Raw genomic sequence first — 114,620 nt, forward strand, 5'->3', positions numbered from 1 at the left:
CTTTTCACCCCCGACTTCACCGGAGTCTCCGGGGCCCCGCTTTGCTCCAGTCTCCACGAAGTGGGAATACTGAAGTCCCTACACCTGTCTCCAGACCAGATGCTGTGGCTTTGACACTGTAGAGAGTTGCTCAGTGTAACCGAGACGTACAACTCACTGGGAGAGGAAGAGGCTTCCTAAGACCCATGGGGTGGGGCAGCTTCACTGGCTCTGCCCACCAGACAGACCCAGCTCCTCCTCCCCAGGGAGGCCACATGTGACATCGCTAGAAGGGGTTCTTTAACTCCAAGCTGCATTCAGTTGAAAATGTGTTCTGTTGAAAAGCTCGAGTCCACATGGTATAGTGAAAAGTACCTAGAACTTCCACTCTTGCATCAACGAGCCTCCAATGCAGACCTGCAGACGCAGGACTTGGTTAAGTGGCCTCGGCTGACGCCATCCACGATCCGTCGCTTCTGTGCACACAGCCGCGGGGTCTGGTGACTCTGCCCACAGCCGTCCCCGGGCACCAGAGCTTGCCGTGTCAGAGTGAGGGGTGTGAGGGGGAATTACCAGCCCTCTCAGGTGGACAACCCCCATCCCAGCTCCCAAAGTCCTGCCACAGGGTCCCTGCCCACCAGGCCACCAGGGGGGTAACTGGCTTGGAAACAAGCCTGGTACTGCCTAACAAAATAACAACTAACAAAATAAACAACTGGCACGTGAGTTTTTGTCTCAGGGGCAGCTCTGGGGGAACCCAAACTAAGACGAGGACATGACCAGAGTTAGACGGTGGGGTTGTAGACGGGAAAACTCACTTCCTAAGAGGTCAGCTCCCCACAGCTTAACTCCGCATCAGTGTGCTTGCAACCCAGACCTCAGTAGAATTTTTGAATGTAGGAACAAATGATTTTAAAGTTCCTCTTGAAAGAGAAACATGCGGAAGCAGCAAGGATTTTTATTAAAAGAAAACTGATAAGGGAACCCTTGCCCTTCCAAGTACCCCAATGCATTAGAAAGTGATCAAAGTTTACAGTTTGCTGTACACCTGAAACTAACCCAACATTGTAAATCAATTTTACTTCAATAAGAAAATTAAAAATAACAAAAATATTTAAAAAAAAAAAAAGAAAGAGATAAAGTTTAAATGCTGTAGCCCTGGCACAGAAATGAAAGACAATTCCACAGGACCACAACAAGCTCAAGAAACAGAAATATTTTTCAAAGATAATGTTGGAAGAGCTAGCTTACTCTATGGGGAAAAAATTAGAACTTTACCCTAAAATAAATTTCAGATGGAGGAAAGCTCTAAAGGTAAATATCTCAAAGTATAAAATGCTAAAAGGAAATAGAAGTAAATGTGTATACATTTTGAGTAGAGGATAGTTTCCTAAATTCCCCAGAGATGATCTCTTCTCTGTAGGTTTCTCAAGATTTCCTCGACCTTTATCACCATTAGAAATTAATATTTAACCAGCATATGTGGCTGAAAAAGCTAGGCCTCGTGGGTCTGAAGTGGCAAGGAGAGCGCAGGGCTACAGCCCGACTCCTCAGCTGCCCTCCCACGTTCTCCTCAATCCGCAGAGCTGGCAAATCTCAGAAAGGAGCCGAGACCCAGCGGGGCCCGAGTTCCCAGCAAGTAAGTCCTGGCTTTCTACTTAATCGATGACGATTGTTGGAAACGGCACCCCCTGGACCTTGACTCTGCTGCCCCAGTGCCGGCTGTTGGCGTAAAGGTCAACTCGCTTGGAGACTGGGGAAAACAGGGTCTATCTACATGGCGTCCGTGGGGCTACAGGCGCCACGCTGGGGGGAGGGATGCCGGTGCTCACAGGTGGTCACACTCACCCATGTGTGATAAGGTGGGGGCGGGGGACCATCTCAGGGCCACTGCCAACACAGCAAACACAGGACACGCGTGCGGATTCCTCTGCTCTCTACCACTTGCCGCCCACGTGGTGGGGGCCTCTGAGCCTCTGTTTCTTCCTCTCTAAAATGGGGATTTTAAGAGTACCCACCTTGTCAGGTTCTGGTGAGCCCCGACTCTCATAATATATGGAAAATATCCGGCACATGGGAGATGCTGAATAAATATATATATATATTTTTTAATTTATTTATTTATTTTTGGCTGTGTTGGGTCTTCGTTTCTGTGCGAGGGCTTTCTCTAGTTGTGGCAAGCGGGGTCCACTCTTCATCGCGGTGCGCGGGCCTCTCACTATCGCGGCCTCTCTTGTTGCGGAGCACAGGCTCCAGACGCGCAGGCTCAGTAGTTGTGGCTCACGGGCCCAGTTGCTCCGCGGCATGTGGGATCTTCCCATACCAGGGCTTGAACCCGTATCCCCTGCATTGGCAGGCAGATTCTCAACCACTGCGCCACCAGGGAAGCCCTGAATAAATATTAACTCTTCCCTTACCTTCTTAACATCTGTGACTCTTCCAAGGCTCTCCCTTTATGACATGTGGTGTAGTCTCCCCACAGGTAAATTCAGAGTCTACCTGTGCAGTGGGATTTGAGAGAATGAAAGGATCTCCCCTGCCAGTTGAGCAGGCTCATTACAATCCCATCAGAAGACACAGTTCTTGAGAAGGGACCTTTGCTTCTCCATCAGGCTGGAGTTAAAACAATAACTTTTGGTTGTTTGCTGTGTGTTGGGATTCACATGCTTGGTCTCTAATTGTATCCTCATCTCACAAGGGAGAAAACTGAGACAAAGGAGGTGAGGAGGTGAGGAAGGTGGTCCAAGACCTCACAGCTCGTGACCACGGAGTTAGAACTCGGATCGTTCTTACTGTACCACCTGGCGCTTTCTGCCCTGCCATTCTGGGAAAGTGGTGCCTATTTAAAGCACTTACCATGTCTCCGGCCCTGCAGTGAGCACCACAGGAAGGGTTAATCAGAGCCCCTTGGAGATCAGGGAGCAGGATCTGGAGGGACCAGACAGGAGATGCAGGGCAGTTGATGGGGTTGAGGGCGGGGATGGAGAGGGTGGGAATTGGGAAATGTCACGGCACAGCTGGGAGGTGGAAAGTGCAGGGCTGCACACAGGGTGGGGGGCTCTGGGCTCCCGAGGTGGGTGAGGGCACAGAGGGCGTGGTCTTCTAGGGAAGCCTCTCGACGCTCCGCCTGGGGGGGTCTGGTGGTCAGTTCTGAGGGCCTCTCAGCAGAGCAGGCAAGCCCCTGATGGCCTTCTGCCCTGAGGACCTCGGATGGCTCTTGGTCAGCCGAGCGACCCAGTGTGATGGGGCCAGATGACAGGTCTGGAAGAGTTCATCCCTGGATGAAGGTGTGGGACAGAGATGCCCCAGAGAACTGTCACTCTGCATGTCCTCAGAGTGGATTCATGACATTTGAAACCAGGAAAATGTTGGTGCTGCTGAAAATTTAAATCATGACTTCCAGACTTCTAAAAATTCCTAAATAATGTGCAAAGAAATAGAGCCCTGAGCTTCACTGCACCCCCAGCCTCCGACAGCTGAGGGAGAACAGGGGTGATTCACACTGTAACAAGGGCACTAACAAGTAATCTGTTACATAACATTATCTTATAAAATGATAAAAGGTTCAGTCCACCAAGAAGCAATACAGTTCTAAACACGTACAGACCTAACAGAAAAGCCTTAAATGTATAAAGCAAACCTTGGCATGGCTATGGGGAGAAATTGGCAAATTCACCACCATAATAAAAGATTTCAACATATCTTCAGCAATGGCAGTAAGATGGGCGATAGAGCAAGCTAACAGAAACATTAGTGAAGATTTAAAACATTTCAAGAAGTGACAATCTCAGTTTATTGGATGTATATGGAACCCTCCACCTAGTAATTAGAAAATATACTTCTTCTCAAGAGCACATGAAATGTTTATAAAAATTCAAGATGTAGCAGGCTGTAATGCAAGTCTCAATGTCAGTCAGAGAACTGCTATAATACTAGCTGCTCTCTGACCACAATTCAATGCAATTAATTAAATTATAATTCAAGAAAAAGATAAGTAAAAATTGCTATATGTGTCTGGAAATTTTTGGAAAGGTACTACACAACTCATGAATCAAATTAAAAATGTAATAGAAGTTAAATAATAGAAAAAAATGATAATGAAATATACTAATTTAAAAACTTGAGCTATGTATTGAAAGCAGTACATAGAAGAAAGCAAACAGTTTTAAATGCTTGTATTAGAAAGTAACAATGGCCAAAAAGTAATGAGACAATCACTCAACTAAAGATGTTAGAAAAAGAACAACAGGATAAAGATCACTGAATGCAGGCAATAATAAAGACAAAGAGGATAAATTAGTGAAAAAGAAACTAAAGGTAGATGAGGGAGGATCAACGAAGCCCAAGGGCTTTTTTTTTTTTTTTAAGACTAATAAAATAGACACACTTCTGGCAATATTAACTAAAGACAAAAAGAGAGAGGAATAGGTAAAAAAATATGGTAATAAAAGGGGATATAATTATAAATCTAACAAACTAAAAAGGTAATGAGTATATCATAAAAAAACATTCTTGTCATTAAATCTAAAAAAATTGATGAAATAATATCAAATTGGGTTCCAGGAGAAATAGAAATCTTAAATAGTCCTATAGTAATAAAAAATTGATTTGTTAACAATATTCCTTCAAAAATGAAAGGAAGGGACAAATGATTTTATGTATGATTTCTTATACTCTTTTAGTGACTGGACAATTCCAACTTTCAAAATTATATGACTGTTTCAGAGAATCAAAAAAGAAGAAATTACCCTCAGAGCAGTCTATGATACCATAGAATCTGACACTAAAACCAGAGAAAAAATTCTATGCAAAATGTTAATACACCATAGTTTTATCCCAAGAATAAAAGGATACTTGAAAATTAGAAAATTTAATGTGATTCATCACATTAACAGTTCAGAGGAGGAAATCCATAAGATTTTCTCTTTTGATGAAGAAAATCTTTCGACAAAATTGAACATCTATTTATTATACAAATAGGAATAGAAGAAACTTTTTAATAAAGAATACCCAATAAAACCCTGTTGTGAATAGTGAGTGTTGGAAGATCCCTTCTACAGTCAATGAGATGAGACTTTCACTACCTCCATCACCACTGTCCCAGAGGCCCTAGAACAGTGCCGGGCACGTACAGAGTTTTAAATGCTAAGTTTTCTAGCAGCCACGTTAACAAAATCAAAAATACATGTGCACTACAATAGCCTATGTTATGTAATACAACAAAGTAAAATGTAGTCCCGCACTCAAATTGTGTAATGGAGAAAATTTCCACACTGCTTCAGTTTTTAGATTTAAATTTAAATTATTAAATAACATTAACTGACGTATTCATTTCCTCAGTAGCACTGGCTGCATTTCAAGGGCTCAGTAGTCAGATGTGGTTCATGGCTCTGATGCTAGACAGCATAGTCCTAGACAGTGCAATAAGGCAAGAAAAATAAATAAGTAAAGGGACTAGAAAGAACAACATTTTCACAGTTCACTAAGGATACTACTGTTCACATTGAAATCCACCTGAATTAACAGACAAGTTATTAAAAGTTCTAAGAGAATGTAGCTAGGTGGCCAGAAAAAAAGATCAAACCTACAAAATCCATTGCAGTTTCATATGTTGGCAATAAACAGTTATCTTCTTTGATCACTAACAAGAAAAATCACTTTTTCATGTATTTATGAGACTCCTTTCCATTTCTGATAAATGCTTGTATTTCTACTGAATTACCTTTTTCTTATTGAAAAGGTCTTTTTATATTATAGAGCCTAACTCATAATTAGCAATATGCATTTCAAATTCCTTCCTCTACCCTGGAAGTTGTCTTTCTAGTTTCCACAGTTGGAAGAACAGATATTCTTGACAATAATGTAGTCAAATTTATCAGTCTTTTATGGTTAGCTGATTAAGTGAATCATTTAAGAAATCCTTCCTCTCCACAGTAATAAAAATATACCTCTCTGTTGTCCTAAGAAGTTTGCCTTTCACAGTTAAGGATTTAATCTATCAGGAATTTATTTTTGTATATGGGGTGAGAAACAGATTCAAGATCATGTTTTTTCCAAGTAGCCAACCAGTTGTTCTAGCACCATTTAGTAGTTTATTCTTTCTCACTCGTTCTGTGATTCCACATATGTCCATTTTCCAAATCTTTCGTGGGATTTTTTTCTGGGCTATTCTGTTGGATTGGCCAGATATCTATCCTTGCATCAAAACTGTTACACTTTTACAGCTTCATCTGTCTCAGTAAGTATAGAGCAAGACTGCCATATTCTTTCTCAAGCATATGCTGGTCATTCTCAGACTTTTGCTTCTCCGTTCATATTTTAGAGTCAAATATCTATGTGGGATTTTGATTAAAATACTACTGAATCTGTTCATCAGTTTGAGGAAAATGGAAATGTTTATGATACTGGGTGTTCTTTATCCATGACTGGGCATTTATTCAGGTCTTCTTTAATGTCCTCCCATGAGCTTTTATAAGTCTCTTCATACAAGTCTTGCAGACCTTTTGTAAGATTTTCTTAGGTCCATTCCTGGTGGTGTCCTGCTCCCAAGTCAGAGCTTGTCAGTGTCCCTGGGATGGGGAAGCAGCTGCCCACAGTCACACAGCAGGTCCGGGAGGCAGGTCCAAGCCGGAATCTGCAGGCTGATGTCTCAGCCCTGTGCCGCATCTTCAGACCACTTCACATCTCCCCGTTTCTACCTCCGGATAAATCTCAAATCTATCCGTTCTCTCCCCTGCAACTTGCTCTCCAAGCAACAGCTGGCATGACTTTTAAGCCCTCAGGCACATCAGTGCTCTGCCCCAGACCCTTCAAGGACTGTATGTCCCCCCAAGGGCAGTCGGGCCCTGAGCTGCGGGCTCCCCTCTGGGCTGCTCCCTCTTCACAGGCTTGGCTCGGCAGCTGGTCACAACTGGCCACTGTGGCTTTCTCTCTGCTTATTCTTTCACCGTCTGCCTCCGACCCTGGATGCCACACAGCAAGCTCACCCGGCAGTGCCGGCATGGGGCCCCGCTGGCCTGGTGAGGGACTCCCTGCCCAGCCATGTGCTAGCTGTGTGACCTTGGGCAAATTTCCTAGCCTCCCTGGGCCTGCGTTTCCTCATCTGTAAACTGCGGATGATGATAATCTACCTTGTGATGAGAGTCGTGAGGGTCTGAGTGACCCTGTGGTAAAAATGCCTGAAAAAGAACCTTTATAAATGCTAATTATTATTACAGTCACTCTTTACGACGGAAAGTTCCATTGTTTTCTCACAGCCCCTCTCGCAGAGTTCCATCATCACACCTCTAGCCCCTCTGCACAGCCTCCACGAAAGATGCAGGGTTCACCTAGGGTCTGCGCTGGGCCGGGCGCTGTGCTGGGTCAGGGGCCCCGCGCCGAGGGCACCGCGTCCAGAGCCCGGCCCAGCTCCGGCCATCCCTGCAACCTCGCCCCCTCCCTCCCCGGCCTCTCGTCCAGCAGAGCGGTGCTGGGGGGTGAGCCGTACTCTGCGGCTCCCGGCGACGTGGTTCGGGGCTCGGTCCGGCCCCGCACGAAAGGACCTGATCCCCGCGCCAGCCTGCGGTCGTCTCTGGGTGGAGGGAGGGAGGAGCGGCGCGGGGCGCGCCCGGGTCCCCGCAGACCCCGCCCACCCGCCCCACCGGCCCCGCCCACCTGTCGCGGCGGCCTCGGCTTCTGCCAGCTCCACAGATGCTTCAAAGGGCAGGTGCTCCTTTGAAGAGAGGCTGCTTCGTTAAAGCCAGGGGGGAATGGCTTTCCGTGGGAAGTTCCCAGCTCCTGGCTGTGCCACAGGCCCTGAAACTGTGTTGTTTGTCTGTGTGTGCCTTGTGTGTACGTGTACGTTGACGATGGTGTGTGCACCTGTGCATGTGCACATGGCTGTGTGCGTGGGTGTGTGCATGTGCGTATGGCATGTGTGTGTGTGCCCTATGTGGTGTGTGTGTGTGTCCAGGGTGAGTGTGGGTGTTGGGAGCGGGGGAATCTGCGTGCCCTGCTGGCCTCGGGGGGCTCCCCGCAGGTCCCCTTTCCAGGCTCTGAGCCACCTTAACTGAGGAAGGAGCACTGCCGCATAAGGCCCGGGTCAGCCCGCCCAGCGAGGTGGGTGAGAAGGGAAGCCCAAGTCCAGGTTTGAGGAAATCTGTGTTTTGAATGCTGGTCGGCTTCAGGGCTAAAAGAACAGGACTCTGAATCCGGTGAACCTCGGTTCAAATCCTTGCCCGCCTCTGCTTCTATCTCTGCCTGGGCTCGCGGGCTTGGCACTCGGAGCCTCCTGCGGTCAGGTCAGCCTCCTGCACGGCACAGCAGGTCCCAGCGGCCCCGAGCAGGTACGGGTACAACGTTGGTGGCCCAGCGCTGGCACAGAGCGAGTCTCCTCGCTCGCCTTGCCCAGGCCAGCCCTTCTTCAGCCCCTGAAAGAGCCTGGAGCCTTCCGCTGCGCCGAGGTTACCTGGAGAGACCCCAGGAGAACTGGCCCCAGCCTGGGTGCCGCACAGGGCGCTGGGACACAGAGCCCCTTTCCCTTGTCTTCTAGGCCCGCAGCCCCTGCAGGCTCCACCGTCTCTGGGCCCTGCTCTGCCCGGCCGACCCTCGCGTCCTGTGGAGGATGGGAGCAGGAAGGCGGGGGGTGGGACGTGCTGCCGGGTAAATAAGCAGAGCAAGCCGCTCTGATTGGCTTTGGGGAGGAGGACACTCTGTCTACATAAATGGCAATCGCAGCCTCTGTGCCTTTTAACTGTCACCGAGGAGGAGAGAGAGAGACAGACAGAGAAGGAGCACCTCGGGCTGCCTGTGAGTACCGTTCTTTGTCCTCAGAGCCTGGGGGCCCAGACTCGTGGGGGAAGCCAGCTCCTGGTGGCAGCGCCCCTCCGGTGTGGGGACTTTGGGGACAGGAGGTTCACCTGTTGATTGCAGCTGGGTGGGTCTCCTCAGGCCAGCTGGGGGGGGCGGCGAGCATCCAGCGGTGTGCAGGTATGGCACATTGGAGGAACTTTCTGAGAAAAGAGGTGTCAACCTAGATCACCTGCTTTTGTGTGTGTCGTGTCTAAGTAACAAGTCAGGTAAAGAATCAGAAACTTCTGAGGGTTTTTTAGCCCATGATCTCTGAGCCATAATAGCAACATAACAGAGCGAGTGGAAATTCTTTTCCAGGCTGGTTCATGGTGCATCTGGAGCCCACAGAGGCCGGGAGATGGCGGGGGTGGGGGAAGAAGATGGACCCCTCTGGTCCTCTGCCGTGAAGGACATCCTCCCACACGATGCTTGGAAAAATCAATTGGGTCTGATGTTTATGAAGGCTGAGCACACAGTAGGTGGTCACTAATGGGACCTATATTATTAATAAGCAAGTAAACTGCAGGTGGGAAAGTGGGAGAGGGGTCCATCTGCCCCGAGTATGTTGTTTTCTCCAGTTTCCAAGGGAAATTCAAGCAGGTGGCTTGGGTTTCCCCCTTCATCCTATTTCTCTGAAAGGCTCCAAGACTTGGGTCTTTACAGTTGGTTTCTCATTTAAATCAGCAGTATTTTCCTTCTGAGACAGAACCAAAACAAAGGGGACAATTGCGGCATAAAAACTGGCCAGGGCAGTTGGTCACCCTGGAACAGTTAACACGTAGGCAAGATGAGGAGCATCTGGGTGTATCTGAAAGAGAAAAAAATCATGACGTTGACAGCAGGCTTTTCTGCCTCTCCTGGGCCCGTGGCAGGTGGGTTGCTGCACAACGCCCGTTTGCTTAAAATAATGAAAATAAGAGAAAACCCATTTAAACCTCCACAGATTCAACTAAATAGCTGGGGGGTTTATTTATGTATTTCGCCCTCTTCAAGCTGTTGTTTATTCTGAAGGTTTTACCCTGTTAACTCTCCATCTGAGTCCGGTGGTAAGTTTGGGGAGAGACCCCAGGAAAATTAGAGTCCCTCAATATTTTAAAAGAGTGGTCCCGAGGTTTCTCTGGGTCTCGTCGGCATTTCTGGAGGGGGATGCTTGGGGCGTACAGGGGCAGCGAGTTGGCACACCGCCTCCGCGGAGAAGCTCAAATCCCCCTGCATTCTCCGAGTGGCTAGGCTTCCTGTAAGCGAGGGGCGTGGGGGACGCCAGGCCAAAGGGAAGTGGTCCGGTCTTCTGAGTGCACAGACCCACGTGTGAAACCGTTCACGGGCTGTGTGGCTTAGGCCAGCCCCTGCTTGCCTGAGCCCGTCTCCTCATCTCTAGAGTGGGGATAATGTCACTTCTTTGCAGAGCGGCTGTGAAGACAGAGAGAACAGAGATGACGGGTTACCCCAGGCCCTGTGGACGGTCACCACGCGGCATTCGTCAGGGTTTGGAGGAACTGGGGGAACAGCACGGCTCCTGGGTTGTTCAGCTGCTGCCTGTTTCTGTTTGCGTGGGGACCGGCCCGGGGTGGGGGGGGCCTGGCGCCCGCACCTGGAGCGTCCTCTTCTGGGTGTGGTGATCAGGTGGGACCCCGACCACGCTCTGGGTGCCAGGCACTGCCTCCCCAGCCCAGGTGGGGGCCCTGGGGTCTGTGGGCTCTGGCCCCTTGGGCCATGTGAGGGCACAGGTGGCAGGCAGCCCGGGTGTGCATGGATGCCCAGGGTTAGGGAGAGGCTGGCTTCAGAGTCAGAAATGCCGGCACCGCTGTTTGCATTACTGGTTCCCTGGCCTCCGTCGGGGCACCAGCCCCTCAGAGCCTTGGTGAAACAGCAGTAATAATACTGGCAGGGGTGGCGAGAGTGTTAAGGGCATAAGGCCTACAGCAAGCTTAGCAGGAGGTCAGGCGACACTGATTCATTTGGTTTCTTGGACCGGATGTGGCCACCAAGGTCCAAGTGTCCTCAGGATTTGGCTTGGGGGAAGCCTCGGATGCAGGCTTCTTAGCCTTGCGGGTGACAGGCCTGCAGCCATGCCCAAGGGGTAAGTGTTCACCGTGAATCCAGGAGTCGGTATTTACTGCTGACCTGACTGCTGAAGAAAAGCGGAGACTCCCCAAAGCATATGCTAGAGATGTTGCCTAGCTGCACAGCGGCAGGTGTCCTGTGTTTACTCTCGCTGTGTCATATGTGTCGTAGTCACGGGACATCCCGGCTGTCGGGGAAAGAAGCAACCAACTAGGACATCATTTAATAGTCTCAAGTCTATAGAAAAGGCAGATGGTTGTGACCTTTTATCAACAATTAATGTGACCTCAATGAGAGAAAGGGGGGAAGGGATTGAGGAAAAGAAAGAGGAAAAAAAGTAAGGGGGAGGAGGTCTAGTCTGACACCAAATTAAAATGGAAACAGAGGAGGTAAGTTCAAATTAAAATTACTGATCATCCTTATGTAAATGTTTTAGGAGAGCAAACATGAGTGAAAATGATAAAAGTGATAAAATTTTAAGCTTAAATTGAAACTGTGAGTGAATGATAAAAGCTAGCAGAGAGGGGGTGTTTGTCATACCTACCCAGCCTGACGGTAGGTGACATTTTTGTATCATTCTGGTTTTTCTGGAAAGAAATTTGGCAACATGCAAAAGAACTGTGAAACTCACACCTCTGGATTCCATTGGGGACTTAATATATTTGAGGGACAAGGTCAATAGGGGGATAAAGTGACAAGCTCCGTGATGCGTAGCACACGGCCACTTTCCCCTCGGCAGCGCTGTTCGCAACAGCCAATGGCCCTCAATCCATGCGGGAGGTGACACTGCGAAATTGGCAGGTATTGATAAGGGTACACATGTGCACGATATTAACGTAATTATGCACAGTGTAATCAGGCTTATGGGAAGAATAAGCGAAAAGAGGCTACCGAATGATACACATAGCCTGATACCAGCTGTTGGAATGGTCTGAGCTCAGGGGTAAATTGGAATAATATCAACTAGTTTAATGTCACTGATATTTATCAACTTTTGAAATTGCTTAAGTTGTGAATTTTTCAGCCAGCTTTATAATCCATCACAATCCGTTTGCAGGGATGTGAGTGGAAATAGTAGTATCTTCCCATGAGAGTAAAATTGAAAATCATGGTATAAATTTCTTCATGGCTCCATCCCATAGAGAACTGTTGGCCAGGAAAATACTGAGATGGCGATTGTTTATTAATCAGGGACCGGATCGGAAACAGACGCAAAGTTCCTCTCACATCAGAGGAGCAAGGCTTTCCCCTTGAAGTTTGATCTGGGTTCCAGGGTGGGCCTCCACCCTCCCCATCCCCCGCTTCTCTCCCGCTGCCCTGGTGCTCCGTCTGACCTCATGATGATCCGACCTGCTTCTTTCCTAACATCAGTATCCACAAATGCCAGACACAGACGGCTTTACGGTCCTGAGTGGCTCCTGCCTGCAGCATCTCGCTGCCCCGTTACAAGGGGCTAAACCGAGACTCCAGAGGCCACGGAGTCAGCCGACAGCAGCCCAGCCTCTTGCAGCAGAGCCAAGGCTCGAGCCCGTTCGCTCTGACCTTAACCCCTGTTCTTTCCAGGCTGCTGGGAGGAAGGGCACTGGCTGAGTATTGCAGTGTGGAAGAATCTTGTTTTGAAAGCGTAGCAGCGAACCTCTGTAATCCAGACCCAGTTGGCCGGAGAGGAGGTGCCTCCTGGGTGTCCAACCCTGACCAGGGAAAACCCAGTGCCTGTCTGCTCAGGCTTCTGTGGGGTTTCCCCTCTGACAGCAAACTCCCTAGAGATGCTGCCGTGGCATGGACCACGAACCATATAAGTGATTTTGTATCCTGTTTAGAATTCTCTATAGTACTTAGTGTTACGGTCATTTTACCAATAGAAGATGGAGGCTTGGAAGTCAACTGGCCTGGCCACGGGCACACCTCACGAAATGTTGCGAGCTCCTTGTCTACCTAGTTACCATTTGTCAGGAGTGCGGTCAGGAGCAAGGGAGGCGCCCATGGAGGTTGCCTTGCCCCTCATGGCCTCTAGGGAGCATCTGGGAAATCATTCCTGGAAGCTCAGGGAGAAACTTGTTTTTCAAGTTTCTAATCTGGAGGGTGAATCATACTTTTTTTTCAGGAAACCCCCAAAGCTGTTGGAGATGCACTGCACCTGTGTTTGAGTCCAGTGCATTCAGGACGTGGCAGGTCGGAGGTCAGAGCACTGGGTCCTGCTTCTCTGAGCCTCAGCCTTTTTCATTTGTTCAGGGGGTGATAATAGTCCTGATAAAGTTGTTATGAAGATTAATTAGAGCATATGCAAAGAGTTGACATAGCACTTGGTGCGTGTAAGTTAATATAAATGTTGACCATTTAAAGAAAAATTGTATTGAGCTATAGTTGATTTACAATGTTGTATTAATTTCTGCTGTACAGCAAAGTGACTCAGTTATACACATATATACATTCTTTTTAAAAAATATTCTTTCCCATTATGGTTTATTACAGGATATTGACTATAGTTCCCTATGCCGTACAGTAGGCCCTGGTGTTTATCCATTCCGTATATAATAGTTTGTACCTGCTAATCCCAGACTCCCAATCCATCCCTCCCACTCCTCCCTCCCCCTTGGTAACCACAAGTCTGTTCTCTGTGTCTGTGAGTCTGTTTCTGTTTCATAGATAAGTTTATTTGTATCGTTTTTTAAGATTCCACATACAAGTGATACTGAAATGGAACAGGACCCTAGGGTCCTTGCCCCATGTCCTCAGCCTGACTTTCGTCTGGGGAAAAACTTTAGCCAAAGAAGAAGTTTAATCAGAGAAGTGAGAAAATGCAGAAACAGAGGAGAACAAAGGAGACCAAATCATAATAGTTTAGTCATTAAGCATAGTCAAAGACTCTTAGTTCCTCCTTAAGGGCTAAAAGGGCTATATACAATTCTGAGTCATGTCCTGTGAGCTGTCTTATAGAGACTGAAACCTCCACCAGGTGGAAGGAGTTAACTACGTGATGACCAGGCTGTAGCCATGACATTAGCTGCCACAATTCCGAGAACTGGCCTCAAAGACATGAAAACAAACCGACCCTGGAACTGAAGATTCACTGTACCTAAAACAGTCAAGATGACGCTGGTCAGACCACCGATGACCAATTTCAAGATGCCTGTCAGAGCGGACTGTGCTGTTTCTGCACGTAGCCCGCTCCCTCAACCTATAAAAGCTCTTGCCCACTGGTTGTAGGAGGGAGGGAGTCAGCCTTTGGACAGGTGTCCACTGTTCCCCCTGCCAGGCCCCCGGTTGCTGGCATCCAAAATAAAGCAAACTTTGCTTTCCACTAACCTGGCCTCTTTATTGGCTTTTGAGTGGTGAGCAGCTGGACCCCACTTTCAGTTACAATATCATATGATATTTCTCTTTCTCTGTGTGACTTACTTCACTTAGTATGATAATATCTAGGTCCATCCATGATGCTGCAAATGACATTATTTCATTCTTTTTCATGGCTGAGTAGTATTCCATTGTATCTGTGTACCACATCTTCTTTATCCTTTCATCTGTCGACGGACACTTAGGTTATTTCCATGTCTTGGATATTGTAAATAGTGCTGCTATGAACATAGGGGTGCATGTATCTTTTTGAATTAGAGATGTGTCTGGATATATGCCCAGGAGTGGGATTGCTGGATCATATGGTAGCTCTATTTTTAGTTTTCTGAGGAACCTCCATATTGTTCTCCATAGTGGCTGCAGCAATTTACACTCCCACCAACAGTATAGGAGGGCTCCCTTTTCTCCACACCCTCTCCAGCACTTATTATTCGTAATGCTGACCATTTTTTAAACTAGTGAGAGAGCCTGTATTTCAACGAGAACACCCCAGTTTAGGTAAAGCAATTATATGAGTGGAAGAAAGTGGTGAGGGTGGGTGCGCGTGTGCATGCACGTGTGTTCTACGAGGTACCGGGCTAACAATTGCAGTGACAAGTGACAGCACCTTGGCTTAAGGGACAGACTGCTTGGCAGGACACATGGGCTCTGCCTCAGCTCTGCCACCACTGGCTTCACACCTGGGAAGAGCCTAAACACATCTTCCTCCTGTAAAATGAGGGTAGCAATAGCGCAGACGTAATAACGCACGCAGTGAGTTAGGGTAGCCCGTTTGGGTCTCTATTCCTATCTCTCCCTGCCCCACCCTCAGACCCCCACAGGCTGTGTTTCCCCGGCTCCCAGGACACCTGGATCCTGGTAGCCTTATGCCAACGGGAGGCTCTGGTGGGAGGTTGAAGGGCAGAGGTATCCAGGTATCCACCTCCTTTGTGACGCTGGCTGTCTCCTCTGCGGTGCCAGCTCCTTCTGGGCAAGCCTGACCATGTTGCAGCTTTGCACAAATGACCCGGGTGCCCCTGTCCCTAAGGCTCCTAAATACCTCGCTGTTAACTAGAGTCTTAAGAGGGACAAACGATCTTAGAGGGGTGGGGTTTTTTTTTGTTTTGTTTTGTTTTGAGGCAAGTTAACAGACTGCCATCCTTACTGTTAGAAAGCTCTCATTGTTAGAAACTTCCTGACCATCCCGGTTAGAAATATTTCTCCTGTTGGGTTTATTTACCCACTTTGTGCCCACAGAGAAGATGTTCATCAAGAAACCAGTCGATTCAGGGGGAAAATCAGCCAATTTACTTTTGCACCTAAATTGATACTTATGTGCTTGAGGTTAAAAAAAGAGACAAGGCCTCACAGTCCCAGAGGGAGAAGTGTTTTTTGAAACATAAATTATGGTTTATTTTTCCTGGAATAGTGTAAAAAGAAAATGTAAACACTTTTCTTTTTATCCAGATAGAGAAGGAAAACCAGGAAATGTTGAGTAAAGGGCTCAATGTCCCAGGGTTTGAAACAAGACCAGCGCTTGTCTGTACCGATAGGCAGGACCATGGACAGACACAAAGCATCTTGGTCCTGGTCCTCTGTGCCCCCAGAGGGGTGGCCTCACTCAGACCCTCGTACCTTGGGCGTGGCCGGCCCCGTGCTGCTGTGCAGTCACCACACAAGCTCCACGCCGAGGCCGTGGGCACCAGTCCCACCCACCTCCACTGCCAGGGGAGCGTCAGCTAGAGCCTGGGCTGGGTTCTTGTCAAACACCTGTGGCAAAGGTAGGGTTCCAGGGGTCCAGGGAGGGGGATATTTCCAGCCAGGACCACAGGGACTGCTGGGGCCAGAGCAGAGGGAAGCCCTAATCCAAGATGAACTTCCGGGACCAAGACTGGGGAAACCGAGTCAGTTCTGAGCCCGCAGGGTTAGAGGCTCGGCATGAACTGAACACCAGAGGCCCGGTGGGGGGGGTGGGTGGGGGCGGGGGCGGGTCAGGATTCCCTGGGGAAGGGGCCCATTGTTTTTGAGCCGTGATTGTCCCCTGTGGCCTTTTTGTGGCAGGTATGTGATGGGCTGTTGGCTTAAAGGTAGAGAGTAGGATCTAATATACCATATGTCAGAAACAAAATGTTCCGAAGACAAAAAGATTTTCCGTTCATTCGCTGGTTCATGCGCTCATTCATTGATTCATTCCTCATTCATCAAACATTCATAGTGCTAACTGTGGCCCAGGGTCTGATTGGTCCTGAGAAAGCAAAATAAAGAGTTGAAGACTCTGCTTGGAGAAGCCAACAGTTAGCAAAGGATGTCAGTGGAATGATAAAGTACAAAAATGAATGACCCCCAGGTCAGCCAGGAGGTACAAGGGCCTGCAGTGGGGTTCATACCTCCCCGAGCAGGTGGGGTTCACCAGGCACTTGCGTGTCCCACAGGGGCTGCATGTAAAGTACCGGGGCTGCAGCTGCTGGCGGGCGCTACGATCAGATTATGTCAACAGGCGCCGTTTCAAGGCCTGGAAAGACATCAGTCATAACCTTTATCAGCATCTACATCTTTCAGCCAATATTTGCCCAGCTTGGGGGCATGAAATATCAAACAGCTCCAAAATGAACACAAGATTCTCTGTGGCTTTGCACCAAAAGCCTTCTGGAAAGGTCTTTGTGGGAAAGGATTGGCAAATAAATGACAGAATGATTCGAAAATAATAATTAGGTCTTATCTTACAATTTGGTAGTATTTCTTTGGGGGGTCAAGTTGGTGTGTCTGTCTGTTTTTTTTTTTTTTCACGAGGCATCCCGTTTTGGCCATCGTACTCTTGCATTCCCATTAGAAGGAAGCAGCTGATACTCCAGGAACCCAAGCATCTTTCTTAATTTTTGCATAGCTCCTCCCCTGAGGCTTCAGCTTGTGCAGTGCAGGTGCCGTGAATATTTACTCTAAAAGGCATTTTAAATAGTCATACACGAGGAACAAATCACAAAGAAACAGATCCTGAGATGTGACTGCATAAAAATTAAAATTCTTACAGGTCGGAATAAAATTAAAAGCAGAACTAGGTCAAATAAAAATGAGGAAAATGTCTGCAAAATATATCACACACCTAGGGTGCAAGTATTTATTATATTAGAGCTCTTGCAGTTAAATAAGAAAACATCTAACACCCTAGCAGAAAAGAAGGCAATGAACAAGCAATTCATAAAAAAAGAAATACAAAGAAGTGTGAGAAAACTATTTGACTTCATTAATCAAAGTAAAATGAAATCATGAATGCCTGCCAGACTGGCAAATCTTAAAATGTATCTCAAACCCTAGTATAAAACTAGGGTTCTCTCACACTTCCTGTGGAAGAGTAATTTGGTAAAAATATGTTCTGGGGACAAGTTTGGCCATATAATCTTAACGCGCTAAAATATGTATCTCTATAATAATTTGTTCTAAAGAAATTATAAGATAAATGCTTTTTAAAGAAAATTTTAACACAAAATAAAGTGTGCAAAAATAAAAGTATGAGGTTGTATATTTCAGTGCTTTATAGAAAATCTAACAACTAACATGTGTTGAATGCTCATTTTGTGCCTCAACTCCTTAGCTGTTCCCACGTACTTCTCTAATTATCACAAAAAAAGAATTATTTGAGGTAGAACTTTATGATGGTGTCTATTTTCAGTTGAGGAAAATGAGGGTTTTACTCCAGTGGCATCCACGTCAGGCTGTGCAGAGTCTTTCAGTTCTTTTTTTTTTAATTTTTATTTATTATTTATTTATTATGTTTATTTTTGGCTGTGTTGGGTCTTCGTTTCTGTGTGAGGGCTTTCTCCAGTTGCGGCGAGTGGGGGCCACTCTTCATCGCGGTGCGCCGGCCTCTCACTATCGCGGCCTCTCCCGTTGCGGAGCACAGGCTCCAGACGCGCAGGCTCAGTAGTTGTGGCTCACGGGCCTAGTTGCTCCGCGGCATGTGGGATCTTCTCAGACCAGGGCTCGAACCCGTGTCCCCTGCATAGGCAGGCAGATTCTCAACCACTGCGCCACCAGGGAAGCCCGAGTCTTTCAGTTCTTGATCATGAGGGGTTGGCCATTGGGCTACACCAACTCTTCCCACTAACATAGGTGAGAACCGGAAATGATGTAAATGTTCAAAAGTAGTGATGCACATCCTGAACATAGCACATTCGCCCTGTGAGACACCACGCAATCGGGAAAAATCATGCAATAGAAAAGTATTTATCAACGTGGGAAATGTACTCGTAATTGCTTTGTGAAAAAAAATAAGCTAGCAAAAAGATCTGCCATTCGATGCAGTTTTGGTTGAATCTGAATCAAGTCAACTAAAAATACTTCAATGTGAGGTAAGACCCAGTTTCACTCTATGTGCGACATTTGACATAATCAGAGTCATTCCAAATGAAAAATTAATTTAGAAGCCTGCAGACCCAGGGAATTATAAACCTGAAGCTATATGTATAAAGCTTCATGGCTTTGCACTAAGAGCCTTTGGCAAATCTGGGCATGATATTTTGAAGGATAAGCTTCCTTGGCCTGCAGCTTATGAAACACAAAGGTGCAATGGAAACTCAGAGACTCACTTTGGTTTTTCTCATGCTGTTATTTTAGCATTCGCTGTTGCTATGATTTAGAAGTGTATCCTATATTGTATCCAGTCCCTGTCACCGTGCATTCCCTACCCCCAAACAATAGTATGGAAATGGGGGTTTGGTCCAGTCACTGAACTTGAGGAAACCTGGAAGCTTCCATGGGATGACTTCCATGCTGTTCATGGAGAACATCTGAACAAAGAACATCGGAGAGAATTCTGAGAGAGGAAACATATTGTCAAGCTGATTCCCTTTGACGAAGACTCCCTCCTTGGTCAAACCCAGTCAGGCTCCAATGAACCCTCTTCCTGAGTAGGTCCCCACTTCAGTGAGTTGAGCCCTGCTGTAACAGAGAATCATGCTAAGTTGGTTTCTCAAGGAAGCCTCTACCCTTGGGATACAGTCCAGCTCATCTTCCTCCACCCGGACACCCAGCCAAGCTGCTCTTAGTAATGTCCCATCTGTTCCCTAACCCTACCTGTCGGCTATACATCCCCACTGGCCCTTGTGATATTGGGAGACAGTCTCCCTCCCCTATTGCAATAGTCTTGAATAAAACCTGTCTTGGTGTGTTTAACATTAAAATTGTCAAAAAAAAAAAAAAACGAAGCAAAGCAAAGCAAAGAAAAGAAAGCAAAGCAAAGCAAAGTAGTACAGACAGTGGGAAGCAATGGAAGACGTATTGGGAACATGATATCAAGATCAGGGTCTATGCTAATTACAGTGGAGGTAGAATCACCCCCCAGCACTGACTCCCATAGGAAAATTACTCTTGATTTATGAAGTTTTGAACTATGGGAGGAATTCAGAAATGCATCCCTGGCTTAGCACACAATTGTCTCATAAATATAAGAAACAATCTGGAAGGACGTGTGCCAGAATTTTGAGTGGTGGGATTCTTGATGAATATTTTTCTGTGTGTTGTCCAAGTTTCCTGTTTTGAAAATACAGTCTATGCTTATTATTCACAGATTTTCTGTAGGCAGGTGTCACTCTTTGCTAGAATTCATTCATAATCCCCACATCAGTACTCGTGGTGCTTTCGTGATCACTCATGGATGAAACATTTGAGTTGCCCAAATGCACTTGTTCCCAGCAGAATCTAACAAGGCAATGCTCTGCCTAGTTGTTTCAACAAGCAGGTCTATTTAGTGCCACATTTTTGTGTTATTCTTGGTTATTTGACTATTTAAAATGGCCCCCAAATATAGTGCTAATATAGTGCTGAAGTGCCTTCTAGGGGTCCTACATGCAAGAAGGCTGCGATGTGCCTTAGGGAGAAATCACGTGTGTCTGATAAGCTTCATTCATGAGTCAGAGAGCTGTTGGCCAGGAGTCCGAAGTTCATGAGTCAGTGCATATTAAATAAAGTGTCTTTAACAAGAAACACATAAAAAAGATTATGTATTGATTGGTTGACAAAAATGTGACCAGAAACACACAGGAATGTAACTTTGCATTTCCCCTGGGAAAGGTCCAGTGTTTGCTAATTCATGGAGACTTTATGGAATGTTACTACCACAGAGGACCAGGATCACCTGTACATTGTTATGTGATGAGGAAAGAAAGCACGATTTTTGAAAAGCAGGTTGTATGCAGGGGTGCAGTTCCATCTGGTGATGGAGTCAAGATAACAGAAGAAGACTCACTCACGGGGGTTATGCTGCCCGGGCTCTGGTCTGAGTGCTGTACTCACGCCGCGTGACTGCCTTCATAGCTTCCAGAGAGATCAGCACTGTCATATGCTTTTCTCAGATAAAGAGAGAGGCTCAGAGGGTCTCTGTCCCACAGCTAGTAAAGAGCAAGGCAGGACTTGGGACCAAGGCTTGTTATTAAAGTTGGGATGGACCATAGAAATTAATGTGTGCCCTGGTCCATTTCACGGACGCAGGTAGAAAAAAATGAGACATGGCATTGTCTTCAGCTGAGTAGCTGGTGAATAGCAGAATAAGCACTTTGCTGCAGTCTCCAAATCCAGGGTCAGTTCTACCCCATCCAGACAAGGAAGGAAAGTGCTGCTGATTTGGGGTCTGGCAGACTCCAGGGTGTTTGGGTCTCCACCCAGGCAGCCCCAGCTGTCAGCTTGCTTGGAACTGCCCCACTCCAAGTGAGACCTCATCATGTTTACAAACTGGTTTCTTTTCTCTTTGTGCAGGTTTTGCCTCTGAGGAAGCCTGGTCACCATGAATGCACATGAGTTCCGCAGGAGAGGGAAGGAGATGGTGGATTACGTGGCTGACTACTTGGAAGGCGTCGAGGGGCGCCAGGTGTACCCCGACGTGGAGCCTGGCTACCTGCGGCCCCTGCTCCCCACCGCTGCCCCCCAGGAGCCAGAAACATTTGAGGACATCATTAAGGACGTCGAGAAGATCATCATGCCAGGGGTAAGCCCGTACCCAAGATCGGAAAACAGGAGGGCTAGTGCTAATTTAATGTTGATACTTACTGGGTGCCAGGCAATTCATATGAATTATTTCACGTAATCCTCACAACCATTTCCTTGGATAGAAACTTTTTTATTTCTATTTTATAACTGAGGCAACTGAAGCCCAGAGAGGTTGGGTGATCAGCCTAAGGTCGCACAGCTAGTAAGTGATGGAGCCAGGATTACAACCCAGATCGTGTGGGCTCCAAAGGCAATGCTTTCCCCCCAGCCCCGCAGTTTGTCACCGAACCAACTTGGGTCCACTCACCCACATGCAGTAAAGCCGATCTACTGACACCAGGTTGTGGTGAAGGAAAGTGCAGCGTTTACTGCAGGTGCCAAGCAAGGAGTCCTGGACAGCTAATGCTCAGAAACCCCGAGTTCCCCGATGGGTTTCAGCAGAGCATTTTTAAGGCCAGGTGAGGGAGGGCAGTCCAGGGTTAAGTCATCAGCTGGTGCACAGTTCTCTGATTGGTTGATGGTGAGGTAATGGGGCAGGGTTACAGGGGTTACAGTATCAATCCTCAGGCGCCAGTAGGTCTGGGGGCTATGTGCTCATGGTCATCAGGTAGTTAATTTTTTCCATTTGGTGAGGGTTTTAGCATTGGTAAAACAACTCAGGAAATATGTGCATCAGATACTGTTATCTGGGTACTTCAGAGAGGAGCCACAGCAGAGGACATGGGGGAGGGGTCTGTCCCGGGAAGACCCCATGGGGTCCTGCTCTCTTACAAGGTTAGACCCTTGCCCTGAGACCCTGGTAGGTGAGAGAGTCGTCACATGACTGTTGAGGAAATGAACCCCTGGAGGCTGGTTTCAAGTAAGTTAATTGCTCCAAATAAAGCACACTCTTACTATTTTGTGTTCAGCAGAGGGGAGATCACACGTGTGGAAGAAATGTTTCCTTTATTTTATTTGAGAGTGGGCTGCGTGCTGCTGCGTCCTCTTTGAGGCCAGTGCGCCTCGGTGTGGGGTGTGCCAGGGGCCGCAGACAGGAGTGGGGAGGACCCAGGACAGTTGTCCCCCCGAGAGTCACTTGGAGGGGAGCAGACAGCTCCAGTTCAAAGGAAACTCCACTGCGGCTTCATGCTTGCGCGGTGAGATGTTCCCTGCCCAGGACTCGCCTAAAAGCACGTTCACTGCTGTGGCAGGAGAGGTCCCAGACCCTCAGCCTCACCTCTCATCTGCAGTCAGGACCCTGGGGACTGGGATCTCAGGACCCGGGGCTCAGGGTGCAGAGCCCCTGCCCATGGGGCGCTGGGCCTCCGGCCTCAGCTCCCTGATAGGTCCCTCAAGCCCAGGGCGCCTCCCCTCCCTCGTCCTCCCTGGAGTTCCCGTGACATTTGTGCTTTGAGCGGAGCACAGGATTCCGGTTCTCGCCTGCCGGGAGGTTGTCTGTGCAAACACAAGAAGCCGCGCAGCATCAAATCCCTCCCAGGAGGGTGGTTAAATGTCAGGCCCCGGGCTGTCCTGGCTCTTCTGCAGCTGCAAACACCACCCCTAGCGTCTCGGACAGCGCGTCCACTTCTCACGGGGCTGAGGCTGGGCGTCCCAGGTCAGGGTTCCTGCAGATTCCCCTCCTGGGGGCTTCTCATCCTGGCCTCTCCTCCCTGTGGGGGTGAGGTTAGGGGGGCCCACCCTCACCGTCTCATCCTACCCATCACCTCCCAAAGGCCCCAGCCCCGGGGACATCGCACAGGGTTAGGGCTTCAACCCAGGAATTTGGGGACACACACTACAGACTGTGACGGGGGGCGCAGGGAGACTGTGGAACCCAGAAGCTTTGCTCCATTAGCAGGGAAGGGATTGTACGGGAGAGTGAGGGGGCAGCAGTAAGGCGGCTAAAGAAACCTCAAAAATCAGGCCTCTTTTTTTTTTTTTTTTTTTTGATATAGACTATTTTTTGGAGTACTTTCAGGAAAAACAATCTCGTAACAGGAAGAGATGGGGCCTCGGGGCAGCCCCCTCACTGACACGTGCTCCTGGCCAGGATTTAAAGCAGGGTTGTTCTGAGAGACTTGGTTGGCCATGGCAAACCCAGCGCCCTGGGTCCCCTGCCCGCGGGGCCGGCCTCCCTGGCCGCGAGTGACCGCCATGTCCCGTACAGGTGACCCACTGGCACAGCCCGTACTTCTTCGCCTACTTCCCCACGGCCAGCTCGTACCCGGCCATGCTCGCGGACATGCTGTGTGGGGCTATCGGCTGCATCGGCTTCTCCTGGGTGAGTGTCGGCAGGGGCGCCCTGGGGGTCCTGCATGGGGACGTGGAGCCAGGACTCAGCCGGCGAGCAGGTGGCGGTGCCCCCGCAGGAGGGAGGTGGGCTCAGCCCTGGAGGGGGGGCCTCATGAGGGCATTCGGGGAAACAGAGGCGGAGTGATGTCCACATGCAAAAGCCGGTTCTGCACAGCGGTGTGTTTAGAGGTACTTGGCTTGCATTCAAACCGCAGCCACAGCCCTGGAGCTTCTGCAGCCCCAGTATGTCTCCCAAGCAAAACAGGGATCTCTGTACAATCTGCAGTTTGAGAAACACTTCTGACCTCGTCCCATCCCCTCTGTTCTCGGCCACGCCTGCCGTCCTGAGAGAGACCCCAGCCCAGCATAACGGGAAAGAGTCCTGCCTTCCCAAATACAGAGCGCTCGGAAGGAGGGCTGCTTGCTGACTGTGCCTGGGACCCCAGGGCTGCCCACACCCTGGGACTTCTCCCCAGGCCAGGGTCTGCTCTTGGCCTTTTGGGTCCAGAGTGCCTGCCTACTTGCTCGTGCCTTGGGGCCAAGCAGACTCATGACTCCTGCCTGAGGCCTGCAGGAGATGTGGGCTCCTGAACGCATGAGCAGAGTTGCCCGCTGCCCCTGCCCCCAGTTCCCCACCTCCACCCCCCACTGCTCCTCTTTAGCCTGGGGTCTGCAGCTGCTGACGGAGTGGGCCTCGGCGCCCCAAGGAGCAGGGTTGGAGGGTCACCCCTGGGTCCTGCTGCAGTTCTCAGTGGAGAGCAGCCTGGGGCTGCCCTGTGTGGCCTCGGGGACCTTCCTTTGTCTGGGCTGAGCACACCCTCCCCTAAAGGACATTCCTTACATTAGACACCACAGCAGATTCCACTCAGCTCTGCCCCTCCAGAGCCATCCAGGGTGATGATAGCATCTTTCCAACTATGTCTGTTCTTCCCGAGGACAGTCTGATGGTCTGGGGCCTTGGAGGGCTCCCTTGCTGTCTCTAAGGTGCGCTGGCCGAGCCCCGGGTTCTGGACAGCGAGGAAGGCCCCCCGTGCCTGGAGCCGGGCTCGGCCAGGATGGAGTGGGACCCTCCGGGTGGGAGCTGGAGAGCACTCGGACCACCACAGCGAGACCCACATGGACGGGGAGGTCCGTCCACCCTCAGGCGGAGTCTGGGGCCACCCCGCCCCCGCCCGAGCGCAAGGAGAGCCACCCGCAGAGAGTGGGAGGCAGGATCAGAGACCTGCGGGGGCTCCCGGGGCTTCACCTCCTCGACACAGCCCATCTCACTCCTCCCACTGGGGCTGCAGACTAGGGTCCACCAGTGAGCCTTTCTGGCTCCTTCTGTAAACAGATGGCTGAGCGAGCTCCCTGTGGGCGCCCAGTGCGGCTGGGGAGCAGGTCATCGCGATGGTCAGTGCCCTCCTGCCCAACCATCCTCCCCGAGTCACCGTCAAAGAGCATGTGTGACACTTTCTGGGGGCATTTGAACAGCGTCTTGGATTGGGAGATTTTAGTCTGGGTGGGATTCAGCGGAACATTTTCAGCAAGACCTGGGCCCTTGCTATGGCCCCAGCCCCTAGAGATTTCTGTTGGAGAAGTGTGGGGTGATGTCAGAGTCAGAGGTGACGTCACCAGGGACCCGTGCCTACGGGTGGGGCATGTAGAGACATGCAAACCCCTGCAGGCAGTGACCTTGTACTTCCAGCGGCCGACCTGGGCCCCGGGGATTGTGGCTCCTTCCATGCTTCTCCAGGTGCCGGGGTCGGGGGGTGGAGCAGAAGGTCATCTGTGCCGCTCTCAGCACTAAGTCCCCCCCGTGGTCCTCGGTGATGCCTTGGGGTTGCTGGGGGGAGGAGTCCAGCCTCTGCCGCTGCTGCTCCGGGAAACCTGTGATGGGAGAGCCCACCTTCAAAGGGGTTCCCACCCAGGGATAGGCCTTTTGAAAATGTTGAGAGCTTTTTGCTAAATCGATCCATCAAAGGGAGGGGAGTAAGGAAGCCTACCTGTTTGTCACTCCGCTGGACCCCAAGCTGGCGGGAAGCTGAGGGCGGCCAGCCTACGGCTCACCCTCGCCTCCCGCCCACAGGCCGCCAGCCCGGCGTGCACAGAGCTGGAAACAGTGATGATGGATTGGCTGGGGAAGATGCTGCAGCTGCCCGGGGTGTTCTTGGCTGGAGAAGCTGGAGAAGGGGGCGGGGTGATCCAGGTAAGGCACAGAGGGCGGGGGTCCCACCCCCGGGATGCGCGGGCTCCCAGAAGGTGGACAGCAGCAGGTGGGCAAGAGCCCCTTGAGCTTCCTGTGTCCTCGTGTTTCTTCTGGAGAATAAGCAGAGCTGAGCCTCAGGAAAGCTCTGGATCTGGATTTGGATCCCCGAGCCAGGCGCCTCTTTAGGGTGGGCAGAATAGTGGCCATCGCTTGGCTGGTGCAGAGCAATAAAAACAACCGTGGAGGTTTGCGTGGTTCCCCATTGCCCGCCAATGTGCTGGAGCACTTCCCAGGTCTGAACTCACTTAATTCTCACAACGCTATGATTAGGGGCCGTATTAAGATTCCCATTTTACAGGTGAGGAAACTAAGGCTCAGAGCAGTCAGGGAACTTGCCCATCGGTTCCCAGCTGGTAAGTTCTAGAGCCAGGGTCTGAGCCTACACCCGTGTGACCACCACTCAGGGCCATCCTCAGTGGCACCTGTGACCACCTGCTGCAGAGGCTACTAGAAACGGCTGCACCTATGGGAACCCACCGTTCACCTAAAGATGCTGCCTTTTCTATGTGCTGATTTAATTCATTCTTCACCTGACACGTACCTTTGAGCGCGACTACGTGCCAGAGGGCCCATCAGGGGATAGGACACGTACAATGACAGTCACAGTGGAGCATCTGCGGCACAAATGCCACTAAGAAAACTTGGACTTCTTGGCTTTCTTCTTTTCCAGCAGGGACGAGGGATATTCCTAAACCCACCGCCCTCCCAGGGAAAGCAACCTTTACTTTGGAGAAAAAGGAATTTCCTTTTTCAGACACCGTCTTCTCTCTGAGAATCTGTCACGGCAGTTGTGATTCTGTCCACTCAACGATGAGAACTGAGGCCCGGATGCCTCAGTGTGAGGTCACCTGCTGGAGTGGCCAAATGTGACAGGATGCGAGCCCCAGCCTCCAGGCCCGAGGCTGCTCAACCGACCAGGGTTTTTAAACTCCTATGTGTTAATTTTCTGACAAACCTATTATCTTAACAGTTCTGCAGGTCGGGAGCCTGATGTGGATCTTACTGGGCTACAATCAGGGTTGACAGCTTGGAGGTTCTGTCCTTGCCTTTTCTAGTTTCTAGAAGTTTCCCGCATTCCTGGGCCATGGCACCTCCTCCGTCTTCAAGGTGGCTGTGTTCCATCTCTCTGACCTTTCTTTCATGGCCACCTCTCCCTCTGACCACAGATGAGAAAGGTTCTTCATGTTTCAGGATGCATGAGATTAGATCAGGTCCATGCAGATAATCCAAGATAATCCCCCCTCCCCTCCTGTCAAGGTTCTTAAGTTAATCACATTGGCAAGGTCCCTCTTCCTTGTAAGGTAGAGAGTCACAGCTTCCAGGATGAAAGCATGGCATCTTTGGGAGGCCTTATTCTCCCAAACACAGCCAGTACGGCTCAGGGTCAGGGAGGGAGTCTTCCTCTACCCCAACAGATTCAGATTCAACAAGTCTTAGGCGGGCCCAGGAATTAGCATTCTAGCCTGCATGTCAGGTGATTCTGATGCAGAGATGCTGACATGCACTTTGATAAATAAGCCCTGTGCTGTGACCCATGGCTGAGTTCTCTGTGACCCACGGCCTATTTACTCTCTCAAAGTAAATCTTTTGTCAGACCACTTTCTTATGTTTATGGTGGGATGCCCGAGGTGATGATGGGTAGTGACACGTCAGCATAGGGCAGGTGTTAGTGGTAGACAGGTTTTTCGTAAGGGATATGACATAGGTTGGTTCAGTTGGAGTCCTGACTAGCGTGCTCGGATTCATAAAAGCGATGGTCAGGAGAAGGGTTTTGATAATGAAGTTGGCTGTGCATCATTCTGGCACGTAGGGATTATGGAATGCTCCCAGGATTAGGATGGTTGTGAAGATGTTTATGATGACGATATTGGCAGATTCTCTAGGAAAAACAGGGCAAATGGGCCTGCTGCATGGTCCCCGCTGAAGCTGGAGAAGAATTCTCCCTCTGTCAGATCGATTGGGGCCCGGTGGTTTCTGCCAGCGTGGAGATAAATCACATCATGGCTCCAGGTCGGGCTGGGGAGATCAGTCACAGATGCTCCTGCATAATGATTATGCTTGAGAGCGTCACCGATCTGTTTATTAGGAGGACTGATAAGAGGGTAACTGCTGTGTCACCTCATATGAATCAGCCCCACTCCCTCTGTCCCCTCCTACCTCACCTCTTTGGTTACAGCACTTTCCCTCCTCCATCAGCGATTCTGAGTGGGGCTCATGAAAATGAAGCATTAGCCATGGGTAAGCAAAGTTTCCGTACGATGCTGTGAACAGGACCTAGACGTAGCGGCGACAATGATTTTTCTCACAACTGCAAACATTTCAGCCACCCTGGACAGTTTTCCGCTGGTCAGAGGCGATGCAGCCTGGGCAACCTTGGAAAAACCACACACAAAGATTTGAGTTCTCCGCTGCTTCCAGCTTTAGGGAGGGGACTGCTGTACGTGGCCCCCCTCCCCACCCCCGCACCCACCCCCCGTCAGTCAGCTGCGTCTCACCTCGCAGTGGGGAGGGGATCCAGTCCCCAGCACGTGGGTCCTGATGCTCTGGGGCTCCGCTGCCAATGGAGAGCAGAGCCCGGCTGTGGACAGAACAGGAAGTGGCCACAGTAAGAGCAAGAGAGGGGCTGTGACGGGGGCCTTGGTGTTGAATTCTATTCGACTCAGTTCCGGGCCTGGGGGTGATCTGGATAGTTCACGACAACCTGGACCCTTGCAGTAAACTTACTTTTTCTTTGTAATTCCACGCATTTTGCCAAGATCTACTTTTTCCATTTGTGCTGTTCATCTTGACCCCAGCCCCCAGTATCTGGGAAGCCCTGTTAATCCGAGACTCAGCTTTTCCCTCACCTGGGGATATTTTAGTCATTGCCTCTGGGCCACTTCACTCTGTTTTTCAGGAACTTCCATTTTTCACGGATTGGGTATCTCTTCCATAATTTCTAGCTTTCTTTTGTCATTTTCTTTTTTGTCATTTTCTCTTATGTATTTTTTGGGGACTTTCTCATGGTTTTTTCTACATTATCATCTCCATTTTCCACACTGCCAATTGATTGCCTTCGATGTCAATTTTGGTTCCGTTATTCCACTCAAAAGTATCATCCCCTTCCTACCTATGAAAACTAGACATCCATTAGAAAAGTGGAAGAGATGCAGAAACATTTAGAGGCAGCTTCCTCCCAGTGTTATTTTAATACCTATGTGTTTGTGTGTGTGTGTGTGTACATATATGTGTACATAATATAAACAAAACTGGGATAATGCAACACATCATACAGATTTTCTGTGTGGTGTTTTGCTTACTATTTTATTGTGAGCATTTCCCATTGTTTAAATAGTCTTTGAGAATATTATTAGTGCATGATTTTCTATGATGTGTCACAATTTATATAAATAGGAGATACAGTATATATATTGTGTCACATCTTTCACTCTTACAAATCATATTTCAAAGGACACCCTTTAGGATGAAGGTTAACGATCTCCTAAGAAGTTCCTCAGCTTTCTGCTGGGGCTCCCCTGGTTGAGTCCATATTCACCACACATGCTCCACCAAAAATCAAAACCAAACAAAAAAAAAAAGTTTTTCTGGGTCACTGGAGATTATAACTAAAATAATTTCACATTCAATTCTTTTCAGCAGCCCAAGCTGATTCCCCTAGTTTGATACTTCTCAAAAATCTTAACAACTACCCCGTCAATCAAGGTGTGTGTATTCTAATAATAGCTACTTTGTATTGCACACCCACTCTGAGCTAGGCTGTGTTTTAGCTTTATTTCTTGTGTTTAATGCACAAGAAATGTGCTCATTTTTCAACCTCCAAATATTTATCAGGCTTGATTGGATTATCAACAACCTTTTTCATAGATGAGGAAACCGAGGCCCAGGAACGTCACGCGTGGGACCCAAGGGCATGAGCTATTTAGAGGCAAGGCTGGTGCACATGTGAGCTGGACCCATGAGTATTCCACCAGCCTGTCCCCTGACCCTTTGCTTGGGTGAGTGTGCAGAGGTTGGCATGCTGCCATGGGCTCCATCTTTAAATTATCTTTTCTTTGAAAGACAATCCAATTTTCCAGAAACAGCAGAAGCCCCGGCATTTGGTTATAGGAATAATTCTGACATCACTCAGCCCAGGATTCAGTTCAATCCCCCTTGGAGCCCACCCACCCAGTATGAGGCAGGAATCCCGCCCTTCCCACTGACAAGGCTGATTGTCTGTAATTTGCAAGGTCCTGGAGCGCCTGAGCCTGTTGACAGCCGGGGGGCCTGGATGAGGGGATGCGGAGGCCGGGGGGCGGGGGGTGCCCTCAGAGGCATAATCACAGCTGCTGGGCGTCGGCACCGTGACGGGCGTCTGCATCAAACGGCAAATCATCCTTTGATCTGGACAAACGGGGCCATGAAAATGGTCTCTTAATTGGGTTTGAAAGCTCTCTTGGAAGAAAAGCCCATTTCCCGCCATGTATGGGGTGACACTTGAAAACCCAGAAAATGAAAGGACATTTCTGCTCGCAGCATTCACAGCCGAGCGGCCGCGCTCACCGCATTTCTTTCTGCCTCTTAGCGGCTTTGCCATGGCAACCTTTGTCTGAGGCAGGAAAGCAAAGGTATCATTACTGCTCTGCTCCTACCTCGGCCCAGATCTGCTTCCAGCAGAGGCCTGGAGACCCGCTCATTCTCCTGTCCCGGTCACCAAGCCACACTGGCCGCCCCGAGCCATGACACTTATGGATGCCTGGCTGACAGTTATTTCACTGGGCAATTTTTTGTTTGTTTGTTTCGAGTTTTATTTTCAATTCTTCTTGTCAACACATCTCCTTAATGCTGACTATATTTAGTGAAACTTCCTTTAGAAGTGTGTAATGACCCTTTCAGCTATAATTATCCCTGTTAATATTTTTTTTAAAATATTTTTTAATTCCACATATATGTGATACCATGAGGTATTTGTTTTGCTCTGTCTAGCTTATTTCACTTAGCATAATGCCCTCTAGGTTTATCCATGTTCCAGGTTTATCCATGATAAGGTTTCCTCTTTTTTTGTTAAGGCTGAAAAATATATATGAATATATATATATATATATATATATATATCACATTTTCTTTACTCTTTTTTTTATTTTTAAATTTTTATTGGAGTATAGTTGATTTACACTGTTATGGTAGTTTCTGCTGTACAGCAAAGTGAATCAGTTATACATACACCTGTATCCACTCTTTTTTAGATTCTTTTCCCATATAGGTTATCACAGAGTACTGAGTAGAGTTTATTTACAGTAGGTCCTTATTAGTTATCTATTTTATGTATACTAGTGTGTATGTGTCAATCCCAATCTCCCAGTTTATCCCTCCCTCCCTTCCCCCGCCTTGTAACCATAAGTTTGTTTTCTACCTCTGTGACTCTATTTCTGTTTTGTAAGTAAGTTCATTTGTACCCTCTTTTTTTGGATTCCACATATAAGTGATCATTGGGCATTTTTTTGAAAAACCACTTTTTGTTGCCTGGAGAAGGGGAGTTTTCTTTCAAGACATGGACAGAGCCCAGAGGAAAACCCGCAATGAACTGCCGTGGAGATCCAAGCCTTTCCTTAGAGTGTGGTTCAAAGGAGCACGGACACTGGGGGGGTGATGAGAGATCCAAGCCTTCAGACAGAGGGTGGCATTGAGGGGGAGCTGCACTCACACAGGAGTCGGTGGGGGGGGGGGGTGTCGAGGATTCCCCTCCCTGGAGCCATGCCTTTCAATGAGCTTTGCACGTCCCACGTCCAGGGAGAATGAAGGAGACAGTGGATAGGCCCTGACACACAAGATGGGGACACAGGAGGAAAGCAGCCACGCGGGGGGATGTGTGAGGTCCAGTGCCTGCCCTCGGGGAGCTCGGATCTCCTGCCATAGCTGCTTTAGCTTTGCCAGCTGTTTCTTTAACTGGATCTAAAACTGCACGGTCTAAATCCGTATCTAAAATCATTACCAGTGAAAATGCGACCTGAAGAAAATGTAAAACCTATTTTAGAGGCTGAATTGAGAAGACTACATATGTGTATATATGAGCTCATGCATTAGAGCTACACAGCTGTACAGAACTGTGAGTGAATGTCTTTATCTTCCTGAAGGATATAAGTTGGCTTAAAAGAAAAAGTAAAATCATCGAAACAGTACAAATAAATAAATAAATAAATAATAGGAAATCAGGATCAATGAAAGGGGGAGAAAATATTACCAAGAGAGGTTAACCTCTTTATTTTATTGTATATTTCTCTGTAAAACTCTAAAATCTTTTTTTAAATAGATCTTTACTGGAGTATAATTGCTTCACAACACTGTGTTAGTTTCTGTTGTACAACAAAGTGAATCAACCATATGCATACATATGTCCCCATGTCCCCTCCCTCTTGAGCCTCCCTCCATCCTCCCTATCCCACCCCTCTAGGTCATCGCAAAGCACCGAGCTGATCTCTCTGTGCTATGCGGCTGCTTCCCACTAGCTATTTTACATTCGGTAGTGTATGTATGTTGATGCTACTCTCACTTCACCTCAGCTTCCGTCTCTCCCCGCGGCCGTGTCCTCAAGTCCATTCTCTATGTCTACATCTTTATTCCTGCCCTGCCACTAGGTTCATCAGTACTATTTTTTTTTTTTTTTAGATTCCATATATATGTGTTAGCATTCGGTATTTGTTTTTCTCTTTCTGACTTACTTCACTCTGTATGACAGAACCTAGGTCCATCCACCTCACTACAAATAACTCAATTTCGTTCCTTTTTATGGCTGAGTAATATTCCATTGTATATATGTGCCACATCTTCTGTATCCATTCATCTGTCGATGGACACTTAGGTTGCTTCCATGACCTGGCTATTGTAAATAGTGCTGCAATGAACATTGTGGTACATGACTCTTTTTGAATTATGGTTTCCTCAGGGTGTATGCCCAGTAGTGGTATTGCTGGGTCATATGGTAGTTCTATTTTTAGTTTTTTAAGGAACCTCCATACTGTTCTCCATAGTGATTGTATCAATTTACATTCCCACCAACAATGCAAGAGGGTTCCCTTTTCTTCACACCCTCTCCAGCATTTACTGTTTGTAGATTTTTTGATAATGGCCATTCTGATCTGTGTGAGGTGATACCTCATTGTACTTTTGACTTGCATTTCTCTAATGATTAGTGATGTTGAGCATCCTTTCATGTGTTTGTTGGCAATCTGTATATCTTCTTTGGAGAAATGTCTATTTAGGTCTTCTGCCCATTTTTGGATTGGGTTGTTAGCTTTTTTTAATATTGAGCTGCATGAACTGTTTATATATTTTGGAGATTAATCCTCTCTCCATTTTTTCATTTGAAGATATTTTCTCCCATTCTGAGGGTTGTCTTTTCATCTTGTTTATGGTTATCTTTGCTGTGCAAAAGCTTTTAAGTTTAATTAGGTGACATTTGTTATTTTTGTTTTTATTTCCATTACTCTAAGAGGTGGGTCAAAAAAGATCTTGCTGTGGTTTATGTCAGAGTGTTTTTCCTATGTTTTCCTCTAAGAGTTTTATAGTGTCTCGTCTTACATTTAGGTCTTTAATCCATTTTGAATTTATTTTTGTGTATGGTGTTAGGTAGTGTTCTAATTTCATTTTTTTACATGTAGCTGTCCAGTTTTCCGAGCACCACTTATTAAAGAAGCTGTCTTTTCTCCATTGTATGTTCTTGCCTCCTTTGTCATAAATTGGGTGACCATATGTGTGTGGGTTTATCTCTGGGCTTTCTATCCTGTACCATTGATCTATAGTTCTGTTTTTGTGCCAGTACCATACTGTCTTGATTATTGTACGTTTGTAGTATAGTTTGAAGTCGGGGAGCCTGATTCCTCCAGCTCCGTCTTTCTTTCTCAATATTGCTTTGGCTATTTGGGGTCTATTGTGTTTCCATACAAATTGTAAAATTTTTGTTCTAATTCTGTGAAGAATGCCACTGGTAGTTTGATAGGGATTGCACTGAATCTGTAGATTGCTTTGGGTAGTATAGTCATTTTCACAATACTGATTCTTCCAATCCAAGAGCATGGTATATTTCTCCATCTGTTTATGTCATCTTTGATTTCTTTCATTGATGTTTTATAGTTTTCTGAGTACAAGTCTTTTGCCTCCTTAGGTAGGTTTATTCCTGGGTATTTTATTCTTTTTGTTGCAATGGTAAATGGGAGTGTTTCCTTAATTTCTCTTTCAGATTTGTCATTGTTAGTTGTTATAGGAATGCCAGAGATTTCTGTGCATTAATTTTGTATCCTGCAACCTTACCAAATTCATTGGTTAGTTCTAGGTGTTTTCTGGTGGCATCTTTAGGATTGCCTATGTATAGTATCATGTCATCTGCAAACAGTGACAGTTTTACTTCTTCTTTTCCAATTTGTATTCCTTTTATTTCTTTTTCTTCTCTGATTGCTGTGGTTAGGACTTGCAAAACTATGTTGAATAAGAGTGGTTAGAGTGGACATCCTTGTCTTGTTCCTGATCTTAGTGGAAATACTTTCAACTTTTCACCATGAGTATGATGTTGGCTGTGGGTTTGTCATATATGGCCTTTATTATGTTGAGCTATGTTCCCTCTATGCCCATTTTCTGGAGAGTTTTTTTCATAAATGGGTGTTGAATTTTGTCGAAAGCTTTTTCTGCATCTATTGAGATGATCATATGGTTTTTATTCCTTACTTTGTTAATATGATGTATCACACTGATTGATTTGCATATACTGAAGAATCCTTGCATCTCTGTGATAAATCCCACTTGATCATGGTGTGTGATCCTTTTAATACATTGTTGGATTCTGTTTGCTGATATTTTGTTCAGTGTTTTCGCATCTTTCTTCATCAGTGATATTGGTCTATAATTTTCTTTTTTTGTGATATCTTTTTCTGGTTTTGGTATCAGGGTGATTGTGGCATCATAGAATGAATTTGGGAGTGTTCCCCCCTCTGCAATTTTTGGGAAGAGCTTGAGAAGGATCTGTGTTAGCTCCTCTCTAAATATTTGATAGAATTTGCCTGTGAAGCCATCTCGTCCTGGACTTTTGTTTGTTGGAATATTTTTAATTACAGTTTTAATTTCATTACTTGTGATAGATCTGTTTATATTTTCTAATTCTTCCTGGTTCAGTCTTGGAAAATTGTACCTTTCCAAGAATTTGTGCATTTCTTTGTGGTTGTCCATTTTATTGACATATAGTTGTTTGTAGTAGTCTCTTATAATCCTTTGTGTTTCTGCAGTGTCAGTTGTGATTTCTCCTTTTTCATTTCTACTTTTATTGATTTGTGTCATCTCCCTTTTTTTCTTGATGAGTCTGGCTAAGGGTTTATCAATTTTGTTTATCTTCTCAAAGAACCAGCTTTTAGTTTTATTGATCTTTGCTATTGTTTTCTTCGTTTCTATTTCATTTACTTCTGCTCTGATCTTTATGATTTCTTTCCTTCTACTGACTTTGGGTTTTCTTTGTGCTTCTTTCTCTAGTTGCTTTAGGTGTAGACCCTACACCTAAAGCAACTAGAGGTTGTTTATTTGCGAGTTTTCTTGTTTCTAGAGGTGAGATTGAATTGATATAAACTTGTCTCTTAGAACTGCTTTTGCTGCGTCCCATAGGTTTTGGGTCCTTGTGTTTTCATTGTCATTTGTTTCTAAGTATTTTTAATTTCTTCTTTGATTTCTTCAGTGATCTCTCAGTTACTTAGTAGCGCACTGTTTGGCTTCCATGTATTTGTGGTTTTTACAATTTTTTTTCTTGTGATCGATTTCCAATCTCATAGCACTGTGGTCAGAAAAGATGCTTGATATGATTTCAATTTTCTTAAATTTTCCAAGGCTTGATTTGTGACCCAAGATGTGATCTATTCTGGAGAATGTTCCCTGTGCACTTGAGAAGAACGTGTATTCTGCCACTTTATGTGCAATGTTCTATAAATATCAATTGAATCTATCTGGTCTATTGTGTCATTTAAAGCTTGTGTTTCCTTATTTATTTTCTGTTTGGATGATCTGTCCATTGGTGTAAGTGGGGTGTTAAAGTCCCCTACTATTATTGTGTTACTGTTGATTTCCCCTTCCATGGTTGTTAGCATTTGCCTTATGTATTGAGGTGCTCCTATGTTGGGTCCATAAACATTTATAATTGTTATAGCATCTTCTTGGATTGATCTCTTGATCATTATGTAGTGTCCTTCCTTATCTCTTGTAACTGTCTTCATTTTAAAGTCTATTTTATCTGATACGAGTATTGCTACTCCAGTTTTCTTTTGATTTCCATTTGCATGGAACATCTTGTTCCATCCCCTCACTTTCAGTCTGTATGTGTCCCTAGGTCTGAAGTGGGTCTCTTGTAGACAGCATATATAGTCTTGTTTTTGTATCCATTCAGCCAGTCTGTGTCTTTTGGTTGGGGCATTTAATCCATTTACATTCAAGGTTACTATTGATATGTATGTTCCTATTACGATTTTCTTAATTGTTTTGGGTTTGGTTTTGTGGGTCTTTTTCTTCTCTTGTGTTTTCTGCCCAGAGAAGTTTCTTTAGCATTTGCTGTAAAGCTGGTTTGGTGGTGCTGAATTCTCTTAGCTTTTGCTTGTCTGTAAAGCTTTTGATTTCTCTGTCGAATCTGAATGAGATACTTGCTCGGTACAGTAATCTTGGTTGTAGGTTTTTCTCTTTCATCACTTTAAGTATATCCTGCCACTCCCTTCTGGCCTGCAGACTTTCTGCTGAAAAATCAGCTGATAACCTTATAGGGATTCCTTTGTGTGTTATTTTTTGTTTTTCCCTTCCTGCTTTTACTATTTTTTCTTTGAATTTAATTTTTGTTAGTTTGATTAATATGTGTCTTTGTGTGTTTCTCCAAGGGTTTATCCTGTATGGGACCCTCTGTGCTTCCAGGACTTGGGTGACTATTTCCTTTCCCATGTTAGGGAAGTTTTCCACTATAATACTTCAAATATTTTCTCAGACCCTTTTTTTTTCTCTTCTTCTTCTGGGACCTCTATAATTTGAATGTTGGTGCATTTAGTATTGTCCGAGAGGTCTCTGAGATTGTCTTCAATTTTTTTCATTCTTTTTTCTTTATTCTGCTCCTTGGAAGTTATTTCCGCCATTTTGTCTTCCAGCTCACTTATTCGTTCTTCTGCCTCAGTTATTCTTTTATTGATTCCTTCTAGTGTATTTTTTCATTTCAGTTATTGTGTTGTTCATCTCTGTTTGTTTGTTCTTTAGTTCTTCTAGATCTTTGTTAAACATTTCTTGTATTTTCTCAATCCGTGCCTCCATTCTATTTCTGAGATTCTGGATCATCTTTACTATCATTACTCTGAATTCTTTTTCAGGTAGATTGCCTATTTCATCTTCATTTTTTTGGTCTTGTAGGTTTTTACCTTGCTCCTTCATCTGTGACATATTTTTTTTCTGTCTCATTTTGTTTTTCCTTATTTTTATGAGTGGGGTTGTGTTCCTGTCTTACCAGTTGTTTGGCCTGAGGCTTCCAACACTGAATTTTGTAGGCTGTTGGGTAGAGCTGGGTCTTGGTGCTGAGATGAGAACCTCTTGGAGACTGCACTCTGATGGGATCTGAAGTTCTCTTTTAGTCCAGTGGTTTGGACTAGGAGCTTCCACCACAGGAGCTTCAGCCCGACCCCTGGCTCGTGAACCAAGATCCCACAAGCTGTGCAAGGGTGACCAAAAAAAAAAAAAAAAGAGAGAGGAGAATGATAACAAAGTAAAACATAAAATTAGACTAGGAAACTAACAGGTATGTTAGAAAAAAATAAAAATAAAAATATAGATGAAACAACAACTGAAGGTAAAACAGAACCACAGTAGTAAAAAAAGAAGAGAATAAAAGGTGGAAAAGGCCTTGGCTGTGGAGGGTGGGGCCTATGCTTAGGACCCACAGGGCTGGAAAAGGCCGGGGGGATGGGGGCTTAGGCTCAACAGAACAGAAGGGGCCCAGGCCTGCCTCCAGCCTCTGCTCTCAGAGGGCGGGGGACCCCACCTGGGAGCCCAGCAGGCTTCCTGGTTCGAGTGGACATGGCAATCACCCTCCGCTCCTGCTCCTCTGGTCCTGGAGGGCCCCTCCCGTCTGCCTCTCCTGATCTCCCTGGCCTCCCTCCTATGCCCCCAGGACCCACATGGCCTGGAGGGGGCTTTGGAGGGTGGGGGACCAGCCTGGGAGCTCAGCAGGCTCCCTGAGCTTGAGTGGGCGGGGCAAACGCCCTCGGCTTCTCTCCCCCTCCTCCCGGTGGCCCCTCCCACCTGCCTCTCCTGTTCTCTCCTGGCCTCCCTCCTACGTCCCCAGGACCAATCCAGCCCGGAGGGGACCTCTGAGGGCGTAGGACCTGGTCCAAGAGCCAAGCAGACTTCCCCGGCCGATTGGGCAGGGAAAAAGCTGGGTGCACTCCCCCCTGATCTGAGCCCCCCGAGGGTCCCTCCAGGCATGGGAACCCCTCCCCCCCTCAGCCACCCCTCAGGGGCAGTGGTCCTGTCCAGCCTCCACTTCTCCTCCCCCCTCAGTCCCCCCACGTCCTACTGGTTCCCTTGGGGGTTCTGCCCGTCTCCTTGGGCATCGGGGTCCCCCACCAGCGTCCAGCAGCCACCCTAGTTGTGGGGAGACGTAAACTCTGTGTCTTCCCACACCGCCATCTTGACTCCGCCCCCCCCGAAATCTTATAAATCTTCTCATAGTCAACAAAACTGTACGTTTAAAATTTCTTCTTTCTAATGGTAATACTGTTTAGCTCCTGGTTTCTTCCAGGATTTACTACAATTCCGTGATCATGAGCAGGGGGAACAGGAAAGTTGATTATAAATGTGGGGAGGTTCCCACCGGGCAGATGTGGGCTCACTCCTAACCATGCCACTCCCTAGCTGCTGATTTGGGGCAAGTTACCCTCTCTGAGCATAGGTTTCCCACCCTAAGATGATAAAATTCAAAAATGGGATTATTTTGCAAATTAGATGGGCTAACACGATGGGTGCAGAATCCATATTCTCTTTCACCTCCTCCCACCCTCAGAAGAGTCAATTTTGCATCCTTCTTGACTACTTTGCCAAAGTAAGTTGTCAACATTCGTTGTGTTAGCTTGCTAAGGCTACCACAACAAACAACCACAGACGGGGCGGCTTAAACAACAGACATTGATTGTCTCACAGTCCGGAGGCTGGACGTCTGAGGTCAAGGTGGCAACAGGGCTGGTTTCCCGGAGGCCACTGCCCTTGGCTGGCAGGCGGGCATCTCCTCCCTGTGTCCTCATGTGGCCTCTCCTGTGTGCGTGTGTGTGTGTGTGTGTGTGTGTGTGTGTGTGCGGCCTCAGCTCCTCTTCTTACAAGGACATCAGCCAGGCTGGATCAGGGGCCCTCTAAAGAGCTCATTTTAACTTAGTGATCCCTTTACAGGTCTTGTCTCCAAATATGGTCATGTCCTGAGGTACTAGGAGTTAGGGCTTCAACGTATGAAATCTGGGGGGACACACTTCAGCCCGTACCATTAGTGATTGAGGAAAATCCTGCAAGGCAATTTTTGAGTCTCAAAGAAGAGGAATCCCATTTATAGAAACATACAGATTTATCTGTCCAAGTTGCTGTGCACACAAAGCTGGGCTGAGAGCTGTGCCCTGGGCCCCATCTCCTCCTCCTCTGGGGCAAATGGACCAGCACCTCCTGGCTGGACCAGGAGGCGTCCGTGGGAAAGTGCCTGTGAAGTGGGCCCGGTGACGCCTGGCACGCGCTGAGCGCTCAGACATGCTGGAGGTTACCTTATGAAAAACAGACAAAGCAACGTTGAATTGATAATAAGAGCTGCAGTGGCAGTCACAGGTGTGCAGCCTTTTCCCGTTGAAAGGAGAGTGAACTTGGCAATTTCAGATGCATCTTTTAAGAAAATATGGGGACCCAAAATTGCATCTCCCAAGTTTAGAGATGATTCCCTGGCTGCACTCGGAAGCTCATTTCGACCTTTTCTTTGATTTAGGGAAGTGCCAGTGAAGCCACCCTGGTGGCCCTGCTGGCCGCTCGGACCAAAGTGACACGATGCCTGCAGGCTGCCTCCCCGGGGCTGACACAGGCCACCATCATGGAGAAGCTGGTGGCCTACGCATCTGACCAGGTGGGTGTGGTTGCCCGGAGCCCCATCGAGCCTCACAGGGCAGAATGGTTAGTGTGGTAGCAAGTCGAAACCCAACCAAGCCGTGCAGCGTCATTTCCAATCCAAGAACAGTTCCCCAGGGAGACCTGTGCTAAAGAAAAGGTGTGGGCTGCAGGTGGGAACTTAGTAGATCAAGTTGAAAAGAACATAAACGTACCATGAGGTCACCGTGACCCCACTTGCACCTGCTCGGGTTGAGGTCATCTGGCTGCCTTCAGAGCAGGGCTGTGGAGACACATGTGGGACGTGGGCTCAGAGACCTGGGCTCACATCCCAGCTCTGCTATTTTAAATTCTGTGTTCTCAGGCTCATCACGTCAGTTCTCTGAGCCATTATTTTTAACCATCAAACAGGGACAAAAGCTCCTGTCCCCTGATACTGCTGGTCTGCCAGCTGGTGGCTAAACTAAGGTGAAGGATACAGCGGTGCTTTGTAAGGTTTAGAGAACTCTGCAAATAGGGGCATCTAGCATATGGTCAATTCCAGTGACCGGCCCACTTAAAAAGGTTAAAAACAAAAACAAAACCAAATTGTGTGAGAAGGAACAGGAGGAAAGAGCATTGAGCAGTAGCTCCATGAGTGAAAGTGTAGTCAAGAGGGCACTGAAAAATGGTACCACTGAAGGATTCCGTTCCACAAGGAATAGCTGTTTTAGCTCTGCTGACATAATATTTGTAATGAATTTCTTAAGCCAGGCATTTCAACTGTGACAACTTTGTTCTAGTTAATAAATACATGTAGGCTGAAATCAACACAACACCCATATTTTGATGCTTAATCAGGAGTACTGTCTCTCTCTGTGTGTACTATAACTCTAGGCACTAGAGCTCCCTGCACGTGAAGAAAACTATTCACTTCTATTTCTATCTCCCTGGTTTCCCAGAAAGACACGAGGAGACTTGAAAAAAATGCACGTGTAGGTGCTCAGTGAATCTAGGCTGAGATAAGTTGCTATGAGTGTTAGGGTGTAGCCTTTCCCAATAGGGTTTCCAGGAGGGAATTTCGCCCTACAGAAGTGATTTGTGATGCTTCTGGATTCTCCCAAGGATGGTGCATGGCTAGTACCATCCTAGGTGATGGCAGTCAGGTGGGTTCCTTACATCCACTGGATGGCCATGGGCTCTAGGATGCAATTCTTCTGCAGCTCTCAGGCAGGTTCCCCGGGAGCAGGGCCTGATGCGGGGCTTTAAGTGTTCACCGTTTATTGAGCAGTGCTCTCCGGGGAATCCTGTAGGAGTTAGGGAAGCAGAATGGGCAGCGAGGGAGCAAGCAAGGATGTGCCCTCTGAGACGGTCGCCACCTGTCATCTCCTCCTGAATGGAACATACACTTCAGGAGAGCCTTAGCCCCCGGGAGCACAGGGTCAAGGTGCTGGTTGCAAATTAATAACCTGACCACCTCACTCCTCACCTGAGGTTAAAGAGGACACACAAACCACGAGGAGAACTACTTCCGAGAATTGTCATACGTTTCACAGACGATTTTAGAGCCTCAGAGGAAAAGAGTAGGAACCGGAGCTTATTAAGTGCCCTTATTAAGGACACATCATTACGTGTCATTATCCCAACTATGCTTTCAAATGGGCATTCACCCCGCTTCACTGGAATTCAAACCAATGGATGCAAACGCCGCCGGTACTACCGAGCACGTCTCGCTCTCAGAGTCTGAGTGAGTCATTAAACTGGGAAGCGGATTCCTCAGGACCTGAAACAGCTCCAGGCCAGAAGGCGGGGGGCAGGAGGGCTGTGAACTGCTGCAGACTCTACCCCCGCGCTCTGTTGCAGGCACATTCCTCCGTGGAAAGAGCCGGCTTGATTGGTGGAGTGAAATTAAAAGCGATCCCTTCCGATGGCAAGTTTGCCATGCGAGCTTCCGCCCTGCAGGAGGCCCTGGAGAGAGACAAGGCCGCCGGCCTGATTCCATTCTTCGTAAGTTCGCGTGGCTGCACGGGGGTGTCTGGGCCCTGCAGGGGTGGGCCCGCGGTGGCAGGGCCACTTTCCAGGCTGCCGCGGTGGTCACAGGCCAGGTGGTACTCTGGTCAGCCCGCCTCTCCTTGAGGGTGGCTGGAGCAAAACTCCATTTATTTTTCCTTCCACTTGTGTGAATCTCAGAAACGAGTAACACCAGAGAACCCAGCCTGGAGAATGCTGCTAAGCCGAGAAGCCTGGCTTCTGCTTCCTGTTAAAAATGACGCCATAGGGTGGCCCCTTGACATGGTAGATGCATGGCGGACATCCGAGTGAGCCGAATTAAAAATAAAACACACTTTCCACCTAGATTGGTATCCTCAGTAGATACTAAGAGGCATCATTTGCAAGAGGTGTGCTGCAAGCAAGCGGTGACTAATTAAAATACAAATAAATAGGATATAATTAAAATATCTAACTAGCCAAATAGCAGCTAGTTTTCTTGTGCACGGGTGGGCTTTTCCCAGTGGGGAAGAAACAGTTGCTGTTACAAGTGGAGGCTGGGAGCTGTCATGCCTGGTGTGGTCATGGTATCAGCCGGTGACTGGACTGGGACGTCAGGTGTGATGGCAGCTGAAAGGCTGTGATTGTGGCACTAGCCCTGTGAGGTCATCTGGCTGCGCTTTGGGGTCATCTGGGGAGCTATAAAGAATGCTGATGCCCAGACCCCGCTCCAGCCTCTCTGGGGATGGGACCAGGCATTGGAGATGCTTCACAGCAACTTCCAGATTCTCCTGTGTACCCAGGATTCCATGCTCTGAGGCACACCTGCCAGTATCTGGGTATTTCCTAGTTGTAGAGCAATCTAGGTTCAACAGACTCTAGGGGCCATGTAGTAATAACTTCCACTACTTTTTAAGAGTTAATCTTTGAGACAAGCTTTTTTATCCAAAAAATTGTTTTGATCAATTCAAATTTAGCGCCATTTATTGATATCTAACATGTAGGCTGGGAGAGGCACAGAGGGTATGATTTTATACACAATTTGATCCTGATTCGAGGAATTCCCAGAGGAATCAGGAGCATAAACAAATAATTGTAGAGACATCAACAAGATTCAGACTGTTGAGCTTTAAGATTTCTTTGTATATTTTGGATACCAGTGAGGTATCATACCAAGAGGTATGATTTGCAAATGTTTTTTCCAAGTCAGTGACCTGTCCTTTCATTCTCTGAAGTATCTATCACAAAGAATAAGTTTTTATTTTTAATGAAGTCCATCTCATCAATTTTTTTTTCATGGAATATGTCACTGGTACCTAAAAACTCATCACAAAACCCAAGATGTTCTAGATCTTCTCCAATGTTATCTTCTAGGAGTTTTATAGTTTTACATTTTACATTTAGGTCTCTGATCCATTTTGCTCTGGTTTCTGTAAAAGGTGTAATGTCTGTGTCCAAATCCATTTTTTTTTGCATGTGGATGTCCAGTTGTTCTAGCACCATTTGTTGAAAAGACTATCCTCTCCCCATTAAGCTGCCTTTGCTCCTTTGTCAAAGATCAGGTGACCATATTTGTGTGTGTCTATTTCTGGGCTCTCTATTCTGTTCCATTGATCTGTTTGTCTATTCTTTCCCCAATTTTACACTGCCTTGAATTGCAGTATCTTTATAGTAAGACTTGAAGTTGGGTAGTGTCAGTCCTCTGACTTTGTTCTTCTCCCTCCGTGTTGCGTTGGGAAGGGAATTCCCTGGTGGTCCAGTGGTTAGAACTAGGCACTTTCACTGCCAGGGCCCAGGGCCTGGTTCAATCCCTGGTTGGGGAACTAAGATCCCGCAAGCCACGCGGCAAAAAATATACATATATATTGTGTTGGATATTCTGGGTCTTTTTCTTCTCTTTATAAACTTTAGACTTGGTTTGTCAATAGCCATAACATGATTGGCTGGAATTTTGAAGAGAAATTTACAGATCAAGTTAGGAAGTACTGAAATCTTGACAATACTGAATCTTCCTATCCATGTACATGGAATATTTGTCCATTTATTTAGATTTTTTTTTTACTTCTTTCCTCAGAATTTTATAGTTTTCCTCATATAGATCTTACACATATTTTGTTAGATTTTTACCTAAGCATTTCTCTCTCTCTCTACCTATCTCTAGTTTGGTGTTAATGTACATGGTATTGTGTTTTTAATTTCAAACGCAAATTTTTCATTGCTGGAATATAAGAAAGCAATTGACTTTTGTATATTATCCTTTATTCTGTATCTTCTTATAATTGTTTATTAGTTTCAGGAGGTTTTGGGTTTGATTTTGATTTTGGGTTTTTTTGGGGGGAGGGGGGAAGATATCTATATAGACAATCATGTCATCTTCAAACCAAGGTAGTTTCATTTTTCCCTCCCAATCTGTATATCTTTTAGTCCCTTTTCTTGTCTTATTGTAATAGCTAGAATTCCCAGCATCGTGTTGAATAGGAGTGGTGAAAGCAAATATCCTTGCCTTGTTTCTGATCTTATCAGGAAATCCTGTAGTTTCTCACTGTTAAGTATGCTGTCAGGTTTTTAACAGATGTTCTTTATCAAGTTGAGAAAATTCCACTCTAATCCTAAATTCGCTAAGAATTTTTTATTATAAATGGATGCTGGATTTTGTTAAATACTTTTTCTGTATCAATTGATATGATTGTGTGATTTTTTTTCTTGTGTAGCCTTTTGATATGATAGGTTATATTAATTGATTTTCAATGCTGAATTAGCTATGCATACCTGGAACAAATCCCACCTGGTTGTTATTTTTTATATATTATTGAATTCAATTTGCTAATATTTTGTTGAGAATTTTCACATCTATATCCATGAGATATTTGTCTACAGTTCTTTCTTGTAATGTCTTTATCTGATTTTGGAACTAGGGTAAGGCTGGCCTCACAGAATGAGTTAGGGAACATTCCCCTTTCTTCAATTTTCTGGAAGAGATTGTAGAGAATTTGTTTAATTTCTGTTTTTTTAACTGAAATATAGCTGATTTACAGTATTATATTAGTTTCAGTTGTACAACATAGTGATTCAGCATTTTTACGGGTTATATTCCATTAAAATTTATTACCGTATAATGGGTATAATTCCCTGTGTACAATATATCCTTGTTGCTTATCTATTTTATACATAGTAGTTTTTACCTCTTAATCCCCTACCCCTATCCTGCCCCTCCCCTCTTCCCTCTCCCTACTGGTAACCACTAGTTTGTTTTCTTTTTTCTTTTTTTTTTTTAATTAATTAATTAATTAATTTTTGGCTGCATTGGATCTTTGTTGCTGCACGCGGGCTTTCTCTAGTTGCCGCTAGTGGGAGCTACTCTTTGTTGCGGTGCCACGGGCTTCTCACTGCGGTCGCTTCTCTTGTTGCAGAGCACGGGCTCTAGGCGTGCGGACCTCGGTAGTTGTGGCATGCGGGCTCAGTAGTTGTGGCTCACGGGATCTAGAGCGCAGGCTCGGTAGCTGTGGTGCACGGGCTTAGTTGCTCCGTGGCATGTGGGATCTTCCCGGAACAGGGCTCGAACCCAAGTCCCCTGCATTGGCAGGCGGATTCTTAACCACTGTGCCACCAGGGAAGCCCTAGTTTGTTTTCTATAGTTTAATTCCTTTCTTAAATATTTGGTAGATTTTACCAGTGAACAAAACTGGGCCTGCTGTTTTCTGTTATGGAAGGCTATTAATTTACTGACTTTATTTCTTTAATAGGTATAGGCCATCTTAGTCTGTTCAGGCTGCTATAATAAAATACCAGAGAGTAGGTGCCTTATGAACAACAGAAATTTATTTCCCACAGTTCTGGAGGAAGGAAGTCTGAGATCAGGGTGCCAGGGTGGGCTCTGGTGAGGACCCTCTCCTGGGTGCAGACGGCTGACTTCTTGTCATGTCCTTATATGGAAGAAGGGGCAAGGGAGCTCTGTGTGGTGTCTCTAACAGAAGCACCAATCCTGTTCTCAAGGGCCCCACCCTCATGAGCTAAGCACCTGCCAAAGGCCCAGCCTCCTAATACAAACAACTCTGGTTTCAAGGGTTTTGCGGAGGTGAGGGGGGGACAGAAATGTTCAAGCCATGGTATAGGCCTATTGGGAGGATCTATTTTTCTTTATGTGAGTTTTTGTAGATTATGTCTTTCAAGGAATTGATCCATTTCATTCAGGTTTCCAAATTTGTGGGCATAAAGTTACTCATAATATTCTTTTACTATCCTTTTACCATCCATGGGATCAGTAGTGATGGTCCTTCTTTTATTTCTAATATTAGTAATTTGTGTCCTCTCTTTTTTCTTAGTTAACCTAGTTAGATGTTTATCAATTTTATCGATCTTTTCAAAGTACCAGCATTTGGTTTCGTTGATTCTCTCTATTGATTTCCTGTTCCTAATTTCATTGATGTCTACTCTAATTCTTATTATTTCTTTTCTTTTAGTTCCTTTGGATGTAATTTGCTCTTTGTTTTCTAGTTTCCTAAGGTGGAAGCTTACATTATAGATTTAAAATTTCCTTTCTTCTCTAGTATATGTATGCCTTTAATGCTATAAATTTCCCTCTAAGCATTATTTTCACTGCATTCCACACATTTTGATAAGTTGTATTTTCATTGAGTTAAAGATATTTTTAAAATTTCTCTTGAGACTTTCCCTTTGCCCTATATGGTAATTAAAATCTTTACTATGTTGTCTTTCAAGCCATGAACATGATATGTCTCTCCATTTATTTAAATCTTCTTTAATTTCTTTCATCATATAAGACTGTACATGTTTTGCTAGATTTATACCTACAGAATTATTATTTTTGAACAACTGTAAATGGTATTGAATGTTTAATTTTGATGTCCATGTGTTTATTGTAGCTTGTAGAAATAGAATTAATTTTTGTATGTTGATCTTTTATCCTGTAACCCTGCTAAACTAGGAGGGTTTCTTTTTAATGGATTTCTTGGGGGTTTTCTATCTAGATAATCATGCTATATGCAAATAGGTACAGTTTTACTTCTTCCTTTCTGACCTGTATGCCTTTTATTTCTTCTTCTTGCCTTTTTGCACTGGATAGAATTTCCAGTGCTATTTGTATAGCAGTGATGAGAGTGGGCATTCTTACCTTGTTCCCAATGTTAAGTGAAATGTATTTAGTTTTTCACCATTAAGTAAGATGTTATCTTTAGGTTTTTGTAGGTGTTCATTGCCAGGTTAAGAAAGTTTTTCTCTATTCCTAGAGTTCTGAGAAATTTTATCATGAATTAGTGTTGAATTTTGTCAGATGATTTTTCTACATTGATTGACATGGTCATGTGGTTTTCTTCTTTAGTCTGTTAGCAAGGTGGGTTACATTGAATGTCAAGTATTAAACCAGCCTTGCATTCTTGGAATAGATCTCACTTGTTCACAGCGTGTAATTCCTTTTATATATTGCTGTATTCTAGTTACTAATATTTTTAGGATTTTTGCTTCTCTGTTCATGAGTAATATTGGTTTATAGTTTTCCTTTTTTATAGTCTTGTTCTGGTCTTGATGTTAGGGTAATACTGGCTTCATAAAAAGACTGGAGAAGTGGTTCCTTCCTCTTCTATTTTTCTAAAAGAGATTGTGTAGACTGTACTTTAAACATCTGGTTTTGAATTTAGCACTTTTCTATGTATGGGAAGATGCAAGAGTCTGGGCTCACTGAAACCATTCCTTTGATACGCACCTTAACTATCTAGTCTTTTCTCCATCCTGAATTCCTTCAGGGTGCACAGCTGGGGGAGGCTGCAGTGCTGATGGTTTGATGGCCACAACATTCTTTGTTTACTGATGTGACAGGTGACATTCTTGTCCACACTCTCATAATCTTGTGGTGGGACTTCAGAGGTAGTGCCATGTTTCACTTTGGCTGCTACTCTGTGCCTTTGTGTTTATGAGGACTTTGAAATAAGCATCATTTGTGAGCTCTTCAGGGTGTCCAAGACCTCTGTTGGAACATTTTGTGTGTGTCCTTTAAGAGGCATCTACACTTCCATCGACTACATTTTACGATCCTCATGGTGGGCTCTCAAGCAAAAGGTGACAAGTTCATGGCCTTAGGAGCAGGTGCCGGATACTTCCACTGATTGCATTTCAAAGCTTCTTGTGATGGAATAGGCAACAATTCCATGTTAATTCACTAAGTCACTCACTTGTTTGACAAATGAACACCCTCGACGTACTGAGCCTGTGGGTGCTGAGATTAAGTTGGGGGCCTCAAGGATCTTATTTGCTGAAGTGGAGACATTAAGGGAACAGTCGTTTGCACCAAGGTGCAATGTGAGCTGTGTTCGAAGTCCTGTGATTCAGAGCAGAGGGTTTCGCAGCTCACCAGAACTCATAGTCTGACCTGCGTAACGTGCCTGTTTCCTTAGAGCACTTCCTGTACCAGCCCTGGGCATCTGTGGAGAGGCGTGGTCCCTTTCCTCCTGAAATGTTCCTGGAGGGAGACAGATGTATCCCTGATCTTTGTGCCATTTGATGAGGACTGTGCATGTGGACAAGGGGTAGAGGGTACGATGAGTTTAGTAGGGGGCGTCAGTGAAGCCTTTGCTAAGAGGTAACACATAAGCCCACTGTCCTGGAGGACGTGCGGGCACGTGCCTGTCTTGTGAAAGAAAACAGTATTGTAAGGCACAGAGATGGGAAAGATCATAGGATACAGGAGGAGATGCAGCTGGTTGTTATCTTAAAGGGGCAGTCAAGGGCCTGTGAAGTTGCAGAGAGAAGCCCCCCCCACCCCGGATCGGGCAGGAGGGTGGCTTGAGCTTTGACGTGTTGCTTGCTTATTCCCATGGAAACGAACGCCTGGTGGTTATCGTTCTGCACATGCGTAACTCTGTGCCCGATCCTGAGTTGCAAACCCTGATGCCTCGATGTCTTAGGGAGCTTGCTGACCCTGGAGGTCTAGCCAGTTTCCGGAGGTCTGAAAGGCAAGGGAGGCTTTCCTAAGCAAACCAGACACTCGGAGCCCACAAGCCCTGCCCCACCTCCTTCATGATTTCGCGAAGAGGCTGCAGCCCCTTCAAAGTCAAGACCCGCCGCTCAGAGCACGGGTACGTTGGGCAGATTTGAACTCGGAAGTCAGAATGACTGTCCCTCCACAAACTCGCTGTGGCTTGTAATAAATTTCCCTTTCTCATCTCGATGGTTTGCCTTCCTGACTTGATAAGGTCAGGCCCGAGGGAGAGGGCGGAGCCTGCAGGGCTTGTATTAGAGCAGATCGGGCCCACGGTGAGGACGGCAGAGGAGGAGGAGGGGAACAGCAGGACCGCCCCGGGCTCTCGGAGATGGGGCGCCCACCCAGGCCCCGCCCGTCTCCCCCTGCACAAATGTGATTAGGCCCCTGCAGAGCGCCTGAAATCAGGTTAGCACCACTGAGCTGAGCTGGGGTAATCAGAGCCCGGAGCGGAGCAGGTGCTGGGCTTTAAAGCGGTGTCCGAGGATGAGGAGAAGCTGACTCACAGCCACTAGAACACCAAGCACGCAGGCACCCCCCACCTCCCGCCAGCCTGGAACAGCCTCCCGGGAGCCTGGATCCCGTGCCGCCCACGTGCCGCCCCGGGGAGCCGCAAAGGGCTGGGGTCGCTTGGAAGGGCCTCGGGCACGGTCCAGCGTGCTGCGTTCTCTAGGCGGCAGGACCAGAGTTCACACACCTGGGCTCACCTTGTGGTCTGCTCCTGCCTGCGTGTCCCTGGACCACCCCCGGACCCCGCCACAGGAGACTCACTTAAACCAACTGTAAAGTAGGGGTCCCTGAAGGCATCCAGCTCAGGAGGGTCGTGATGACCGAATATAATCTCTGCAAAGCTCCCAGGCCTGGCTGAGACGTGTTCTCTCCTGAGGCCACTCCTAGGACTGCGCAGCATTTTCTTGTTGTTTTTACACAATGCTCCACGCTCAGAACAAAAATGTCAATAACTACATAACAAGCTAAGAATATAGGGTTTATATTAACCAAATCTCATCATAAGAGACAAGCAGTACTAATATTTGGTGGAATCGTTCTAGACACACTCCTGTGTACACATTAATAGAAAATAATTTTAACAACAATTTAATAATTTTTAATGTTTAGGTGTAATTTTAAAAACAGAAGGTATGGCATTTATTTCCATTAGAATTTAGCTGAGGAAAATGAGATGAAACTGAAGGAATTGCTGAACTACAGAAACGTCATTCCTAAGAGACTCTTAAAATTGAGAAAATAAATTACAAGTGATAGTAAGAAGGTTTAATCATCCTTTGGTTTTTTGAAGCTACATGGTTTATGACATAGACAAAGCATTTTAAGAGTTCCATGCTCTACCTACCAAACTAGGCCCCTTAGACAAAGCATTTTCGTATTCAGTTATATATTGCAAACACCAGAGAAAAATGGCTCACTGACTTGGATTCCCACTAAGTCATTTATCTTGTCAAGATGAAGCAGACGTGGAGAATGCTTGGCACTTGGACCAGGGAGGGGATGGGCACAGAGGCAGGGAGGAAAGGGGCTGAGAAGCCACAGGAAACGTTGAGGCTGGAAAGTCTACACCCGCAGACCTTAGGGTCTGGGCAGGTCCTGGTCTAGTGCATTTGTGTTGTAAGTGGGAAAACAAAAACCCAGCAGGTGCCAATGTGATGCAGAGCTGGGCCTCCATCCCCGGCCTTTTTGCCCCAAATGCTCAGCTTCAGTGTCTGTGTATTCATCTTGCCTTTTTATTTTCCGTGTTGCTGATGCCTGGATGTCTTAAGGACCTTGCTGACCCTGGAGGTCTAGCCAGTTTCCGGAGAGCTGAAAGGCAAGTGAGCCTTTCCTAAGCAAACCAGCCACTCGGAGCCCACAAGCCCTGCCCACCTCCCCTTTATGAGTCTCTCACGCTCCGGACCACACTTCTCCTCCCCTGATCCCCCCAGAGCCAAGGACCAGACAACCAGGGCAGTCCCTGTGCATATCCTCCCAACCTGTTGGCCTCACCACACCTGAAAGGCAAAGCAACACTCTCTGTGGCCCAGGTGACTGTGTCAGCTGAGCCATCACAGAGCAGAACCCATGCCTCCCTGGCCAGAGCACTTTGACTCTCTCTGCAAGACACATTTGGTTTTCAGGTCACACACAGGTGGTTGCAGGCTAAATGCACCAGAGAGGCCTCCAACTGGGTTCTCGGGTTTCCTATCTTGTGTGTTTCTGACCCCTGTGTCTCTCTTCTCAGGGCACAGAGCATTGCTGGGGGCTCCATAAAGGCCACACAGATTGAATGAAATTTCACAGCCTTATCACATCGAAAGAGAAATTTCATTATCCAGACTGCACCCGCCATTGTAAATCAATTAGGCTCTTTGGTTTTGGAAACATAAGATGCTTTTTGATCATTTGGAGAACGTTTGCATGCAGCAAATGTTTCAGCACCTATTCTGTGCCAGCAAAGTGTGAGTTCCTAGCAACACAAAGAAATAAGACGTAGACCCTGGTTTCAAGAGTTTCATGGGTCAGGAGGGAGAGACAGCTTCATGAGTGGGAATTTACAAGTCAGGTGCGCAGGTGTGATCACAGAGCTGCAGGGCGCTCAGGGAGCAGAAGTGAGAGGGCAGAGAGTTCCCAGCCACATCTCCCAGCTGGGTGACCAACTGTTCTCAAAGCTTTCTCGGGACACCCTTTAAGAATTATTTTCAGGGTCGTGAATTTCCTTAGGAGAGCAAAGCTTCATCTTCTGAGGGTTGAAGTTAATCTTTGGGAACAGTATCATTCAGAGAGAAGGGCAGCAGATGAAAGCCAGTGAGTGATGCTGTTGGTCAAAGTCTGAGCTGAGCCGGAGGCTGATCCAGAAGAAGCATCCCACGAGGTCTGAAGCAGCCCCAGCCAGACCGATGACGTGTGCATCATTCTGTGTGCTTGCTGTGCACACACACACACACACACACACACACTCAGCTAAGAAAATCCAGACTCCCTACTTCATGGAAGGAAGGATATCCTTATAGTCAATATATACACTTCTATCAATAAAACAGAACACAGGGAATGCTGTTCACGTGGTCCAGGCCTTCATTCCCGTCCCTCGGCATCCCGGGAAATCTGTGCCAGTGCCCTTTGTAATCTCACAGCCTAGTTTTCTGTTACCAGCTCTGTTTCTCTCAACCTGTTATGATGCTTCCATGCAAATATTAAATACATATCCACAGACTCACCTCTCCATCCAGCACACGTTCAGCCAGCGTGTGGATTCAGGCTCTGGGCCCCATCTGGGTAGGGGTGGTAGCTGTGTGTGTGTGGAGGGTACGGCAGTGACTACGATGCAGGGCTGAAAGGACCTCTGCTTCCTGCTCTCCAGGTGGTGGCCACGCTGGGGACCACGTCCTGCTGCTCCTTTGACAACCTCTTAGAAGTGGGTCCCATCTGTGAGTATCTGATTACAATTCTCTTTTGGAAAATGTTCTCAATATCCGGGGACTTCAGTAGACTGCCTCTTTGGTCTCTCCTTCATAATATTAACTTCATATCGTAATGTAGTATATAAAATGTAATATAATTATATAGTAATAAAATATATTAATATGATATTAACATCATTAAACTTATTGCAGGATAGTTAGCCAAACTCGTCTCGTGTTTACAGTGACACAAACCACCTTAGCTTGAACCCCATAAACTCAGAATTCGGGCTAATTAGACAAAAGCTAAGCTTAGCTGTACCAACACGCTATTGGTAAGAAAACTATAACAGTGATGTCAGATTACAAAGGCTGTGTTGCCCCCGGTGGAGAAGAATCAGCTCTTCAGACTCTCAGAGGGTCGCGTGTATGATGGCAGGAGAATTTTCTGTCCTTGGAGTAGGTCTTCCAGCATCTTTTTTTGCCTTTTTGGAATTCCTGAATATAATTGAGCAAATTAAAGTGATTAAGCAAATCAATATGAAAAAACTGGATTTCTCCCAAGAAGAGTGTGTGCCTCGTGCGTTTGCCGGGCCACCTCACCTCCGCCCTCACTGGAGCACTGAGGTTTTCTCCAAGAGACCAGAATTCAGAGAATTCAAAGGTGAGCCGTGAATAAGCGGCTTCTTTAAGCTGAGGCCCTGGGAACTCAGCAGGCCCAGGAGGTTTTCTGTGGCCAGAAAGCCTTTCCTCAGGCAGGGGTCCTGGCTTGTGACCCACCCCTCCTCTGTCCTCGGGGCAGGAGGGCCAGTGCCACTGCTGCAGGCGGAGCTGCTGCCCCGGGAAGGGGAGGGCCGGGTGGCAGGAGTCATCGGAAGGGTCTGGGTGTCTCGTGGCCGAGCTGTGGCTTGTGCCACTGAGACCTGGCTCACTGCCCGTCTGTGGAACCCCAGCGGTCTCTCGCCTCTCCTCACCTGGGTTTGCCTGTGGACCACACTCACGGGGTGTGGGAGTGGACCCTCTCTCCCCCGGTGTGAGTGAAGGCTGATGGAGTGGGCTGGGCAGGCCTCTGTCACAGGCAGCCGTGGTGCAGCCCGGGCCACCCTTGAGGCCGTGTGCCTCAATTCTGAGCTGCGTCCCCATCTGCGAAGTAGAGATGGAAACAACGCTTATTGTAAAGCGATGGGATTCTGAGTGGACGAGTTAATGCACGGAGAGGGTGCGAGACAAGAGCGAGAGAGGGGCCTTCGTGCTCTGGGGGACGTGGAGCCGGTGGCCGGTCGGTCAAGTGGCCGCTGGTGTGGCCTGGCCTGTTCCCATGGGCTCCCCCACTGTGACCGTGGCAGATGTCTGTCTGAGCAGCTGGCCGGAGGTGGGGCTGCAGGGCCGGGGGGCTGGGAGCTGGGGAGGAGGGACAAGCCAGTCGTGGCTGCAGCGGTGGCCCCACGAGCTGCAAACCCTGGTCCCAGGCCAGGGCGCTGAGCCCCTGGACTCAGATGTCAGGCCGGGAACTGGACGTCCTGGCCCGCGGCCGGCTGATGTCACTCCAGAGCCATCGGATTAGAGGGCCGGGTCCCCTGCCGGGCACAGCCCACATGGTCCTGCCGCCCCAGCGCTGGCTGTCCTGATGTCCTGGGGCTCCCCCTGCTCCCGGTTCTGGGGTGATGCGTATGGTGCCAGATGCCGAGGCTCTTCTGGGCAGGCGTGGCGAGTGCCACAAAGCTCCGCTCGCTGCCGAGGTTTATCCACGAAGTCGATTTGGACAGTTCTGTTCATTACCAGCCATGCTCTTACTAATCATCGGTGGTGACTTCACGGTGAATGAGCGCCTTTCACCTGCTTCCCCTCCTCTGACGTCATTTACTTGAGTCGCCAAATGTTTAGCACCCTTTAACTTCAGACAGGCCCAGGCCCGCCTTGTTCTACCATGTGATTGGACTACACCATTAAAATAATTCAGGTTATTTATTTGCACACCACTACGTGACCAAGAGGGCACATCAAAACTCAGTTTTCTCCCAACTGCTGCTTTAGGAAAGACACTTTCTGTTTAGCTCCTTTCCAAACAATTTGCCAGAGAGACTGTTTCAGTTGGTCCTCTTGGACCGGTCAGTGGAATTTCCCGGCAGATATTATTGAGAACAGGGTGAGAAACAGAAAGCAGAGAGTTGCAGGTAGACAGGCAGGCGGTGTGAAAGTGGGAGCGGGGGTCCCAGGGGTGTGGCAGGGGGAGGGGTGCCTGGCAGGGATGCAGCAGATGATGCAGGAGGTCCGGGTGCTCCCGTCCACGGGGGCCTCGGAAGGAAACAGGCAAGGCAGTGGGGGCCCGAGAGGGACAGGGGCTGCCCCTTCCCTCTTGGACGCATCAGAAACCTCCCCGTCGAGGCGGCCTTGCCTGCGTGCTGGGTGGGCCTCGTCCTGGGGCATGCGACTCCTGTGCTCTGGCCTTGGGGTCTCAGTGACCCCTGACCCCTACAGATACCCGCCGTATTCGGTGGGCACGGAAGGCAGGTTGTGCTGTCGGCCGATCACACGTAAGACTTGGGATGCGGCTGTGGTGCTGGAGGCTCTTCCCCTCCCCGTGGAGAGAGGGGAAGCCCATTGGGAATCCACTCCCCACGGGCGTCTGGAAGTTCCTCCTGCAGGGACTTTAGGCCAACTACTCGGTTAGAGGGAATCCAGTCCCTCAAAGGCTGTCCTTGGTCCTGACACCAACTCCAAGGTCAGGGCTTCCAGCACTTCCCACAGGTTTGATGCTCCACACCTGACAGCATACTTGTGGTTACGGTTTATGGCAGGAGGAGGTGCCTGGGGCAGAGTGGGGAAGGGTCCAAACCTGGGGCTTCGGTCGTCCTCTCCTGTGAGGTCACCCTGGCCCCCCCCCCCCACCAGCCCTGATGCGTGACAGTAGGCCCAGAGAGCGGGCCCTCCCTGCCAGGGAAGCTTGCCGAGGCTTCGGTGTCAGGGTTTGTACTGGGCTGTGTCACACACCGGCCGGGAGGCTGCCCTCCTTCCCCAGCCCCTCCCGGACGTCCAGCTCACACCTTTAGTTCCCAGTCCTCCAGGACTCAGGACTGACATGGAATGGCCGTCTGGGGGCCGCAACTCCTCTCAGGCCGGGCCTTCCAGGGGCTAGAGGTCCCCTCCCTGGAGCCGAGGGCAAAGGCCAGAGCTCTTCTGGGGTAAGGTTAGTTCTCTCTGCCACCTTCTTTCTGGTGCCCCGCTTTCGAAACCCTGAGTGGCCCCCCATCATTCCCCACCCACTGCCCCTCCTGGATCTCCCGTACCCTCTGGAGTGACAGAGCCCTGGGGGCTGGCATCGTTACAGCCCCGTCCTGGGGGTTCAGGGTCAGATCTCCTCTCCTCCGTCTGTCCCGGGGTAGGCCCGGCTAAGGTAAGGGGTTGTGGGTTTTACTGTGTTACAAGCATCCCTCTCTCACGGTGAGGGCCGAGGGGGAAGGAGAGCCCGTCTGCAGCTCCCAGACAACGTCCCCTCCTCCAGCCCTCACGGCTGTGTCCCTCCTGCCTTGTCTGCCTGACCCTTCGCTGCTCAGTCCTGAGCCGGAGGCAGTCAAACTCCACCCAAGTGCCTCCATCAGAAAATGCAGCTCCCCTTAGCAGCTCCCACGGCCCCGAGGAGAGCACAGACCTGCCTTGAGATTTTGTGTCTATCCTGCACGTGCGTCTGAAGCGTCTCCCTCCCCTCAGCGGGTCTGAGCTGTAGCAGCAACAGATGACAGCACTGCTGCAGCGGTGACGGCCGTCCTGTCCTTTCCTGATCCCCCTTCTCCCTTCCTGGCTCACGGCCACATCCATGGGGGGCTCCACGGGCGCCTGGGGAGGCTGGTCTGAGTGCGGCGCTGAACCCGTAAAACGTGCTTTAGGCTCACTCAGCGTGATCCTCTGTGGCACTATCACCACCCCCCGGACACATTTGATCTTGATCCAGCCAAAGGCTTCATCCCTTCCAGCCTGAAGATCAAACTGAATCGAGGCTTTGAATGGTCTCTTCTGTCCTTTATCAGCGGAGCTCAGAGCCACCCCTCACTCCTCACAGCGTCGTGCGTGATGAATCAGCCTCACGCATGCAACAGTGAACCGTGACTCCACCCACCAGCGCAAATGCAGGCGCCGACGGACCCCTGCCAGGGCGCCCTGACCTGGCGCTCCCGGGGCAGCTCCGCCCCCGTAAGGGAAGGACGCCCACCCCTTGCTGCAGACCCACAACCTCTCCTGCTTGCGCATTTCACGGCCGTGGGAAGTCTACAGCACGGAGGCAGGAAATAATCACGGGGATCCGGTCGCTCCTCACTGAGTCTGTCCTAGTGTCGTGACGGGCACGTACGAGTGTTACCTAGTTTGTCCCTCAAGGTCTGGGTGCTGTTTCATCTCCATTTGCTGAGAGAGGAGCGAGCTTGCAGGAGGGCAGTAAGACCACACGGCGGCTGGGTGGCTGGAGATGGGAGTTGAGCCCAGATACGCTCGAATTGAGGGAGCACATTTATTTTTTATTTTACTTTTTTTTGGCCGCACCACGTAACATGTGGGATCTTAGATCCCCGACCAGGGATCGAACCCGTGTCCCCTGTGGTGGAAGCTCGGAGCCCTAACCACTGGACCGCCAGGGAAGTCCCGAGGGACCATATTTAGACGGGACTCTATCCCAGCTCAAAGTCAGGCAGGTGCCCTTCCCGCGAGACTTTTCCAGTACGGCTGGAACACAGAAATCACATTCAGGAAGGGAGCCGAGAATGATTTCAGGAAGCGCAAAGCAGGTGACTGAACTTCCTGTGGGGGTGGAGAGATCAGTGTGGACTGCGTGGTCCCAGCCGTAAGAGATGCTTGTGGGAAGGACTTCAGAGCCAAGAGAATCGAGGAGAAAGTTCCCCGAGGGCGAGGCGGGGAGGGCAGAGCACGGCACCTACCTGGAGTAGATGTGGGTGGACGGGCTGGTGGTGTGGGGTAGGCTGGTCCCTTCGAGCTCTGCTGGGCATGAGGGTCAACGCCGAGAGTCAGGGGTTCCCCTCACCTCCACGCGTTCTCTGAGTTCTGGTCCCCGTGCCAGGCACCGTCGGGGCCAGTAGCACACGGCCTCTGCCTCAGCGTCACTGCTTGTCAGGGATGCAGACATCAGGCCAACAAACGCTCTTGACAGACTGTATTTGAGAAGATGCTGGGCTGGGACAGGTGCTCTGACGCCGGGGTGAGGGCGGCCCTCCGAGTGCTCACAGGTCGCTTCTGGGCTTCAGGTCACGAGGAGGACGTGTGGCTGCACGTGGACGCTGCCTACGCGGGCAGCGCCTTCATCTGCCCCGAGTTCCGGCATCTTCTGAATGGAGTGGAGGTGAGTGTGCTCTTCCACAAGAGCGTTTTTAGAAGGTATCCTGCGACCAGTGACTTCTCCTTACAAGGGTGTGACATTGATATTTTTTACCACTGTGGTTCGTTGCAGCAAATGACTTCCAAACCAGTTTCTGTGATGGGTGGAGGTCACACTTCCTTGTGACAAGGGGTGAGAACCTTTCCCGATCATACAGCCTTGTCTTCTCAAAATACACCTGATGTTTACACTATTTCTCCATCTGCAAATCCTGGGCAGAGCTGTCATGATAGGATAGAGTTTAGCTTACAAACGGTGGGAAACTGTTTAGGAAGAAAATAAAATCTGAATGCGTGTCAGATCAAGGGATAATTTTTTAAAAAACAACCTGCAATTCCATTTGATCTGGATCAATAGTCATGTTGTGATCATGCAACTGAGTGTGATGTTCACTTTCATTGAGATGGAGAAAACAGCCACCGGTGCATTTAAATGTCCTGAGCACTTTCAGAATTTGGAAAACATGGCCCATAATGCCAGCTAAAGCATCTGCTTCTTTTGAGAAACAGCAACCAAAACGATCGACAGATGCTCTGCTTCTCCAGGGTGCAGACTTGACACTAAGTGATGATCTTAGGGATTGGCCCTGATCAGTTGTTTCAGGCTGGAACCGGGTTTCGCTGTCGGCAGCTCACGGGGCAGGAAGTTCCTCCTTGCCAGGGACTCAGATGCACATGCAATGAAGGGTCCAGGGTGGCAGACTTTGTCAGTGAGCGGGGGAAGAGGGTAGTAAATCCAAGGAGGCCAGTAATGGCTTCCTGCTCAGAGGCGGGGTTTCTCAAGACCTTGACCTCACGAGGTGCAGGGATCAAGGGCGTGGTCTTGGGCCTTGGACAGCCTGCTTGCATCCTGGCTTTGCCCTAGGACCAGCCATGTCCCCTCGGGCAGACTAGTATCCTCTCCCCACCTCACAAGATGGATTTCATAATCATGCCTCCTTTGAGGAGTTGTTTTAAGGATCAGAGGAGTTAACCATATTTAAAGGGCTAAGAAGCAGCGTCTGCATACAGCAAGCTATGCACACATTCCACACCATTATCATTTTTCACCACGACCTGGAGAGACCATCCCTCCAAACCTCCCTCTGCCCTCTTGCCTGCCGCCGATCAATTTTCTAGTGACTAATTTGGATTCTCATAACACCATAATACCAGCAAAGTGGGTGTCAGAGGTATAGAATACAAAATTCCCATCTTTGGGATGAATAATGCCTTTATCACTAATGAATGAAGGCGTAGTCTGGTTTATATCTCCCTCACATCCATCCATTTATTCACTCATTCATTCAGTAATTACTTATTGATCACTGAATGTGTGCAAGGGCTTAGATCAATCCTCAGCGGGTAAATAGAGCTTCCAAAGACCTCTGGAAATATTGGGAAGGGGTGTAGTACATGAGAAGTTCTGGTAAGGGGAAGCTCACACTGGCCCCTATAGTTCATGGCTGGTAGCTAGTTAGGTGGGTGTTTGGTGCTAGGAAGTGAAGAATAAATCTCTGTACCATGTAAATACCTTTTGTTGTGGTCCTGTGGTCTTGTGTGTGACGATACACATCACTGGGGATGTCTGTCCCTATGGTCTCCAGGGACCAAGGGCAAAGTATTCATCTGGGATGTACGTGCCCCTCCCAAGGCCTGGTCTTTTCTAACTCTGAGTATCAGGTGTAGAATTTCACGATCTGTCCCCCTTACACTCTTCTCTTCCTCATGAACCCACAACTCGAGGTTTCACTTTCATGGGGGTGTCCAATTGTCAGACCACCCCAGTGGTGGGGCTGAAGTGAGATCCTATCAGCAGCAGACAGGATTTCATACCCAACCATGAGTCATTGCCATCTGTCCTCCTGTGGCCACTGGTCCCTGGGCTGCGAGGGCCCGCTGCTCAGCTGGCAGATAAGGGGTGCAATATCCTGTCTGGCCCGGCCCTTCCCTGCAGATAAGAACCTTCCTCTCCATCAGCAGGAAGAAAACGTCGCAGTGGGTAATGAAAGACGTTTACACAGATCAGCCCCCAGGAGGGAACTAATAAAATGCCTAGCAAACAAAGCCCCTTCTTTCACCTTCTGTTTCCCGTTATCAACAAATGAAACTTGTCATTTCCTGTCTCTTTCTCAATATTGCTCTTATTGGAACCTCGAGGGAAATGAATCTGCTCTCCCAGAGCGGGCGGACAGGTGAGGTTGCTGTTGGTGACCACGCATCTCCCTGTCGGCCCCTCCTGGCTACCCCCTCCCCCTTCCCTCGTTGGGATGGAGAAGAGGTGTCCCACAGCCTTGGGGAGACTTCGAAGCTTCCCCACTACGAGGTTCCTCCCAGCTGGGGCCTTGCCATGGCCGCTGCCATCATTCTGCTTCAATTATAGATGCAGCCATGTGGCCTCCAGGGGGACCCAGGTCCTTTTCATCAGCCAGAGGATAAGCCAAGAGCCGGCGCTCTGAGAATCGTAAGAGCTCGCCACTTGTGATGGCTCAGTGAAAACGCAGACTGCCCTCCTTGGCCAGTCTTGGTGGTTGAAATCTCTCATTTTTCTACTTGAAAATGGGATGACACTTGAACTTGAACCTAGAGCCAGCTGTTGGCGGTTGTTACCACTGGCATCCAGGGAGGGACCCTGTTACTATTATGAGCACGATGAATGTGGATGGTGTCTCTAGAAATAAAGAAGAAAACATTTAGATAGACGGGAACAGTTGTTGATCTATTACATCAATGTTGGTGAAAGAACCAACCATTAAATGAAAAAAATGGGCTGATCCTGATTACTGTAGATTAGCTATGAAATTTTCACTTTCCCATTGCTGACCACCATACATATATTCTGAGAACTTTGCTAGTTCATAAAGTTGAGGAAACTGATGCATAAAGTGTTTCCCAGGCCAAATCGGTCCAATTGTCTGACATAGCACCTGTGAATTAAAATTTTGATGATTCCGAATTGTCTAGTAGTTTGAAATGTGGATAAATTTTATGTGACTTCAGACTATGCAAATTTGAAAGCATGCAAGATAAGCCATGAATAACATCTCATTTTATGTGGAAAAGTAGAACTGTGAATCCCCCCAATTAAAAATGAATTGGGACTCACAGTTTCAAAGCAGGCAAGCCCCCCCAGATATGAGCTGTGTCTCTGTGGCTGCCAGGGTGGGTCTCCTCTCGATGATAGAAACTTCCCATGACCTTTGTCAGGGTCGGGCTCCGATTATGCTTTGAAATTCTGCATATTTTAAATTATCCAAGGTCCTCGAAGTGCATCCCTTGATCCCAATGTGATAGCCCTACACCAAATTAGGATTAACAGATACATAATAGGAAGGCTCTAGATACTACCTCATTCCAATCCCTCACTTATAAGTTCCTGTAGAAAAATGCTGCTGCCGTATCAGTACACAAAGTGTGTTGCAACCATCAAGCCGTCACATGACAGCCGCCTGGACGGTGAGCCCTGAGGGCACTCAGGATGGAAACAGGATGCCTGCCATCTAGCAGTCAGCCCCTGAAGCCCACCCCCAATAGTGTACCCTGAGGGGACTCAGGATGAGAAAGCACAGGACACTGGCCCCAGATGGCTGAGGTGCAGATCAAAGGGATGATTTCAGGGAGCCCAGACTCCTGCATCTTCCCATGCATAGAAAAGTGCTAAATTCCTTAACTTGAGATGTCTGGTTTTCTTTAATCAACAGTAACCTTTTGATGTTCCGACTACCTGATCTTTGTTGCAAAAACCCCTCTATATCCTGGCCCCCCCCTTGCCTCTTCAGAGCGGTCCCTCAGAGCTACCTGAGATGCTGTCTTCCGGGCTTGAAGTTCTCGGAAAGTCCGCCAAACAAAGCATAACTCAACTTTTAGGTTGTGCATTTCTTTCGGTCGGCAGCCTGGTACCCTTCACGTCCAGCGGACCTCAGCGTCGCTCCGGTTCTGTGGGTGTCTCTCTGCAGGGCGCCCCCTCCCCCGAGGCACATCCCAGCCCGGCTCAGCCAGTCCCTTCCCTCCGCCTCTGAGCGGGGAGCCAGCTTGAGGGCTACCTGGCGGTCGTTTTCATACGGCCCAGGGACTGTTCTCTTGCCAGGTCTCCCCGCTTAACCAGAGCTGCAGGAGGTCAGTAGCCATTTTCTCACCACGTGGTTCCCTGGGCCACCACCTGGCTGGCTTTACAACCACGGAGCAGCGGCAGTCTCAGTGTTTGCACTGGATGTTTTCTGCGTCACCCTCGGGAGCTGCACTGAAGAGTTTGTGGCTGTGATTGCACGCCTTCCCCACGAAGCAGAACTCCCATCCAGGCCACACGGACAGGCGGTTGTGCCCAGAAGCCAACCCCGATTCTCTGGCTCCAAAGCTCTCTTCCTCCCCTTGCGCTTCAGCCCAGAATCAGATCCATATCAGCTTCATGTTTCACGAGATAGGATTTGAAAATGAAAGAAAAGAGGCTCAGGTAGGAGCAGTGGCTGCCCAGACCTTCCCAAGTGCCCTCGAGCCCCAAACCCCACGGTTCAGCTGCTTCCCTTCTCCTCTGTCTGGTCACGTTGGTTTTCATTTGAGACTGCAAACTGTTAATTACTATGTATGAGGTCGTGTTTTATAGCTAAACATTAATAACTGAAGTGTTTTCTTTTTGTTGTTATTATTCCTTGGCAGTATGCAGATTCATTTAACTTTAATCCCCACAAATGGCTCTTGGTGAATTTTGACTGCTCTGCCATGTGGTAAGTTGCCCTGTTCATTAGATGTCAATTACCCTGCAATTACACTGCTCCTTAGAATAGTTTATATGAAAGAAACCTGGCAGGTGAGGTGCCATTGCTGGCAAAGCACATACATCACTTACTGCTTGCCTGCAGGGTGGAATTCTTGCTACATCTTACCCTGTTGTACGCTGTTATCTAGAACATATTGGCACAAGAAAAGAGGATAACAGAGAAAATCTCTGGTCTAATCTATCTAGCATTAATAAAAAACAGTGCTTAGTAACCTTAGCACATATTTCTAAATCATTTTCTTCTGTGTTTTTATTCTTAAATGTTTAATAAGTCTAAGTCTATATGCTTAAAAGCATTTGCTAAGGAAAAATAAAAGTAAGTCTATTTTCTAAGCAGTTCCCTGAAAATTCTTACCAGCAGTACCGGCATCACATTGGTTATCTCTAGAGCAAGAAAAAGGAATTCCAGACTTCCAAAATGGAAGTGGTTGATATTTCACTACATGGATAATATTTAAAGAAATGCTGGTGACTGGGAGTGGAATGGGATCTCTAGAAACTAGTTCTTCTGAGTTTTTTAGAGTAAGAAGGTGGTTAATGAATCTTGAGATCAAGAGGCTTTGCATGAATTTTGTGCAAAATTGTTCACTGTGTAATTAAGTGAATGGTTTTCCACCTTAGAAAGGTGAGGAAAGCAGCTCTCACATAATCCGGCTAAAGTCAGTTCACCAAATAATCAGTTTCCCTTGAACTCTATCTAAAGATAAACTACATGTTCAGTGCTTCCCTTCTGTTTAAATCAAATTCACTTTTTTGTCAGTCTTTGACCCGAACTCTGATACATGATTTTAAAACCCATTCATATCTGGGCTACAGTTTTTCTGAAATGTTAATAAGAACTGATAAAAGCTACAGCTTTTATGAATGTTAGTATTCTTGTGGTTGCGTTTGTCTATTTTACCTGGATTGGAACACTTTAAGGATAGTTTATGCAGCGTGTCAAAACTCCCTTTTTTCAAACTTTAATTCGGGTTGAGATGTCATTCTGTTTTGCTGGGGTATTGGGTCAGGTGCAAACACCGTCCAAGGGAGCTGACGGGTGGGTTGTGGGTCCAGAGCACCCAGCTGGCGTGGGGCCGGCAGGGGTCCCCAAGGCCTCTGTTCTGTGAGGAGGGGGCTGGCCTCAGAGCAAGTTAACTGGCAGCTAAGGGGTCCTTAGCTAAGGGATCTGGCAGAGAAAAGCCACAGAGCCGGCCTGGACAGACCAGCTGACGGCTGATGGGGGATGGAGCGAGATGATCCCAGAGGGGCTTGTGGTAAGCTGTGATGTTCCACTCATTTCCTGGGTAAAATAATAGCAAAAACGGATGTACAAGGAGCCCCCGTAAGTGCAGGCTGCCGTCATCACGCGCGATTTAACCAAAGTCACTGCCCCCCTAGGCAGCCTGGCAAGGAGGGCACTGACATTGCTGCCCCCTCTTCCTGATGGGGAGACTGCAGCTGTCAGGGCCCACTGACGTGTGCCCCAAAAGCTGAGATGTGACGAGGATGAATACAATAAATGTAGCATCTGCCTTTGCATCCAGAAAGCCAGGGAGCAAGTTAAGGGTGAGAGAAAACGTGCTTTACCCGTGGCCTTTCCCAGAGCCTGGTGTGACGGCCAAGGCTGCTGGAAGGTGCAGTCAGAGCTGGGGGGCTGTGTGTTAATCTGTCTCAGACGGGTCCCTTCTGGCATCTTCTGTTCAGGACCAGCCCGTAGAGGGGGATTTGGCAAAGGGGAGGTGACGTACGGGAGGAGACGGGAAACGTAGGGATGAGGCCACGTCGTTTGGAGATGGAAAACGGACCTGAGCGTTATGAGCCTGTAGGAGAAACTTACACATGAGCCACGAGACACAAGAGCAGCCTCCAGTATTTGAAATTTTGCCACAGAGAAGGGTGATTAGTTGTCCCCTCAGAGTGGGGAATTGAGGGGTGGGAGGCAATACTTAAGGAGCCTCCCGCCTGCCTGTGGGTTGGAAAGGCTAAATAAATAGAGTAAAAATTTAAATTATAATAGAGGATGTGACTTCTCTCTCCTGAGCTATTGAGGTCCTGGCCAGAGCGATTGTCAAGGGTTTTGAGGTGATTTCACACATCTGGGGGAATCAGGTCTCTCCCAAACCCAGGGGTTCGTCCCATGATATGGTAATGATGATATGAATACTGATTGATGGAATTTGACCTTGAAGGATTCGTGTTTTAACATAAAAATTACCCATGTCTACTATTTTGGGCGCTGTGCTTATATTACCTTGCTAGGGCTGCTGTAACAGAGTACCACATACTGTGCGGCTTAAAAAACAGAAATCTAATTCTGGAGGCTAGAAGCCCGAGACCAAGGTGTCTGCAGGGCTGGTTCCTCCTGAGGCCTCTCTCCTCAGTGTGTAGACGGCCTTCTTCTCCCTGGGTTTTCATATGGTTGTCCCTCTGTGCATGTCTGTGTCCAAGTTTCCTCTTCTTAGAAGGACACCAGTCTTATGGGATCAGGGCCCAGACACATGACCACATTTTAATGTAATTACCTCTTTGAAGACCCTGTCTCCAAACACAGTCACTTTCTAAGGTACCAGGGGTTAGAACTTCAATGTATAAATTTGGGGGGTGCTGACACACTTCAGCCCAGAACAGTGCTCATAAGAAATTACTAGTTAAAGCCAGAAGACTAATATTTAAGGAATTAACCCAGGTCAGCTTACTTTAAACCCTATAATCTTAATTATGCCACCTACTACTTTCTGATTTTTTGATTCTTATCAAATGTAGGTTTTCCTTTGACCCCACCGCACCAAGCACCCCTTCCCTGCAAAGAAGTTCTCTCTCCTTGCCCACAGGGGCGTGTTGAGCACTGCCCAGCTTGCGGGGTGCTCGGCACAAGGTCCTTCACACACCCGCCCAGACCCCCACCCCAGGGGTTGCCCTGGGTGATGCTAGTGAAGCAGCCTCTGCAACTGGGGGCAGCCCCGTCCAAACCGAGACCTACAAGGAGAAGGGAAGGTCAGGAGTTAGTTGGAAAGCATTTTGTTTTGAGCGCTGTTGACTGAAACCAGAGCGCTATCATTCCTGGACTCAAGGAGTCTCAGCCATGGGATAGAGTTTTCAGTCAATAAAATACAACCGAAGGAAACTGAGAACCTAAATGAAATCAAGTCTAGTCCAGTGGAAACCGAGATCCATGGGGTGAGGAGGTGAAGGGTGGGGAAGGGCTTGGGAAGACAGAGGGGAGAGGTTCAGGGGAGAAGCGTGGGGAGCTGGGGGTAGAGAGGGGTGTGCGGGCGAGACCCCTCGATCGGCCCCTTTGTTCATTGCCCAGAAGCCTGTCTGGTGAAGTGGCGTCCGACAGAGGGCACGTGAGGAGGGTCCAGGCAATGCGGACCTGCGGGGATGTGGGGCAGCGGCCAGTGCAAAGGCCCTGAGACGCATGTGTGCACAACAGCAAACTCAGAACAGGTGACAGCTACTGAAGGTGGTTTCCTGTGGTCCATGTAGGTTTAAATTCCTTTTAAATAAGCTGCCCACATTTAGAAGTTGGTGTTTTAACATAAACATGCAAGTTTCCAATGTCTCATCCATTACTGAGCGCCTTTTAAAGCATCATTTCTGCCGGTCTGGGATGCTGGTGCATCCTTCCCACCTGGCACAGCCCCGTGGCCAGCCTGGCCCTGTGCACCTGTGAGCGCCAGGCTCCTCGAGCACGCACACGTGAAGGATTATAGTTGCTCTCCAGATACTTCTGGTTTGAGGAAATGATGTACCAGGTTGAATCACAGCACCAGATTCTGTGAAGAAGTGAGATGTAAACCTAAGGTCTTGGGCTGTGTGGAGAGAATTCCCCCTGCCTTTGCTGGAATGGGCAAAGCAAATGCACCTAAACCCTCATCCAAGGGTGCCTGATTCTTCCGTTTACAGCAGTAATGATGCTTCGAGTACAAATTTTACATTCAAGATATTACCTGCTAGTAGGTGGCCTTTTGCTTTCTCCTACACCACCTCACCTAATCCTATTGCAGCCTTACTGGTATAGGAATTATCGTCCCTCATCCAGATGAGGCAACTGGAGTTCTGAGACGTGCATGGGTTTGCTAATGGCACACAGCCATCCATGCTAGAGCCATGTGTCTGATGCAATAGGGGTGAAGGTTCAAAAACTATAACTGAGTAAAAAGAGTCAGATACAGAATTATGTATCTCCCAGGATGCAAATGAAGACATGCACACAAAGCAATATCCATTTTACAGACACACAGCTAAACAAAAGGACGCACAGAGAACACGTTGGAATTGTCCCGGATGGATACAGAAGAAATCGGAGAATGAGAGCTGTTTTTAGTGTGAATGAGGCAAAATTGGGCCCTGATTCTATGTCCACTTTTGTTCAATCTGACTCTGATTCCACTTTCTCTCTGAATACTGAAAATAGTCCTGGATTTTAGCCCTGGCACATACAGCCTAAATTCCAAAGGAGAATGAATGGACCACAGCATTCCTCTCCTGTTTCAAGGCAGCTACCCCTTCGCCTACCTGAGCTGAGGGTCCGCTGAACAAGCTGGGCCCAAGTTGGGGACCCCTGTGTGTTTGCAGAGGATGTAAGTGAGCCTTGCGGCCTGCTGACAGGGAGCAGGGAGAGAAGGATGGCTAAGAGTCTACTCAGAGGCTTTTTTGCCCTGTTCTGAAAATCCAGGGAATCACATACATATATTTTGCTATTCTAAGAGGTTATTGCAGTAAAAAATGAGGTGTCCCAACACAGTAGAACACAGATAATAAGGATACTCATAAGAACTGGATTTCAGAAAAGGCCAGGCATCCTTCAACTCTGCAGAGTTGAAAACAAGCAAACAAACAGTCCTAAGTTGTGAATTTTTTATAGATGTGTTTAAAGGTTTTGCTAATACAACAAACAAGATGTAAATGGATTTTTTTTTTCTCTCACTGGCTTTTTTGTATTCTTCAAAATCAGAAGGGTCTCTCTTTTGTTTAATGAAATTTTATCAATGGTTAGTCCATAATTTAAACTCAATTCTTTGGTTATATTCTCTACGTATTAAAACGGACAAGATAATTGAAGTTTTAAAAACTTGACCTCATTACAAGCCCAGTAAATACGTTTTATAATGATTTCATTATTCTGTTCATAAGCTCTTCATTGTTCATTTGGGTATTTTGAATCTTTTATATGTAAATATGAACCATTCTGCTCTGACCTCAATGTCCCTTAATATCAGATTTTCTCCAAAGAAAGCCTCAAATTCCACCAAGGGCATGTTTTACTCTGCCTTTAAAAAGAGGATTAATTTTTTTCCAAATAAAATTAAATTTTTTAGTTTTATAGCTTTTGTACAACCCTGTTGTATTGGATTTTTTGAAAAATTCAGTTACTTGGGAAGATTTTAAATCACTCTGGTTATGGTAAGACGTGATTCTAGAACCTGTGCATGACAACACAGTTTTCTATGAATCTCCTTTGTTTCTTTGCACTTTGGTCCTGGTGCTTTTGGCATCTTGAATTCTTTATACTGTTTCTGGCACCAAGAGGTAGCAGGAGCCCTCATTCAGGGAGCCCGTCACACACAGAGTTGTAGATTTCTTAAAAAGACAACATAAGAAGCCATGCTTTCTACATAGGACAGGTGTCCCCTGCCCCCTCCTCCCTCAGGACCATCCCTCAGGAATGTGTCTGGTGACAGGGAGAGGCTTTCCTCACCGTGAGGCCCATCAGGGGTGAGATGATGTTGATCCCTAGAGAGGGTGTTTCTGTGCATGTGTGTGTGTGTGTGTGTGTGCAAGCGTGTGTGTCTGCATATGTGCAAGCACACGTCCATTTGCTTTTTTAAATAAAGTTTTCTTCTTTGTAGTATCATTAAACTTCACAAGGAAAAGCAAAGCTGGTACCTAAATTTTGGAGAGCAAACCACCACAGACCCACTGGAGCCACGGATCAATGAACAAAGGGAAACTGGAAATCCTAGGACCTGAATGAATATGAAGATGTGACAGAATTCATGGGCATGCAGTAAAGTAGGACTTGGAGAACAGACTTAAACAGAAAACACGAAAGCCAGAAAATAATTAGCTAAGGGCCCCAAGGAAGCAAGAAAACAGCGACAGAATAAACCATCAAAACTAGAAGGAGGGAAATAATGAAGATGAAGAGACAGACATGAAATAGGAAATAAGGAAACAGGAGCACAGATCAAGAGAGCCACATGCTGGTCCTTTACCTGCCTAATAAAATAGATGCTCTCTAGAAAGAAGGACCAGAAATAGAGGAGAAGGCACAGTAAACTGTACTGGAAATATAAGAAAGACAAAACCACAGACACAGCAGGCATTTAAAAAAATAGAAAGCACTATGAATTACATCATTCCAGAATTGCCTACAAATGTACATATTCAATAACTACAAAAAAATACGTCATCAAAACTGACTCAAGAATAAATATAAAACCTGAAACGTCTCATAGTTCTAAAGACTATGTGCCAATAGTTACATTTCACACAACAGAAACATCCAAATTCTTCTAACAGCAAGTTCTACCAACTGTCAAGGCATCTATAGGTCTAATTATAAATGTAATTCAGAGACCAGTAAGGGGGACATATATCATGAGGTCAGTGTCACTTTGATCCCAAAACCAGATGAGGAGCTGAGAAAGAAAAGCTACAGGACAAGCTCACAAAATTACATGTGGAAATGCCAAGTAAATTTTAGCAAATAAAATTCAATAATGTTTAAGGGGAAAATAAAGATGGTATATAGTGACTAAAATGTGTTCATTCCAGACATCCCAGGGTGGTTTAAAAATATTAAAAGATTTTAAAATGTCATGACCATGTTTAACAGTAAAGGAGAAAAAAAGTTACCATCTCATTAGATACGGAAAAAGCATTAGATAAAATTCTGTAATTCTTAGTAAAAGAGGAACGGAAGAGAACTTTCCAAATCTGATAAAAAAATATCATCCAAAAAACTACAGCAAACCTATTCTCAGTGGTGAAATATTAGAAAAACTGCCTTTAACATCGGGAAAAAAATTACAATTCCCTTAATACACACCCTATTCAGCGTTGTGCTTTCCTAACCTGTGCAGTAAGACATGACAGAGAAGTAAAAGTAAGGGTTACAGTGGAAGCCACAAAACTCATGATTCTCAGATGGTGTGAGTGTCTTCAATGAGAACAGAATCTTCCGAGAAAGTATTAATAAGAGAACACAGCAAGATTTCTAGATACACAGCACTTTTAAGGGTGCATTTATTTGCATATACGATAAGTAGCACGTGTAAAATTTTTAAAAGAAATATTTTTTTATAATAGCAAGAAAAGATGTAAGGTTACTATGAATAAATATATCAAAACCTGTGTAGATTTTTATGAAGAAAAGGGTACAATTTTTTGGAAGCCATTCCAGAAGTCCTAACTAAATGAAAATGGAGACTCAATGTCAGGTCTCGGCGCAATTCTAGTTGGACCAGGAATAAAGACCAAAGACTTAGTTTTATTATACCACGTACCCCCAACCTCAGGGGCCCAGAGCTCTGGAGGTTAATGCTGTGCTACAGCCGAGCCAGGGGACGGGTGGTGCAGATGAGGGGCATGCGTGCCGAGTGGGGTGTCAGGGAGGGGACCGGGGAGCAGGGGAGCCTGAACCCGGCGGGAGAAGGAACAGGAGGCGAGGGCCGTGCAGGCCCACCTGAGACACCTTCTCGTTAAGCCCCTTGGTTTGTTCTCTAAAACAGGGTGAAAAAGAGAACTGACCTGACCGGAGCCTTTAAATTGGACCCCGTGTACCTAAAGCACAGCCACCAGGACTCAGGTAAGCCGCTGGCCTTGTTTCTCCAGTCTGTTCCCATCAGAGCTGCGTCCATGGTGCCCAGAGTCATGTCCACAGACTGGTCCTAGGGGGCCAGGTGCAGAGCCAGGAAGAGCTGCTTCCTGAGGGGGGGTGGTGATGGAGACGCGGTCCTGGCTCTTCTCCTCACTGTTTGGGGCAGGGTTGGGGGAGGCACCCATAGGGCCGGAGGGGCCACACGGCCCTCAACATGGGCGTGGGCACCTCCTGCGCTGAGCCTTTGAAATGATGACTGCCCTAAAGAGAGTTTGCATCGCTTAGACCAGTGGCACCAGGGGAAGAAACAGCTGGGCCAGGGGCCTGGGGAGGGAAGAGAAAACTGGGCAAGGCTGAGGCAGGATCCACTCACAAATGCGGATCTCTAAAAATTAAGTCTCCTAGTAAAAAAAACAAATCTTACGGATTACTTGAGATCCTGATCAGATAAAATGCATGAGGCGACCTGCACAGACACCCCCGTCCCTCTATGCCCACTCACTGTAATCCACGCGCTGGGGACAGTGATTTACATTCTTGTCTGTCCCTATAGGACTCAGCCTCCGGGTGGGAGAGGGTTCTCTCACTCTCCGAAGCCCTCATGGCCACCAGCAGGTGCCATGCCGGCCACCATGGGGTCCAGGGACCCCGGGGAGGGAAGGACAGGCCAAGTCTTTGGGAACTTCTGCCACTGTCTCATTGAGTTTCCTTAGACAACAGTGGATGTTAGTGATGGGAGGGATGCCGGAGATCACGTGACCCCACCCTCCACGAACTGAGCAGGAATTGGGCTGGCTGGAAGATGATGCAGTTTTGATGACTGTGGCAGGAGCACTGAACAGTAGTGACACAAGTCAAGGCACAGCCCCTTCCCTCCCATGCAGACCCCAGCCCGCGCGGTCTCCACGGAAAGATCAGACCTCGGTTTTGCCTTCTTAAACTTGCCCACCGTCCCATGGGGCGCATCGGATACAAGCACCCACCCCCTGCTCAGCTGTGCTCAGAACCTAAAACTGCTCTAAAAAAATAAAGTCTAGTTTTTAAAAATGGCGTTGGCATAAAGCCATGAGAAATTAGGAGCCAGCTGCCAAAGCTCTTCTATTTAAAAATGCATTTCATGTTTGAATAATGAAAACCACAGTCATCATGACAGTTAGCAAAATGCTGCTGTTAAACAATGAAGGAATTCTCGGGACTTCCCTGGCAGTCCAGGGGTTAGGACCCAGCGCTTTCACTACCAGGACCTGGATTCAATCCTTGATGACCAGGGAACTAGGATCCCGCAAGCCGTGTGGCATGGCCAAAAAAAAAAAAAAAAGGAAGGCATTCTTAGAATGAGTTTAAGCCATCTCAGTAAAGTTCATTGCTCCAGGAATTTTTAAAAAGTGTAATTTTATTCCACTTTTATAGAAAGGCAGTTTCTGATTGAAATATTGGCTATGGCTGTTAAAGATGAACAATCTTAGTTATTTGTACTTTTTCCCCCCAAAAATTTATGAATCAACAAAAGCAATGACCCATTTTGTGTTTGCCAAGTAAATCACCCAAAATCAACTTTAAACTTCTATGGCCACTGGATATAAGGGTATATTTTATCTGGATGGATCTCACTTTCCTGCGAAGCCTGCTGTAATTTGAAATGAAATATGTTTAGAGTGTTTTTTTTAAAAGATCCTTTCTATTCAATAAAGAAATCTCTTCATCATTTAACTATTGAAAAGCCCACTCAGGACTGCCCACGTGGACTGCCCCTCCCCCGACACCCCGCAGCTCCCCAGGCTGCTGCCCAGTTCCTCCTGTGGGCCACTGGGACGCCTCCCTCTCATCACTGGGATCCAGGAGCAAAGTCTCCCTCTCAGGGGTCCCCCCAGGGTCGTGTGTCTCCTGCTAGCACCTGAGACCCCCTGGAGTTGGGGGGACTCTCCCCGCTGTTCCCCTGACGGGTCAGCACTGTGGCAGCAACATTAGGGCAGCAACAGTGGGAGTGATTACGGCTCCCGTACGCCCCTATGTTTGCTTTGCACTTTTACATATGTTGTCTCACTGGACTCGTGCCAAAGAGTGACCCAAAAAAGTGGGATTTTTTTTTTTTTCTATGACAGAAATTTCTGTCACAATGCAGATGATAGGAAAAGAGCGGCCACACCTGGTATATAGACATTTCAGATGAATTCTTTCATTATAAAAACTGTACATTTGGAAGATAGGAAAGAGGTGAGCCAGAACCCTAACCCTAACCTTAACCTTAAACTTAACCCCTAACCCTAACCCTAAATCCTTAACCCTAACCCTAACGCTGTGCCCAGTGGACCCAATGCAGTCTATCAGAGTGGGTGGCGGATTGCGGTAGGTGGCCGGCCCATGCCAGCTGACCTCGGTGAGGGCCCGCCAGGCCATGCCACAGCTGATCTGACCTGGGGAGCCAGGTATGCTCGCCAGCCACAGCGAGCCTCCTCTGGACGACACTGGAGGATCAGGGGTCCAAAACGCATCTCTCTAATCCCCACCTGATTCTGTGCCCAAGACTACCACGCAGAAACTTCTGTCTACGAAATTCCTTGTCCAGCGTTCTTTCCTCCATACCATCCTTGGCTTTACAGCTTTTGGCACAAGGGGAGAGTAAAATGCAAACGAGTTCGTAACCCCTGTGAAGCCATTTGAATCCCAGATAATGAAACTGACTCGAAGAATGCCCACTGGGTATTTGCTCAGCGCCAGAACCCAGACTAAGATCTGAGAATACAGAGATGAACACCCATCAAAAGTTTTTGATTCTTCTTTACATTCTAATTGCTCTTTATACCACAAATTCACCTTCCCACGCATGAATGAAGGCATGATGAAGGCTATATATGACCTGAATGCCAATTTACCACTGGGCACAAGGAGAAAGCTCAGATTTTCATGCTTATATAAGTGCAGAAAGTGAAATGAATGGGAATCCATTCATAATTCGGCACTTCCGTTTATGCTCTGCTCTCTGGAATCCCCCCCGCCCTTGAATCTGTTACCTTGGGAAGTGGCTCAAGGAACACCCAGCCCTGCCCTCGGTGATTTTATATCTGGTTCAGGAGATGATGGAAAAGACTTGGACGTGTAATCAACTAATGTGTCTAATGGTTCCTTTCTGTTTCCTTTTTCTTTCTCTTTTCCAGGGCTTATCACTGACTACAGGGTAAGTGGAGATTTGTCTCCCTGAGTCCAGGTCCGTGCTAATCCAAAATGTGAATGCAGTGCGGGGCGCTGTCATGGGCTGTAGCTCTTGCAGCCTCCCGGTCCTCTCAGGATCAGGGTCCCACAAGAGGACACCCTCTAACTGGGTCCTAACTAGCGATCGGGCCTGGCAGTGAGCAGCTCTGCTGAGCCCACGGATGGCAGGGCTCAGGTTAGGAGGAAATGACGCGGCCTGTGCTCCTTGGAAGATTCCTCTGTAAGGCGGGGCGGTCCCTCCACTGTGTGCTCAGGCTGTGTGCCAGGAGCTGGCACCCCCAGGACAGTGGGAGAGCAAAGGGTCAGAGGGCATAAGAAGGGCTCAGACGACAGCCTCTTAACTGGCTGCTCTGGTGACAAGCCTCCTTCCCCAGGCAGGAGACGTGCACTGCTCTGGCAGCTGCGGTGAGCCGGGAGATGGGCTGGGAATCAAATGGCAAATAAGCCTGGGCCTCCTCCTCTCCGAACTTACGTCTGGTCAGGGGTGAGGGGAAAAGGCTGGGTGCACAGGGCACCTCTGCCCCCGGGGAATCTACCCCACTCCAGAGAGGTAGTGACAGCATTTTAGGGTGACAGTGGAATGAACACTCAAACTGTGTCCCTTTTTACTCCAGTAAACAAAGATGGAGGAAAGTCCCCCCTGGCACCTCCTTTATAAGTTCCAGTAGGACGTGCCTATGTGTAAAATCCCAATGAAGTGCCACTGTTTTATCTTCCCAAATGTCCCCTCACTTCTCTCCCTTCTGTGTCCTCTCTTGCTTGCTTTGGTACATTTACAACCATTGGAGAGTGTCACAGCCGGGCAGCTGACAAATTCAGGAAAAACTAGGGAAAGCTCATGAGACGTCCCGCATGTTGACAGATGTGTTTTCTGGTGACAGCGTCTGGCAGGTCATTCCACAGCGGCCTGCGGGGCAGAAAGAGGATGCATGTTGCTCTAGAGAATGGTGCTGAGGCGTCACGGGGAGCGCGCTGCAGAGGGTGTGGGCTTTTGCTGCCCCCGTCCTCTTTCCTGTAGGCAGAGAACCCAGTGAACAGCCCCCTTCCCACCCCCACTGGGTCGTAAGCCCCGTGGGGCAGGCCCGTACCTCCCCGCATCTGCTCATGATGGCTCCCAAGCCTAGCACCGGCCTGGCCCCCGTGTGCCCTGCACGAGCATCACGGAGCTTTGCAAAGAGAGCCTCCGGCTGCCGGACCGCTTACTCCACTGCTGTCAGCTTTGCCATCCAGGATGGGGCATGGCAGCCAGAGGGGGTGTCCTCCAGGCCCTTCAAGATAAACAGACAAGGCCATGAGTCAAAAAGGAAACCAGCCCTTAGCATAGCCCTCACGGATGTGCCGCGTTGTGTCTCATTTCAGCACTGGCAGCTGCCGCTGGGCCGGAGGTTCCGCTCTTTGAAGATGTGGTTTGTTTTCAGGATGTACGGAGTCAAGGGACTGCAGGCCTATATCCGCAAGGTGAGTTTGTTTTCATTATTTATCCGGGTGACATTAGGGAGGTCTTAGACTTTAGAAAGGAAGTAAGATGTCTTCATAAACCACTCTAAGGGATACTTTGGGCTGTTGAGAGTAGGGCGTTTGTAAGATGCTCAATGCACGATTCTGGATCTTTTAGACACTTTCACGGGGACTGAAGGTTATCACTCCCGGAGACTGTCGAAGTGACAGACACTCTTAGCTGCCACCGGAGCCACCGCTGGCCCACAGTGAGGTCCAGTCCTCAATGGCGGTAATGAGGATGCAGTAGGTTTTTCTCCAGGAAACTGCCAGAATGGGAGAGATTGGGCTGGGTGGGTGGGATGCCCTCCAGCCCGGCAGTTCTCCAACACACCCCCGGCCAGAAGCACATGCACGACCTTGGTCTCTCGGAGTGGGTTTCAGCAACCTCTATTTAGCAAGCAAACAGGTGGCTGTGATGTACGCTAAAATGTGAGAACCTTGGATCGACTCTAAGCCCCACGACCCTGCTTTGTTTTTTAAAATTTTATTGAAGTAAAGTTCGTTTACAATGTTGTGTTAGTTTCAGGTGCACAGCGAAGTGATTCAGTTATACGTATATATCTATTCTTTTTCAGATTCTCTTCCATTATAGGTTATTACAAGATATTGAGTAGAGTTCCCTGTGCTATACAGTAGGACCTTCTTGTTTATTTTATATAGAGTAGTGTGTATACCCTGCTTTATTTTTTTTTTAACAATCGAGGACACTCCTTGAGTGAGACACTCCAGAGGAGGTCTGCTCCCTTAACTGGCTGCAGAAGGCCTGCCGATATCCAGCCGGGCGCTCCCATCCTGCCGTCCTTCCTCACCTGTGGACCCACCTTGGTGGACAGAGGTCCTCAGACATCACGGGGACGGGGCACCCTGCAGTATCTCATTCTGGCAACAGTGCAGCTTCGGGCGGTGGGGGGGGCGGCCCCAGGCCCCTCCCCTGCGACAGGGCACGTGGCAGCGGGCAGGGGCCCCTGCGGTGCCGCACACACAAGCATCCATCTGTCTTACGAGGCTGCTCTGGGGGCCATAAAGCGCCTGGAGGCTCTCCGTGCGGAAGAGAACTAGGAGGGGCGTGTGCATGAGTTCACGAGTTCTCCCCCACTGCAGGACCTGTGCTCAAAAGTAATGACGATGCAGCTGCTCTGAGGAGAGAAGGCAAAACCCAGGTGGTTTATCTCGCCACGATGATTCCAGCTGGAAGCTCAGGGGAAGCTGGGTGTGATCACATCGCTGCTTCCTGAAAAGGCCTGCAAGCCTCCCTGAGAGGCACTGGCCCTGCCTTCCCAGGAGGGGACTGAGTGGCCGGAGCCCCATACACCCCGGCAGATGGGCGGCTCCTCAGGACCCAGCTCGAGGGGACCCCTGCCAGCACAGTCTCTGGAGCCCTCTAGGTCGTCGTCCTGGGCCCGGGGGCCACTCATTCAAACGGCGTGTCTGTCCCAACACTTGGAGCAGCACGATCTCTGCTCAGGTGCTCCCAGGACCCCTGCCAGTGACCCCACGCTGGATACCGGGGTTTAGGACGTGCTCCATGTGTGCCGAGACCCAGGCGAGCTGGCTCTCCGATCACATACTGTGTGAATCGGTGTTTGGTTTCTGTAAACATCGAGACGTTTAGTAAGGGGGTGGGTTCAGGGGGAGCAGGCAGCCCTGGACGGGTGAGGTTCTCACCTCCGGTGGCAGGTGCTGTGGAGTAACAAACGGCGGCAGACCTGGAGCTCTGGTATCAGCATCAGCCTCGGTCTCCTGGTCTGCAGAATGGGCGTGATTGTGGTGTCCTTCCCTGTGTCGCGGGTCAGCACGACAGCAGGATGGTGAAGTGCTCGGCGCCCCAGCCAACGTCGGCCACTGTTTCTCTTCTGGAATATTTAAACTCCTCTTGACAGCATTTATCCTAAAATTATAAAAGATTATTTGGTGGGATGAAAACGGTCCCCTGCGCAGAAGATGACAAGGGGTGTTTTTCTGAAGACTTCAGCCCTTTTCTCCTGGTAGCCAGTTTCTCAACCTGCACGGGGACAGCTGGGGAGTGGGTGACATCAGTGCTGAAGAAAATGGCTAAAGCTTATCAATGAATTATATTAGACGTGCGGCCTAATATGGTTTTCTAGGTGGCTAAGCTCTGAACCAAGTGGTGATGAGAAACTCAGACAGGTGTCCCTTCCCTTTGCAGCACGTCCAGCTGTCCCACGAATTCGAGGCCTTGGTGCACCAGGACCCCCGCTTTGAAATCTGTGCAGAAGTCACTCTGGGGCTGGTCTGTTTCCGGCTAAAGGTACGTCTAAGTCAACTTAGTCGTCTGCATTTCCTTTGAGTATGACAGAGAGGAAACTCTCATTCATCATGTCCATGTGCCAAAACTCGCCTGAGCTCCCCAGAGACCGTGGATTCCCCCCAAATTTTCTAGCCTGCTGTTCCCACCTCCCTGCCTTGACTTCCCGGGACACCTACTCTTCTCACTGGTGCTCAGACTTCTTGCCTTTGTAGACCCGGCCCGAGGATTCTTGCCATCTTCTCTATCCATCCATCCCTGCCACTGGAACCCTCCAAGGACGGACCCACCCACGGGCTCACTGGTCCGAGCATGGTCCCCAGACAAGCACGGGCCTCACCTGGGAGCCTGTGAGAAGCCAGTCTTGGGCCCACCCGGGACCCGCTGACCCCTACATGACCCTCAGGCTGCTGGTGCACACGCAGGGGCTGGAGGAGCGCTGGTCCCTGGGGCTCGGTTATTCTGCTGCCGGAGGGCCTCAGCCACCTTTGCGGGGAATCATGACCACATTGCTCCAAAGACCCCAAGAGGAGCTGCACGCACAGGCCCCTTAGTGACCTGGCCTGTGTGAGGGAAGCCGGGTTGGGGCCTAGCGCCCTGCCTGCTCTCCGGCTGGCTCTCTGTTTGCAGAGTTGACGCCACCCACAGGCCTTCTTGTCCGAATCCACAAAGGGCAGCAGGAGAAGGGGCCATGGGCTCAGTCGCCTTGGCAAGGCGCTGCCCATCCAAACATGGCCCTTGGCTCCCCCTTCCCTTCCCCTCAGTGATTCTTGGGGCTTTGAAGGCTGGCAGCAACCAGCCATGGAAAAGCCTGGAAGCAGGAGAGGGAGAGCAGAGTCCTGACACAAGAGCTGACAGGGAGACGTGAGGTCCCTGCAGCGCATCACTCAGAGACACCTGAGCACAGGTGTGCAGAAGCTGGCGCAAGGTCCCCGGGGTGACCGGATGGGGCAGTTCAGTCCGCGCTGGCGTTGGTGGCAAGTGTGCTTTGACTTGCTCGCCATCGATCAGTTGTTTTGTTTCTACTGCCAGTGTTCCTGTAGGATTTACATTCTTTAATTTTTAGCCATTTTATTGAGATATAATCCACGTGCCATACACTTTGTCCATATAAAGTATACATTTCAATGATTTTCAGCCTATCCACGGGGTTGCACAGCCTTCACAACAATCTAACTTCAGAACATCTTCATTTTCCCCCAAAGAGGGCCCACACCCACCAGCAGTCGCCCCAGCCCCCATCCTTCGGGCCACGGACCCATTTCCTGTCCCTGTGGACCTGTCTGCTCTGGACAGTCATGTCCATGGGCTCGTCAATATGCTGCCTTTTGCGAATGGCTTCTTCCACTGAGCGTAATGTTGTCAAAGTCAAGACTTTTATTTTCTCCTGCTCATTTACGAGGGCACCAAAGCCGCCTGTGTGTGCCCTGCCCACTCTTCTCCTGGGCAGCATGGTGTGCTCTCCCGCCCAGGAAACCCAGGGGCTTTTCAGAAAGCAAAATATATCTTTGGTGAAACTTGTTACTTCCATTCCATGAATCCAGTTTCTTCTCAGGGAGGAAGTTATCCAGGCGTCATGCCTCACTTTTCTGCCCCCCACATCTGCTATCTTGTTATTTTATTCTTTGCCCCATGGCTGCCCATTCTGGATGTCAAGTCCTCTCCATCATCCATGGCTCAATGTGTGCGTGGTCTTTATTGGACCTGAAGCGGATAAGCTGTTGCCATGGCACCAATTTCCTTCCCCCGCTCATCTCAGCCAGCCTCCCTGATCCCACTCTGCACCTGCTCAGTCCGTCTTTGCTGTTGCTTCTGTTGTTACATCTCAGACTGACTTCTCTGTTTGGCTCTTTGCCTCTATCTCGTAGAAAATACATCTTGTCCAATCCGTTTGAAAATGGCAAGCAAAGTTTTCCTAAGCGACTTGCTTTTACTTCCTACGTACGTAATTTTCAGGTGTTTGCTCTCCTGTGAAGTCTTCCTGGTGAAATTCCATCCTTTCATACCCTCGTTTCTTCCTTCTCATCCTCATCCTCGAGCAGATCCAGCTCTGTCTGGGCCTGGTGCACGTCAGCAGTTTCTGAGTGGCCTTTGGCCCATGCACTGTCCACGGGGCATCAGCTAGAGCCCCGTGCAGGCCATCAGCCAGTGGCCGGGAGGCCCTGCGCGGACCCAAGCCTGGTGTCCGGCATCCGGCCGACCAGGACACTTCCCTTCCCGCCATCCTCCCTGCCCTCGAGACGGAGCAAGAACAGGAACACTGTAATCCACTGAGGGTCACATGGCCCAGGACCCTGGGCCCCACTTCCAGGCCCTTCTGCAACAACTAGAAGGCGCGTGGGGGTGGAGTCACTGCCTGGAAACAGAATGAAGACCGAGAGGGCTGGGGGCAACTACGAGGAGTAACGGGACGGACCAGGCAGGAGAGGGACGGCTCCCAGGTCTGTGTGACACGCACCTCCCATCTGGCCCGGTTAGTGTGAGGCGTGGTCCCCCAGTCTCCCTGCCCAAGGCTGCTGGGCTGCTCCTTTCCAGAGGCGGGTCCACCAGTGGTCCCTTGGTCCACAGTTCATGGGCAGTTTTCCCAGATCCTAGCAAGAAGTTGACTATTACGCTTCATTTTCCGTACAGTTAAGTCCCCTACCTAGGAACAAGTTCCGTTCAGAGAGCACATTCGTAAGTCCAGTTTGATCGTAAGTCCGACGAAGTTAGCCTAGGTACCCAACTAACACAACTGGCTGTACACCGCTGCTCTTAGGCTTGCTTGCAGACATCCTGGGCTTGAAAGAAAGACACTGTACTACTGTACTCTGTACAGTACTGTACAGTAAAGTACACAGAAGCACAACCACTTGTAGAGGACGCACGCACTTAACGATGTACGCGAGACACATGAACTAACTTACGTGTTCGGACATGCACGTTTGCCTCTTTGAAAGTGCGTATGCGGGGGACTTACTGTACTGTTGAGAATTCTTCTGAATGTTTCTCTTCGCTGGTGCCGTTAAACAGTTCTTCTCTTTAAGCTCATCAGTTTGTAGATAACATGTCTAGGAATCTTCATTTTTTCTTTAAAAACCTGGATCACGGAAGGCTCGTCTTTCGACAGCACACTAGAACATGAAGAAGTTGTCTTGTGGGAGGGCTGCCGTCTTTCAGGGCCACGTAACGATCACTTAGTTGAATTTTCTACCATTGCAGATGAAAGGCCAGCGGTGAGGTGGCTCCCTCACTGATCTGGGGCTGTGTGTCACCCAACGCTGGCCTCACTTGGTGGTGAGTGTTTGGGTCCCCACAGACCCGAGCACCGCCCCTCTCTCTCAATCCCTGCAGGGCTCCAACAAACTGAACGAAGCTCTTCTGGAAAGAATAAACAGTGCCAGGAAAATCCACTTGGTTCCCTGTCACCTGAGAGGCCAGTTCGTGCTGCGTTTTGCCGTCTGTTCACGCACGGTGGAGTCGGCCCACGTGCGGCTGGCCTGGGAGCACATCCGAGGGCTGGCGACCGAGCTGCTGGGAGCACAGAGGGAGGAAAAGGCGGGTAAGCCGTGCTGCGGGGGCCAGGTTTCCTCCACCACATAAAGAGGGGGATAAACGCAGGCCCTATCGGGACTTCCCTGGTGGTCCAGCGGTTAGGACTCCACACTTCCAGTTCAGTGGGCACGGGTTCGATCCCTGTTAGTTGGGGAACTAAGATCCCATATGCCGCACAGTGCGGCCAAAAACTAAATAAAATAAAATAAAATAAAATACTCTCCATTAAAAAAGAAAAAAACAACAACCAGGCCCTGTCTGGTCCGGAGAAGTGGAGGGAACATAGCCTGTAGTGAATCATTAGTAACTTTGATAGATTTCTGCTTTGTATTCTTTTATTCGAGACCATCAATCACATATGCCTATGATTTCCCCCCAGCTTTCTTCAGTTTGCATTGAGGCAACTTACGATCACAACACGCTTACACATTAAACTGGCAAATGGTAGATAACTGAAAATGAATGAAAACATTCAAAAAGGAATTTGACATGACTGCTGGTTTGCTGTCAGGAAAGACCAAATTCATGACGGTTCAGAGAAAGGAAATGTCTAGAATACTGGGCATCAGTTACAGGAACCCTGAAGACAGCGGGCAGGTGACTTCTAAGGAAAATATCTGCACAAACACGGTGTTGGCAACAGGTTGGAATGATGTCTATTGAACCATAAGAGTCTTCAGAGCCTCAGCATTAAGCTATCTTAGGAATCATTCCACTAGAGTTTGTCCACTGTCTTGCTTTCTGTCCTTTTGCCTTTCGCCTCACTTGGAGGAGGCAGGTGGTGGGAGCTTCTGACTCTCTTTCTCTCTCTTCCTGCTCACTGCCCATCTGTCGTCACCCACGGGGGATGCAGAACCTAAGTGTGCAATGGAATTAGTCTACTGACTGCATGCAACTTGATCTTCTGGGCTCTTAATTTTAACTGTGAATATTTGAGATACTACAGTGCTCAAAAAAATCAAAAGTTAAATACTGTTACATTTATGTGAGAGGTCCATCCAGCCTTCTGACCTGTGAGGTCAGAGACCCACCTCCTCTGTCAGGAGATGTCCTGAAACACCAGGTCCTTCTCCTGGCTCGGCAAAGCCCTTTCCTAAAGGTCGGATGCTCGTAACCTTGGGGGCCACCCTTCCCAGAGCAGTGCCACAGTTACAGCTTGAGCATCTCTGAAAGGTGTTTGGGAGAGGCCCATAGTTCTAGATTATTCCACTCCTCCGCAATAAGCATGGGTGTGTGTGGTGGGTGTGTGTGTGGGGGGAGGGCAATAAGATATATTCAAAACAAAATCACATCAGGCAAACACTCCAGAGGAACATTTCTGCAGCCCTATGTTTGTGTATCTCATCATATCTTATTCCCATATGCCCCAAACATCACAGAAAGAGACTGTAGCTCAGAAAAATGATCAGAAACAGAGGCATGTTTCCAACAGAAGTCACAATTACTGTGGAGTCACTATACTTGCTATCAATTCCAAAGCTAAAAACAAAAGGATTTAATTTTTTTTAAATGTAGGATACAATAGTAAATCACAATGCGTGTGTGTTGTTTTGGTCTGATTAATTAGAGTGATGAAAATCTTAATACCTTGGTTTTATTTGTGCTTGTGTAAGGTTATATCAAATCCAGTGGTCATAGTTCTGAGAGAAAGAAGGAACTATTTCTATTTGACAAAAAGTAGGAAACTGGACCAAGATTCTAGTTGACATGAATAAAATGTATCATAGAGAAGCCAGATTGGCAATAAAAACTCATTTCTTCCAGTTCAAACTCTTTTCCATTGTACAGTTGGAGAAAGAGTATACTCCTTCTCTGTGTTCAAATGAGGAATATACAAAGTTCTGATTTTTACATTTTGTGTGTGTGTGTGTGTGTGCAATTACACTATTTTATTTAGTATTTTAAAATTAGGTGTTATTTGCTTCATTGTTAAAGGTACATGCTTGGAGAAAACGAAAAAGATGATAATGAGTATTTTGGCCAAGTTTACCCACAGTAGCCTGACTCAATCAACCAGTTAGTTGAATCCTTTAAAAATCACTTTTTTAATGTGATATATAACCTATTATATATATATTACTTTATTACAGCATGATCAAACTAATCTATTCAATCATTTAGCCAGTAAACATCCATTCTGCCAGGAATTGTGCAAAATATGGGGGAAATAAAGATGAATAAGAGTCTGATGGAGATGGAGATGGTCGCAGTAACCACTGCTACAGCTTTGATGAATGCAGTGACAAACGTTTTCTCTCCACGTCCTCTGGACACAGTCTAAGCTGTTCTCTCGTTTAGCAGCCTGTCCTCTTCTAGCAGTACATTATACAGTGCCTAAAAGAGACATAAGCACATATTAAGAGCTCAGTAAACAATTAAAAATATTTAACTTAATTTTCGTTTTATTTTGTGTTATGTACAGTGCTAAGTCTTCCAAATGTTTATTGCATGTAATCAGTGTTGTTCTGGTAACAGCCTCTCCCGGGGGAAGAGAGCCTGATTTGTAGCGTCTGCTGATCTCAGTGGCAGAAATGAGTTTTACATTTTTTTGAATACAGCCATATATTCATGTTCTTTTCTTTCCCTGTAGAGATCAAAAGTTGAAGTGATCTGAATACTGGAATGAGAGGAAAAGATGTATCATCCCAGCTCCATGGAAGCAAGTCTGAATGTGGCCCATGCTTCTTTCTCCAAAGTTATCCAGAAAGAACCTTGTGATTACATCTGTTCAGCCTCTCACCAATGAAGAAATATTTGCTATAAGTTAACCCCAGTGGATATAGCTTTTATTCATTATTTGGCTGTGACTTTTGTTGATTAAAAAATCATCAGTTTCTGTGCCCCTGAAGTTGTCAGTGGTGGTAAAGTCTTATTGAAATATTTTCCGGGGCGATCTATAATTATGGGACTTGAGATTATATCCATGGTCTTTAAATTGTTCTGTCATGTGACTTAATGCTTAATAAACAACGTGAAGTGTAACGGTAATTGTGTCTGGTAAGCATCCTGTTCCACATTGTAGCAAATTGATTGTTTCAAAACAGCCAACAATGTGGCATTCTTGGATTTTTTTTTTTTTTTTTGCGGATTCTTTTTTTTTTTTTAAAGATTGATTGATTGATTGATTGCTATGTTGGGTCTTCGTTTCTGTGTGAGGGCTTTCTCTAGTTGCAGCGAGCGGGGGCCACTCTTCATCGCGGTGCGCGGGCCTCTCACTGTCGTGGCCTCTCTTGTTGCGGAGCACGGGCTCCAGACGCGCAGGCTCAGTAGTTGTGGCTCACGGGCCTAGTTGCTCCGCGGCATGTGGGATCTTCCCAGACCAGGGCTCGAACCCCTGTCCGCTGCATTGGCAGGCAGATTCTCAACCACTGCGCCACCAGGGAAGCCCTCTTGGATATTTTTAAACAGTATTCATTTAGTCAACAAATGTTTATGGAGTGCCTAGTATATGTCAGGCACTCTTCTTGTTGCAATAACAACACACAAGTTTTATATGGAGATGACTCCAACTTCTAAAGAAATGAATTCAGAACCAAGACATAGCCAGAGACCAAGTTCTGCTGGCGTGATGGGAAAGACTTGTGGAGCCTTGGTTTCTTCATCTGATCAGTCCACCTGCCCTGTGGTATCATGACTAATAAACACCTGAAGACGCTCTTTACACATAAATACCAAGAAGATGCAGTTTTTATCCAAACAACCAATCTTTATTTGAAATCATTTTTGTTCTTAGAAACGTGTATTTTAATCCCAGGACTAGTTCTTGTCATTTGGAGACTACAGAATTATCAAAAGCACTCTCAGAACGGGTCCTTGGATTATTTATATGGATATTTGAATTTCAAAGACCTCTGTTATCTATGTGATGTAATGATCTGTTTTTCGGAAATCTGGAAATATGTCAGATGCCATGTGGTCCCCATCTCCTTTGGCCAGGTGGTTTGTTCTCTACCCATCAGTGGAGCAGACCTGACCTCCAGCACGGTCCGGGGATGTGGGACGGGCCACTGGGACCCACTGGGCCCACCGCATTAGCAGCTGTAGAAGGCCGAGCGATCAGACCCCTGCGTCGGGGCTGAGGTGCCTGCATTTTACAGTGAGGTTGCCTGCACCTGAGTGTGCTCTTGCGTTGAGGTTGTTGCAGGGCCCCCAGATGGGGCCACAGAGTCACCGGCGCAGCCCTCAGCCTTGTGGGAGCAGCTCCACCCAGCCCATCCACAAGTGCACTTTGGAAAGGTGACCGAGATTTAGTTCGAGGCAGGAGACCAGGCGGCAGATGACAGTAGGTTTGCTGCTGGGAGATGTGTACAGACAGGCGGCAGGAAGTTAGCTGAGTGATGAAGAGCCCCCCTCTGAACGGGCTGGATCACTTCGTCGGGGATTCTCAGACATCAGCTCCGGTGTAGACCCAGCACGGATAGAAGCTTGCCCGACCTCTGGCTCATTTCTAGGTAACTCGTGACAATTCACCCCACCTCCAGACCTCTCTAGGCATCTCCATAACATAGCGATCAGACCCCAAACCACCCAGCCTAGAAACAGGAGGACATACTTCCCCCCAGTTTATTTAACACACACCCTCATGCCATGTGTTCTATGCCAGGTACCGTTGTAAATATTTGTAATATTAACTTATTTAATACTTATTTTAAGGTCCTCAACTATTATTCCCATTTTACAGATGAGGAAACTGAGACATCAAGAGGCCTAGTGACTTGTCCGCATGAGGACTGGAATGCGGCACCCTTCCCCACCCCCCTCTGCTGTCAAGTGGGCTGTCTGCTCCCTGGGAGGAGCCTTTTCTCAGGATAACTGGCAGTGAGGACATTCACTCCCTTCTGGGAGAATCCCGCCTTCGCCTCCCAGGGTAGAGTCCTGGACCCTGACCCTAACCAGACAATCCCCAAATAGCCCAATGGGGGGAAGTTTTTGACGGTCTGGATTACGCAGCCTAATCCATCTGTACAGCGCCTTCATCTAAACCTATATTCAATCTAGCGTCACGATGTAGCACACAGACCACTGCTGGTACTGGAACCAGATAGCATCTCCCGATAACGGGCACCTCCAGTTAGTGCTGGGAAAATCCCAGATCAATCTGGACACAACTAACCTCTTGATACCAAGAAAACAGTTTTTACTTATGACACTTCTGACACCAGATGAAAGGGTTTTCCCTCCTGGCACCAAAAACATGGAGTCTTTTCTAACATCACTTCTCCATCTGTCTGACAGCACCTGCCTGGAGTGAGTGTCCTACTGCACAGGTTAAAGGCTTGGTCCCACAAGACACTCTCACCTCACCACAAGCCCGGGACCTCCTGTACTCCTGACTGACCCGCTATAGACTGGGGCTTCCCATCATGCCCTCATCAGGGTCTACAATTTGCCAGAACAGATCACAGTACTCAGGAAGTCACTTTGCTTATGTTTACCAGTTTATTATGAAGGATACAACTCAGGAACAGCCAGAGAGAAAAGAGGCATAGGGCAGGGCAGGGGGAGGGGGTGCAGAGCTCCCATGCCTTCCCAGAGGGCACCACTCTCCAAGCAGCCTGATGTGCTCACCAATCTGTGCTCCAAACCCTGTCGATTAGGGATGTTTATGGGGGTTCCAGTAAATCACTGGTTGATTAAATCATTGGCCATTGTGATTCACTCAGTCTCTGGTCCCTCTCCCCTGCTCCGAGGTTGCGGGTGGGATGGGGCTAAATGTTCCAACCCTCTCACCATGGTGACCGCCTCCATCCTTACCCTCTCTAGGGACCTGCCAAGAGTAGCCTCCTTAGAACAAAAGAGGTTCCTGTTACCCACAGATCCCAAGGGATTTAGGAGCTCTGTGTCAGGAACCAGGACACAGACCAAATACATAGTTCTTATAGTATCGGACCTAAGGGATCTCCTGGAATCATATGCCTCCTCCCTAACATGCAGCAAACAGCCAAACTTCCTGAAACCAGAGACTCTCATTCAGCTGACTCCATGCCAGTCACAAGAGGAACCTGTAGAATAGCCCAGATAAAACGGAGAAGCAGGAATATTACTCAGCCATAAAAAAGAATGAAATAATGCCATTTGCAGCAACATGGATGGACCTAGAGATCATCATACCGAGTGAAGTAAGTCAGACCGAAAAAGACAAATATCGTATGATATCACTTATATGTGGAATCTAGAAAGACGATACAAATGAACTTATTTACAAAATAGAAACAGACTCACAGACTTCCAAAACAAACTTGTGGTTAACAAAGGGTAAAAGTTGGGGGAGGGATAAATTACGAGTTTGGGATTAACATACACACACTACTATAGATAAAGTAGATAACCAACAAGCACCAACGGTATAGCACCAGGAACTCTATTCAATACTCTGTAATAACCTATATGGGAAAAGAATCTGAAAAAGAATATAACTTAATATAACTGAATCCCTGTGCTGTACACCTGAAAGTAACACAACATTGTAAGTCAACTATACCTCAATATAAAATAAAAATTAAATTAAAAAATAATAAATTTTAAAAAGGAGAGGCAGTTTTTCACTGGGTGGCCCCTTGATCATCACAGGGGAAACAGAGGAAGACCCCAGAGGAAGCGGGTATCAATCATCCATCGACTTCACACCTGTGCCCCTTAACCTGGGAGTCCAACAGACTCAGCAAATTAGCAAGAAATATTGCTGATCTTTTATTCAGAAAGCCTGTTTTTGAGGAAAGGAATGGAAATTGCCACCAATGGAAAAAGCCAATAGATGGCTTTTTGAGCTAAGGATTGTTTTATTGCTTCTCTGAATCATGTAAATCTCCAAATATCAAATCTTTTTTTGCTTTTTTTTTTTTTTTTTTTTACTGCATTTGATATTGAAATCTATTTCTTTGGTATCTCTGTGTCATTTGCCATCACCTATACTTGTAATAAGTAATAGAAAAAATTAATAAGAAAGCAGTGAGAGTAATTTGCTTGCATAAACTGGATAAATTTGGAACTACCACTTTAGAGAAGGTTGAGTGTGATACAGGCAGAGATGCAAATTGGATGGATCCAAAAACGTCCAGAATGTTGAAGTCAAATCCAGACACCGCCAGAGGTAAGAGATGGCAATATCCCCAGGTGTCACAGAGGAGCCAAGTCACATGAGGAGGGTTAAAACGAAGGATGTCTACTGGGAAAGACACAGAGAGGCCTTACTTGGTAGCTGTCTTCAAATTTTACACTCACTCTGACATGAAGGGTCTTTGTGCCTCCAAAGAGCAAGTGACACAGAGGGAGACAGATTTTTCCAACGTGAAAATCAGCCAGTCGTCAAATAGAATGTGTTTTCTTACAGGGCAGTAAATTCTCCACCACTGTGGGTGTTCATTGGTGACAGGAAAGTCAACGGTTGAGAAATGGTGCAGGAAACATCTCCAAGGGACTGAAAACTACAGTACATGACCATTAAGCTCTCTTCTGTATCTGAGATTCCAACAGTCTATGAAAATAAGAGAATCTGGCTAAATTACAAAGTAGAAACACCACCATCAGCATGGGTTATTTTTCAGTGACAAGCTCTAATCTGGGCAACCCGTGTTGAGCAAAGGGCTCGCCCGGCGATAACAACGCCCGACACTTGGGCGGTGCTTCTTGGGGGGATACGATTCAACTCACAACATATGGTATCAAACCGGAAGCACCAGAAGTACGGACTCAGGTTGGCAGTGACGCTCTGGAGGAAAACAACCGAAGCAGATGGTTCCTTCCCCACTCTGCCCGCCCCATTTCAGGGGAGGCCCATCTCCCCACTCACCAGCTCTGTTTATGATGGTGATGCCAGGGGGCCCATCAGAGCCCTCATGGGTCATTCAGTGCAGTCAGGGAAAACCTTTTGCTGGCATTGCACATCTCAGTCACTCCCGGTCCACACACCCCTTACTCCTCCGATGGAGGCAGGAACCCATCCCCTCGGTCCTCCATCCTCATTCTGCCTTCTTCCTTAATGCTGAGTGAGGGAGCTGAAAGGCTGGACATCAGTCAGAGTCTAGCCACACTCAGGAGTCCCACCAAGAAGGAATTTACTCTTGTCCTGTCTGCTTCCACATCCCCTCTACCCCATCCACCTCCTTGGACCTACAAACACACCTCTTTTAAAATTAAAGTGACTCTCCTTGTACAGAGGGATGCACATTATTTGGGGCCATAGTCTCCCTCTGCTCAAAAACAAATGAGATCACTGAGGTGTGCATTGGCATTTGTTGGAGACCATGTTTATAATATTCATGAATATGGAAATGAGCAGCCAGCTCCCAGAATCCCTTGCGTGAAGAACTGGCACTCTGTTTGCTGTAAGTGAAAACTTCTTCCCTTGCAGGTTCAAAAATTTCTCCCCAGGAGAAAACAAAACAAAACAACCTATGGTCTCAGAAGGAAAGTTTAAGACCTGCATAGCTCAAGTGCTAAACTCCTACAAATTATGCTAAAGTCTTATAACATTATTCTAAAATATCCCGTTTGTAAAAGAAGAAAAAGTCTTGCTATGGCTTAAGGGTTTGACAATAGCAAATAGCATTAATAGTAGCAATAAATATAGCATCACAGCTTCTGTTGAATGTCTGCCGTGTGCCAGCTCCTGCTTTGATAATTTAATCATTAGATCTCATATTAATCATAACTCTTACGATAGCATCCTGAGTTAGAGATGCTTATTCCTGTTTTATAGATGAGGAGGAAGTTGAAGCTTAGAGAGGGTACGGAATTGAGTTAGATTTTGCCAGCTGCGCAGGAAGAAAAAACTGCCGGATTGGGAAATGCTTTTCTATCAAACACACAAAAGTAAAGTGGCAACGCTAGTGTCACTCGTTGGAAAAATTTTAATACTGGCAACAATAAATTTACTTCAGTATGTGAACAATACTCTTAGGAGGATAAGACGGTGGTCTACATGAATTCTCCAAAATGCTATCACTTAATTTTGGTGACAAAAAAACCAAAAATTGCTAATTACCCAAAGAGTATTTATATGGTGATTTCTAAACATACAAGTTAAAAAATAGCTAGCAAGCATACGACTGAGCTGGTCTTGAGATAATGGTTTTCATTTTCATTTTCTTTTATTTTTATTCTGGGTAATTATAATAGTTAGCAAATTAGTTAATAAATTATGAAGAATTAGAATAAAAAAGTCTTTTATTACCATCTAAGCCAAGAGATGAATTGTAAGCTGTCATTTTCCCTTGTCTATTTTTAAAAAGGTATTGTCCAATCATTCCCTTTTGTTTAGTTTGTGCCCATTTTTTAAAATCTTAAAAGAAAGGTCTTAAGAAATGTTTTGCCTCACACTTCTTAGGTCTTGCATTTCAATGTCATGTGCTGTTAATTGCTCCTGGACAGTCATCTTCTCCATGCCCGGTGCCACTCACTTTCCGGGGAAGGGGTACCCACAGGGCCCGGGAGCCAAGGAGAGGAGAAGGCACTGGGGCTTTCCGAGGAATGGCTCCTCCTTTTCCCAGACAGAAGTACTCAGGGGAAAGGTTCTTCCCCAGTCCGGCCCCTCCTTCTCGCTTTAAACAGGGTTGTGTGAGCTGGTTCCCTGGGCTGCTGGGGGCGCCCTTGGGACACGGAGGCGACCAGCCGGGGAGGAAGACGGCAGGGTGACAAGGTGGGAAGACGGTCCTTCGGGACCCCCTCAGGTCACGCCATCAGACCTCCACAATTCCCAGGTGACACGGTGACACGAACGACCCGTAGGCCGCTGTGAGGGCTATTCCGTTCCTCGTCCTGCCCCAGGACACAGTCCGCTGGAAGAAGGGCGCGCTTCCCGGTCTTCCAGGACCGTGTCCCCAGGGCATCAGGGAGGAAAGGGACGCGCCGGCCGGGCGAGGGCGCGAACCGAGATGCAGATTCCAATTCCCCGATTCGGTCTAAAAATGTGTGTGGGGGAGGAGCCCCTCCCGAGGGACAACCGCGCACCTACGTACGCGCCGGTAGGGGCGCTCGGCCGCGGAGCCTCGGGGGCGTGACTGGGGCGTGACTGGGGCGTGACTGGGGCGTGACTGGGGCGTGACTGGGGCGTGGCTGGGGCGTGGCTGGGCTCGGACCCCTCCCGGGGGAGCAGTGCTGCCCCGCCCCTGCGCCCCGCCCACCGTGCGCTCATGCCCCGCCGCGCTCCCCCGCCCCGCCGCACGCTCACGCTCGCACAGACGTATGAATGCGCGCACGCACGCACAGCGGAGCCGAGCCGGCAGCAGCGCGCAGGCGCACGCGGTCCGCGCGCTTTTCGGAAGCCGTAGGTAGGCGGGCAGGGGGGCGGCGGGCAGGGGGGCGGCGGGCAGGGGGCGGCGGGCAGGGGGCGGCGGGCAGGGGGGCGGCGGGCAGGGGGGCGGCGGGCAGGGGGGCGGCGGGCAGGGGGGCGGCGAGGGGAGCTGAGGCCCGGGAGGGGCGCGGGGCCGGAGGGCTGAGGGGCTTCGCTGGCGGGCGAACGGGCAGACCGGCCCGGGAATGTGTTCTCGCAGCGGGCGCGCTCCCGGCGGCCTGGGGTTCGGAGGCGGCCTGTGGGGAGGGGTGTCCCGGCGGGCGGGCGCCGCGCTAGCGGAGGCTCCGCGGGGGGCAGCCGGGCGAGCCCTGAGCCAGGAGCCAGGCCGGAGGGGAGAGGCTGCACCCGGGGTCCCGGCCGGCGGGCGGTGGGCCGTCCCGCCCCGTGAGCGCCGCAGGGTCCCCAGCCCCGTCAGCGCGGTGACAGCTGTCCCCGGGGACGCCCCGCTCCGGGTGCGGGGGGACAGTCGGTGTGGCGGGGAACATGTACTGTCTGGACGAACGCCACGTCCTACAGCAGGCAGGGAAAACCCCAGGAGATGGGAATGCAGCTCGTGCATCGCTGCCGCCGAGTAACCTTAGTGATACAGACCTAGGAAGTGATACTCGGGACCAGGCTGTGCCGCTGACGGGCGTGGCCAAGCCGTCCTTGGTTACCTGTGTCCATAGTTCCTTGGGGGAATGATTGCGCTGAAAGGACGAAGTAAGACTTGGGAGGTGAATGTTGAGCAAATAGGAGAGGGTGGAAAGGAAAGAGCAGGGTATTTGGGGAACAGTGACAAGAACTCTGTCTGAGCCTTTGTAGGAATCCCAGTTTTGCGGATGATAAAATGGGATGAAGCCGTGTAGAGGAACAGGATTTTCATGGTAACTGGAAAGTTGGTGATAAATGGTTTCCAAGTTACCTCATTTGCAATTTCTCATTTCTGCTGTTGCATAAAAGATTAAAATAGGGTAAAATGGAATAGTGGAAAGAGGGATGAATTGTTTGTCAGGAGATGTCAGTTCTAGTTTTGACTTAATGGCTTTAAGCAAATTAGGAGCTCACTAGGCCTTAAGTATATTGTTTTCAAAAATAATTACAAAGACTTATGAACACCTACCTACAATGTGACAGATTCTTTGTGGGGTTTATGGGAGAAACAAAGCTGTATTAAGCATGGGTCTTGCATCAAAAAAACTGCTGATTATTAAGCTATATTTATAGGTAATTTGAAAGGTAAATTTTAGCATACACGAGTTCTTGGTTTTTACTTTACTTCAGTACCCTTAGGAAGCTTCAAAGTTTTCTTACAAATTTTTCTTCTGGATTGGTAGGTAAATTCTACACATCTGTCAACATGATACATCCATCTACAGTCCTGTTAAAATCATTTTAACTTAATGTAAGGAGGCTTATAAAACTAACATGAGGAAAAAGAATCTAAAATAAACCACTTTAATAACACACTTGTTCTCCTATTTCATTTATCACGACAGCTTCACTTTTTAACGCTTCCTGTGAAATTGGGAAATTGTGAGAGATTCTGAGGCATCCTGTTTTAAGTGCTCATTTACAAATCCTTGAAAACATTTAGTATATGACTAAGTACTATTGTTCGTATTTGTGAGCCATGCTGCAGTGACCTTTGGTGGCAGTATGAAGGGGCATTTATGTGGTGAAGTGCACACTACATGCAGTGAAACTGCTCGTGTGTGTATTCTGGCACCATTGCTCACTGGCTGTGTGACCTCAATCAAGCTTCTGAACTCTGTCTGCCTCAGTTTCTACATTTGTGCAGTTGAGATGGTAATAGTAATTTTTAGGTATTTTCATGTTCATTATTTGACTTGATTCTCATAATGATTTCTCTCATTTTACAGATAAAACTGAAGTCCCAGCGATGTAAAGAGGCTTGCATGAGATCATTCATCTAATTTTCCTAGGGACGAGGCTTGGCTTGGTTTGTTTTGCTTTGCTTGTCTCTAGATCCCTTGTTCTTCCATGTTGCCTTTCGTTTGCTGATTAATTTTAAATCCTCTCCATCTAAACCTTTCCCTAATCACAAGGAAAATTATTATATAACTAAAACAGTTTAACCCATAATAGAGCATTATTATTATTATTTTTTTTTTTGGCTGCGTTGGGTGTTCGTTGCTGCGCACAGGCTTTCTCTAGTTGCGGCGAGCAGGGGCTACTCTTTGTTGCGGTGCACGGGCTTCTCATTGTGGTGGCTTCTCTTATTGCGGAGCACGGGCTTCAGTAGTTGCAGCACCCGGCCTCAGTAGTTGTGGCTCGCGGGCTCTAGAGCACAGGCTCAGTAGTTGTGGCACACGGGCTTAGTTGCTCCGTGGCATGTGGGATCTTCCCGGACCAGGGATCGAACCCGTGTCCCCTGCATTGGCAGGCAGATTCTTAACCACTGCACCACCAGGGAAGTCCCTAGAGCATTATTAAGTCAAGTCTTTAATCTTTTATATCTTGAATGCCTGAAAGCTGTGGTTAACTAGATGCTCCCCTATAAACGGTCTTTCCTTATAAATTTACCTTATAAATGAAAAGTCCAGTGTACCTTCCTTCAGATAGGCAGAGATTTTAAAAGTATGTTTAAAGTATTATGTCTTTGTTTCCTTCTGGATACTGAATCTTTTTCATCTTTGTCGTTTGTTATAGAACCTCTAAAATGCAGGTCTCCAGCTCCAGGTCTGTACACTTGAGTGAATGGCAGAAGAATTACTTTGCGATTACGTCTGGCACGTGTACATCAGGAGAGAAGGCAGACGCGCACCGAGCACAGATTCTCCGCATTCAGTATGCGTGGGCAAACTCTGAGATCTCCCAGGTGTGTGCTGCCAGACTGTTCAGAACATATGCAGAGAAATATTCTGCCGTTATTGATTCTGACAGTGTTGGAACTGGCTTGAATAACTACGCAGAAAACATTTTAACTCTAGCAAGATCTCGGCAAACTGACAGTGACAAGTGGAGGTCTGGATTGTCAATAAATAATGTGTTCAAAATGAGTAGTGTTCAGGAGATGATGCACGCTGGCAGAAAATCCAGAGACTCTCTGTTGGCATCTGTTGATGAGTCAGTAGTCATCCATAAAGTGGCCGCTGTCTTTGATCTTCCTAAATTTAGTGTTTGTGGTGGTTCTGGGGAGAGTGACCCATTAACTAACTCAGCCCATGGTGCCGATAGGACCAAAGACTTCCCAGAGGGCAGTCCTTCTTTGAAGTGCCCTCAGAATGCCCAGCCACCTCTAGTCACTGACACCACTAAGACGTGTCCTACAGTCTCAGGACCTTTCGGGGAGTCAGCCACTGCAAAATTCCATGCCACACCATTATTTGGAAATGTCAAAAAGGAAATTTACAACTTCCCGAAAGCCAACATAGGACTAAATGTGTTCTCATCTAATCAGTCTTGTTTTCCTTCTGGCTTTGAAAATCCACGGGAAATGAAAGCTTTTTATGGTTCTGGCACCACTGATGCACTTTCCACTCCACTAATGAATAAGGCTTTTAGTAAAACAGAAGATAATGGCCAAAGAGAGGAGAGCAGCCTGCCTAGTTTTAAAACTGCAAAAGAACAGCTATGGGTAGATCAGCAGAAAAAGTACCACCAGCCCCAGCGTGCATCAGGGTCTTCACATGGTGGTGTCAAAAAGTCTCTGGGAGCTAGTAGATCCCGAGGGATATTTGGAAAGTTTGTTCCCCCCGTACCTAAGCAAGATGGGGGAGGTCAGGGCGGGGGGATGCAGTATAAGCCTCATGGCGCAGGAGCTGCAGACCCAGCACATCCCGTGGATGAGCGTCTGAAGAACTTGGAGCCCAAAATGATTGAACTTATTATGCATGAGATTATGGATCAGGGACCGCCAGTGAATTGGGAAGATATCGCAGGAGTGGAATTTGCCAAAACCACAATAAAGGAGATAGTTGTGTGGCCCATGATGCGGCCAGACATCTTCACTGGCTTACGAGGACCCCCTAAAGGAATTCTGCTCTTTGGTCCTCCTGGGACTGGTAAAACTCTGATTGGCAAGTGCATCGCTAGTCAGTCTGGGGCAACATTCTTTAGTATCTCTGCTTCCTCGTTGACTTCTAAGTGGGTGGGCGAGGGGGAGAAAATGGTCCGTGCACTGTTTGCTGTTGCACGATGTCAGCAACCGGCGGTGATATTTATTGATGAAATTGATTCCCTGTTATCTCAGCGGGGAGATGGTGAGCATGAATCTTCTAGAAGGATAAAAACCGAATTCCTAGTTCAGTTGGATGGAGCAGCCACATCTTCTGAAGATCGTATTCTAGTGGTAGGAGCAACCAATCGGCCACAGGAGATTGACGAGGCTGCCCGGAGAAGGTTGGTGAAAAGGCTGTATATTCCCCTCCCAGAGGCTTCAGCCAGGAAACAGATAGTCGTTAATCTGATGTCCGAGGAGCACTGCTGCCTCAGTGAGGAGGAGGTCGACCTGGTGGTGCAGCACTCTGGTGGGTTCTCAGGGGCTGACATGACGCAGCTCTGCAGGGAGGCGTCTCTGGGTCCTATTCGCAGTTTACAGGCTGCCGACATTGCCACGGTAACGCCGGATCAAGTTCGACCAATAGCTTACAGTGACTTTGAAGATGCCTTCAGAACTGTGCGACCTAGTGTGTCTCCAGAAGATTTAGAGCTTTATGAAAACTGGAACAAGACTTTTGGTTGTGGAAAGTAAATGGGACGCTTGAAATTAAAAGATGGCATCTTTGTAGCCCAGTCTTCCCATTTTTTTAGCATAGGAGATTGATTAAGTGTACATCAAATGTATATTCTGAATTCTGTACCTCAAATAAAATAGAATAACAATAGCTCAACTTTTACAATTGATTGACTTAGACTATGTTAATATAAGCTCAATTTTCCTTCCAGTTTCCACCTGATACGTAAGCCTATTCATGCAAAATGGGAATGCACTTTTTTTGTTTTATTCCTAAGAGGTCTTTTCAAGATGTATACAATGAACAGTGAAATCAAATTGAGACTTAAAATCTGATTTGTGTATGAGGATGTATCTGACTTACATGCATCTTTTATTGAAAGTTTCTTCTGAGGATCACATAATTCTTAGTATTGGCTAGTATAGTGGTTTACATTTGAAACCGAGTGTTGCTTACTGTTGTTTAATAGATTTAAAATCTCAACCAAAGCTAAAGTGAAAGTGCCAGTTTTTACTTTGTTCTGGCTTGTAACTGCTTATGGTTTTCTTCCCTTCCCAAGGCTAATTAATCAAAACATGTTCAGAAATAGCAAAGTGTAATCTAACATCAGAGACAGGTCCACAGAACTGACAGGGGAAGAATGTTGTGTTTCTCCAGGGGGTAGGTGATGTTTGAAAGTAGTATTTTATTTGGCACTACTTTACAACCTGTAAGGTTGGTCTCTTTCAAAAATAAATGTTTCCAGATTTTTAGAACAGACTGTTTTGTTCTCTAAATAGTGCATGTTCTATGTAGAAACATTGGAAAATAGAGGTGAACAAAAAGAAGAAAATAAAAGTCAGTTACCCTACCACTTTGAGGAACACAGTGTTAACATTTCAGCGTCACTTCTTCCAGATGTTTTATACAGGAGTAGGGTTGTGCTATTCCTTCTCGTTTGCAGCTGTTTAAAGTCCCTCATCATCATCTTCCACATTGACGTACTTCTGCATCTTCCCGTGTGTGAGTGCCTGGGACTCCATGATATGAGGGGGCCTATAATTTAGTCAGCCCTGTGTTACAGGGCATTCAGGGCAGTTCCTTAGGTTCACCTTTTGTATATTCTAAATAAAATATGTTAAATGCCTTAGTTATCTTTTAAAAAACCATAAATTTCTTGAGTAAAATTCTTGGATTAACAATTTTTAATGCTTTTGGCATGTGTTCTAAATTGTCTTCTGAAACAGTGGTACTTGTGTAGAATTCCTATCTTCACTGAGTCAAAGTGCCTGTTTACCTGAATCTGGTGGTCATGGACACTGTCCAGCTGCCAGTTGGACAGTATGCAGGTTTTGCACCCATCCATCCATTCAAAAAATATTTATTAGACGCCAGGCAGTGTTCCAGATGCTGAAAGTAGACCAGTGAACAACAGACAAAAGTCCTTGGTCTCATGGAGATTACGTTCAAGTTCTAATGTTTTGAGAACAATTCAACTTAAGAAACGGAATTTGAAACTTGTAGTAGATGAATTTAGGCAATTTATATATTGTTTTAATTTTTATTCTTGATCTGCTATTTTTATGCTCTTTTAAAAGCTTTATTTCTCCAACTTTTAGTTTTTCGCTTTGAAATATGTAATTGTCTTTTATCAGAATTTGGATGTTAAATCTCGTCTTAATCTTTTGTTGTATCTTTTAAAATCTTAAGGCATTTCACCATATTCATTGCTATCTTCTTTACAGATCACTTCCACCCACTTGGATCTTACAATTACTGTAGTTATTTAGATTTATGATCAATTGCCCAGGAGGTGTTAGTGTTTTATTTAACTTTGTAACTTGGTCTTAATGTTTATTATCAGTTTTTTCTCGACAGCAACTTCTACCAGTTCTGACTTTCAACTCCATTGATTACCAACCATGGGGCCACATCCCTCTGTAGAACTTCATTTTTTCTTTTTTTTAAAAAAATTTTTATTGGAGTATAGTTGCTTTACAATATTGTGTTAGTTTATACTGTACAGCAAAGTGAATCAGCTGTACTTCTTTTAGATTTTGTCCAAGAGAAAAGAAATCTCATTGGCCCAGCTTATCTTGGACAAAGCCATGTCCCTGTTAGATTGTGAAATGGCCCCTTCTGAATTAAGGTCTTCTCTGTTCAAGAGAGACTCTAAACCTGAAAGGAATAAGCAAGTAGGATATTTTAAAGCTGGAGAGAAAATAGGAGATAGGGAGTCACTTGGCAGTTTTTTCTATGTTATACCACATTAGAAGCATCCTTTCTCTCAGCGTTTTGTGATTTACAGTATGTTTCTGAGGCATTTGGGTAGGAAATTTCCTGAAACTTAGACTTGAGATTTCTTTCTATTTCTACATTATGAATATTCTCTTGATTGATATGATAATTTTGGGTTGAATTCTTTCCTCCCAAGTGTTTTGTGCTGCACTGTCTTTAGCCATTGTTTTTGAGTAGAGAACATTTACCTGATTTTGTTTGTTTGTTTTGTTGTTTTTTTATGTCATTGAAAGATACACTTCCTTTGTAGAAATACACACACACATTTTACCAACACATGTAACGTTTATATATTAATGCTTAAAAATGTTGGTAGGAATACAGAAATTTATCTGAGTTTTTAATGTCAGGACTTTTTAAATGTTTTTGTTATACATCTAATTATAGTTTCTGGTTCTTTTGATGTGTATTCTTTGGGAAATTCTATTCCAATTTACGGTATTTGCCATTCTTTTGAAATTCTAATTCATTTTCTCAATTCCAAAATATCAAGTCTGCCTCTACCTCGACAAGTTGTTAGGGTGGAATCCGGGTGAAGGGCATGGACTTTGGCACTAAATGGACATGTTAGACTCTGACTCTGTCATTTACTAGTTGGGACTGTAGCTTACCTCTTTGTTCGGTCTCAGTTATGAAATTAGAGTAGTCTCTACCTATCTTGTTGGAGAATGAGAATGACACAGTAAAATGCAGGTTTGAAAAGCCTGACTGCTCAACAACTGTGCACCCTCCTCTGTCCATCCAGCTTGATTCTGCCTTCATTGCTTTGAAGAATCATTCTCTTTTCAACTGTTTCATGTGATTGTCTATTCCAGCTTATTATTCTTAATTCTACCTTAATCCAGCGTGGTACTGGCACAAAAACAGACACGTAGATCAATGGAACAGAATAGAGAGCCCAGAAAGAAACCCACACATCTATGGTCAATTAATCTTTGACAAAGGAGGCAAGGATATACAATGGAAAAAAGATAGTGTCTTCAGCAGGTAGTGCTGGGAAAACTGAACAGCTACATGTAAAAGAATGAAAGTAGAACATTTCCTCACACCATATACAAAAGTAAACTCAAAATTAATGATTAAAGTCTTAAACATTAAGACATGACACCAGGCTTCCCTGGTGGCACAGTGGTTAAGAGTCCACCTGCCAATGCAGGGGACACGGGTTCGAGCCCTGGTCTGGGAAGATCCCACATGCCGTGGAGCAACTAGGCCCAGGAGCCACAACTACTGAGCCTGCGCGTCTGGAGCCTGTGCTCTGCAACGAGAGAGGCCACGACAGTGAGAGGCCTGCGCACCGCGATGAAGAGTGGCCCCCACTTGCCACAACCAGAGAAAGCCCTCGCACAGAAACGAGGACCCAACACAGCCATAAATAAATAAATTAATTAATTAATTAAAAAAAAAAGCCAAAAAAGGATCACACCACACATCCTGTTTAAAAAAAAAAAAAAGACATGACACCATAAAACTTCGAGAAGAGAACATAGGCAAAACATTCTCTGACATAAGTCGTACAAAGGTTTTCTTAGGTCAGTCTCCCAAGGCAATAGAAATAAAAACAAAAATAAACAAACGGGACCTAATCAAACTTACAAGCTTTTGCACAGCAAAGGAAACCGTAAACAAAACGAAAAGACAACCTACAGACTGGGAGAAAATACTTGCAAATGATGCGACCAACAAGGGTTTAACTTCCGAAATACACAAACAGCTCAGGCAGCTCAATATCAAAAAACCCCACAAAACAACCCAATCAAAAAATAGGAGCTCTAAATAGACATTTCTCCAAAGAAGACTTGCAGATGGCTGACAGGCACATGAAAAAATGCTCAACATTGCTAATTATTAGAGAAATGCAAATGAAAACTGCAGTGCGGTATCACACCAGTTAGAATGGCCATCATCCCAAAGTCTACAAATAATAAATGCTGGCGAGGGTGTGGAGAAAAAGGAACCCTCCTACACTGTTGGGGGAATGTAAATTGGTGCAGCCACTATGGAGGACAGTATGGAGGTATCTTTAAAAATAGAGCTACCATATGATCCAGGAATCCCACTCCAGGGCGTATATCCAGAAAAGACAAAAACTCTAATTTGAAAAGATACATGCACTCCTATGTTCATAGCAGCACTATTTACAATAGCCAAGACATGGAAGCAACCTAATGTCCATCAACAGAGGAATGGATAAAGAAGATGTGCTACATGTATACAATGGAATATTACTCAGCTATAAAAAGAGAATGAAGTAATGCCATTTGCATCAACATGGATGGACTAGAGATTATCATACTAAGTGAAGTAAGTCAGAAAAAGACATATATGATATCACTTATATGTGGAATCTAAAATAAGTGGTACAAATGAACTTATTTACAAAAGAGAAACAGACTCACAGACGTAGAAAACAAACTTATGGTACCAAAGGGGAAAAGGGAGGAGGGATACATTAGGAGTATGGGATTAACAGATACATACTACTGTATATAAAACAGATAAACAACAAGGACCTACTGTATAGCAGAGAGAACTATACTCAATATTTTGTAATAACCTATAAGGGAAAAGACTCATATGTATTCATATATATATGAATCACTGTGCTATATACAACATTGTAAATCAACTATACTTCAATTTAAAAAAAAAAAAGATAGGATTAACATAGTGCAAAACCAAAATGAATCCAGAGTCAGAAGCTCAGCCACTGGTCCCATTCCTGGACCACATGATGAATTTGGGACCTAAGCTAATAGACCAAATAAAGGCAGCTCCAGCTTTGCTAGGAAAATCATGTCACTAGACATTTGTCTCATTAAAGAGAGGAAACTGTTTCCTGTGTTTTCAGAGAATCCCTGCTGAAATCCTTGGGATGGAAGTAAACTAAACAGGCCTGAAACAATCACAGATGTTGCCAAAGCATAATTATTGGTGTTTTAAGAAACTGATAACCAACCCACCAATTCCAGACAGAGCAGACATGATTCAGTAAAGCAACACGTGGGATTGTAAAGCGCCTACTGTAAATGAGCCAGGAGCCCTACCAAGAATTGATGCTCTTCCTGCAATCCCTATGTCTGCAGCTCATGGGAACAGTTTTTCCTTGGTAATCACACTTTTCCCAGCCTTTCATCTGTTGCATGGGTGCAGGACATCTAGAACAGAGCTGTTCAATATATATATATAATGAGAACCACATATGTAATTTAAAATTTTCCAGTAACAATGGTTAAAAAAAAGAAAAAGAACCAGGTGAAGTTAATATCTAATTATTGTCATTCCAACATGCAATCAATGTAAGAATTATTCATGATATATTTTACTTTCTTTTTCTCGTACTGAGTCTTTGAAATCAGTGAGTATTTTTCATTCACATCATGTCTTGATCTAGGTGACCACATCCAAATACTAGACGGTCACATGTGACCAGTGGCCGCCACACTGGACAGGGCAGATCCAGAGATGGTATATTCAGCCCCATATTTGTAATTAAGGTAAGTAGTTCTCTTAAACTCTGTGTTGTATATATGCAGTCAGCCTTTTTTTTTTTTTTTTTTTAACATCTTTATTGGAGTATAATTGCTTTACATTGTTGTGTTAGTCAGCCTTGTAGGAAATAATTTCTATACCATTAAAGCTAACGTTAAGAATCTGGCTTCAGGAATTGGTGAACTTCATACAATGTCGGCTTCTGGGCAAATAGCTCCTCATCACGTTACCTCAGTGCTGCAGCACATGTGACAATGATCTTTAAACTCTCCCAGGCGTCATTGTCAGGCATTTTGTTGCAGCCCGGGCTCATTCTGTCATCTAAAATCACTGTCAGAGGAAAAATTAAGTGATTTTATCTATAAGTAATTTAGAAGTACTTACTATAAAAAAGAGAAGGTGTATAAAAATAGAAATGCTTAAAAACAATAACGCTTTTATTGACATAAATTTTCATTTAAAAATGTCTCTAAAACTGTTGATATTGAAGTTCGGAACTCACAGAGTAGTGTGTATTTAATATTGCATTTAACTTCTTGTATCATGTTCTTATGTTCTCTTTAATACTTGGAGTAGATGACTGAATATTGATGAATGTTTCATATTAAATCACTCCTTTAGAGTAAATGGCAAATTATTATTCAATCAGCACTGATTAAACATCTAACTAAATATGTAATATATGAATATATATGCATATTTAAATATATAGCCCATTTAAATTAAGGTAAAAACAAAATATATATATATGATATATGTGTGTATATGTTTGTATATATATTTTAAATACATCTGTCTAAAATGTAAGTGAAAATGATAGTAAGAAATAGGACAAAGATAAGAAATGAGATGTAAAACCTCCAAATCACCAGAGAAAAATAAAAGCAAGGAAAACCTGATCAATCCACTGAAAGAGAAAAAAAGACTTTTTAAAAAAGGATGAAGAAAAGAAAGAATAAAAGCTTAATAACAGAACATTTTAAGTAAGATGTCAGAAAAAAGATTAAACACTTGAGGTTCAAAATAAATGGGAAGAACTTGATTAATAAACAAAGCCTCATAGATTAGGTGAAAAAGGCAAAGTTCAATGATATTATCTTTATAAACAGGAACGGTGACAATAAAGGGATGGAGAGAGATGCAAGCAGGAAAGTGCTGAGGCCAACAGGAGCGGCACCCTTAATCCCAAGGAGAGAGGAATCGGGGTCAAAAGCGGTAAACTTGGTGAGGAAAAATATTTTATGTTAATAAAAGTTTCCTACCTTTCACACCATTCGTGAACCTTTATACGTGGAGCCAAAAGCATCAAAACAAACAATGAATGACTACAAATGATTAAAGCACCAGCAACAATGTGAAATATCCATGGTGCTCCGCGCTGGTAAAGCTTTGGAGAGCAGGCACTTCGCACACTGCTGGGGGAGAGTAGAGGTGAGTCCAGACTTGCAGGAAGGCAGTCTGATCACAGCTGCCAAGAAATGCCTCCACTGCTAGGTACGTATTACATAAATACGTTCATGGAAACATTTTAGTATGTGAAAACTAGTGCAGACATCTATCAATGGAGAATCGTTAATCTGGTCCACGGGGTTTTAGTAATGTTTTTTAAGAATCAAGTAGATGTCTGCATATACACTGATGGGGAGAGAACGCCAGGCTCCATTGTTCATTGAAACGAGCAAGCTGCACGGTAATTCATGTGTCTCCGAGTAAGCAAGGGAATGCAAAAATGCTCCAGAAGGGTATGCAGTGACCATGAAGACTGCTTACCTCTTGGAGTGAGGGTTGCAGGAGGTGGCCGATTTCCACATCTGACAACAATAATGTATTCTTTTTGTAATTTTTAAAAACCCAGTGAAGTAGTATTTTTAAGGTATTGAACATGGCTTTGTTGAATAATTAAAGTTTTTTTTTTTTTTTAATTAGAGGAGCCATTAAGTTTGCTAGTAAGGAAGAGGCAAGGGGTGAGAACTGAAAACCCTATTATAAATTCCTTTAGAAAATATTATGCATTTCATATGGAAAATGAGGCTGAAAAGATGATGACCAAACAGAAAATAAATCTTTAAAAACCAGGGTGGAAGTCTCCCCATTTTCCACATACATATGATTGTATTTAGAAGTAAACCTCTCAGAATCAGAATTTGTAGCAAATAGTCATTCCAACTCCAAACTGAGCAAAACCATCAAAATTGCTTTAAAAAGTAGCTGTGAGACAAATACAGATTTCATCTGCATTTTAAGAAACTGAATGCTCAGAAACCCATTATACAAAGGAATCTTTGAGCAAGTAACACACATGCATAACATCCCAACAATGACCACAGAAGTGGATAAATTCTATTTTATCAGAGTTTGGGGTGCAGATAATGTTGGGTCCTCACATCTGGAAGAAACGGCATGGCCATAAATATGCTTCTGACCCCGTGGGACGTGGCAACCTGAATGTATGAAATTTTGAGACATAATTTCACAAAATATAGAAAATTGCTGTAAAACTAGGGCATGATTGCAATTTAAGGGAAATGGTGCAGATAAATCTATTTTAGTGGATAAGCTTAGTAGATGCAAAATAAATATGTCAGTACTTCATTATTTATTCCTCTCAACTGGCCTAAATTAGAGTGGAAAATGCACACAATATCCAGCCTGCAATTGTACACAGAACTGAAAAAAATTTGTTTTCCCTAAGCCATTTTAGTATTTTGGAGAAACTTAATCCTACTGTATAACTAATTTCAAAGGCTCTTTCTGACTTAACTCCACTACATGATCTATTATGTATCTTTTTGTGTCACACATTACCTAGGCTCACCACTGAACGAAGTTCACAAATGCCCTTCGGATCAAGTGAGTCTCTCTGGATTCTAAGGTATTTTCATTCAGCAAAAGTTAGGTTAGTGAATTGGACAGAAAGAGCTGCCTGTCATCACTACCAGACAAAAGGGCAAATGGGGATGAGCCCAACACAAAAGGCTGTGATACCTTCCAATTCGGTAACTCTTGGTTTATTGAGGAATGTGATTAAGTCATGAGCAAGGCTTGTCTTTCTTGCAGCCAACACAACAGATAGATTAAGAAGGGGACCTAAAAGTCTAAGTAAACTTTTATGATTCCAGACTCTCCTAAAATTCTACCTAAGTTGAGAAATCAATTCATAGATATTTACCCTAAGAAATGGGGAATTCAGTATAGTATTTCCTTTATTATATTAAATTTGCTAATTTATGTAAAAAATAGTACACATTTTATCATGTCCTAGAGAAAATAAGACTTTTTTTTAGAGGCAAAGAAACAAATTCCCTGATAAAATTCTGTAAGTAGTGTTATCCACTTAAGATAAATGAACTCCTCTAAGTTTAGTTATCAACTTGAAACAGGAGAAAGTATATTAAAAAGACAAAGCTGAATTTTGCCTGAGAAAAAAGCCCAACACATTTTCTAAGGAAACCATAAAAGTATGTACAGGTCCAGGGTCAAAAAGTGAAACAACTGAAATTGAGTCTTTCAAGCATAAAACTCAAGAATATAAAATTCTAGGTACTGAGATTTAAGAATATTTGCTTTCCTTGTCTCTTCTTGATGTTTTATGTTTTATTTTTCATAAGGATAATCAGAGACATGCTCAATAGACATTAAAACATTTTTTTCTTTTCTTTCTTCCATTTTCCCCCATTCTTTATTTTTTCTTCAAGTATTAATTTAAGCTTTCTGATTAGTATTTGGATACATAAGGAGCTTTATTTTTTGAATTTTATTTATTTTTATACAGCAGGCTCTTATTAGTTATCTATTTTATACATATTAGTGTATATATGGCAATCCCAATCTCCCAATTCATCACACCACCACCACCCCCCGCCGCTTTCCCCCCTTGGTGTCCATACGTTTGTTCTCTACATCTGTGTCTCTATTTCTGCCTTGCAAACTGGTTCATCTGTACCATTTCTCTAGATTCCACATATATGCATTAATATACGATATTTGTTTTTCTCTTTCTGACTTAACTTCACTCTGTATGACAGTCTCTAGGTCCATCCACATCTCTACAAATGACCCAATTTCGTTCCTTTTTATGGCTGAGTAATATTCCATTGTATATATGTACCACTACTTCTTTATCCATTTGTCTGTCGATGGGCATTTAGGTTGTTTCCATGACCTGGCTATTGTAAATAGTGCTGCAATGAACATTGGGGTGCATGTGTCTTTTGGAATTATGGTTTTCTCTGGGTATATGCCCAGTAATGGGATTGCTGGGTCATATGGTAATTCTATTTTTAGTTTTTTAAGGAACCTCCATACTGTTCTTCATAGTGGCTGTATCAATTTACATTCCCACCAACAGTGCAAGAGGGTTCCCTTTTCTCCACACCCTCTCCAGCGTTTGTTGTTTGTAGATTTTCTGATGATGCCCATTCTAACTGGTGTGAGGTGATACCTCATTGTAGTTTTGATTTGCATTTCTCTAATGATTAGTGATGTTGAGCATTCTTTCATGTGTTTGCTGGCTATCTGTATACCTTCTTTGGAAAAATGTCTATTTAGGTCTTCTGCCTATTTTTGGATTGGGTTGGTTGTTTTTTTGATATTGAGCTTCATGAGCTGCTTGTAAACTTTGGAGATTAATCCTTTGTCAGTTGCTTCATTTGCAAATATTTTCTACCATTCTGAGGGTTGTCTTTTCGTCTTGTTTATGGTTTCCTTTGCTGTGCAAAAGCTTTTAAGTTTCATTAGGTCCCATTTGTTTATTTTTGTTTTTATTGCCATTTCTCTAGGAGGTGAGTCAAAAAGGATCTTGCTGTGATTTATGTCATAGAGTGTTCTGCCTATGTTTTCCTCTAAGAGTTTTATAGTGTCTGGCCTTACATTTAGGTCTTTAATCCATTTTGGGTTTATTTTTGTGTATGGTGTTAGAGAGTGTTCTAATTTCATTCTCTTACATGTAGCTGTCCAGTTTTCCCAGCACCACTTATTGAAGAGACTGTCTTTTCTCCATCGTATATCGTTGCCTCCTTTGTCCTAGATCAATTGACCATAGGTGCATGGGTTTATCTCTGGGTTTTCTGTCTTGTTCCATTGATCTATATTTCTGTTTTTGTGCCAGTACCATATTGCCTTGATTACTGTAGCTTTGTAGTATAGTCTGAAGTCAGGGAGTCTGATTCCTCTAGCTCTGTTTTTTTCCCTCAAGATTGCTTTGGCTGTTGGGGATCTTTTCTGCCTCCATAAAGATTTTAAGATTTTAAGATTTTTTTGTTCTAGTTCTGTAAAAAATGCCATTAGTAATTTAATAGGGATTGCATTGAATCTGTAGATTGCTTTGGGTAGTATAGTCGTTTTCACAATATTGATTCTTCCAATCCATGAACATGGTATATCTCTCCATTTGTTTGTGTCATCTTTGATTTCTTTCATCAGTGTCTTATAGTTTTTTGAGTACAGGTCTTTTACCTCCTTTGGTAGGTTTATTCCTAGGTATTTTATTCTTTTTGTTGCAATGGTGAATGGGATTGTTTCCTTAATTTCTCTTTCTGATCTTTTGTTTTTAGTGTATAGGAATGCAAGAGATTTCTGTGCATTAATTTTGTATCCTGCAACTTTACCAGATTCACTGATTAGTTCTAGTAGTTTTCTGGTGGCATCTTTAGGATTATCTATGTATAGTATCATGTCATCTGCAAACAGTGACAGTTTTACTACTTTTCCAGTTTGGATTCCTTTTATTTCTTTTTCTTTTCTGATTGCTGTGGCTAGGATGTCTAAAACTATGTTGCATAAGAGTGGTGAGAGTGGACATCCTTGTCTTGTGCCTGATCTTAGAGGAAACACTTTCAGTTTTTCACCATTGAGAATGATGTTTGCTGTGGGTTTGTTGTATATGGCCTTTATTATGTTGAGGTAGTTTCCCTCTATGCTCACTTTCTGGAGAGTTTTTATCATAAATGGGTGTTGAATTTTGTAAAAGCTTTTTCTGCATCTATTGAGATGGTCACATGGTTTTTATTCTTCAGTTTGTTAATATGGTGTATCACATTGATTGATTTGCATATATTGAAGAATCCTTGCATCCCTGGGATAAATTCCACTTGCTCATGGTGTATGATCCTATTAATGTGTTGTTGGATTCTGTTTGCTAGTATTTCGTTGAGGATTTTTGCATCTATATTCATCAGTGATATTGGTCTGTAATATTCTTTTTTTGTAGTATCTTTGTCTGGTTTTGGTATCAGGGTGATGGTGGCCTCATAGATTGAGTTTGGGAGTGTTCCGTCCACTGCAATTTTTTGGAAGAGTTTGAGAGGGATGGGTGTTAGCTCTTCTCCATATGTTTGATAGAATTCACCTGTGAAGCCATCTGGTCCTGGACTTTTTTTGTTGGAAGATATTTTTTAATAGAAATCCATTTTTAATTTATTTTATTTATTTTATTTTTGGCTGTGTTGTGTCTTCATTGCTGCACGCAGGCTTTCTCTAGTTGTGTGGAGTGGGGGCTACTCTTCTCTGCAGTGCACAGGCTTCTCATTGCGGTGGCTTCTCTTGTTGAGGAGCACGGGCTCTAGGCACATGGGCTCAGTAGTTGTGGCTCACAGGCTTAGTTGCTCCATGGCATGTGGGATCTTCCAGGACCAGGGCTCCAACCCACATCCCCTGCATTGGCAGGTGGATTCTTAACCACTGTGCCACCAGGGAAGCCCTTGTTGGAAGATTTTTAATCACAGTTTCAATTTCATTACTTGTGATTAGTCTGTTCATATTTTCTATTTCTTCCTTGTTCAGTCTTGGAAGGTTATACCTTTCTAAGAATTTGTCCATTTCTTCCAGGTTGTCCATTTTATTGGCATAGGGTTGCTTGTAGTAGTCTCTTAGGATGCTTTGTATTTCTGCAGTGTCTGTTGTTAACTTCTCCTTTTTCATTTCTAATTTTATTGATTTGAGTCCTCTCCCTCTTTTTCTTGATGAGTCTGGCTAATGGTTTATCAATTATGTTTATCTTCTCAAAGAACCAGCTTTTAGTTTTATTGATCTTTGCTATTGTTTTCTTTGTTTCTATTTCATTTATTTCTGCTCTGATCTTTATGATTTCTTTCCTTCTACTAACTTTGAGTTTTGTTTGTTCTTCTTTCTCTGGTTCCTTTAGGTGTAAGGTTAGATTGTTTATTTGAGATGTTTGTTGTTTCTTGAGGTAGGATTGTATTGCTATAAACTTCCCTCTTAGAACTGCTTTTGCTGTATCCCATAAGTTTTGGATTATCGTGTTTTCATTGTCATTTGTCTCTAGGTATTTTTTGATTCCCTCTTTGATTTCTTCAGTGACTTCTTAGTTATTTAGTAATGTATTGTTTAGCCTCCATGTGTTTGTGTTTTTTACGTTTTATTCACTGTAATTTATTTCTAATCTCATAACGTTGTGGTCAGAAAAGATGCTTGATATGATTTCAGTTTTCTTAAATTTACCGAGGCTAGACTTGTGACCCAAGATGTGATCTATCCTGAAGAATGTTCCATGTGCATTTGAGAAGAAAGTGTAATCTGTTGTTTTCATATGGAATGTCCTGTAAATATCAATTAAATGTATCTGGTCTATTGCATCATTTAAAGCTTTTGTTTCCTTATTAATTTTCTGTCTGGATGATCTGTCCATTGGTGTAAGTGAGGTGTTAAAGTCCCCCACTATGATTGTGTTACTGTCGATTTCCCTTTTATAGCTGTTAGCATTTGCCTTATGTATTGAAGTGCTTCCTATGTTAGATGCATATATATTTATAATTGTTATATCTTCTTCTTGGATTGATCCCTTGATCATTATGTAGTGTCCTTCCTTGTCTCTTGTAGCATTCTGTATTTTAAAGTATACTTTATCTGATACAAGTATTGTTACTCCAGCTTTCTTTTGATTTCCATTTGCATGGAGTACCTTTTTTTATCCCCTAACTTTCAGTCTGTATGTGTCCCTAGGTCTGAAGTGGGTCTCTTGTAGACAGTGTACGTATCCATTCAGCGAGCCTGTGTGTTTTGGTTGGAGCATTTAATCCATTCACATTTAAGATAATTGTTGATATGTATGTTACTGTTACCATTTTCTTAATTGTTTTGGGTTTGTTTTTGTAGGTCCTTTTCTTCTCTTGTGTTTCCCACTTAGAGAAGTTCCTCTAGCATTTGTTGTAGAGCTGGTTTGGTGGTGCTGAATTCTCTTAGCTTTTGCTTGTCTATAAAGCTTTTGATTTCTCCATCGAAACTGAATGAGATCCTTGCCGGGTAGAGTAATCTTGGTTGTAGGTTCTTGCCTTTCATTACTTTAAATATATCATGCCACTCCCTTCTGGCTTGTAGAGTTTCTGCTGAGAAATCAGCTGTTAACCTTATGGGAGTTCCCTTGTATGTTATTTGTCATTTTTCCTTTTGCTTTTAATAATTTTTGTTGCTTTTAATAATTTTTCATTGTCTTTAATTTTTGTCAGTTTGATTACTACGTGTCTCAGCATGTTTCTCCTTGGGTGTATCCTGCCTGGGACTCTGCGCTTCCTGGACTTGGGTGGCTATTTCCTTTCCCATGTTAGGGAAGTTTTTGACTATAATCTCTTCAAATATTTTCTCAGGTCCTTTCTCTCTCTCTTCTCCTTCTGGGACCCCATAATGTGAATGTTGGTGCGTTTAATGTTGTCCCAGTGATCTCTTAGGCTGTCTTCATTTCTTTTCATTCTTTTTTCTTTATTCTGTTCCGTGTCAGTGATTTCCACCATTCTGTCTTCCAGGTCACTTATCCATTCTTCTGCCTCAGTTATTCTGCTATTGATTCCTTCTAGTGTATTTTTCATTTCAGTTATTGTATTGTTCATCTCTGTTTGTTTGTTCTTTAATTCGTCTAGGTCTTTGTTAAACATTTCTTGCATCTTCTCAATCTTTGCCTCCATTCTTTTTCCAAGGTCCTGGATCATCCTCACTATCATTATTCTGAATTCTTTTTCTGGAAGGTTGCCTATCTCCACTTCATTTAGTTGTTTTTCTGGTGTTTTATCTTGTTCCTTCGTCTGGTACGTAGTCCTCTGCCTTTTCATTTTGTCTGTCTTTCTGTGAATGTGGTTTTCGTTCCACAGGCTGCAGGATTGTAGTTTTTCTTGCTTCTGCTGTCTGCCCTCTGATGGATGAGGCTATCTCACATAAGGAGCTTTTAATGTCTTTTTAAAACAAGCAACTGCAACTCAGAAAATTTACCTTTGCAAATATCTCATCTTGAGACTAGAGTTAAAGTTTTCTGTATGGATCCCAGTGATAAATTCCCAGCTGGAATTCCTACCACAGATTCTGCCACTTCAGACCATTAGAGCAATCTTAATTTTTAGAAACATTTTAATGCATATAACAAATTATTATAATATACGCTCACTGAAGAAAATTTGAAAAGTACAGAATGTAAAGGGAAACAAAACATACACAATTCCACAACCCCAAATGTTTTGGTCATTCTCTCCATGATGCACACAGTATAATTAATTTTTATATAGCTAGAATTGTACTGCAGGCACAATTAACATAAACCTTAACAGTACACTGTAAGTGGACCTCTCTATTCCTACAAGTTCTTCAGGGTTGCATAGTATTCCACTGAATGGGTGAACCAAGCTTTATTCAACTCAGCCCCTGATGTTGGCCTGTTGTCTAGGACAAGATTGTTAAATGTTGCGAAAATTCTTATAAGAACAGCAGAAAACTATATGGGCTTAGGAGAAATAGGAGGTGACAACCTTAACAATGCAACTGCAGAACCAGCCCCAAACTGGTCCTATCCTGTTTCTAACACGATATTGAGTTGTTTTTTAGAGACAACAGAACAAAAACCACAAGTCATGCAGCCAAAACATGAACAGAGAGGAAATTTTGACCTCACATAACACCCAGAGCCAAAGTTTCTCCCCGCAGGGACCAAAGAACCAGGACATGACCAGAACCTGGACACCAGAGCCCTTTCAGAAGTGAAGGGTCTGCTGTCCAGGAGATCTGGTGCTGAAGCCCCTTCACACACCTTACCATAAACGGCCACTTCCAAAGCCCTCCCACTGCAACCTGCCCCACCCCTCACAGTGCTTCTGCACACCAATCCTCCTCCCCTAACTCATACAGGTGTGACCAAGATCAAGGACACACATTTGAGCTTTGTCTTCTTGCCAGCTGACCTTGAAGTAAAGTTCTTTCTCTCCTCAAGAGCTGGTGCCACAGTTCTGGCTTCTGTGTGCATCGGGCAGTGACCCCCTTGGCTCAGTAACAACAAGAGACCCCCAGATTTCATTTCTCTAGCCCCTGAGTCAGTGGAGAATGGGATATGTTTCCATGGACCACAGCCGAGCATCCCCCGGGCCCCACCCCAGACCCATTCATAGTTTAAGAAGCTTTGCTTCGTGCAACAGAGGAAGTTATGTAATTGGTGATGCTGAGTGCTATTTTCAAACAGTATAAACAGCTGCCTTTGGATAGGATTCTTGAAATCATTCCCAGTGGTGATGCTGTTTCCCGGTATTTCAGGCTAGACATAGGAAGTGGGAGTTGAGGTTTGGACTATCTCAGAGAAAAGTTGGATTGAGATAGATGGTAACTGTCATGGAAATGGATTTTTTTTTTTTTTTTGGAATTCTAATAAATTTTATTTTTTCTTAGTTTTTAAAAATTTTTATACAATTTTTAAAGGTTACTTTCCATTTACAGTTGGAAATAGATTTTTTATTAGCCAAATCTTCAAATCTGTATTCTGTGATTTCTACTCTAGCTTTCAGTTCAGAAAGCCTCTTTCCAGACAGAGATGAGAGACTCTGCAGAGATCTTATAGTTACATTTACATTTTGGGTCAGAGGACCCAGCTGCCCTGTGTCTACACTCTGTACCCACAGACACTGTGTCATTTAGAGCCAAGTTTGTGGTAGTTTGTTATGCAACAGTAGATAGTAAGACAGACGTCATGATGGTTTTGGAAGCAGGCCATGGGGAGGCTGAGAGAATTTGGGGGAGTATAAGAGAGAAAGCCTGAACTACCTTGAGCAACAGTTATTAGAGACATGGCCTTGGACCCTGTTGTTGAGGACCTAACAGAAGTGAGGAGTGTTTTATTGTAAACTAGAAGAAGGGGCGTCCTTGTATGCAGGGACAGAAAGCTTAGCAGAACTGTCTCCTGTCATTGCAGGGGAAGCAGGACTTGTAAGTGACTAACTCGTCATTGTGGCCAGACACGGGGCTTCCAAGCAAAGTGTGGAAGGTGCTAACTGGTTCCTGCTCATAGTGAAACACAGGAGGAGAGATGGGTACCGAGAGAAGAACCATCAGACAAAACAAAACCAGGACTTGATGATTCTGAAAATCCTCAGCCTCTCCAGATGGCTAAGGTGCTAAAATTAAGAGATTTATTGTCAGGAAAATGTCTCGAGGAAAAGCAGAGGGTGTGACTTCAGAAGGATGAAAAGTTCAGAATACCCTCACACAAAAGACACTTTGGTGCCCCACAGACCCTCCCCGTTCAGCTGGCTGGCCTCTGTCCTTTGGCCGTGCTCAGGGGCCACGGAACAGGAGGGATGATCTGAGGGCGCGAACATCCCTCAGATGTCTGATGGGGTGAACCCACCAACATCCACAGAAGGCTCATACAGTATCTGAGAAAAACTGTTTTAGTGGAAACACTGTCAGCTTAGACTAACAGGGACAAAGAATAAAAATGAAGGCGGATGGCAGACTTTCGAACACTTCTGGCAGAAAACAGACTGATGAAACCGCTCACCTGCCAGTACCTTCCATGAGAAAGGAAAGATGGCTCAGATGGCAGAACCCGAGACTCCGAAGGCAGAGCCAGGGCCACAGGATCTTGTACTCAGGCCTTGAAACTGTAGCCCCTCCCAACATTAGCCTGGTGGAATTTCAGAACCTCTCGGCGTCAGTGCCACCCACCTGTGTGCCTCTCCTGTGTCCCCATTTGGAGTGAGGGTGTGTGTAGCTGCTGTCCTACCATTGTACTCAGGGTGTGATGGGGTAGACAGCTTGTCTCTTTCATTTGCAGGCTCTCAGATCAAGAGATGTTGAACCCCAGGAACTTGCTCAGGGGCCACATCTGGACCTGGACTTGACTTAGGTGATAAGAGTTTGGGCTTTGAGTTGAATGGGATGAGACTTTTCAAGGGGTGACTGTATCTTACAGGTGTCAGGATAGAATCACTGGGGTCAGTGGGAGGACTCTGGTGGATGGCCTACAAGGCGGTTCCCACGATCCTGACTTCTTCTGTTCATGGTTTCCTGTAATCCCCTCTCCTTGAGGGGATTACAGGAAACCATGAATACAATACAGTAAGTCCAGTACATACAAACCTTCAAGTTGCGAACTTTCAAAGATGTGAACGTGCGTTCCATCAACGTCAGGCGTGAGTGAAATTGCAGCTTGCCCTCCGTCTCCTATTGCTGATAATCCTTCAGTTCTCCCATCTCCCACCTCCTCTCCCTCCTCCAGTCAGTAGCTCTTCTTGCCTTTTCACTCGATGCCAGCGCCTGTGTGCCAGCTGTTGTACTGCACTACTGTACTTTTCAAGGTACTATACTGTAAGATTAAAAGTGTTTATTTTTTGTGTTTGTTTTTTTATGTACATATTATTTGTGTGAAAAGTATTATAAACCTATTACAGCACAGTACTATATAGCACTGTTAGTGTGTACCTAGGCTAACTGTGTTAGTTGGGTACCTAGGCTAACTTTGTTGGACTTACGAACAAATTGGACTTATGAATGTGTTCTCAGAATGGAACTCGTTCATATGTAGGGGACTTACTCTATAGCAAAAGTGATCAGATGTCACCTCCATGATTAGTTCTCAAAGGCCGGTTTCCAGCTCACTCACCCTCTCTTGCTGCCTCACTCTGTGGGTGGACGGCTGCCATGTGTGAGCTGCCCTGTGGAGGCCCACACAACAAGGACAGAGGCCTTTAGCCCATGGTCAGCAAGGAGCTGGGGTTCTCCATCCAACATCCCGAGAGGAATTGCATCTTGACGATCCCATAAATGAACTTGAGTGAATCTCCCCCATTTGAGCCTTCAGACAAGACCTCAGCCCAGGCAAACCTTGTTTGCAGTCTCGTTGGATGCCTTGAACCAGAAAACCCAGCTAAGCTGCACCTGCATTCCTGACCTCCAGAAACTCTTAGAAAACAAATGTTTCCCGTTTGAAGCTGCTAAGTTTTGGGATACGGTGTGTGTAGCAATAGATAACCAATAAGGCCTGTAAAATGATATTTCTTGCACACTTGAA

The 114,620-nt window shown here is 46.2% G+C and overlaps 2 protein-coding genes across 10 annotated transcripts; both read left to right on the forward strand.

Annotated features, from left to right (window-relative positions):
- The first annotated feature begins 1,493 nt into the window (after nt 1–1,493).
- Nucleotides 1,494–83,586, forward strand: DDC (dopa decarboxylase). 3 transcript variants are annotated; one of them, XM_036864507.1, is made up of 15 exons: nt 1,494–1,618; nt 20,953–21,181; nt 23,330–23,443; nt 25,523–25,642; nt 39,690–39,824; nt 41,648–41,791; nt 52,120–52,186; nt 57,409–57,503; nt 62,171–62,238; nt 70,010–70,086; nt 73,254–73,273; nt 74,668–74,766; nt 76,976–77,077; nt 80,408–80,615; nt 83,199–83,586. In XM_036864507.1, the coding sequence occupies exons 2-15, from the start codon at nt 20,981–20,983 to the stop codon at nt 83,210–83,212; spliced, it is 1,464 nt and encodes a 487-aa protein (XP_036720402.1). In that variant the 5' UTR covers nt 1,494–1,618; nt 20,953–20,980; the 3' UTR covers nt 83,213–83,586. The 3 variants fall into 3 exon arrangements, with proteins under 3 accessions (XP_036720402.1, XP_036720404.1, XP_036720403.1); XM_036864508.1 differs by lacking the exon at nt 1,494–1,618 and adding an exon at nt 8,711–8,766; XM_036864509.1 differs by lacking the exons at nt 23,330–23,443; nt 25,523–25,642.
- A 6,640-nt stretch (nt 83,587–90,226) lies between these two features.
- Nucleotides 90,227–96,364, forward strand: FIGNL1 (fidgetin like 1). Of its 7 annotated transcripts, XM_036864535.1 has the most exons (4): nt 90,813–90,876; nt 92,762–92,841; nt 93,552–93,720; nt 95,095–96,364. In XM_036864535.1, exons 3-4 carry the CDS (start codon nt 93,562–93,564, stop codon nt 95,593–95,595), a joined length of 660 nt encoding a protein of 219 aa, XP_036720430.1. In that variant the 5' UTR covers nt 90,813–90,876; nt 92,762–92,841; nt 93,552–93,561; the 3' UTR covers nt 95,596–96,364. The 7 variants fall into 7 exon arrangements, with proteins under 7 accessions (XP_036720425.1, XP_036720427.1, XP_036720430.1 ...); XM_036864530.1 differs by lacking the exon at nt 90,813–90,876 and adding an exon at nt 90,227–90,306 and having other exon boundaries at nt 93,552–96,361; XM_036864534.1 differs by having other exon boundaries at nt 93,552–96,363.
- The last annotated feature ends 18,256 nt before the right edge of the window (nt 96,365–114,620 follow it).

This window comes from Balaenoptera musculus, chromosome 9 (assembly GCF_009873245.2).
Source record: "Balaenoptera musculus isolate JJ_BM4_2016_0621 chromosome 9, mBalMus1.pri.v3, whole genome shotgun sequence".
NCBI classification, from domain to species: Eukaryota; Metazoa; Chordata; class Mammalia; order Artiodactyla; family Balaenopteridae; genus Balaenoptera; species Balaenoptera musculus.

What these genes read in the sequence shown, in the direction of transcription:
- DDC (XM_036864507.1), top strand. Translation starts at nt 20,981, where the DNA reads ATGAATGCACATGAGTTCCGCAGGAGAGGGAAGGAGATGGTGGATTAC. An exon ending in GCTGCATCGGCTTCTCCTGG is followed by an intron (nt 23,444 to 25,522) that starts GTGAGTGTCGGC and finishes TCCCGCCCACAG; the next exon opens with GCCGCCAGCCCGGCGTGCAC. An exon ending in CCGGCCTGATTCCATTCTTC is followed by an intron (nt 41,792 to 52,119) that starts GTAAGTTCGCGT and finishes CCTGCTCTCCAG; the next exon opens with GTGGTGGCCACGCTGGGGAC.
- FIGNL1 (XM_036864530.1), top strand. Translation starts at nt 93,562, where the DNA reads ATGCAGGTCTCCAGCTCCAGGTCTGTACACTTGAGTGAATGGCAGAAG.